General features: G+C 41.7%; 2 protein-coding genes across 6 annotated transcripts in view; one reads left to right on the forward strand and one right to left on the reverse strand.

Annotated features, from left to right (window-relative positions):
* The window catches only part of Zranb3 (zinc finger RANBP2-type containing 3), a 157,546-nt gene extending 111,936 nt beyond the window's left edge, over window positions 1-45,610 (forward strand). For all 4 annotated transcript variants that reach the window (XM_050161484.1, XM_050161485.1, XM_050161486.1 and 1 more), the window contains 13 exons: window positions 7,394-7,513; window positions 11,075-11,194; window positions 14,933-15,112; window positions 17,767-17,919; window positions 23,761-24,151; window positions 27,305-27,502; window positions 30,162-30,253; window positions 31,676-31,777; window positions 32,954-33,096; window positions 39,537-39,647; window positions 40,495-40,879; window positions 44,459-44,590; window positions 44,868-45,610. In XM_050161484.1, coding sequence (XP_050017441.1) covers window positions 7,394-7,513; window positions 11,075-11,194; window positions 14,933-15,112; window positions 17,767-17,919; window positions 23,761-24,151; window positions 27,305-27,502; window positions 30,162-30,253; window positions 31,676-31,777; window positions 32,954-33,096; window positions 39,537-39,647; window positions 40,495-40,879; window positions 44,459-44,590; window positions 44,868-44,966 — 2,226 coding nt within the window. In that variant the 3' untranslated portion in view covers window positions 44,967-45,610. The remainder of the gene's footprint in view (window positions 1-7,393; window positions 7,514-11,074; window positions 11,195-14,932; window positions 15,113-17,766; window positions 17,920-23,760; window positions 24,152-27,304; window positions 27,503-30,161; window positions 30,254-31,675; window positions 31,778-32,953; window positions 33,097-39,536; window positions 39,648-40,494; window positions 40,880-44,458; window positions 44,591-44,867) is intronic.
* A 13,027-nt stretch (window positions 45,611-58,637) lies between these two features.
* On the reverse strand, window positions 58,638-121,087 carry Rab3gap1 (RAB3 GTPase activating protein catalytic subunit 1). 2 transcript variants are annotated; one of them, XM_050161470.1, is made up of 24 exons: window positions 121,035-121,087; window positions 120,884-120,939; window positions 114,940-115,015; window positions 107,818-107,950; window positions 104,959-105,037; window positions 97,903-98,022; window positions 95,786-95,951; window positions 89,920-90,019; window positions 87,130-87,211; window positions 85,111-85,179; window positions 82,687-82,760; window positions 77,859-77,951; window positions 77,132-77,298; window positions 74,764-74,853; window positions 73,867-74,039; window positions 72,221-72,275; window positions 71,617-71,988; window positions 68,583-68,720; window positions 65,598-65,825; window positions 64,472-64,568; window positions 64,275-64,378; window positions 63,882-63,997; window positions 63,389-63,491; window positions 58,638-60,160 (listed from the first exon to the last, which is right to left on the reverse strand). In XM_050161470.1, the coding sequence occupies exons 1-24, from the start codon at window positions 121,050-121,052 to the stop codon at window positions 59,924-59,926; spliced, it is 2,946 nt and encodes a 981-aa protein (XP_050017427.1). In that variant the 5' UTR covers window positions 121,053-121,087; the 3' UTR covers window positions 58,638-59,923. The 2 variants fall into 2 exon arrangements, with proteins under 2 accessions (XP_050017427.1, XP_050017428.1); XM_050161471.1 differs by lacking the exons at window positions 104,959-105,037; window positions 114,940-115,015; window positions 120,884-120,939; window positions 121,035-121,087 and having other exon boundaries at window positions 107,818-107,934.
* Between the last annotated feature and the right edge of the window lie 5,836 nt (window positions 121,088-126,923).

A 126,923-nucleotide genomic window follows, 5' to 3' on the forward strand; every position in this document is an offset into this window, starting at 1 on the left:
CCCGTATGGACACAGTAGGCATGCAGTGCCTGTGGAGGACAAAACGGGGTCGCCTTACTGGAGTTACAGGTGCTGGGACCTGAACCCGAGTCCTCTGCAAGAACATCAAGTGCTCTTAATCCACTGACTTAATCTCTTCAGCCCTTGAATAAATCTTTTTATAAACAAGATATATGTAGTATATTTGGTTCAGCCAATTATCACTTATTGGGAGCACTATACAATATTGTCTCATTTTTAGAGAAAACTATTTAAAGAGAAATGCCAGTTTTTTTTAATGAAAATTACTAAAACCAAGCCATAATTTGAAACTTCCTGTCACTTTGGGGATAAGTAGCATTCTGCCATGCCTTATTTGCTGAAGGGAAGTTTCTTTAAACGTGTTCCCTTAAGGTACAAAATGTTTTCTATTTAATTGCTTTAGCGGCTTAACATGAGTAGAATCCCACTTAAAAATGCAGTGAGGGATAATAAGGTGATTACAGTTTTCCACTGCCAGGGCCTAGGAGGAGCCAAGGCTGCAGAGGGCCTATTCCTCTGCTTGATCTGTGGTTTGGGAAAATGTCAGGCTAAATCAGGAGCAGACAGCCTGCCTCCTGCTCATTAGTAGGAAGCAGTCAGCAGTAATCAATAAAGTACAAATAAAATACTAATATCTTCTTAGAGGAAACAGACAGTTTCCTATACGGAGTCCCAGATGCCTAAAATCTGAGATCAGGGCTAAGATGCCTCAGTGGTCAAAGTGCTTGCCATGCAGACGTGAAGCCTGGAGTTGGGACCCCCAGGACCCCAGGAAATCTAGCACGTCTGTCATCCCAGCCAGAGGACTGTTAAAACAGAGATCACCGTGACACTTGTTGAGCTAAAGAATACTCTGTAAGATGGACACCTCAGCTGTAAGAGGGAAGGACAAGTGGGAATTTATGTAGGTTGAAGATGAGTGATGTGTGAGTGGATGGGCAGTTGCTTAAAAAGAGACATGATGGCTTGGGGGATTCTTGTAAAACTGATCTAACTGAATTGTTTTTTTTTTTTAAATATTTGTGTATAGGGACGTGTACTCATTTATGAGCCGCAGCATGGGAGTGCATGGTGCACATACACATGCCAGTCCCTGTCTTCTGCCTTGATTGAGACAGGGTCTCTTGTTCACTGGTGCTTATGCCAGGCTGGCTGGCCTGTGAGTTTCCGGGGATTCTGTCTCTATCTCCCTTCTCACTGTCAGAGCTCTGGGATTACAGGTGAATTCTCCTGCATCCAGTTTTACATGGGTCTCACTTTTGCTCACTGAGCCTGCTTCCTTCCCAGTCTCATGACCTGGAGGATTCTTGCCTTTAGGTTGCCAAGAATTTACACAGCCAATAATATAGAATGAGGAGCTAGGTTAGATCACCAACTGACCACCCATCAAGTGTGGAGGATCCTGATAACAGACATAGTGGGAATTTTCTGGGATTGAGTGGCAGATCCGACAAGGGCAGGCATATCTGAGAGCTAGAAGCTGACTAAAATTTGGTCTTGCTGTCACTCTCTTTACCCCTTCCTTTGCTTTTTTTTCTGTTGTTATTATTTGATTTAAGGCTGACAATTTTAAATAACTTTTATCAGGTTGTCAATCAATATAGTGTTTTTTCACTTTTTATTTCACAAAGTATGACATATACCTCTTTACTTTTGAAATATTTGAAAGTTGCTGGGTGGTGGTGGCACACACCTTTAATCTCAGCACTCGGGAGACAGAGACAGGCAGATCTCTTTAAATTTGAGACCAGCCTGGTCTACAGAGCAAGTTCTAGGACAGGTTCCAAAGCTACAGAGAAACCCTGTCTCAAAAATAAAAAAGAAAGAAAAAAAAAAGAAAGAAAGAAAGAAAGAAAGAAAGAAAGAGAAAGAAAAAGAAAGAAAGGGAAAGAAAAAGTTGAGGCCAGAGATATGACTCAGAATAGCTTTCTGCTCTTGCAGAAGTTCAGTTCCCAGCACCTATACCGGGCATCTCATTGTGAGATGTAACTCTCTCTTCTGGCTTCTGCAAGCACGTTGCACACGTGTCATTCAATCACCCACACACACCCACACACAAATAAAGAAAAACATTCCCAAATGGATGTGACAGTACACACTCCACAGTCAGGGGCAAGCATATTCTCATGGGCTTCATGGTCAACATACTCTGTATAGCAAAACTTTATCTCAAACAAACAGTTAAAAATACTGTTTCTTTAAATAAGGTATATAGTATGTGGTCTCCACTAATTACCAAGGCTTTGACCTAACAGACAGGTATTCATTTCAGTAAAATAAAACAGTTGTGAATTCATGCTTTTTCTAAAACTAGCACAAAGCCTGAGCCAGCATCACCAAGGTATTGATCCTTACCAGGGCCGCCACCACACTTACTAACATTGCAAGCAAATGCTTGTTCAGATCATTTAAAACCTGGCAGTGCAATGGCGTTGATAGTTAAAATGAAATATAGTAAAAATGCATGTAGAATACATTCTACAGTGCCAGCCTGGGTCATGGAGAGATGACTCAGTTAAGAGCAAGTACTGCTCTTCCGGAGAACCAGAGTTCAGTTCCCAGCACCAGCTATAAAGGCTCTGACACCTCTGGCTGCTGTGGGTATCCACACCTATATGCGTGCACATAATTAAAAAGAAAATAAATCTTTGCAAAGCAAAGTAAAATGCAACTCCATGCCATCGCTGATTCCAGAACCTGAAAGAATCCTTAGAGTTCACTTACTATGTAGGTATTTTGTATTCCAAATGCATTCGCTCCTAGAAATCAACATCTCAAATGATGTTTCAGTTGCTGTGTCAGTCCTAGCTTATTTTATCTCTTTTAAGACTAATATTTTTCATTTTTTGAGGCAGGGTTTACTAGGTAGGTAGTCCTGACTAGCCTGGAACTCCATGTAAACCTGGCTAACCTCAAATTCACAGAGATCTACCAACCTCTGCCTCCGCCATGCTGTATTTGAGGTCACGTACTCTGTACTCTGTAGAGACTTACATTAGAGGAGAGCCGCTTGTTTGTCCTGGCCGCCCAGAACCAAAATAATCACCCCAAAACTGTATTAATTAAATCGCTACTTGGCCCATTAGCTCTAGCTTCGTATTGGCTAACTCTTACATCTTAATTTAACTCATTTCTATTAATCTGTGTATGGCCACATGGTTGTGGCTTACCAGCTAAAGTTCTGGCATCTGTCTCCAGCAAGTCTACATGGAGTCTCTCTCTGACCCTGCTTCCTTTCTCCCAGCATTCAGTCCATTCCTCCCCGCCTAGCTCTGCTCTGCCCCACCCTGCTTTGCTATAGGCTCAAAGCAGTTCTTTATTCATTAATGGTAATCACAGCATACAGAGGGAAATCCCACATCAGGATTAACTTTGGCAAAGCAGCTCTATGCATATTGAAAGTTTTAAGCGTATGTCTTTATGTGCATGCACACATATACATACAAATAACTTTGATTTACCTGTTGTGCGATTAACTTAAAACTCCATCCAATCATCATTTAAAAATTATTCATCAGTGCTGGAGATAGATGGCTTAGCAGTTAGGAGCACTGGTTCTTCTAGAGATCCCAGGTTCAACTCCCAGCACCCACACGGCAGCTCACAACTGTCTGTAACTCCAGTTACAGGGGATCAGACACCCTCACACAGATAGACTTGCAGGAAAACACCAATGCACATAAAATAAAAATAAATTACTAAAAAATTATTCTTCAAATTGTATGTATGTATATAATATATCTTGATCATATCCACCCCCACTCTTCATTAAAACTCCATAACCTCCCCAAGGACATCTCCCTCCTGACTTTAAATATAACCCACTGAGTCCAGTTAGTGCTGCTCATAGGTGTGGAGCCACACACCACTGCATGGGCAATCTCCTGGTGGCCACAATCTCGAACATGGCTGCCTGCCTCCTAGCCATTAACTCTCAGCAGAGCCTCACCTAGGTGTGGGGTCTCAGGTGTCCCTCCCTCATTCATGCTGGAGCTGTAACTGACTTGGTTATACAGATAGCCACAACTCTTGTGAATTCACGTGTACCAGAGCTATGCCATGTCTGGAACAGAGCACTTTTATAGCATTTCCCCATCCTCAGGCTCTTTTTATTTTTTTCTGCCCTACCTTTTCTGAGCCTCGGGCTGAGGTGGGGATGGGAGGGCTCTACGTGTGTGTGTGTGTGTGTGTGTGTGTGTGTGTGTGTGTGTGTGTGTGTGTGTGTAGATATAGACATAGATCTCACTTGGGAAGAAGGCACGTCAGACCAGGTTACAATTACAATTGTTCCATTTGTAAATCTAGATTTGGATTGTAATGAGTGTCCCCTTGACACATTCCAGCTTGGCATGTACTTACTGAAAAGCTTATCCCAGTAAATATAGCTCTTTAGGCAAACATGCACTTTATTAAAGTGCTTCAGTTGCCATGACAACATATCTAGACTTTATAGCTGCTTGTTTTGAGAGAACTTCTTTTCCATTTTCTGAGGCACTGACATCTAAAGCTTTTACCAACCTCCAGACTCACTATGTGATGAATTCCATTGTTCCGAAAACAGAGGCATGCAAAATACAGCAGAATAAACCTTTTGAGGATTTGTAGTTAATACATATAAATTTTAGGTAGGCATTTTTTAAATTTTTAATTTAAAGATTCCTAAAGCTATGTTAACAATGGAAAATAATCACTTCAAAAAGTAAGTCCCGTAGCTTTATTCCCTGTTAACTGCCACTTCCAGTTCTTGTGAAAGCTGAGTGTTTGTCTTTGTTTTGTGCTAATTCGTTCAGTCTCAGGCTTGCTTCTGTAGCATTGTAGTTTGCATTACAGCTTCCCTTTTAGTTCCAGCCATGTCAATTTACTTGCCAATAGCCTTGATAAAACATCACCTCCTTATGTCTCTGCCCCCTCCCCAGATGCAAACCTGCCTCTTATTCCCATCCTTCCATCCAAGTGGTATAATTTTACTAACTTTTAAAGTTATGCTAATTTTGTCCTGATCAGTATTCACTACATATGTTATTAGACCCATGTTTAAAATATTTTCAGGTGAGCCTTGGGATATACTGTTAGTTTGTTTTATGCCATGTAATATTCTAATATGTTATATAATATTTAAATCAGGGCAGCATGTAGTGCCTTGTCATTTTTTATGGTGAAAACATTTAAAATTCCTTCTCTAGCTCTAGCTTTTTGAAATGTGCACTTCGGTATCCACAGCTGCGTAGTAGCAGCACACCAGAATGTCTTGCTTTGTTCTCATTTATTGAGCTTTCTTTCCTCTGCAACTCATTTTATTTTCTTTCAAGATTGTCACCATCCTTTTTTTCTCCCTTCTCATTTCCCTCCTTGTCCTCCTTTCCCCTCTTCTCTTTTTCTCCTCTCTTCTTTTTCCCCTCCCCTCCTTCTTCCCCCTCCTTCCCCTCTTCTACCTGTTCCCTCCCTTTTCCTCCTTCTCTTCCTCCTCCTCTTCTTCCCTTCCTCTCTCTCTTCCTTCCTTCCTAACGTCTAGATATCAAGCCTAGAAATTTGTAAACACTAGGCAAATTTGTGCTTTATCCTTGAGTTATATGCCCAGTCTTTCAGTATCTATTAATATAATTTTATTTTAATACTCACAATTTTTGTGCACTGTGCCTACTCCCTGATTCACTTGTGTGTATCTATATCACAACATTTGAGACTGGGACATTTATAGACAATGTACGGTTATTTAGCTCACAATTCTGGAGGCTGGACGTGAGTGTAAAAACCTCATAACCTTTTTGCCCCTGCCACTCACCACTGTTGCACTGGGGATTACATGCCCAGTACATCTTTTTTGAGCTCGCCTTCATCCTCAGTACAGGATTCCACTCATTCCTGTCCAGTTTGCTGCCAGGATGGGTGCTGTCTGTACCTGTGGCATGGAATGTGTATGTCCAGGATGAGGCCCAAGCTGTGCACAGCCCCCTACTTCTACATTTCCTTAGCTTGTCCCCGCTCTAGCTCCCCCTCACCCTATCCCTCCTGGGCCTTTTACATGGCTGCAGTAAAAACCAGGTACTCCTGTGTATCCCTTATTGCCAGCCTAGGATCTCCCAGTATGGAGAATAAATTACCAGGCATCGTGTACTTCTTAGCTTCCTAGATTTTGCTCTTGACTTTGTGTTTATGTCCTTTGCTATTCTTAGACTAAGAAGGAGTAGGGTTGAGTGAGTTCAACCTGACATCTTTATCCAAAATTTCTGAGTAACCAAATTTTTGTCATTTGTTTCTTAAAGCATTTATTTTAACTTTATTTATATATGTATATGTGTCTCTGTATGTGTATGTGTGTGTGTGTGTGTGCATGTTTGTGCATGCACCTAGGAGCCTGTGGACAATAAGAAGGCATCATACACCCTGGAGCTACAGGCACTTGTGAACCACATAGTGTACATGCTAGAAAACAGTACTTGGGTCCTCTGTACGAGGAGCAAGCACTCTTAATCACTGAACCATTTTTCCAGCCCCTCTCCTTTTTTATTTATTTGTTTATTTTTAATTCTGGAACTCACTATATAACCCAGGCTAGTCATAAACTTGTAATCTTTCTGGCTCAGCCTCCTAGAATTGTAGGCATATACTACCACAGTCAACCAGTAACAGATAAAAGATAGTATATTCATATTTTAAGTTTAAGTCACCCCTTCCTTATTTATTACTCTTGCTGGATAACTTGGAGAGACTTTACCCAAGAATGCCCATTCAGTGTTAATTTTCATGATTTTTATTGTTTCTACATCAATTCCTCCATTTCATTCTGTTATCTTAGATGTCCCTCTTGTGCTCTTGAGCCTGTCTCTTCAGGTTCTTCCAGAACTTTCTTGTTTTATTATGATTTCTATTACTACGATGAAACACCATGACCAAAAACTTCTTCGGGAGGAAAGGGTTCATTTCACCTTACAGCTTATAAGTCTGGTAAGTAAGGTGTGTATCTAGTCCATGATGCCTCCCCCTGCTGTGGAGCTGCGGGAGATGAGCTGCACCCCACTGCAGGTTGCCTGCCATGATGCTCTGCCTTTCTAGTACTCGAAGCTGACCAGGAACTGAGAGGAAACTTGGCACCAAAATAATTTTTCTATGCTTTAAATGGATTTCTCCGCGGCATTTTGTTACACCAGCACCACCAAACAGTAGTGCACGTACTCGGGTAGCTTTTCCACACGCCCTGCATGTAGGTTCCAGCTTAGTAGGCTGCCTAGGGACACCAGCTGGAAGTCATGGAGATGTTTGTCTAAAGATACTTCCTGGGGTCGGGAGCTTTCTGACTTTTCCTTTATTAAAAGTGACATGGTGCTTTATTAAAAATTTGGATGACGTTACTAAAACCTGACTTTATATTCAGGCAGGTGCAGTGAAGGACTATATTAAGATGCTGCTCCAGAATGAGTCACTTAAATTTCTGGTCTTTGCTCACCATTTAACTATGCTCCAAGCTTGCACAGAAGCAGTCATCGAAAACAAGGTATTGTGATTTTTTTTTATAAAATAATTTTTAGAATGCATATTTTTACCATACTGAAAATACTTTTAGTCCCATGATTTATGTGGATGATGTTTTTATAATATATTGTTTTATCAATAATTGAATATTTTCTTACAAATTTTAGTAATATATTAATACCATGGTATATTGTTTTCTTCTTTATATCAATCTTAAATTTTCCTTTGTCCAGTTTATCTGAGTTGACGAAGCTGTTCTGTCCTGACTCCCTAAGGGAGTCCTTCCCTGTTCCTGGAGATAGCACACAAGAGTGGTATGATTGCAGACACACCTAAATGTCGCTAATGGGAGGGAACACAGTGATGAAAATCACGGTCCCCTAACTTTCAGACCTTTTAAGCTCACAGGCCATATACTCTATGGGAAATTGTCGTTACACATGAGTATGGATCCATTAAAGCACATGGTTCCTGTGAGTGGCCCACTGGGTTAACCAGGCCGTACCCACAAGGTCAGTGATCTTCCCGGAATCCTCTGAGACCCACTTCAGTTTCCAGTGTTCACATTAGAGATGGCGTCTCCCATTGCTCATTTCAAAGCTTTGCCTGCCGTCTGCCCTGTGCGTGCTTGGGGCTTGCACAGGTGTGTGGCGGCAGCTGTAAGAAACATCCTGGCAACTGGTGTGAACCTTGTACACCTGGAGCAGTACGGCCAATATAGCCAGTGTTTTCAAAGACAGAACTAAAGCCATGCTAGTCACTAACGTGTGTTTGTAATATGTTCTGGTGTCTTCCTTCACAGACAGGTTTATGATAGCATAGTGTGATGTCATAATATGAAAGGTTCTATTGATTTTTCACTCTGAGAAAGACTTCATTAACCTTACAAGTAATTTTTAAGTCATTGAAAAGAATAGATTCCTATTACTTTCCCATTCTGAATTTATTTAATCTTAGATTTCCTAGATTCTTACCCAGGCACAGCAGTCCGCTCTTTTGCTCACATCCGTTGTGCTGATGTGCTGGCTTCTCACTCTGCTTTGCAGTTAAAAATGTAGCTGTTCATGGAGCAAGATGGATTTCTCTCCATCTTCCCACACTTTGACCTAGTGTTTTCTTTAGAAAGATGCCGAGAGGATTTTATAATCTGTAAGGGTTACTGAGTGGTTCGTTGGTCAGGTTTTGTATGCTTTGTGAAGAAACAAAGTTACTAATTTAGGGCCAGAGAGAGGACTCAGTGAGTAGTTCGCTTTGTGAGCATGAGGAACTAGGATGTAGTTGCTGTCCTAATCCCAGCACTCCTACTGTTAGATGGGAAACAAGACAGGAGCACCCTGCTAGCCTGCAGTGGAAAAAACAGACTCCCCTCAAACAAGGTGGAAAGCCAGGACCAACCCTTGAGGTTTTCTGACCTCCACCTCCACACTGGGGCAACCACTTATCCACACTCACACATATGTCCAGGTATGTAGGGTTTTGTTTGGTTTGGTTTGGTTTTTAAGACTCATTTAATGATACTTGGACAGTTTGATTTGGGAATTAGGGCTTAACTTTTCTTTTGTTTTGGCTTTTCAAGACAGGGTCTCCCTGTGTAGTCCTGGCTGTCTTAGAACTCACTCTGTAGACCAGGCTGGCCTACTTGAAGATAGAGACCCACTGCCTCTGCCTCTCAAGTGCTGGGAATTAAAGATGTGTGCCACACTGCACTCCAGACTGGCAGCTTAGCTTATTTTTGTGAGGCTGGATTTGTTCTTTTTAGCTATTTCTAACACACAGCTCTTTTCACAGCATAAACTGTTCTTGAAGACAAGTCTGTTCAATTTAACACTTAATGAGTCTCCGTTTTTTAAAGGTGTGTGTGGGTGTCATAATTCCTCATGTCAATGGTTACAATCATCTCACATAGTTCTCTCCAGTTTAATAATGTGGAGAAAGAGGTCATGAATGGTAGATTTAGAGTGTTACTTTCCCAGGTAATGTTTGGTTGTGTTTCAGAAACACTTATACCAGTCTCCGTACTTCCCTAATACCTGAATAAAACCATCTTTCCTCTCACATCTACTTTTCATTTTATTCTGAAGTAACTTATCCTGTGACCCTAAAGTCACTCTTACCTACTGCCTAAAGGTTGCCTATGAACTTTGATAGAATTTTACTGAAGGAACATTTGCTTTATTAAAAAATATTTATAGAGCTTCTGTTGCATGAAAGCAATTGCCCTTGGCATTGATGGCTTAGTTACTTTTCTATTGCTGTATAAAGACACCATGACCAAGGCAATTTATAGAAAAAGAGTTATTGAGCTTATAGTTTCAGGGGTCGAGTCCATGACCTTTATATCAAAGAGCATGGTGGCAGGCAGGCACGGTGCTGGAGCAGTAGCTGAGAGCCTACATGTTGAGACAACCACAGGGCAGAGAGAAAGCTAACTTGGAAATGGTGTGGGCTTGTGAAACCTCCACACCACCCCCCATAGAAGGAGCTGTGGGCAGGCCTGCTTTTTATCCCACCCGGCTCCCGCATAGCTAGCTTAGCCCTGGAAATAACATGGAAACTGTATTCTTTTAAACACTGCCTGGCCCATTATATCTAGCCTCTTCTTGGCTAACTCTCACATCTTGACTACCCATTTTTAATAATCTGTGTAGCACCACGAAGTGGTGTCTTATGGTGAAAGATTCTAGTGTACGTCCATCTTGGGCTGGAGCTTCATGGCATCTGCCTTGGAGAGGAGCGGCATGGCGTCTGAGCTCACTTCCCTTCTTCCCAGCATTCTGTTCTGTCTACTCCACCCACCTAAGGGCTGGCCTATCAAATGGGCCAAGGCAGTTTCTTTATTAACCAATGAAATCAACAGATTGACATATGACCTTCCCACATCACCCTCCCCACAGTGACACACCTGCTCCAACATGGCCACGCCTCCCAGTGCTTCCCAAACAGTCTCACCAGATATTCACATGAATCTCTAGGAACCATTCTCTTTCAAACCACCACAGTGGAATTAAGATGCGTTAAATATAGCTGGGCCATGGTGGCACACTGCTTTAATCCCAGCATTCAGGAGGCAGAGGCAGGAAGATTTCTGTGGAGTTCGAGGCCAGCCTGGTCTACAGAGCTAGTTCCAGGACAGGCACCAAAGCTATGCAGACCTGGTCTCAAAAAAAAAGTGCATTAAATGCATTAAATAGAAAGCCTGTCTTCAAGTAGGCTAAAAAGTCAGAAATAGGGGTAGGCAAGATGGTTCAGCTTGTTGTCAAACGTATTTGTCACCAACCTGATAACCTGAATTCAGTCACTGAAACCCACATGGTAGAAGGAGAGATGCAGCTCCTGTGAGTTGTCCTCTGACCTCCATATATGTACGTGTGCATGCCCAAACACAGACACACACAATAATATGTATAATAAAGTTTTTAAGTAAGAAGTTGCTATATTCTGTTAATTCTTACTGTGTGACATTTGCTGATGTGCCGTTTTAACCAGTTTGTATCTTTATATGACTACTAAAATAAGCCATGAAATATATAGAATAAGAAGGCTGCCTAGGGCTTGTCTAATTTTGCCATTTCCCTTATTCTAGGCTCGTTACATCAGGATAGATGGAAGTGTTCCATCTTCAGAAAGGATTCACCTGGTTAATCAGTTTCAGAAGGACCCCGATACTCGTGTGGCTATTCTGAGCATTCAGGCTGCTGGCCAGGTAAGAGACTCAGGTCTAAGACTGATAAGAAAGTGTCATGAAAATAACAAAAAGTCCATTAACGCTAATTTTGGTTTATAAAATTGTATTTTATATATGGATGCTTGCTCTAATAAGTTCTACTTCAGAGTGCTAGAAAACATAATAGAGGCCAGCCTCTTATTTTTATTCTATGAAAACTTCACTTATGTATTGTAGTCATGTCTGCCCCTTATCCCCTTCCCTTAGCTCCTCTCACCCTCATCTGATGCATCTCCCTCCCAGCTTCATTCCTTTTCTCTAAGTACCCCACTGAGTGTCCAGTCAGTGCTGCTCTTGTGCACATGCGTGCAGAGTCAGCCACTGGGCGTGGGCCTCCTACCGTTGACTACCCGAACCACAAAGAACAGTAACTCGGGTTGTCCTCTGGCCTCAGTGTATGCACGCACACAATTAATTAGTGTAATTTTATCATTCAGATTATTTTGCCTTGCACAGTAATAGTCCCCCAAAGTCCTTAGGGCCACATCCCTTCTAGCAGTTTGTTTTTCTTTTTTTGTTTGTTTTTTGAAGAGAGGTTTCACTTTATTATCCCTTGCTGACCTGGAACTCACTCTGTAGACCAGGCTGGCCTTGGGCTCACAGAGATCTACCTGCCTTTGCCTCTCAGAGTGCTAGGATTAAAAGCATACACCACCACATCTGGCTTCTTCCAAAATTTTCCTTTCTACTCCAAGCAATGATCTCTTCTTTTTTCCCTTTAAGACAGGGTTTCTCTGTGTAATAGCCCTGGCTGTCCTGAAACTCACTTTTTAGATAAGGCTGGCCTCTTACTCACAGAAATCCCTCTGTCTCTGCCTCCCCAGGGCTGGAATTAAAAACGTGCACCATCATGCCCAGCCCCCAAACAAGGACCTCTTATTCAAATCTGTAGTCCAATTGGCTTCCTGGGAAGGAAGGCACGTTGCTTCTCAGTAAACAGCAGTTAGTTCATGGCCCCAGCTACTACAAGGGCATCTGGAAGAAGCAGTCTTTAGTCTTTGTCTTAGTTACTTTTCTATTGCTGTGACAAAATACTATTGCCAAGGCAATTTATTAAAAAAAAAAAAAAGAAAGAAAGAAAGAAAGAAAGAAAGAAAGAAAGAAAGAGAAAAAGAAAGGCTTTAATTTGGAGCTTATGCTTCCAGAGGGTTATATTCCATGATCGTCATGGCAGGCAGGCACGGTGCTGGCGCGGTATCTGAGAGCTTACATCCTGATCCACAGGCACAAGGCAGAGATTAAACTGGGAATGGCATGGCCTTTTGAAACCTCAAAGCCTGACACACCTCCTCCAACAAGGCCATACCTCCTAACCTTTCCAAACCGTTTCCACCAGAGCCGATAGGGGTCATACCTATTCAGACCTTCACAGTCCAGGTTGCCCACTGAGAGTCAGGTGTCGTGTTAAAAAGATCTGAGGAAAGTAAGTATTACATAAAAGAGTGGCAGTTATAGCCTCACTGTGTAAGAGAGGATCGTTTGGATTTATACTGTTTTTATGTTTTGATGTGAATGTCTAAACCAGATCATTGCATTTAGCATGGGGGAGGCTAACTGAGCATCTGAACATACGGCCATGGCATACACCTGTTATATGTTAAAGAGCAGTTTTACCCAGCTAGTCGAGGTCTATAAAATTCTGTGTGTAGAAAAACTGTTTAGGACCCAGGAGGAGGATTAAGCTTCTTAAAATCTGACATATTTATCGGTTAGAACATTCTAGCCCTACAGAATATCACCAAGAACCTAAAGTTAGAAATGGGCGACATGATTAGTAAGGTGAAACCAGACGGGAAAGGCTATTACGAGCTTAAAATATGATTAAAAATAAATGACATTTTGAAATTAAGAATGTACAGGGCACTCGTATTTTCTTCAGGGTAGTGCCCCTGAAGCACTTACATAAGTCAGCACTTGTATACTTGAAGACTGATATGCTCGTAAGAACAAAAGGAAGAAGCTGATATCTCATACTGTAGACTGACTACTTCTTAGAATGATAGTGATCTTACAAGCATGGTCATGTGTGAGTCTCAGGGGTCTGGAATTGTAGCTCCAGAATCATTTACCTTGTTTGTTTGATGGTTTGGTTTTTTTTTCTTTGTTTCTCTATTTTGGGGTTTTTGAGACAGGGTTTCTCTATGTTTCGTTCTCTGTCCAGAAACTCACTAGGTAGAGCAGGCTGCCTCTGCCTCCTGAGAGCTAGGATTAAAGCGCACGCCACCATGCTGGGCTTTTGCATCTGGTGTTTTTGAGACATGGTCTTGAGGGTGGGGCTCCCCAATTGGTCTAGGCTGACTGGCAGTGAGTCCCAGGACTCTATCCATCTCAATCTCCCGAGTGCTAGAATTACAAGTGCACACCTCCACACTCAGCTTTTTATGTGAGTTCTGAGAAAAGAGCTCAGGTCCTCACATCTGCAAGGCAAGTTCTTTCCTGACTGAGTTGTCTCCTCAGGCCTACTTAATGAGTAATCAATAAGTAGGGCAACAAAGTATGATTTTGTTATAACAAAAATATTTTAACTTAAAGAAAAAAATAACAGTTTAATAGTCTCAAAAAAAAAAAAAAAGTCCGTCACAGAAACTCTAGTCCTCGTGAACAACATGAATTAAACCGTATTTCTAAAGCAAGGTAGACTTTTTGTCGTCTGCTCACACCTTAGGCTGTATAGATGCTTCAGAGTTCACTCAGCCGCAGCTGTAGGAGCTGTGCATCCTGACACATTTTCAGGATTGGATGTAAAGTAAGACTTAAATGTTTTTCCGCCACAGCATGTCACATTCATGTAAACGGCAGTTGTACCGTGAATACAGCAGCTGCACGACACGCTGAGACTAGTGACAATAAACTTGAGGGTCTTAGAGTTGTCGCATGGGAGATTTCACAGGAGGAAATTGCATGGCTAGAGACATGTTCCCCTCACTTTCCAGCACAGTGGATTGAATTAAATGAAGAGCATGCCAGTGCTTGATGCCTAGTTGCCATGGATACCATGCGCTACAAATCATATTCTCTTTTATAATGTATTTTGTTAGATTTTCCAGCAGTAAAGTGAATCGGACTCTTCCAAGGGATAAAGTTGGTTTTGTTTGTATGTTCAGTGCCCATAACCTGCCTATTGAAATGTCTTTAAATATGTTTCTTGTAGCTCACTTGAGTGTTTCGCAATAAGAAGGCTTCATCTGCCGTTCATGAATTAGATCTTCTTAATTTGTCTTACCTCGCATGACTCACTTGTGTTAAGTTTCTTAGTGTTCTAGTTTCATCTCTGTTGCTGTGATAAAAACACTTTGGCCAGAAGCAATTTAGGGGAAGAAAGGCTTTACTTCAGCTTACAGGTTATAGTCCGTCATTCAGAAAGGTCAAGCAGCACTTGAAGGAGGAACACTGCTGCCTCGCTCACTCGTGCTCAGCTGGCTTTCTTACAAAGCCAGGGACTGCCTGCCCAGGGGACGGTGCCACCACAGCAAGCTGAGCCCTCTTATGGCTGGTAACAGTCAAGATGATCCCACAGGTCAGACTGACCTGAGCAGTCACTCAATTGTCTTCTCCTTTCTCAGATGACTACATGCTGTCAAGTTGACTACAACTCTTGTTTCCTCTCCTTTTAATGTGCTCAGGAAGGCTTTATGTTACATGTGAGTTTCGTGCTCTGTGGATATATCTCATGCTCAGCTTATTTGTGCCTCAGTTCCTTTGCTTTGTTTTGCTCAGGGTCTAACATTTACTGCTGCAAGTCACGTTGTCTTTGCTGAGTTGTACTGGGACCCTGGACATATCAAACAAGCTGAAGACCGCGCTCACCGAATTGGACAGTGCAGTTCTGTGAACGTTCACTATCTTATTGCAAACGGTACTCTGGACAGCCTAATGTGGGCGCTGCTGAATCGAAAGGTAGTGCTTGAGTTCTAATGGTCTGTGTACCACATGGGTTAGGAGGCTGGGCTTTAATGTGTCCGGGCAAAGGCTACATATGTATGCCAGAATAACAATAGTAGAGACTAAGATCCTAAAGGACTTGGTTGGTCCTTCATTACTCGAAGTGCCATACCAAGGCATCACTTTCCAAGCTTGGCTATTTTTTTTTTGTAGTATCAAACAAATTTAATTTTTTTAGTGTTTACATTTTTTATTGATTTTTATTGAGCTCTACATTTTCCTCTACTTGCCTCCATGCCTCTCCCCTCCCCCTTCAACCCTCTCCCAATGGTCCCAATTTACTCAGGAGATCTTGTCTTTTTCTACTTCCCTTGGCTAATTTTTTCCAAGCCCCTCCCTTTTTATTTTATTTTTTTAAAGAAGCTTTTTTTTTCTTTTTTCTCTTTCTTTTTTTGTTTTTTTGAGACAAGGTTTCTCAGTGTATTCTTAGTCCTGGCTGTCCTGGAATTCGCTCTGTAGACCAGGCTATCCTCAAACTCAGAGATCCACTTACCTCTTGAGTGCTGGGATTAAAGGCGTGCAACTACCACCATCCAGCTAAGATTTATTTTTAGCTCTGTGTATGTATGTATGTATGTATGTGTGTATGTATGCATGTATGTATGTATTCATGCATGCATGTCCATGTTGGGGTGTGTACACATGCGTGCAGGTGTCAGTGGAGGCCAGACAAAAGCATCAATTCCCCTGGAGCTGGAGTTACAAAGGCTGTGGGCTCAAGGAGCCAACTGTGGGTGCTCTGCCAGAGCTTTTAACTTCTGAGCCCTCCCTCTCGCTCCTATGGGAGCCCTTTGTCTACTGTTTTCTCTTCCTCCTGATTTTCTCATGTGCTAAAGTTGACTCAGGGCCTCGACTGTGCCTCACACATGCTTCAAGTGTTTTCACGGCTGCTCCTGCTGCTGTAGAAGCGAGACGGGGATCCCCAACTTGCCTTGGTAGTCTTTCTTCCCTTGTTTGGTTTTCCAGCCAAGCAGTGCTGTGCTGCAGGTCTGTGCAGGTGAAGAAGGCTGACAGGCTAGCCTCGCTCTGTCCCATTGCCTGTGAGTGCTTCCTTCCCAGCTGACACTGTCTGCTTCTTACTCTTATTAAGCTGTCTGATTAAATTTGCATTCTTGCCCATGCCAGCTGTTATTTTTCATGGCCTCTTGGACATACCTCAATGTTCTTTGCAAAACATTTTTTCTCATTTACACAGTCTTGATGGGCCAAGAATTTCCCAAAATTGAAACTGTTACCTTTTTGCTTAACAATTCTGTCTGTATTTATCTCTTCTTCTGTTTACCCCACGTAGTCAGGAGCCATGCTGTTCCCTTAGCACGTCCTCGGAAGTCTCAGAGAGATGTAGTTTTATTGCTTGCAAGTTCTTCCAGAAATAACTAGAACATTGTCCCCGCAGTTACGTTCTTGGCTTTTGAATAAAGTGACCTTTCCTCCAGTTTCCAATAGCATGTTTCTCATTTTCATCTGAAACCTTATCAGAACGGCCTTTGCAATCTGTATTCCATCAACATTCTGTTCGTGATTATGTGGGTGTTCTTTAGGAAGAGATGCTTGCGCTGTTGCTCTCCTTGTTGGCTGGAAATACCTTTAAATTTCCATTTGTGGAATTTCCCAGCATGTGTACTTAAACTCCCAGCCTCTACTCATTACCTACATTGTAAACACTCACACACCTCCAGGCAGCAACCACACTTTTGCAGCACCAACTTCTGTATAAGTAATTTGAGCTACTACAACAAACTACCATAGAAATAAACAGAAATTGGGCTGGAGAGATGGCTCAGTGGTTAAGAGCATTGCCTGCTCTTCCAAAGGTCCTGAGTTCAATTCCCAGCAACCACATGGTGGCTCACAACCATCTGTAATGAGGTCTGGTGCCCTCTTCTGGCCTGCAGACATACACACAGACAGAATATTGTATATATAATAAATAAATAAATATTTAAAAAAACAAAACAAAAAAAAAAAAGAAATAAACAGAAATGTAATCTATTGCTAGTCCCATGGAAGTGGACCCCACATTCATGACTAATTACTTCCCCAAGACCCCGTGTCCTCACATCAGCAAATGGAGAGTAAGGGTTTCACTATAACAAGACAAGGTTGGGGCACAAACGAACATTCTTCTTCTTACTTCTTCTTTTTATTTTTTATTTTTGAGACAGACTTTCTCTGTAGTTTTTGGTGCCTGTCCTGGAACTAGCTCTTGTAGACCAGGCTGGCTTAGAACTCACGGAGATCCACCTGCCTCTGCCTCCCTAGTGCTGGGATTAAAGGCATGCGCCACCACCACCCGGCCAAACGAGTTCTGAGTATTAAGTATAAATATATGTATAATGACCAGTTGTATTTTGGGAAAATCTTCAAGTATATAAACATTAAAATAAAATTTTCATGAAGTAAATATTGTACCATGTTTTTGTTAAATCTCCCCAAACAGTTGCTAATTAAATTATAACTTTGAATAATCGTATTACTAAAGTCACGATTTCTTAAATGTTAAGTCATAAAGGGGTACCTTTGTGACTTCAGAGCAGAGTTGGGGCACTAATCAGAGTTAGCTGTGGGGTGACTGTGGTACGATCTTGTCTTCATGTGTCTGCTCACAGGCTCAGGTCACTGGGAGCACACTGAATGGCAGGAAGGAGAAACTCCAGGCTACAGAAGAAGACAAGGAAAAGTGGGGTTTTCTGCAGTTTGCTGAAGCATGGACCCCAAGAGACAGTTGTGAAGAGCTCAGCAAGGATGCTGTGTTCACTCATGTAAGAGAATTTTTTTCTGCTTTCTTTTTATGTGTGCTTTATCTGTAAGTGCGTGCGTGCGTGTGTGTGTGCACGGGCTTTCACAGCAAGTACTTTGCTTGCTGAGTCATCTCTCCTGCCCCTTTTCTCTACTGGAAAATGGAAAATGTACTTTATCGGGGCTGGAGAGATGGCTCAGAGGTTAAGAGCACTGCCTGCTCTTCCAAAGGTCCTGAGTTCAATTCCCAGCAACCACATGGTGGCTCACAACCATCTGTAATGAGGTCTGGTGCCCTCTTCTGGCCTGCAGACATACACACAAACAGAATATTGTATACATAATAAATAAATAAATAAATAAATAAATAAATAAATAAATAAAAATGTACTTTATCATTGTAAACAGAAATTCGTAATTAATTATGCTCTATATGAGAGGCTGTTTTGCCTAAAGCTAGAAAACGTCAAGAACCAAAAATTAACTTTGCTACTGGACTTTGCTGTTTTCCAACAGTTTCAAAACTTAATGCTCAGTTCTCTCAGAAAAACAACCTGAGTAGAATCTAACCTTCAGAAGATAATACTGGAGAAAATATTTTTATGACCTTGAAGGATAATGGTTTGCCTCAAAATACACAAGTAATAAAAAAAAAGTATTGAGATGCTGACTGTAGAAAAATTAAAAAAAAATCTTTTTGTTTTGTTTTGAGACAGGGTTTCCTCTGTGCAGTGTTGGCTGGCCTAGAACTTGTTCTGTAGACCAAGCTGGCTTCGAACTCAGAGAGATCTTCCTGCTTCTGCCTCTTGAGTGCTATGATTAAATAGACTTTACTTTGAATTTTATTTGGCCCAGACTTGAAGCTGGCCTTTTCTTTAAGGAGCTTTCTACTTCCTTTTACTATAAGATACTATTTGAAAATCAGGATTTTTTTTGTTTTTTTGAGACAGGGTTTCTCTGTGGTTTTGGAGCCTGTCCTGGAACTAGCTCTTGTAGACCAGGCTGGTCTCGAACTCACAGAGATCTGCCTGCCTCTGCCTCCCGAGTGCTGGGATTAAAGGCATGCACCACCACCGCCCGGCAATCAGGATTTTTTTTACTCCTTTGGGATATCATTGTTTCAGGGCTTTTTTTTTTTCTATGTGAAAAACTGCATGAAAACATGTATTTACATGGAAAGCTAAATATGTACTGTGTGTGTGCCAGCCAAAGAACAAGTTGCGGGCAGCCGCATTCTGTCCCCCGTTGTGGGTCGCAGGGATCACACTTGGATTCTAGAGTAAGCCACGGATACTTTTACCCTCTGAGCCATCATGCCAGCCACATTTTATTTACATATTTATTTTATTTTTTGCTTTTGTTTTAAACCAGAGTAGAGTTGGTTTCTTTTGTTCTTTTATCTTTGTTCTGGCAGAGAGAAACTGAGTGTACCTAGGAGTGGGTCACTGTTGAATTTTTTTAGCTATGTGGGACTGATGTTTTTAGAGAATCTAGAGGGATGGAGAAAGCAGTGATTTCTTTTTCAAGGTACTTTAAATACATTTTTTTTTCACTTAGCTTATTAAATCCTTACTCTGTCACCCTCCTCCTTTAAAGACAGACTCTTTGTGGAGTTTGCGTGAAGGGTCTTCCGTTGCTGTTCCAGTCATCCATTCGGTGTCTTTGTGGAGGTCAAGCCTGATGCCCCAGACAGCATTTGTAAAGCAGGTTTACTAATTTTGTTAGAAATGGGGCCGAGTGACAGGAGGCAGGATGGCTCCTTGCAGAGGCCTTTGATCAGAGTCTATTAACCGTGACATCGGCACTCCCTCACGTTGGCGGCCTGCTCCCTGCTGGATCAGCACCAGCTTTGAAGTGCTTTATTGTTTTTATGAGTTTGTCTGCATTTCCTTTTCCACTCTTCAGCTCTAGTAACTGACTTTTACCCTGTCATCAAGGTCAGGGGATTTATCTCAAAGAACCCTGCGTTTACCTTGAGGCCAAAGAGAGCTGATAGAGGTCCCCAACCTTTCAGGGAAAACACGCATCAACCATCTTATGCATTTCGCAACTCTCATTCCTAGGACTTCTCACCAAAGGCAATATTCTTCTTTTGTTTTTATTGAACAATGATTGAACAGAGGATAGGGACACAGCAACTGCTAACCGTGTAACTAAAGAGGGGAATTTCTTCTCTGTCTCCCAAGAAGCAGCTTTGCCTCAAAAGGAGCTAAGAGAGGCTTTATTGAGATAAATGTGAGTGCCCATGGCCTGGCAGCGTGCATTTGGGCTGCTCCAAATAGCAAGGGCCCGTGTGGAAATGGTTCCAGGAAGTTTTTCTGGTTACAGGATGGAAACAAGTCATAAGTCAAGGCATTCTGACACCCTAGTAGAACAGGAGGCAGGCAGCTTCCAGCAGAGTGGGGCAAGCTCTGCTGTCATTTTCAGATGCTGTCTGCTGACAGGCGCTTTGGGGCTGGCGGAAGCTTGGGAGTGTATTTGTATGTCCCAGAAAGCCTCACAGAAAAAGGCCAGGGAGCCAGGCGTGGTGTTATATGCCTATAATCCTAGAGCTCAGGCATGGTACTATATGCCTATAATCCTAGAACTCAGGCGTGGTGGTATATGCCTATAATCCTAGAGCTCAGGTGTGGTGGTATATGCCTCTAGTCCTAGAACTCAGGCATGGTGGTATATGCCTATAGTCCTAGAGCTCAGGACACAGAAGCAAAAAGGTTGCTGCAAGTTCAAGGTCTGCCTCGTCTACATAGCAAGCTCCAGGCTGTGCAGTGTTCAACAGAAGGAGGGGGATGGGGTACTGAAGATTGCACAAGAAGGTTTTGGCTCCACTTTTGCGGCTTTTATCCTCCCATAGTCCTGGAAGAGCTGTCAGCCCATCAGCCTGTAGGCGCTTCATCACAGGTGTGACTTTTCTCTGGGAACTTGGATTCTCATTGGTGATGAGATGTCTGTCGGATCAGATCCTATCTCCTATTCAGAAATGCCAACTTTTAAGTTCCTTATTTATCAATCAAAAAGAGAATCACTTGCTGGGATTAAAAGACAACTAGTCATGAAGAATTGGATATTGTCCATGACCCTACTACAGTGACTTTTCTAAGTGCAAGCATGCCATACGCTATCCAATAATATAGCTTTACTAGCTAATAAAAATAGTTTGCCTTTCTGTGTTACTGCCTCTCTAAGAAAAATGGAAATAATAAAGTCATTCATTTTAAAGTAAATCACAGAGCTGGAGAGATGGCATGTTGGTTAAGAACACTAGCTGCTCTTGCAGAGGACCCAAGTTTGATTCCCTGTACCCAGTACACAGGAGCTCACAACTGTCTGCAACTCCACTTCTAAGTGGTGCCCTCTTCTGGCCTCTGTGGGCTCCAGGCATGTATGTGGTGCATAGACATTCATACAGGCAAAACACTCATACACATAATATTAAAACTAATAAATCTTTAAAAAAAAAAATAAGTATCCATGGGGCTGTTGAGATTGCTCAGTGGTTAAGAGCACTAGCTGTTCTTCGGGAGGTCCTGAGTTCAATTCCCAGTACCTTCATGGTGGCTCACAACCATCTATAATAGGACCTAATGCCCTCTTCTGGCATACAGGTATACAGGCAGAGCACTCATACATAAAATATAAATAAATTAAATTAAAAAATATAAGTATCCTGGCAGCATGATATGCTAAACATTAAGCTGTTAAGTTGGATGTTGGAATTTGAAGATCCCGGCCTGTCATAGTGAGACCAACAAACTTATTTCTTTAGCCTCTAAGTGACAGGGAGTTACATTATTGATAAGTGTAAAATTTTTAGAAAACATGATTGTTTGGGAAATATTAGTGCCTTGTCCTCAGACGCTTTGATCTCTGGATCCAAGTACTCCAGGAAGGTCAGTGTCACCACTGTAGAGGCGGGAAGGTCGGTGTCACCACTGTAGAGGCGGTGGCACCTGGGAGAAGGCAGCCAGTAAATAAGGTGGGCTAAAATCTAATGCAGTGGCCAGCTTTATCCAGAACCTCAGACAGTATGAACTCTGAGGGTTGAGAAAGTCCCCCGAGTATCGTTCTCACGAGTTCAAGCTGTGTACAATCACAAGGACAAGCTGCTCGTGGCAAAACCATGTTTTTTCCACAGAGGCAAATAAAGGATAGTTTAAACATTCAACTGAATAACAGCAGAAGCAATAATGAGTAATCTGAAGTAAACTCACTCCTATCTGATACCTCTGGGAGAAGCAAAAAACACATTCCAAGAACAATCCCAGGTTTTGAAGAAACTGAGATCTCAAGACTCATTTTCCCTGAGTGTTCTCACAAGCACCCAGAATTCTCCACACATGACGCCATCCATTTTCCAACAGTCACCAACACTAAAAGTGGATGCTGAATAAAAACTCAGTTCATAATAAAGGACAATATAGAAATCATTAGAGAAAGGGATGTTGTAGTTCTCACCTACAGTCTTAGCCCTCAAGAGGTAGGTGCAGGAGGGCCAGGGATTCAAGGTCTCTTTCTGCTCTATAGCAAGCTCAAGGCCAGCCTGAACTACAGAAGAGTGTCTCAAAAAAAATTTACTAGAAGCATTTTAAAAAACAAAACAAGAGCAAACAAACAAAACCCCGGCATCTTATGTATCGCAGGCTGCTCAGTCTCATCGTGTAGCCAAGGATGCCCTTGAACTTCTGATCTTCCTGACTTCACAGGTCGGTGCACCATACCTGGCTTCTTATAACCTGCCATGTCCTAACACCTACCTATCTGCTGATGGGCACAGTGCCGTCACTGTGTCTCATCTCAGAATATTAGCATGTTTTGTTTTAAGCTGCATGACATTTGAGTTCTTTTTCTTTAAGGTGTGTGTGTGTGTGTGTGTGTGTGTGTGTGTGTGTGTGTGTGTGTGTAAAAGAGGGGGGAGTATGCCTGTAGCTGCAGGTGTCACTGGAGGCCAGAGGCATGGGTTCCTCTGGAGCTGGTGTTTGTGGGCTGTGTGACGTGGGTGCTAGAAATCAAACTGTCCTCTGCAGTAGTGCGTGCCCTTGGCCCCTAAGCATCTCTCCAACACCCACATTTGGGTCCCATATCTCCTTCCAGAACAGTGGTTTCCCGGAGTCCTTATACTTTGCTCTGCTCACCTCATGCACAGTGTCCCTCTTTCAGCTGTGTGGCCGTTCTTACAGCTGTGCCCACCCATTCCTCTCTCCGAGTGCAGTCTCAGTGATGTACAGAGAACCTACAGTGGCTTGAGTTGTGGCTGCACAGGAGTTACTCTGAATATATAGCTACCAAACTTTCAAATATTAGTCTTTGAAGTTAGAAGGATTTGCAAGAAGTTGCGAAACAAAAGACCAGAAATAGTGGCCTCCACCTGTTATCCTAACACTGGAGAGGCAAAAGCAGTAAGATCTGGAGTTTAAGGTTACCCTAGGCTACTGAACAAGTTCCAGGCCAGCCTGGGTATACAGTATCATCTCTCAAAAAAGAAAACAAAAAGAGAAAATTCATACTTTGTTTCATTGGGGATGGGGATACGGCTCAGTGGGTAAGCGTTCTTGTGCAAATGTGATTTCAGCGCCCCAGCCCCTACATAAAAAGCCGGGCATGGCCCCCAACACCTACAACTAGCACTGTGGGGAGCTAAGACAGAAGGCTCACTGGGGCTTGCAGCACAGCAATCCCATCTGAAAAGTGGTGAGGTCTGGGTTCAGTGAGAGACCTCACCTCAATGCAATAAGGCAGAGAGAAGTAGAAGAGGACACCTAAATATAATTAGATTCATTTCCTGTCAGTCTGATTAATGAAAATGCTAAGTCCTTTCATTTAGGAAGAACTGCTCCCTCATTTGATACCTGTTGTCTGATTTTTAGTTTGAAAAAGAAAAACAACATGATATTCGATCATTCTTCTTACCAAAATCGACAAAGAGACCGTTGGAAACATCCAAGACGTTCAAGGAGAAGACCACAGTGGCCCCAGACCCTGGGAAAGTGGCTGCAGATGGTAGCACTGATGACAGAAATGGTTCTGAACCTGAAGCTAAAAGATTGAAGACCCTCAGCACCCAGGACCCCAGCAGTGCGCTGGAGGGAAGACCACCCTTGCAAGCCAGAGCCACAGCCATGGACATCCCTGAGGTCAAGTCCCCACTGGCCTCCCCAGCCCTTCCTGAGAAGGGGTGGCAGTGTGGCGGCTGCACATTCATCAATGACTTAGTCCTTCCTTACTGTGAGATGTGTGAGAACCCTCGGGGCAGAGCTGGTGAGTACTCAGAAGGTGAAGGTGAGAGGGAGGGATGGGGCGGTGGGAGGTGAAGAACCAAGTTTCAGACGCTACTGTTACAGACGCAAAGTGTTCTATGACTCAGCAGCCTGCAGCCCTTAAAATGGAATGAGAATTTCACTGAGTGAAGACTGTAAATTCATCCCCTGTGGAATGTGAATGGCTCCTGTTCTGTCAAGAATGTATATCCTGAGTGTCACTGGCTGGCATTAGTTTGGTGCAAGTGGGCATTTCTGATTAATGTCAGCAGGATGTGAGCTCAGTGGGCAGGAGAAGCTTTGTTGCTATGGTAGCAAATGTACTGCCCATCACAGGCCTGCTGTTATAAAACACATAGATAGTCTTGTTTTTAAGGAAATTATAGAAGATTTCTATATTTAAATGGGATCTTTTCGGTAACTGCTTTGCCTGCTTAATATACATTGCACCATGGTTTTTTTTTGTTTGACAAATCATGAGTTCTTCTCAAGATTTTATTAAAGGAATCTGCCAACACACACACACACACACACACACAAATACAAAATAAATACAGTGTAATAGAAAAAATGTCCTTAGCATTCAGTTTTCAGTTTCAGAGAATGTTTTATGCCAATGAAAAAAATGCCGGGTGGATAGTTTTGGACACTAGAAGTGGGTTATTGTATTAAAGGCCTGCACAGTTGTTCACATTAGTTCTCCATGTGGATTCATTCTTCCGACAGCGACTCCAGTGAAGAAGGAGCTCAGAGAACTCTGGTGTTGCCATGTTCCTACTCCTTCTCTCTTAGTTTTGATCTGAAGGAAAATGTATCAGTCTCTCACTTCTGAGAACTCTATCAAAATTGACAAGTGGCCATCTAGGTAGTTGTGTGTGTTACGTGTGCACCTGCTCTCTGAAACTAAACCAGAACCACACGCTTTCTCCATGCAGTGCCCATGCCACAGGTCACATGACCCCTGCAACTCCCAGCTGGTGCAGACAATGAAATACAGCAGCATGTGACTCTAGAATGCTGACAGCTCACAGTGAGAGTATAAGGTGACGAGCTTAGGGGGGAAAATCAAAATTAAATAAATAACTTTTTTAAAATCATAGTTTATTATGTGTTTGATAGTTCTGATTTTTTTCTGAAAGCTTCTAAATCTTTGATTCAATAAGCAACCTGCCAAGAAACTTTAAAAAATAAACACATTTTTGAACATGAAATAATCTGCTTAGAGAAAAAAAATAAAAATTTTTAGTAACAATGTATTCTCAACATTGCAGTGGTCAGCTTTACATTATTACCCTTGACATAACAATTGCCTACCTTGGTTTGTTAGTGCCCCCAAAGTGTTAAAAAAAAAAAAAACAAAATGAATACTAATTAAATAGAAGAATCCAAAAAATTAGAGGAGCCATATTATGATGTTGCGGTCCATTGAGGCAGCATGGTACTTTGGAGTGGATATAGTATGGATACATGGGATGGTAATATTCAACAACAGTTGAAATTGCCCGGTTTTGTATCTCTGATTTGAATGTCAGAGTGGTTATGTCCAAAGCAGCCTACAGACCACTCTACTTTGGAGCCCAGTGGAGCCTCAGGCTTGACAGGTCTGGGCTAGAATCCTGAGGGCTCAGAGATCCCAGTTGCTCAGCTGCTTGCTGCGCAAGCATTAAGACCCAAGTTTGAATCTCAGCGCCCACATAGAAAGCCAGGCAGAGAAAACATCCCCATCATGGGAATGTCCAGATGGGCCGATTCCTGAAACTAACCAATTGGCTAGCCAGGAATGTCAAATTAGTGAGCTCCAGGTTCAGTGAGAGACCAAAATAAGATGGGAAATGAGTGAAGAAGGCACCACATGTCAACTTTCAGCATGTGGTGTGTAGATGGAGCTGCGGGCAGGCCTGCTTTTTGTCCTGCCTGACTTCTGCACAGCTAGCTTTGCCCCGGAAATAACAACACACAAACTGTATTCATTTAAACACTGCTTGGCCCATTATTTCTAGCCTCTTATTGGCTAACTCTCACATCTTGATTAACCCATTTGTAATAATCTGTGTACCACCACGAAGTGGTGGCTTACCGGGAAAGATTCAGCATGTCTGACCTGGCGGCTGGCTCCATGGCAGCCAGGAGCTGGGCAGCAGGAATGCAGCCTGCTGTTCCTTCTACAGTGGTGTGTACGTGCGTGTATTTGTGTGTGTGCACGCACATATGTGTGCACACATATGCACAAGTGTGTTGCAAAAATTAAAATCTTCAGCATTGGGTTGGAGAGATGGCTCAGTTGGAGAGAGCTTGGCTGCTCTCCCAGAGGACCCACATTCGATTCCCAACATCTATACGGCTGCTCACAACAGTCTTTTACTGCAGTCTTAGAGGATCTAACATGGTCTTCTGACCTCCACGAACCTCCCCCACACACACACACGGTGCACAAGCATGCATGTAGACCAAATACCCATATGCATAAAATAAAAATAAATAACAAATCCAGAAGGATCCTTTATCCTTATCACCTCCCCTCAATTGTTAAACTACAAAGTATATCCCTACTCCAACCCCTCCTGTTGCTACCACATAAGAGCTCTGATCAAGACCCAGTAGCATCCTCTAGTCTTGCCCTTTGGGATCTTTCCATGCAAAACAGAGTCACCCTTTCATAACGGATCGGCTGGGCTTAGCAGCAGATTGGAGGCAGAGGTCAGTGGATCTCTATGAGTATAGGCCAGCCAAGGCTACATGAGACCTTAGGGGAAAACACCACCACCAACAAAGCTGCAATCATCATTACTCCTCTAAAGGTCTCCGTTGCTCTCCAGTTCTGTGTTGAGTATACCCAACAGTGTAAGCCCTTGGCTAGGGGCAGCAGCAGCTCTGAGCTTGGTGGGACTCTCTGAGAGCATGGCTAGATACGTTTTTTATTTGTTTGTTTACACTTTTGTTTATCTGTGCATCTTAGAAGAGATCCTCAGGAGGCAAGGCAAATAGTCCTTCCTGATGATTTGTAAGTCTGCCTGCCTCTGCCTCCCAAGAGCTGAGATCAAAGGTGTGCGCCACCAAGCCCAGCTATTTCTTCCTTTCTTAAAAAATAAAATTGAGCTGTGACATTTTAATCTATGCTTGTTACACATAACTTATTTTATTTTAATGATTCCAGCTGTCCTCAACCGTATGCAGGATGACAATAAAAATGGGGATGGTGATTCTCAGAAAAACACCTCCAGAAATGATCAGGCTAATTTGGACTGTGTAAAGGAACGTCCTAAACAGCCAGAACCTGAGCAGTTGGCTAATAGCAAGGAAGAAACATGGAAAGGTGAGAGAAAGGACAGACTGACGTCCCAGGCAGGAAATGGTAAGTACTGCTTCCGTTTCTAGTGCTCAGATAATAACCATGTGAGGGCCAAGGCTGTGGCTCAGTTGGTAGAGTTTGTAGCTACCACACAGACGTCTACAACCTTAGTGCCCAGCACTCAGGAGGAAGGGATGGGAATGCTGTGAAATCAAGGTCATCCTTGGTTACGTACTGAATCTGAGGCTAGCCTGGGCTATAATGAGACCCTATTTCAAAACTAAAAAACTAAATAAAGAAGTGCCATATACTTTAATACATAATGCTGTTTCTAGATTTGTGATTGATACCTTATGCCACGTACCTTTTATTCCCTTTTATGTTAAAACACATCTTTAAATACCAGAGGACTCTCTGCTGGCATCATCACTACACGGTATCACAACCAACAAATTGCTACTGCCACCAGAATGTTGCCCTGTGCAGCCAGTGAGCTCGTTGACAGGGAGAGAGCTGTTTTTATGTGGATGGTACATCAGGTCACAGTAATCAGACTGGCAGAATCAACAGCCCTTTAGCAGATGACTAACCTGTATCACATGGATGCTTTTAGATGGCTACACTCAGCTAACATTTTTAAGAAACAATTTTAAGGAACATAATTTCAAGACTGTCTGAAACAAACTAGAGAGATGCCTCAGGTAACGTGCCTGCCCTGCAAGCATGGGAGGCAGAGGCAGGCGGATCTCTGTGAGTTCGAGGCCAGCCTGGTCTACAGAACGAGTTCCAGGACAGGCTCCAAAGCTACAGAGAAACCCTGCCTCAAAAAAAAAAAAAAAAAAAAAAGATTCATTTATTCATCACGTACAGTGTTCTGCCTGCATGTATGCTTGCAGGCCAGAAGGTCTCATCACAGGTGGTTGTAAGCCACCACATGCATGCTGGGAATTGAACCAGGGACCTCTGGAAGAGCAGCCAGTGCTCTTAACTGCTGAGCCTTCTCTCCAGCTGTCAAAGAGTGATTTCTAATCTTTACACATTAATGCCTAATTCTTCAAATATGGAGACGCACTGATTACAAATGCTCTTCTGCTCAAGGTCGTCAGAAAGAACTTCCCATTAAACTGGCCCAGCACCTTACAAAGCCCAGACAGGCCACCCGTGGCTGTGACTGTTGTTTGTCCTGGGGATCGGGACCAGCAGTACCTTCTGCCTTCAGCTGCTTTGTTTGGTCTATAGTAGGTCTACTAAAAAACTATTACGGTGATGGTATTGCCTAGTGGACTGGCAAGTAAAGCTAAGCTTCTCGACCTGGGAAAGAATGTCCGGAGGTCACTGACCAACCACAACTAAAATAGAGTATAAACTCGGCAACTAGAGAGATAGCCAGTGACCAAGAGTGACCTGACTTTGGTTCCCAGCACCCAAACCAGGGGGTTCACAATCACCTTAACTCTAGTTTAGGATCTGATGCCCACTGGCCCCACTGGCATCTGCATGCACACAGTGCACATAAATTCACAGAGGTGTACACATCGCATAAATAAAAATAGTCAATGCATTTTAAGAGTACAAGCTCTGGAGCCCCTTTCCTATTAAGCAGGTTAACGTGCTGAGATTCCTCCTGTTAAAATGTGTTCTTCATGTGTGAGAAACGCACTGGAGACAGCAGTTAGCACAGTTCCTGGGCCACTGGTATGTTTAGTAGGCATTAACTGCACTCATTGTTTACTTAACCTGTGCTTTGGGGGTTTGGTTTTAATTGTACTTGGGATCCAGTGCAGGGTCTTGGGGCAGCTAGACAAATACTCTACTCCTGAACTGCAGCTCAGCCCCTTTAGCTCTAATTATTATGTAGACTTGCCTCCACAAGTTTTGTCTTTCCTGAAGAATTCTGGGTAATGGGACGAGCCCAGGCACATCAGTGGGACTCAACAAGGCTGTCCTGATGCTCATAATCAGATGGGGACTATTTTGTCCCAGCTGCAGTGTGCTCAGCAAAGGGGAGAAATTCTAAAACCCTTCAAGTCCGGTAATGATTTCTGGTGTTACAGAAAGGTCCCTTCTGACACATCTTTCCAAATGATTCTGGATCTGTTACTTCTTGTTCAATCATTAGCAAAGAAGGCCCAGTTTCCAAATAAGACAATGCTCTTAAAAGACCTGCCTTGAGCCGGGCGGTGGTGGCGCACACCTTTAATCCCAGCAGAGGCAGAGGCAGGTAGATCTCTGTGAGTTCAAGGTCAGCCTGGTCTACAAGAACTAGTTCCAGGACAGGAACCATAAGCTACCGAGAAACCCTGTCTCGAAAAATCAAAAAAAAAAAAAAAAAAAAGACCTGCCTTGAAAGTTTCATTTCAAGCCTAGACAAGCTTATCGAATGTGTTAGCTTTTAGACATAGCTATTTCATTATTCTAACCTGCACAACAGTGAAATAAGCTGCTTTTTGAAGATCTGTTTATATTTTATTTATCTGTCTGAACATGTGTATGACTATGTGTGTGTGGATACCCAGAGAAGCCAGAAGAGGGCATCAGATTCCCTGAAGTTGGAATTACAGGTAGTTGTGAGCCACCTGCATGCGTGTTGTCCATCAAACTGCAGTCTCTGAAAGAACAGCAGATGTTTATAGCTGCTGAGCCATCTCTCCAGACCCCAAGTATGCTATTTTAGACAGAGAGTAGACAGGCTTTTCAGATTCTCTTTTGTTTTCTTCATTAGAACAGAAGAATGAGTCAGGAACCCTGCCAGTGTGTGAAACCTTTATGTTTTGTGCAAGTAAAAACACAGACCGGATCCACCTCTATACCCAGGTAAGTGTCACACAGATTCTGTATCTCAGAATATAAAGTCAGACTTCCTTGCTTCACTTTTCAGTGGAGATCCTAACAGTGAGACAGGCACCCAGTTTTCTGCCTGCATATGACTTGTTTTTAAATTCCCGTCTAATCTCAAGACAAAGACATGTCAAAGCAGAGTCATTAAGACTTCAGGGAAAGAGACCTCGATTGCAGTGTTACCGGTTAGCATGATCCTGAACAATGGGCTGCTCTCTGCTTCCATTTCCTCAGCTGGAAAATGTACGAAGGGTTTGTTGCAAGGATAGAACAAGCTTATCCCTGAAGATCATTCAGCATTTGAAGCAACATTTGTGGCTGCCTAACACCTCACCTCCACCTCCAACCGCCCCACCCCCCAACATGTCACACCCCCACCCCAGCCTCCATGCCAAATGTCAGAGAATAGGCTTCCTAAAGTGAGCATTCAGACTGCTGCAGTAGCCTGGGCTAGCAAAGGCCACACGTTTTAGTCTAAAGACCCTTTCCATGGTGAAAATGTTGAAAACCCTAAGAGCTCTTGTTGATATGGGTTATACCTATTGATAGTTACTCCATTCTGAAGCAAAATGAAGACACTTAAAATACTAATGTATTATTAGTTTTAAAATAACTAACATTCATATAAATAACATGTGCTTTTTGTTTGATTTTGGGTTTGGGGGGAGGGGTTCAAGACAAGGTTTCTCTGTGTCGCCCCAACTGTCCTGGAACTCACTGGCCTTGAACTCAGCAATTCCCCCGTAAGACTGTTAAGGAGACTCAAGCATAAGGGAGTAAGAGCTTGGTGGGCAGATAATACCCCCAGTATTACTCCTCAGTGCAGCCCCATCTTCCTCTCCAGCCAGGGGCATGGACAGCTGCTCTTCATGCAGCAGCAGTGTAGCACAGCTTTGGAGAAGCAGATTTTAAAACTGGTCTCTAGAGTGTCTGTCTCCCTTCCCCTCCTGCCAATAACAGTGGGTAGATGTGTCAGCCACTGGGAAGGGATGGCGAGATGTTTATCGGTGCTGCTGTCTGATGGGAGCCATGTCTGTAATACTGTAAAGATCACTTGTGTTAATGCCAAGGACGAGCTGTTCTTCTGCGTGAGTTCACAGATTTTCATCGTCTCGTGTGTATTTCCAAGGTTAGGCAGTAGAGAAGTATTTGGGGCAGAAGCACAGCACCCAGGCTGACAGCAGAAAGCTCAGGCTGTGTACAGGCAGAGTAATAGCCTCCCCTCCCACCTCAGCTCTACAGGGGGTTCGTGTCAGATACACCCTAGTCTAGAATGTGCCTCCTGGCATATTTTTGAGGAAAATGGTCCTGCTACATCATAATTAAGTTTTCTTGTAAAGTGGTTCCTGGTACCTACAGGCTGAATTACATTAACAGTGTCTCCTCATCTGTCCTCAGGATGGAAAACCGATGAACTGTAATTTCATTCCTTTGGATATAAAGTTAGACCTTTGGGAAGACTTGCCAGCAAGGTTTCAGCTAAAACAGAATCGTTCACAGGTAAGAAGAGTTCTAAATAATACACTTGCATTTATTTGAAATAAAATTTAGGAATTTTAGAGATCATTTTTAGTTTAATGAAACAAACCTGATAGCTGTTGCAGAGTCAGATTGCAGGCTGCATTTCTGTCCATCCAGGCAGTGTCTATTCATTCCACTGGGGCTAAGAATAAATGTGACATCTGTTTCCTTGGTGAGTGATCACACCTGCGCAGCTGCTGAGGACAGAATCGTCCTCACATCTTTTCACTCTCGTTCATCGGATTAGCAGCTGTGACACATCTGTCAGAATCACATTTTATCTTCTAGGGTTAAATTCTAACAGTGGCACATGCCAAGAGCCAGGATAATGCCACACTGTGACTCTGGACTCATTGTCAGAGTGACCTCTGTGCTGCAGCTGCAGGTCAGCCAGCTGCCAGGGAGACCTTAACCTCCATTGCACGCCACCATTTGAATTTACAAGAAAGTAGCAGAGGTTTTGTTGCCTTGTTTTTGCTTTTCCTACCCTGTTTGTGGAAATGAAGCAGTACCTGGCGGCCAGCTGCACCCCTCTTGTAGGAAGAGGTAGCAGTGAACTGTTTTCTTTAGCATCACTTAATACTGTTGCTCGGATTCAGATAGATGCTGGATTAGATAGATTGGGTAGATGATTGATAGAGATACATAGATGGTAAGGTGGATGGACGGAAGGATGGATGGATGGATGGATGGATGGATGGATGGATGGATGGATGAGAGGTAGATAGACAGATAATAAAACCAAAGCCATTGAGCCAGTTATCCTCAATTTATTGCTGGCTTTTGTCCTTTGGTGTCTGCGGCATCTAACACAGTGTGATCATGGGGAGTTGTGCCATCCCCTGCAACCCCTGCAGGATCTGCCTCCCTAAGGCTAGCTTTCCCAGGGCGGCTGCAGGGGTCTATACTTCTACTCTGATTTGGTCTCTGTGAGCACTTCTCCCTGTTGGTGCCTGTGTGTTCAGATCATATGCTGAACTGCCTTTAGGGACTCTGGACTGAACTTGCCATAGGCAATTTATAACATGAAAGTAGTATCGAGTTGGAGAAAGACAAACTGTAGGGCTCAGCTTGTTTGAGGGATGCTGTAAGACATCGGTTTTCTCATGTAAGTAACGACTTTCAAAGGAAGGTACATCACTTCTGTTCTGCCAGATTTTGAGGCTTGTCCGAGAGTGGAATAGCCTGACAGCCATGAAGCAGAAGATGATCAGGAAAAGTGGGCAGCTGTTCTGCAGCCCAGTCCTGGCCTTGGAAGAGATCACAAAACAGCAGGCCAAAGAAAACAGTGCTAAAAGGTAAGCGTGCCTTTCCTTCACATCTTGTGGTAGATTGCTTTCATTACAAGCCCTGCATTCCTTTATAGCAATGAATAAGCCAGTTTTGGGGTACACACTTGTAACTGCACCCCTTAGGAGTGGAGGCATGAGGATCAGGAATTCAAGGTCATTCTCGGCTATATGGGGAGTTCAAAGGTAGTCTGGGTAACAAGAAACCTTGTATTAAGAGAGGGAGGGAGGAAGAATTATACTTAAAGTGATAGCTATATCATTTCATAGCAATGTAGGTATATATATATATATATATATTGAATTCAACCAGATCTGCTGGGAGACGTCAGATTGTCTGGATTTTACTTACCAGGAATCCTGCTCATTAACAGGGGCAGAGACAGGGGTTGGTGTACCTGTGATACAACAGAGACTTTTACCCCGAGAGTGCAGAGCACGCCCTGGGGCTCTTAACTGCCTTGCAGCAGGGGGCTGGTCCCATTGTAACACACCACAGTGTTCCCAGACTGGAAAATAGTGTCAGCTCCGTGGTTGGAAAATAAAGGGTAATTAATTGTGACACATTTTTAGTATCATCTGCCATCTTCACCAAAAGGCCGTTTCTACTCCCCATGTGTCACATTGTAAACATCCGTGTCTCTATGGTCAGAAACCCTGCTTCTCCTAGCAAGGAACAAAGTTCCTTCTTTGAGGGAAATCACAGAGTGACAGTCCTGCCTGATAACACCTTCCTCCATAAATCTACATTTGCGCTAGTCAATAGGGAAGGATAGAAGGATGCAGAGGAAGCCAGGCGATGGTGGCGCACACCTTTAATCCCAGCACTCGGGAGGCAGAGGCAGGCGGATCTCTGTGAGTTCGAGACCAGCCTGGTCTACAAGAGCTAGTTCCAGGACAGGCTCCAAAACCACAGAGAAACCCTGTCTTGAAAAACCAAAAAAAAAAAAAAGGATGCAGAGGTCCTGGGTTTGGTTCCCAGCACCCACATAATGGCTTACAACCATCTGTAACTCCAGTTCAAGGAGATCTAGTTCCCTCCTCTGGCTTCCATAGGCACCACGTTTCCAAAAGTGGGAGATACCTGCCCTAAGGGTCAGTTTTCCTAAGTGTCGACACGTTTGAGGACATTTTAGGTTATCCCACTACAGAACATACCTAGAGACCGGCTCGGTTAAGGAGTCGGCTGAGTGAACAGGAGGAGGAGAATGAAGAAAGCTGTTCACAGGGTTCATTTAGACACCTTGTGACTGGTCAGAGAGAGGGAAGTCTTTCAGGGAAACCTTTGTAGCCACAGAGGGGAACAGCTCAGCGCTGGCGTCCTGTGGGCGCCTCGTTGAGTAGCAGTGGCAGGAGGAAGGGTGTGTCCACAGAGCAGGTGTGAAGACCGAATGGCAGAGCGCCACCTGAGGCTGCCTTAGACTCCGCTCTCTTTCACCTTGTCACCCTACCTGACTGTTTTTAGAGAAATTAACCGAGAGTCTCTTAGAAACCCTCAGCCCAGTGGGCATGAAGGGGGCGGCATCGCCCTTCACTCCCTAGGCATGCACAGGGAGGACCCATTTCTTGAAAACATTAAATGTCAGGCTGGAGACATGGCTCGGTGTGTAAATCACCTGTATGAGCAACGAAGTTCATATCCCCAGACCCATATGTAAGCTGAGTTGACCCAGCAGTCAGGACACAGAGATAGGGATCCTTTGGGCAAGTTGACTAGCTAGACTCGCCAGGTGATTGAACTCCAGATCCAGCAAGAGACCCTGCTTTGGTGAAGTGGAAAGTGATCCAGCAACAAACGCTGAGATCAACCCTTGGTCTACATGCACCCACAGAGACAGATTCACACACACACACACACACACACACACACACACACACACACACACACACAATGTCTCAAAAAGAGCAATAACAAAAAAGACATAGACATGAAATTTTGGGATTCCTGAAAAATTGATTAGATCCCCAGCAAACACCAAACAGCCCCAGCAGTTATAGGCCTTATCCAACCTGAGGTTGCAGCTAGCTTCCAGGTAACTCAGTCTAGGATGATGGGAAATGACCAAGACCAGCAAGCACTGCGATGGTTCCTGAATGAGTTCCGTTTCTGAGAGACCAGGCTGATGTAGTGGCAGCCGTATTACGTTAGCTCCTCTACCAGCAGGTCAGCACCCGAGAGCCCAGGATTATAGCCATCAGTATGAGCCACTTTCCAAAGCACACACTTGTTTTAAAAATGTCTATCTTGGGGGCTGGAGAGATGGCTTGGAGGTTAAGAGCACTGGCTGTTCTTCTAAGAGGTCCTGAGTTCAATTCCCAGCAACCACATGGTGGCTCACAGCCATCTATAGTGGGATCTGATGCCCTCTTCTGACGTGTAGTGCACAATCAGATAGAACACTCGTATACATAAAATAAATAAATCATAAAAAAATTTAAGTGTATCTTTTACTGGAATCTTATTCAGAAACTGGTTTTGTGGGTAACAGTCTTCCTTCTCTCTTTGCCAAAATTGAGATTTACCATCATCCTTTCAGGAGCTGTCATAATTCCATGAATGTCTGGAAGCCACAATGAAAAATGAAATATTGGAAATATGACACTAAGTTTTAAAAGGTGTTATTTCCCTTCTATGGGGTTTCTTGTAGTTTTCAGAAACTTATGTTAAACCTTCTCCGCGAAAGCGAGTGGTTGTTTTCCGTTTTAACTCTGACTAGATGTCTCAGCACCACTGAAATGACTGGATTACACATCCGAGCTCTTCCCATTGACAGTCCCCGAGGTCAGGCTTGACAGCCCCTACTCTGCAAAGCTGAGGAAGTCTGAGCTCATTTAGAACCCTCAGAAATGTGTTAGCAGATGCTTCTGTCTGGGAATGAAGTGGTTGGGGGATGGAGGCCAAGAAGGAGGCTTAGAAACTAGAAGATCAAGGTAACTCACTATGAATTAACCTGAGTTTTGCTTTAAGAAACAGACATAAGTACAAAAATAAATAAGTAATATTAAGTTTTATATATATAAATATATGATATATCACATATATGCGTTTTTTGAGACAGGATTTCTCTGTGTAACAGCACTGACTGTCCTGGAACTAGCTTTTGTTGCAGAAGAGAATAGTCCATCACACATAAAGCAACCAAGACTGGTTTTCGTTTGTTTGTTTTTTGGGGTTTTTGTTTTGTTTTGTTTGTTTGTTTGTTTGTTTGCTTTTTCAAGACAGGGTCTCATTGTATTTGGCCGTTCTGGAACTCACTACAAAAACAGGCTGACCTCTATCTAACTCAGAGATCCACCTGCCTCTGCCTTCTGAGTGCTGTGATTTAAGGTGTGTGGCTCTAAGCCCAGATCACAGCAGCCAAGACTTTTAACCTAGAGATTCTAGTTCTGGGGATTTAATATATATGTGTGTTTCTGTTTCCATTGTGTGTGTGTGTGTGTGTGTGTGTGTGTGTGTGTGTGTGTGCATATGGAGATGTCAGGAATCATCCTCAATTGCTTTTCCACCTTGTTCATTGACGCATGTCTCTGAAATCCAAAGCTTACTTATATGGCAAGTCTATGAGGCAGAACTACAGGTGGCCACACCCATCTGGCAATTGGATGGATTTTTGGGGATCGAAACCCTATTTCTCATACTTGCTCTTCAAGCACTTTAACCACTAAGCCATCTCCCTAATCCCTATATATACAGTTCATAAAAAATACAGTGGAGGGCTGGAGAGATGGCTCAGGGGTTAAGAGCACTGGCTGCTTTTTTAAATGTCCTGAGTTCAGTTCCTGGCAACAACATGATGNTTTTTTTTTGCTTTTTCGAGACAGGGTTTCTCTGTGGTTTTGGAGCCTGTCCTGGAACTAGCTCTTGTAGACCAAGCTGGTCTCGAACTCACAAAGATCCACCTGCCTCTGCCACTGGCTGCTCTTTGAGACGACCCAGGTTCAATTCCCAGCACCCACGGGGCAGCTTAGAACAATCTGTAACTCCAGCTCCAGGAGATTGGATGCCCTTTTCAGATTCCCACACACACTAGGCACAAGTGGTACACAAACGTGTGTGCAGGCAAAACAGCTATACACATAAACCAAAGTATTGTAAGAGACCCATGTCTCCCCTAGAGTCTAGAGGGTTTTTAAATGTGGTAGGGTAAATGTATACTTTCGCCTGACAACCACTCATCAGAAACGAGGTACACAGGTTATCACCTGGTGATAGTGGAGTGGCATGCAACCATTAAAATGAATAGGGAGGCTGGGCATATAGTTCAGTGAGTAAAGAGAACTTGTTTTGCAAGCATGAAGGCCAGTGTTCAAATCCCCATCACGCATGTGAAAAAGCAAAACAAAAAGCTGGGCATGAAGAAGTTCATGTGGAATTTAAAATGTCTACAATAAGGGTAAACTAGCCAAGAAATTGGGTCATGCTAATTAGAAAAAATTAATTGGGAATTGCATTTCACCTCCTTAATTCCCCCTTTACCTTGAATTACTTTCTTTTTTACTTCCCACACCTAGACCAGGAGTGTTACTGGTAGTACGTGAGAGGGTCTGGCTCCCACATCAAGAGGGCTTTGTTCTGCTAAGACTGGCAAGTTAAGGGGCTGCTGTCTTGGGCGGCAACCTCGAATTTATAGGACATCCAGTCGAACTCGCTGTGTTGTGTTGTAGCTGACAGAGCTGATTTGCTGGGACCGCAAAGAGCAGAAGAGGAGGGGCAGCGCCGGAAAGTCTCTGTGCAGTTTGAGAGGCAGTTTCCTTAAGGCTGTCAGTCATACGTGTATTTGATCATTTCTTATGCCCACATCCACTCCTTTCTTCCCCCAGATTTGAGAGTTTGTGCAGTCTGGTTTTCTTGCTCCAGTAAAATACTCTGATCGTGAGTAACTTGGACAGGAAAGGGTCTGCTCAGCTTATACTTCCAGGCCACGCTCTGATTAGTGAGGAAAAATGGGTTGAGGTTGGGAACTTGAGGAAGGAACTGAGAAGGAACCATGAGGTTTGCTGCTTCCTAGTTAGCTCTGTGGCTCACTCTGCAGCTTTCTTATACAATGTGGGATCATCTATCTGGCTAGGAAATGGTGCCACCCACAGTGGGCTGGGACCTCCAACACCAATAAACTGTCAAGACAATCCCCTACAGACATGCCCACAGGTAAGCGTATCTGAGTAATTCCTCAACCAGGCTTTCCTCTCATATAATGCTAGACTGTGGATAGTTGACAATTAAAAATTATGAATGACTCTTGACTTTCTTGGAGAAGTGAATATTGTGACAACTGATTTGGACAAAGATAGGAGTTTCCCACATAACAAACAGCAGCCAGAAGGACAAGCCCATTTTCAAACGTTACGGTCAGCTAGGAAACATAATTGCGTCTTTCTTTTGCTCCTTTACTTTCACCAGGAGCGCGGTGAATATAAGTTACAGATTCTTCTTGAGAGTATGACTCAGTGCAGAACACTTGATTAGCTTGCATGACGTGGGCTCCAGGGTCAGTCTTTGGTACCAAGGGGAAAGGAGGCAACCACCAAGTTGAGACTGTGTTGCCGATCCATTATGAGCTGGCAATATGGCTCAGTGGGTAAAGGCATTTGCAACCGAATCTGAGTTCAATCCCTAGAACCCACATGTTAGAAGGAGAAAACAAACCTGACTTGTAACAGAGAGAGAGAGGTCATTTTTTAAAAGATTTAAGGCTCTATAGAGCTGGCTCAGTGGTTAAGAGTACTTGCTACTTACCGAAGATCTGGACTTGGTTTCCAGCACCCACATTGGACTGCTTATCATTCCGTTTCCGGGGTTGGGGGCGGATATGATGCTCTCTTCTGGCCTCTGTAGGAACTGCATGCAGTGTGTGTGTGTGTGTGTGTGTGTGTGTACATACATGCATACCCACATCATTTTACAATTGTAAGGATTTTCTAAAAATACAGAAAATAACTGAGCAAGGTGCTGTACATTTTTAATCCCAGCACTTCAGAAGCGGAGCAAGCAGATCTCTGAGTTCAAGGCCAGCTTGGTCTCTCTAGGGAGTTGCAGGCCAGCTAGGACCACTACATAGTGGAACTCAAAACAGAAAATAATATAGAAACTGTTTTTAATGTTGTTACTCTGAGTTAACTGCACATAATAACGGGTTTCACTGTGATGTTTTCATTCATGTATATAATGCAGACGATGCATTTTGTTCAGACTCACCCCATTACCCTCTCTTGTTTCCTTTCCTCTCCCACTGACCCCTTCTTCTTCCCAACTAGACTGTGTTCTGTATCCATGCCTTTGTGTGTGTAACCACAATACTCTGTGAGCGTATTCAGGGTTGCTTACAGGAGCGTGGCTGAAGACTTAGTTTCTAGAGCATGGATACCTCACTAGCAATGCCTCAGCAATGCCTCTCCCTCCCCAGAAACTCCTATATGAGAAAAACATATTTAACATCTAATTGTTCTAGATATATCACTAAAGAAGATGTTGCCACAGCCTCCATGAATAAAGTGAAAACCGATGGGGGCCACATCCGTCTGATCACCAAGGAGTCCAGGCCACAGGACCCTTCTATAAAGTAAGTGCCCCATGACACTTCCACCCAGTGAAAAATACCGCTTCAGACTTACACACCAGTTTCTGTGATAATAGCCCCCATGGTGTGACCTTCAGAGGTCACAAAGCACTGTCGGGATTTACCAGCTTTTTGGGCCTCCTAACAATGCTCCTAGGCCCATGAGCTTATCATCTTAGACATCAGAGATGAGGAATACCCCAAGCCAGGAGCCTATGTGACCTGCCCCAGGCCTGGGTAAAGATACCAGGAGACCTGACCCTGCGAGCCTGGCATTGTTCCGGTCGTATCAGCCCAGTGTGGCTGGGGCCCCACTCAAGTGAGATGTATCCTTTTGTGTTTCACATCTGATGTTATCTGATCAGCTTGTAGTTTACCTGGAGAAAGCTGATATTTAACAAGTGTTCTGCTCTATCACTCTGACTATGACAGTCCCTTCACTCTGTAAGGCAGGAAAAAAAAAAAAAAAAACCACAGAATCTATAGTGTCCTGAGGCTGAGGAGGTGTATAGGCCAGCTGGGTGAGGAGCGGCGTAGCCAGTAGGGTTCCGGAGAGTTCACATTAGTTTGGATGAGCATTTCCAGTCCATCTCATGGTCCAGCATCATCACCAGTATATCTCTCATCTGATGTCTGGAAGTGGTTAGTGGGGAGGCCCCTCAGCGCGTAAAAGAGGCTGCTTGTGTCAAATTAGTTTTTGTGGCATGGTTCTTCTCAAGTAGGCTGGACTATGGGGTGCTACCGACCACAGCCATTTCACCTCCTGACTGAATTCCAGATCGGAGCCTTTCTGCAGAGCAGTGGCCCAGCTTCCCTACTTACTATACGGTGTTTTTTTGTTCTATTGCAGAAAGCTCGGCAGGGCCTGTGTCCCATTCCCAAAACCCTGTCCGGCTGATCTTGCTCTTGAGCCATCCCCATCTAAAGGCTATATTCAGGCTGTGGATAAGGAAGGAAGGCCGCTCTGTCTCCGCTGCCAGCATCCCACCTGCCAGCCTGAGCAAGGGTCCAGCGCCTGGGACTCACGGTTCTGCTCCCTGGAATGTCAGGAGGAATTCTGGATCCGATCCAATAACAGTTACCTGAGAGCCCAGGTGTTTGCAGCAGAACATGGCGTATGTCAGCTCTGCGGGGTGAATGCACAGGAACTCTTTCTGCGAGTGAGAGATGCCCCTAAAAGTCAGAGGAAGAGTCTTCTAGATGCTGCATGGGCTGCAAAGCTCCCACTGGAGCAGGTATGTCTCTGTGGCCTGTCACAGTGGCGCGGTCCGAGGTGAATGCTGACGGACTCTGTCGGTGTTGAACGTGTACAAAGGGAGAGAAAATAGCAAACCCACACCATCACCAGCTTTAGCGCTCACCATGTGGCTCTCCGCTTGCATCTGTCTCTCGCTTCGTCCAGTCAGCTCATCTTCATAATGCATCTCATGGGCAATGACTGCCGCCCGCCTCCCTTCTCTCCCTCCGTTCTCTCCCTCTCCTCCTCCTTCCTTTCTTCTTCCCTCCTTCTCATACCCCTTTCCTCCCTCCATCCTTTCCTTCTTTCCCACTCCCTTCCTGTCTCTCTTATCCTCTCCCTCCCTCTCTCTTCTCTCAGCTCTTCCTGTGTAAAAACATAATCACAGTACAAATGACTACAGCCAACAAAATGAGAAGTTGTCAATTATAGTAAGTGCATGTTTGCTTTTCAAGATTGTCTCATTTATTTTGTTCAAATTAGGATCAAAATACATCTTTGTTTTGGTTGTCATGCCATTTATGCTTTGTTTAGTCTCTGGCATCCCCTCCCTTTTTTGTACTGTTGATTGAGGAAAGAAACAGAGTCATTTCCCTGTAGAGTTCCCTTCACTCTGTGTGTCTCACTGTGTCCACATGATGTCTCGACTTGTTTTCCTGAGTAGTGGCTCTGTGGTCTAGGTGTGCTTGGATTCTGACTCTGTCTTAAGGGTTAAGTGTGGTGCATGGCTGCAAACACAGACACTGAGCTACTTCCAATATGTTCGTATCTTAGGACCGGGCATAAGGGGTAACTCCAAAATGCAGTTTATAATGAAAAGGCTGTGTGTGTGGTCCATTGCACAATGCAACTTTAGTAAAAGCTTTTGGCCAGTTCCCCTGCCTAGCACACTCATCAGTATTCACTTAGCTTCCCGAAACACAATCAGATGTCTGATTTTCTTACAAAAACTATTCTAAACTTCCAACTAAAGGAAAATGTCTCATTTTGTGGTGTGCTTAGTCAAAAAGGGGTCACTAAAGCAATCCCTGCCACTGAGATATCAGAGGAATTCCTGTCAGCTAAACAAATTATATATTTTTAACCAGGTGTGGTAGCACACACCTTTAATCCCCGACACTCACTCAGGAGGATCTCAGCAAGTTCAAGGCTAGCCTGGTCCACAGAGTGAGTTCCAGGACAGCTAAGGCTACATAGTGAGACCTTGACTAGAATTAATTAATTAAAAAACAAATTATATATTTTAATTTAATTTACCTGCTACATTATGATAGATTTAGCTAACATTTGTTTCTAAACGATGACTTAATGTATCTGTGGGATCTCGAGAAATACACTATTTCTCTAGCAATATTCCTGAGATATCCCCTGGTCTAACTGCACCCCTCAGCCAAGCTCCCACACTGCCTGCTGCCTGGGCAAGCAGACTTCTGAAGATGTGCGTGAGACTCACAGTCATCTTGAAAGTGACCTGTCTAGGAATGTAGCAGCCACTGCTGTTAGACATTGCGCCCAGGAGTGCTGAGGGAAGAAGCCTCGGCAGGATTCTTTCATGAGGCAAATTCAGCATGATGAGAGCTGGCCCCCGGGGATCTGCTGCGCACTTACCAGAGAAAATAAAGACATCTCTTCTGGACCATTGAATCTGCCGGTTAAAGATGCTCAGAGAGAAGAAACTGGCTGCAAAGGGCAGAGGCAAATGGATTCTTTTCTTCTAAGAATATGCCATTTAGAATGACATTTGTCAATACTTCTAAACTCAATCTGTTCCTTCTAACAGAAGGCTAAGTCAGGCAGTGACTAACATTAGCAGGACAAAGTTCCCTGAACCAGCTTGCCGCCTGAGAACTCCTCAGGGATTGGCGCTACTGGTCAGGTCACTGGTCTGCCCCAGAGCCCTACCTGCTTTCTCTAAAGTGACTTACAAATGTCCAGCTTGGCCAGCACCATCTATTGGAAAGGTTGTCTTTTTTCCAGGGTCTGTGTTTGACACCTGTCTTAGTTAGCATTTTATTGCTGTGAAGAGACCCCATGACCACAGCGACTCTTATAAAGGAAAACATTTATTTGGGGCTGACTTATATACAGTTCAGAGATTAATTAGTCCATTATCCTCATGGGAGGAAACATGGCTGTATGTAGGCAGACATGGTCCTGGAGAAGAAGCCAAGAGTCCTACATCTATCTTGATCCGCAGGCAGGAAAAAGAGACTGTGAGCCACACAAGGCTTAGTTTGAGCATATGAGACCTCAAAGCCTGGCCACAAAGTGACACACTTCCTCCAACAAGGCTACTCCAAAAAAGCCACACCTCCTATAGGCTAAGCATTCAAACACATGAGTCTATAGGTGTCATTCCTGGTCAAACCATCACAGTACCTTCATCAAAAATTAGAGGTCCAAGACGGAGGGTGATGGCGCACACCTTTAATCCCAGCCCTCAGGAGGCAGAGGCAGGCAACCTCTGAGAGTTCAAGGCCAGCCTGGTCTGCAGAGTGAGTTCCAGGACAGCCAGAGCTTTTACACAGAGAAACCCTGTCTGAAAAAAAAAAAAAAAAAAGGTGTCTATAATTGTATGGGTCTGTTTCTGGGTCCTCTGTTGTGTTCCATTGGTCTGTGTGTCTTTTTTTTTGTCCCAGCAGTATACTGTCTTTGTCACTTTGAGGTCAGGAATATGATGCCTCTAACTGTGTTTCTGCTTTAGGGTAGATATAATCATGGGTTCCTATGGCCAGCATTCATAAAATTAATTTTAATGACTTTCTTATCTAAGGGTAAAAAAAATAAAAGACATCTTACATGCTAACCTCTGATGTTTAAACAGTTGCAGTGAGATTTCGTGCCATGCCAGTCCACGGAACCTGGGGACTTGTCTGGTAAATAACAGAAGTTCTGGCCAGAGCTGATGCAACTCAGTTAGTAGAGAGCTTGCCGAGTGCACAGGAAACCCGGGTTCCATGCCCAGCACTGCATAAACCCAGCATGATGCTGCAGGCTCTGATCCCAGCACTTGAAGTTGGAAGAAGGGGGGGTCAAGAGTTCAAGGTCATCTTTGGCTACGTGATTAATTTGATCCCAGCCTGGGATACAAAAGATGTTTCCTAGAAAATAAGACCAAACAAAACATTGTGGATAGTAGTGTTAACCTGCCATTGATATAGGAACAAATGCATTTAGGTAAATAATGAATGGTTATTTAGTTATTAATACTGTTTTTATTAATATTAATATAGCTTTTAATTTCCAATCTGTTCTTATTTTCTCACTTTTGGCTTCATAAATATATAAAGCAACTTAAAGGGTAAAGAAACAACCAATTTCCCCCCAATCTGTCAGGAGCCTTGGTATCTTGTATTTGGTTATAAGATTTCTCAAATATGTTAGGTAATATGGGGAAAAACCTTTAGAAACATTTTATTGCTTTCAAATTGCTAACCTTGAGTTTTATGGGTTTTTTTAAACTCACAACAATAGCTATAAAAGGCATCCTGATGTGTTTCCCCTGTGCTTTTGCTGTAGAAAGGGATTGCACAGTGCACAGCCACAGCTCCTTGCTGATTATATGTTCTTCCTGCAGCTAAATGAAATGCTAAGAAACCCAGGAGAAGGCCACTTCTGGCAGGTGGATCACATCAAGCCAGTGTATGAGGGAGGGGGACAGTGCTCCCTGGACAACCTGCAGACTCTCTGCACCGTGTGCCACAGGGAGGTCAGTGACAATCACACAAGTGGGCTAGTCCAAGCAGCCCTAGGGGGGAACTTGTACACACGGGTGGGCGAGGCTGGGAGCAGATGTGAGGCGCTTCCTGACACTGGCTCTGTGGAAGCGCACAGTCACAGGTGTGGGGCGGCTGCTACCCTCTTCATTCCTTCTCTGAGGGTGCGGCTCAGTGGGTAGCGCACTCACTGACCACTCATGGCTCTCGGGCCACACGCCACTGCAGCACAGTCCCCCTAACCTGAACCTTGCATTTGCTGACTTCTAGAGAACTGCCCAGCAAGCCAAGGAAAGGAGTCAGGCGAGACGACGCTCCCTGGCGATGAAGCACGGGTCAGACATCACTCGGTTTCTGGTGAAGAAGTAGCGGAGTAAACAGAGCACATGGCCTGCAGGTAGAGGGGCTGACGAGAGTGAAAAGTGTTTAAACATCATCAAGAGCTAGAATTTAGACTTTGTGCTAAGTGCTCTCAAAATGAAGCAGCTAGCAGAAACTGAGGAGTGACGGGAAGCGTTTCTGTGGCCTGCGGACTCCATGTAGGTTGTCAGTCATGTTTCCCCTTATACGCCCTCATCGCTGCACTGTGCATGTAATATGTGATAAATATATTCCCAATACCTGGCAGTTGCTTCTTGGTTAGTATTGGTTCTGGATTGTGGGGTATAAATGGAAATTCCAGAAAAATCAGGGACATTTTGGAAGAAAGCCATCATTACTGTGGAATTCTGGGCTGACCATGGCCAGCCTGCCTCCTGGAGAAGAGCTGTGTGTGTTTGGGATGTTGCCTTCTTCTGGGCCAGCCATCTTTCTTGAAGAGATACTTTTGTAAATAATCTAATTGTGACAATGGCTTCTGTGTAGAATTTGTGTGCTCTGGGCAATCATGGGAACAAAGACAACATAAAATATAATGCCACCAAATTCTTATGGTCTAGTTTTCTGTTTGCTTGCATGTTACTTTTTTCCTTTTGTGTTGTTTTTATGTAAAACCAGGCTAATTATTGAAAGAACTTCTGTTTCCTTGTCTTCATTGTCTGGTAGTATTTGCATCCAGGCACACCTTGGCTCTGCCCCTTAGGAACCTGGCACAGTGCATCAAGCCCTACGTCCTGCGTTAGGCCTGCCTGCATGGCAGACAGTACCCTGTCCCTTTAAGAGACAAGTCCCACCTACTCCCTCTCTCTTCCTTTCTGCCATTTCTCTGAGGAGGGAGTTTTCTGTCTCTCTCTTCTATCTCTTCCCCTCTATGCATCTCTCTCAGGGGTTTCTCTGTAGCTTTGGAGCCTGTCCTGGAAGTAGCTATTGTAGACCAGGCTGACTTCAAACTCACAGAGATCCACCTGCCTCCGTCTCCCAAGTGCTGGAATAAAAGGCATGTGCCACTACCGCCTGGCAATATTTTGTTTTTAAAATAATCTTGTACTTTTTAAAGATTTTTTAAAAAGTTTTGTGTTTCTGTGTCCCTGTATGGAGGTATGAGTACAGTGTATCTGCCAGACCTGGAGTTACAGGGAGCTATGAGCCATTCAGCAAGAGTGCTAGAAACTGAACTGATGTTTTCCGGAAGAGCAACAAGCACACCTAACCACTGAACCATCTCTCCATTTCTGAATCCTATTTTATGAAGTTTATTTCTGGTACCTCTTTTAAAAAGATGACAAGCCAATCATGGTGGAGCATGCCTTTAATTCCAGAACTCAGGAGGCAGAGGCAGGTGGATCTTCCTGAGTTTGAGGTCAGCCAGCTCTCTATAGTGAGTTTCAGGCCAGGCACGAGACCTTGTCTCGAAAATAAAGTGATGATGGGATTGGGAAATGGCTCCATTGATGAGGTGCTGGCCACAGAAGCATGATAGCTTGAGTCTGAACCCCCAAACCTGTATAAAAACCTTGATGTGGTGGCGTGTCTATGACCCCAGCACCAATTAGGCAGAAACAAAGGGATCCCTGGAGCTCCCTGGGGAACAGTGAGAGGGTGAGCTTCAGGGTTAGTCAGAGATTGGCCTCTACATGCGTGTTCTCCATGCATGCACACACACACACACACACACACACACACGACTAATGGTGATAAGATTGACTATATAAAAACATAATCAGAAGATTAGACACTGAAAATACACTGGTAACAGTGAAGAATTAAGAGATAGTGATGAACTGGAGGGACGACCCAGTGGGAAGGGCACTCGCTGGTCTTTAGAGGACTCCTGACTATGCTGGGATCCTGAACACCCATGTAGTCACCAGCTAGGTAATAAAGATCTTCTGTTGCCTTGAACCTATGTCCAAGCAGTCTTCCCTGGTCCCCCACATTTTATGGTATGATCCATGGAGCTGGGTTCTTGTCTAGAACGAGCATTTGCCATGCAGGTCCCCAGCTGCCTCATCTCCCTCTCTTCCTGACACAGCTCAGTGGCTTCGCCTCCCCTGGTTTGCTCTGCTTTGCCCACCAGCTGCATTGACATGAGTGATTAGGGAACTGAAAATAAAGGCAGACAGAGGCTGACCCCATGGACGTCCTTTCAATCTGAAGGAAAGCTGCCCTGTGTGTGCCAGGGGGAGCACTTGGGGCTAAGACTGGAAGAGGATGTGGAAGGGTGTGAGGCCCTGGGTTCAGTCCCCAGTGCTGCAGTGGGGGAGAAAAGAAGATTTGTGTTCAGGGCTGGTAATGTAGGTCTATTGGTAGAATGCTTGCCTAGAAAGCACTAAGGCAGCAGGACAAACTCCATTTTGAGAAAGAACTCCATTTTAGACCGGACCTAACTAGGGAAGTGAATGCAGCCCAGCAAATTCATAAACATACCCAAGAAACCATGCTTGCCTTGGTCAAAGTGACCCACCAGGGTGTCCAAACAACATCTGCTTGCTTCAAACATCCTTGCAGGTATCTGATTAACTGCTGTTTTGAAATTCTTGTCTGCTGACAGTCGCTGTTTTGAAATTCCCTCATAACCCAAATGAATATCCATACCCAATCCCGAAATGCCAAGTCTTGTGCCACCCTGTCTTCTGCCACCCTGGCTTGTTCTTGCGCCACCTGCTTGTGGTTTTTCCCTTTAAAAGCCCCCTACCCTGAAGCCTCTGGGCCGTTCTCCCCCACGCTCTGTTTCGTTGTGTTGGATTACAGTCCAAGCTAGCATGAGTAAACCCCAGTGTGTTTGCACTGGATATCGGCTCTTGTGGTGGTCTTTGGGGGTTCCGTGTGACGTGGGAATAACAGCATAAAGCTCTGGGTCTCATCTCTAGTACCACAGAAACCAGGCCTGGTAGTGCAGGCCTGTAATCCCAGCCCTGGAGAGCCAGAGGCAGGAGGATCAGGAGTTCAAGGTCATCTTTAACTTTGTGAATTTGGAGTCAGCCTGTAGTTCATGATTCTGTCTCAAAAAGAAACTAACAAAGAACAAGTGGAGGACCTGAGAGAACAGGAAAGCGTGGCAGGGGCACCCCTGTGTGCAGAAGTGCACAGTCAGGGAAGGAGACAGCTAAGGGCGCACAGTGCACAGTCAACACAGACAGAGCCAAACCCTCAGGGACTTCAAAAAAAAAAAAACTGTAAAGCGGGATGGGCTCAACTCTGAAAGATCCTGAACTCTGAGAAAAGGAAATATCTGGACTTAGGGACTAGAAAGCCCATATCAAATAGCATCCTACCTCTAGTTCAGTCCCAGAAGAGCAAGACCGGAGATCCCTAGAGGGATGACAAAACCAGACGTATCCTCCAGCTCTGAGATTGAGAGTTGAGAGACCCTTGATTGTAGGAAGTCCTTCTATATATGTGTTGCTTTTATTGGTTAACAAATAAAGAGTCTGCATTGGCCTGTGATAGGGCAGAGTAGAGCTAGGTGGGGAAAACTAAACTGAATGCTGGGAGAAAGAAGGCAGAGTCAGGAGAGACCATGTAGCCCATCAGACACCAGATGGAACCTTGCCGGTAAGCCACTGGCACATGGTAATACACAGATTAATAGAAAAGGGTTAAATTAAGATGTAAGAGTATAGCATGTGGGCCTGCTTGTTGGGGTTTCTGTCCTGCCCAGTTCCCACAGCTGGTAAGCCCCCAAAGAAAATCACACAGAGAGTCTACATTAGGTTATAAACTGATTGGCCCATTAGCTCAGGCTTCTTATTAGATCTTGTAGCTTATATTAACCAATTGGCTCAGTACCTTTTTCAGCAGGGCAGGTCACATCCTGCTTCTTCTGTGATCTGGGCAGGTCTCCGGGAAGAGCGTCCTTCTTCCCAGAATACTCCTGTCCTCATTGCTCCACCTCTACTTCCTGTCTGGTTTTCCTGCCTATACTTCCACCTGGCTATCGACCAATCAGCATTTATTTAAAACATGATTGACAGAATATAGACAATTCTCCCGCACCATAAGAGCTAGCCAGTAAGAAGCTAGAGCTAATAGGCCAAGCAGTGATTTAATTAATACAGTTTCTGTGTGGTTATTTCAAGACTGAGCAGCCAGGAACAAACAAGCAGCCTCCTACTACAAATTGGCACTCAAACGTGTGCTCACTAAATCCACATAAAACCTGAGAGTGCTACCGAGCGGTGGTGGCGCACGCCTTTAATCCCAGCACTCGGGAGGCAGAGGCAGGCGGATCTCTGTGAGTTCGAGACCAGCCTGGTCTACAAGAGCTAGTTCCAGGACAGGCTCCAAAGCCACAGAGAAACCCTGTCTCAAAAAAAAAACAAAAACAAAAACAAAAACCTGAGAGTGCTTGGAAAGGAATTCTAGACACTGAAAAAGTTTAGATGCATTTTTTTTTCCAGATGGGCTCTGCTTGCTGACAGCATGCTGCAGCTCTTTTTAAAGAGGTCTTCCTGATTTAGCGGTAGCAAAAGAAAAAAACAAACTGTGCGGTTTCAAAACACGGCATCCTGGTTCACCTGCATAAACAGCTCTGACTTTTGGGAGAGCCAGCTATGGAGCATTTCAATGTGAGCAGAGTGCAACAACTTGCTTAATGGCAACATGGACCTGCTGTGTGCCTAAAAATGGAGCTGTGAGCAAGGCTCTCAGAGGCAGTGAACATGTCTTCCCCATGCTGGATTGGGTGGAGCAAGCAGGCAGGGCCATGTTGTCCCTAGCCACGCCCACTTAGCATTTTAAGAAGTGGTCCTGGTCAGAAAATAATTACAGATACACAATAAAGACAGATTCAGATGAAAAACACATCTAAATGGGTCACAGTGTGTTAAAAAAAATGTATGTAGGCTTGGGAGAGAGAAGAAAAAGTACAGAGATTTATAAAAAGAGGTAAATGGTTTTTTTTAAAAAAAAAACAAAGTCTTTAAAGAGACAGAGTACAGTCATGGATTAAAGGAATAAAGATAATAAAATAAATATTAAAAAGTAATAGAATAGAAAATAAGCCATGTAAAGATGGAAAATACACAGAGTCTGGATTATGCATATTGTGTTTTTTTTTAATTTTTTGACTGTGAAGGAGCTAAGTACAGAGAGACATTTTATTGTATGGGCTGCTAAGCTAAACCAACATAAAGGTATCTTGACTTCAAAATTCGAGTCTAAGGATTTGTTGCTTTGGAAAAGAGGTTCTTCTTTTGTTTCCACAGAGAATGAGAACCTGTGGAATCCTTCCAGACTAATGTGGTTTCATGGACCAAGACCTCCTGAAAGGTTGCTGTGAACACTCCCAAAAATACTTCACCCAACAAAAAGCAGGAAGCAGTTTAGAGAGAATGATGCTCAAATTCCCCAAATGTTGTTTATAAATGTTTATTTATATTTAAAGGGGGATATGCTATAGAGATTTGCATTGGTATTGATATTGGTTTATTGATACAAATTTAAGGTCAACTTTGTTATACTGTGTATATATATTTCTGCTCATGATTTAGGTATTGTGCTTGTGCAGCTCATTTAAAAATGTATAATTAAGAAATATAAGTTAATAGATAATTCATTTATAATAGTCAAGCTTGTAGTCATGTTAGTTAGGTTTTTTAGCTGTATAGAGATATATTTCAATTAGATAGGTATTCTTCAGATCTTTCAGAGACATTCAGAATATGGCATTTAAGAATTTAGGTTCTGCTGGAGCAGGGCTGAAGCAAGCCAGGAGCATCCAGACACAGGTGTGAACCCTGCCAGGCCCGCGGCCTAGTTTTCCTGCCTGTCTGGAAGGATTTGGGTTTTTATCCCGGGTTTGAGGTCTGGACAAAAGCTGTAGTTGTCTGGATCACAAAGAGTGTGAATAGGGAGCAGGAGAAGCAGGCATGATCTGTAGAGAGGTCTTGGGTGCCTGATGGGGGTCAGAAGACTACTAGACAGGATTCCAGTGTGGGCTGTAGTCCGGGGGCTGTGAGCCTACTGTCTCTCACTTCACACAGCTTGTCTTATGGTGCCAGAGAACACTCTATGCTGTGAGGAAGCCTTGCGGGATTTTCAGTGTCTTGCCTGGCCAGGCAGAAACTGGCTTGTGTCCAGGCTGTCTGGGACCCCACGATTTACCCTCTATGAACCCCAGGCACAGGCTGAGGATTCAGCTGAGTATGTAAGCAGCTTGTCTGGCAAGCATGAAGCCCTGAGTCGATCCTCAGCACTGCAAAAAACACCTGGAACACAGCTACAGCCTCACTAGCGTGAAGAGGCAGGGGGAGCAGAAGTTCAAGGCCATCTTTAGCCACTTCTGGAGTTTGAAGCCAGCCTAGACTATATGTGACCTTGTCCTAAATAAATGATAGATAGATAGATAGATAGATAGATAGATAGATAGATAGATAGACAGACAGACAGATAGATAGATAATTTGAATTAAAAAGTCTCCAAACCTGCACTTGGCTTGTAGAAATAGGTTAACCATGGCGGAAATGACTTGAAATTATAGTGAGGGAAATTTGAGGCAAAGCTGTTGGACTGAACATCACTTGGGCTCAGGAATTTGCAATCAGCTTAGCAGGCTCCTCTCTGCAAATAAAACGCAGCACTTGGACCCACCACATCTTCGAATGGCGTGCCCTGGATGACCTCCACTGTTGGTTGGGGAGCTGCTGTGTCTGCTGTTTTGGTGTGCTCCTGGTGAGGCAGTTGTCACCGTTGGAGAACAGGGTCCTAGTCTGCACCTGGAAGAAGGGAGCCATTGCAGTGGGAGAGCATAGGCTCGTGTTGGTAAGGAGCCTCACCAGTGCCTAGCGCAGCTTCCTGGTTATGCCGCCATGTCTTGGGTCTAGGTGGGCAGCAGGCATTAGGACTGACTCTTTTCTTTTTTCTTTCTTTCCTTTTGTTTTTCTTTTTTCTTTTTTTTTTTCCAAGACTGGGTTTTTCTGTGTAACAGCCCTAGCTGTTTTGGAACTAGCTCTTGTAGGCCAGGCTGGCCTTGAACTCACAGAGATCACCTGTGTCTGCCTCCTGAGTGCTGGGATTAAAGGTGTGCGCCACCACCACCATCAGGACTGAATATCCTAGAGGAAAGGTCAAGAGTGTCCTTTGAGCCACACTGTGAAGTGGGCAGTAAGGAAAATGTGCTTAGAAATCCATTTGATCAGCAGCAGGTGAACAGGCCCTGCGGGCTCCTCTGAGCAGCGTTCACAGGACTCACAGCCCAGTCCCATTGGAAGTACATGCAGAAGCCAGAGCCTTGGGTATTGGTGTGTCCTGACTGCATTTGGTCTAAAGCAGGCATGTTCAGCCTTTGAGCATTGAGGTAAGAATCGCCATCTAAAGAGTTCACACTTGAAAACTGCACAATCGAGTTATCAAAGAAAAAAATTGCAAAAATATTTTGTGATGTTTTAAGTTTATGGTTTTTGTAATGGGCTGCATTCTTAGCTGTCAATATAATTCCTGTGAATTCCCGGAATGCCGTGGTGGGGAGGGTTTCAAACCCAATGCCTCAGACATGCTAAGTGCAGCCAGCAACACATGCATAAATTAGGTGAGCGTGAAAGGACAACTTGTGAGTGAGGCTCACAGTTTGGGGAACTTTCTCTGCAGGCTGAGCTTTTAAAGTTGTTAATGTTGGAGCCAGCACAGGAGCCATTTTTAAGCTAAACTCATTGCGGCGTAAATGTGGTTCTCAGCCGTGAGTAGGGCAGGCTACCAGGGGCTGTCTAAGGGAAACTGCTCACTGCTCTCGTGAAATGTGGACCTCGGCCATCGAGCCATGGTCTGAGTCAACTGAGACAGATAATCACCTCATGGTGTTCCGAGGATGCTAGAGGCAAGCATATGATGACAGAGGGAATCGATGCAGCCCTTTCCCTGGGGGAGTGTTCCAGAAGTGTGCAACACACTGTTAAAAAGTCAGAGCTGGCCAGGCGGTGGTGGCAGAAATCTTTAATCCCAGCACTTGGGAGGCAGAGGAAGGTGGATCTCTGTGAGTTCAAGGCCAGCCTGGTATACAAGAGCAAGTTCTAGACAGGCACCAAAACTACAGGGAAACCCTGTCTTTAAAAAAAAAGAAGAAAAAAAAAAAAGCCAGAGCTGAACAGTTGTATTGGGTGCCGTGGAGAGGGTCCATTTCTGCACGGAGCCGAGCAGGTGTACTGGGTGCCGTGGAGAGGGCTCGTCTCTGCACGATGGGTACTTAAAGTCCTCATCTCACTAGTTTTGTTCTGAGTCTCAGCTTTGCTTTTTGTTGTCTTTGTGTATTTCTGCTTTTTTGTTTTATGTAGAGGTCGGATTATACAGGCCATATTCCTACATTTTCTGGCAGTCAGAATTCTGAGCGACCTGCAAGGCACAATTTGCGCTTACCACACAGAATGTGGTCGCCTAGCCTTTTGATAATGAGACAACCTGACGCCAACCTAAGCAAGTGGTCAGGATGTGCTAATGTCATTCTGCTCTGTCTGTTGTTTTAGGAGGTCACCTGGGGAAGAGGCATTTCAGTCTACGTGACAAAATGGGCATCGATAGGAAGATGTGACCTGAGTCATCCCCCGCAACCTAGTAAACAATGCTGATCAACTCCCCCTCAGTTAAAAGCTGTTTGGAAAAAAAAAAAAAACACAGATTTTCAGGATGTAAATTCAAGATATCATAAAGGATCACTAAAAACTCCCTCCTGATACAGCCATATGAGTTGTGTTTTCATTTCCACACCTCCACTCTGGTACGAGAAATGATTTATGCCCGGACCAAAAGGTAAACTCAAGAACTACAGTTTCAGGACAGTTGAAGGTCTGTAAAAATAAAGAAGCAGGTTAAATATGCTTCCTTCTTCCATTTCACAAATTTTGCTTCTTTGTCAAAAATCTGTAGTTTGAAGGTGTGTGGATTGATACTCAAGGTGGATTGATATCAGTTCCTTTGGTCCTTGTATCTGTTTTTATGCCAATGTCAAGCTGTTTTCAGTTCTGTGGCTCTGTAGTGAATTTTCTCCTTCAGTGTTGCTAAGCAACTTCATATTGAAGCCCCACGGATGGATGGCCTCTGGTGGCATGACACCGCTGATGGGCCGTTTACCCCTCAATGTTAGGCTTAATTTTTGTATTATTTATTTTTATGTGTATGGGTATCTGTGCACACTGCACACAGTGCCCTTGGAGGCCAGAATAGGGTGTCAGTTACAGACCCATGTGGGTGCTGGGCGTCAAAACCTGGTCCCCTATGAGCAGTCAGTGAGTGCTCTTAACTGCTGAGCCCTCTCTCCAGCCCAGGGCTATGCTTTTAATACCATGTTGATTTTTAGATATTACCTTTGCTGCAGTTCAAGGATGTCGGGATTTGCCGACTGTGCATTTTGTGTTTGTTTGTCTGGACTGTCCTGATTCCCCCACAGAGAGGTTTGTAACAAAAAGGCACTCAGCAAACATTCCAGAGGGCTCACCCAGACATAGCTGCCCTAGTCCTGAGTGCTGGGTGACTAAGGAATTAGTATCATTTCTTTTTTCCTCTGTGAGTGAGTGAGAGTGTTTGCAGTTGTTAGTGTGGGTGTGTGCACACAGGTGTGGAGACCAGAGGTCCATGCTGGGCAAGCCACTCTCCACCTTTCTTCCCCCCCCCCCCCCACAGGGTCTCATTGTGTAGCCTTATCAGGCTGGCCTTGAATTTTTGCCTCTTGATTGCTGGGAACAAAGATTTACGAGGTGGCACACACCTTTAATCCCAGCATTCAGGAGGCAGAGGCAGGCAGATCTCTTCCTGTTCAAGGATACCTGGTCTACAGAGTGAGTTCTAGGACAGCCAGGGCTGTTATGACAAAAGCCATGGTTCACCAGTTCATCTTTAGTTTCTGAGACAGGCTTTCTCATTGAACCTGGAGCTAGGGTGACTGGCCAGCAAGCTTCTGTGTGTCTCTGTCTCACCAGCACAGCTGTCATCCTAGCTTTTTATTGGGTCGTGGAGGACGAACTCAGGTCTTCATGCAGCAGAAACAATCAATGGAGCACCCCCTCCCAGCCCCAGTGATATGCATTGCTTTTAAACACCCAAGTGATGCTGACTGCTGGTCTAGGAGCCCAGGTTTAACATCACAGCCCCGTCTCTAGGATGTGTACGTCTTTGATGTCTTAGGTAATACAAAATCATTTCAAGAATTGTAGCAATTATGCTCCAGGCAGCTGTGGAAAACCATCAAGCTGGAATGTCATCTGATTTGCTCCTGTGCTTGACTCCTGTGTGTGAGGTGGCCTCTACTCATGCCTGGCTCATGAATTTCAGGGTTTTTCTTGGTGACATGAAGAGGGATTTAGAATTTCTGTTGTAGACCTTAATCTACCCCTGTAAGAGCAGCCAGTGCTTCTAGCCTGCTACTTCTTCTCTGGGGACAAGCTGTGGTACAGTGCTTCCCCTTCATGGGCAAGGCTCTGGATTTCATCTCCAGTACCGAAAAAGAAAAAAAAAAAAAAAAAGACGTAGGTTCTATAGGCCTTCTTCACTCTACTGAGTACTTGCTTTGTGGTGCAGAAACTTATTGATTGCATATAATTCTTAGGATATGTCATATTCTTGATTTTTTTGTTGTTGTTGTTTTTGTTTTTGAGACAGGGTTTCTCTGTGTAGCTCTGGCTGTCCTGGAACTCACTCTATAGACCAGGCAGGCCTTGAACTTGGAGATCTGCCTGACTCTGACTCCCAAGTGTTGGGATTAAAGATGTGTGCCACCACTGCCTGGTTAGGATAACTTTTTATGAGGTTCAAGTCCTGTCTAAGAAATCCTTGCATCTGCCTGTATCTTGAGTGCTCTCACGGGCAGCTTCAGGATCTCACACACAGAGAAAAGGAAGAATGAGATTGTAGGAATGGTACTGCCTGGTTTCCTGTGGCTAATGCTGGTGTTGACCTGAATTGGATAAGTGTCTCATGTCCCCCAGAGCGGCCTCTGCTGGCAACACTTAGCTTTGCAGCCTGTGGGCTGAGCAGATTCTCCTACAGTCCATACTCATACTAGATCACATCCTGGGTTGTTGATTGGTCTGCTGTGAGCAGCCCAGCACTGAAATCTGGACAGCATAGGGGCCTGTCTTTGTATTGATCCTGTTGGGAAGCTGCTGCTGCTGTAGACACCAAGCACTCCATGCACTCCGTGCTGGGGTGTCAGCAGATTCACTGGGTGGCCTTCTGCCTCAGTTTTGTTAGTCAAGTGACCATGATGTGACATGCTTGTCTAGTGCCTGCAAGTGAAGAGAGCTGACCCTGCCCTGGCTCTGTCCAGGCCCTTCCCGAGTGTCAATCACAAGGATTTAACTTGAGAGGATGGGATAAAAGGCCACTGTCTACAGTCCTCCCCTGGAGTAAGAGGACTAAAGCCCAGCTTGAGCATTCTGGTCAACTCAGCTGTAGTCAGAGACAGGCCCAGCCTCCCCCACCACCGTTCCTTCACCGGCACAGAGGAGTGGAGAATGTGCGGGAGATTTACACACTAAGAGTTTTTCCATGTCTCATGTAGGCAAGACACTGTAGGAGAGTGACAGTGGACTACTGAGAACAGTTCAGGGGCTGGAGAGATGGCTCGGGGGTTAAGAGCACTGGCTGCTCTTCCAGGGGTCCTCAGTTCAATTCCCAGCAACCACATGGTGGCTCACAGCCATCTATAGTGGGATCTGATCCTCTCTTCAGACATAAAGTTGTACATACAGATACAGGACTCATATACATAGAATAATTTTTTTTAAAGGGAATTGTTGTTCCTTCCTTACATAACTCTGGCAATAGTAAAACCCGTTCTGGGACAAAATTAAGAGTTCAGAAAGGTCAATCAATCAATAATAGTTCCTGCAAGTCCCTGCTTACTCAATCTGCCCAGGGGCTAGGGAACATGGAGCTTTGTTCAATGTCCAGTCACTTATTGAGTCTCTATTGTGGCTGGAAGAAACCATCTGTCTCTTGCCATAAGCAAAAGTTGTCCAGAGTCAGCTACTAAAGGGCAGATCACAGCATAGTGGCCCATGCTCTGCCCCACAGTGGCACACAGGATGCTTGGGAAAGAGGATGGATCAGTAACACCCATGATTGGACTGAGAAGTGACTAGATTGGTAACCCACAGCTCTGGGTGTCTAGGGGGCTTTTACAGAGAGGCCAAGAATGTGGGGAGGGGGGCAGGGGGAAGAGCACAAATCATCCCACAGATCAGGGGCCCAAGGAATGAAAAGGAGATGGCCCAAGAGCATTCTCCCTCACTCCTTTCCTTCCCCATCTCAGGCAGCTGTTTCAACTTGTGCCACACCCTGCTTGTCATAATGGACTGAGACCTCTACTACCACAAATGAGCTTCATGTTGCTTAAAGCCCAGCACAGGGATAGAGGCGACAGAGCTGAGCATCTGGGAAGCCTAGATGGCTCCCATGTCTGTATGTCTGTCATTCCTCCTACTGGACTATACTGTTGCCTCATGTTGCTTTTTCTTCTTTTCTGGCGCTGGGGACAGAATCTGCACCTCATACTTGGTAAGCATTACTCAGCTGAGCTCCAGCCCTTCCTAGTTTACAACTTGTCTTTGCAGATAACTTACCTGACAAGATGCTTTGAAACATTGTTTAAAACACTTGTTTTTATGTTATATGTGTGTGAGTGCCTGCATATATGTGCACATGTGTCTGATGGCTACAGAGGTCAGAAGAGTGTCAGATCCTTGGAACTGCCATTAGAGACGGTTGTTAGCCACCATGTGGGTGCTGGGATACAAAACTGGGTCCTCTCCAAGAGCAGCCAGGGTTGCTCTGAGATTCCACCTCAGGTGTTGTTTCTCAGGAGGTTTCAATCCCGAGCCTGACTGTTGAAATAAGAGCGGCGGCGGGGCTGCGTCCCCAGCACCCCGGCCGCCTGCTAGCTTATGCCCGAAATAACAACACACAAACTGTATTCATTTAAACACTGCTTGCCCATTATATCTAGCCTCTTCTCAGCTAACTCTCGCACCTGGACTAGCCCATTTCTAATCATCTGTGTAAGCACCCCAAGGTGCGCTTACTGGGAAGATTCTAGCCGTTGTCCATCCTGGGTCGGAGGAGCTTCATTGCGTGCATCTGCCCGGGAGAGTGGAGCATGCCTCTCTGTCTGAGGCGTCTGGCTCTGAGAGGAGCTGCATTACTTCTGACCTCACTTCCTTTTCCTCCCAGCATTCTCTTCTGTTTACTCCACCCACCTATGTTCTAACCAATAAAATGGGCCAAGCCAGTTTCTTTATTAGCCAATGACCTTCCTCCATCACTTGACAAAGCCTCCTCAGGCTTTACTCCCATGATCATGACTTCTCAGTCTCTGCTGTCACTAGTGATGAATGAGTGGGCTAGTGGGATCCATGCAGGATCTCTAACCACCCCTCAGTGTTGACTATGCTAGGGTGACCTTAGCTCAGTCTTCCCCACCTCCAGAAAGGGCAGAGGAAAAAAGTATATCACACACTTCGCATTTGCCTACATGTCATTCCTTAGGACAGCGCTGATATCATAGGGGTTTTCTAATTCCGAAGTGAACAGCAGTAAGACCAAAGAAAGAGAATGGATAACCACACTTCAAAAGGCCTAAAGAACATTCTAGAGACAGTGTCTTGTAACATTAGGAAGAACTGAAGCATTGGGAACTAAGTGAAGTGACGAAGTGCCCTGGGGAGAAACACAAGTAGCCACATAGACACCAGACCGCTTTATTAGGTAAACTATTCCATTTTAGACCAAGCTTCTCACTGTAGAGTTCTGTCCACACCCAGGAAAGCAGACAGACACTGTCCTGTGGGAACCATCTTCTACGTGGTCTGACACTCAGGCCTCAGCCAGTACCTATGGGTTTCTAAGAAGCAAAGTCCAGCAGCTCAGGGAAAAGCACTGTGAAGCCTGGGGTCAACAACTGGCCCCTATGCACACACAAACGTGTCTGCACAGACTCTACAGCAAATGTATATAGATTTGTTCTGTTTTGTTTTTTTTTTTATAAAAATAGTAACACAGGGTTTGTGCAGTTCTATCAATTTTTAAAAATCGCACAGGCAGAATTTACACTTCATCATAACCATATTTCACTTTGGATTCAAGTGGGAATTTTAGGTCCCAGAATAATTTACAATCCCCAGAGGTCCTGCAGTGACAGACCTAATGCATCCTGAGCCACACAATGGGTGGTGCCATCACCCCTGTACCGACCGCTACAGCCCAGTAGCTCTCCGCTACAAGAGTCCAGCAGTCATCAAGTTCTGCCCACTAGCACATACATCATGGCTCACCAACTGCAAGATGTTCTGTTCTCAGGCTGTGTGATTAGCATGTGCTCATATGATTTTATTAAATACCGTCCCCAGCCAGCAACACAGAGAAGTAAAGTGCAAAAGCAGGGATACAACAAAGAGGACAAAGCGATCCTACAAGACAGACAGATGCACACACAGAACCAATTTGCAGCCAAATGTTATGCACAGACTGATCAGTAGGAATACATTTGGTTACAGTGATGTAGAAAAACAAAACTGCAATTCTAGTTTTTCTCCTAGAATATTCAGATGTTTATCAAATAGCATAATAGAGCTGACCATCAGGTGATGGAATAAACGGAATGACACACGAACACAGATTCTGGACTAAATGCTACCTCCACACTCTCCAGTACCTGAGTTAACAGATACTCTGTTTTGCATACGTGATACTAATAAGGACGACCACTAAGTGTTTCCACAGATGACTATCTCAGGAGAGTGAACAAACTCTGTCCTACAAGGTGAGGGGCCTACTGCTGTGTGGTTTCCTCCACAGAGGCCATCTCCCCCAAGCAGAAGTCTGTGACACCTCAGATCTGTCCCTCTGGCTCAAGCCTGGTACTGGAGATGGCTCCGGATGCTGGTGTGACTCCTGCTGTTGGCTAGGTGAGGTCCTCTTGGTGTTCCTCGGCTGTCCATGGCAGGAGCTGCCTTTCCTCCTCCCGACTAGAAGAAGGAGGTGTCTGAGGAAAAGGCACCTGCAAGTCTGAAGTCCTCCTTGGTGAGTACGCTGTACATGCGCTGTGGCAGGGCTTTGGAGTAGGGCGCAGGCCGCGGCACACTGGCCCTCAGGATAAGCTCCCGGCCTACAGGAGGTGGGAAGTCAGATACCGAGTTCTGTCTTCTCTCCTCTGGGTAGCCCGACCTCTTCAGCTCCTCCTCTGGCAGAGCCATTGCAGCAGCCTTGAATAGAACCAAATGCCAAACTCAAGAGCTAGTTGAAAGATAAGCTACTAAAGGGTGGATGAATAAACACAAGAAACACACAATGTCCTACATTGTTCGGAAATGCATTATGTCCACTGTGTTATGATTGCTCAAAAGAACAAAAACAGAAAAGCAGGAAGCTGGAAAGAGCGTGAGCACTAGCGAGGCAGGCAGAGGTGGGAGACTGGGCACTTGTGGCGCCTCAGCAATGGTGGAGCTGCACTGTGTCTGCATTTCTTCAGGCAGTGACTCAAGTCCGCGTCAGATGTTAACGGGCCAGACTTGTTCTCAAGTCTGGAAAAGCGATTTTTTTTCTTAAAATCTCTACTCTCTCAATAAATTCGTTTCAGATTCTCTTGCCAAATCAGAACCAGAAACACTGGCTTTGTTTGCTGGGCAGCTAAGTGACAGTGAGCTGACAGATGCCCATGGCAATGGCCACAAAGGAAAAGTGCTCAAAGTTGAAGGCATCTGCTTTTACATTCCAGCTGCACCAAGTGCAGTGCAAACAGAGCCATCATAACTCAATACTGCCCTCCTTTCATGATGCAATTGCTCAGGAAAATTCTTGGGCAATGGAAACATGAAGTCACTGTAAGCTGTATAGCCAGAGGGGATGCCAAATCCAGCCGGTTAGTTAAGATGACCTTATGAAGTTAGAGGGATGGGGACGGACGAGGAACTATGAGGGACAAAGGCCATTTTGTTACCTCATCAGAAGACTCAGTCAGCTTGAGAAAGGTGAGAAAAGAAACAGTGATGAAAGGGAGCGAGTGAGGTGGTTAGAGAGCTGGGCACACTCAGGGTCACTTCAGAACAGCATGGCTCCACTGAAGGTGCAGAAACCACACAAGGACACTGGACTACTGACATGGCCAGTGCCTCAGGCTCATGCATCTGATGGCCCAACAGGTGACGTGCAGCAGGGTCATTTAATGAGGAAATGACTGAAAGCCCTCGCCTGTCATCAAGTCGATGCTGTTTAAAAAGTGGTTTGACAGCTAAACCATGTATTTAAGAACTGTTGTCTAGGAACAATTCAACTTATCAAGACCAGAGCAGAGTTGGTCAAGTTCTACTAAACTCATTTAAACCAGAAGACCCAAACCTATATAGTCGCAGTCAACTTTATAATAGTTCGGAATCTTAATATTTTACATTGTTTTTTGGGGGGGAAAGGGGTGGCACGTGCACATGCTTACACCATGGTGTGCTTGTGGCAGTCAAACGACAACTTTCAGGAATGGGTACTCTCCTTCCACCATGTGGGTTCTGGGGACTGAACGAAGGGCATCAGATCTCACAGCAAGTGTTGACCCACTGAGCCATCTCACTGGCCCTACAGCTTATAATTCTGAAGAAAAGTTGTTAAATTACATATGCTATAAAATTGAGCTAAGTCTTAAATATAAATTAAATCTTCATTCTTTAGTAAAATTGGTACAAAGTAACTGCTCCTCATGAAAAGTTACATGAATAAAGATCAGTTCGCTGGAGCTGAGTTAAAAGTGTGCTCATTACATGGGCCTGGAAGCCCTCACTACCAGGCTGGACCGTTAGGCCCATGCATGAGGAGGACGACTCTGGGAAATGAAGAAAGCACACACTTGCCCAAGTGATGGCGCACACTTTAGTGTGTGCGACAGTAGAGCTGGCAGGAGTGAGAACAGAGTGTAGGACGACCGCGGAGGCTACTCCAGTTTAGGAGAATGATTTTCATTACCCCAAACAAGCAACACTCTCAACATTAAAAACCTAGGGATTTCTAGTTTTAAAGCTGCTTAAAATGATTTTCTGTATTTCTTTCTTTTTCCTTTTGGCAGGGTTTCTCTGTCTAACAGCCCTTGCTGTCCTTGAATTCGTTTTGTAGACAAGGCTGACCTTGAATTCAGAGATTGCCTTGTCTCTGCTGGGATTAAAAGCTTAACTCATGATTTTCTTTAAAAAAAAAAAAAAATCACTGAAGAGCTAGCTGAGTCTTCCCTGCTGAGGACACCTCCTGTCCACCTCTGGGAGTTAAGTGTTTCGCTGGTGGAGACGCACATGTGAGCACAGGTGCCACAGGGAAGAAAGGCAAGCAGTACTGCCTCCTATGAGTCATTAATTTATAAACAGAGTCACTTGGTCTTTAACACGAAAAGTTTAAACTTAGGGAACTACCCCATAAATAACATCCACTTTCAACTACTGATCAGTAATGCATTTGACTTTAATTTTGAGTTTCTCACTGAGGACTATGCAACAGTTAGCCCATATGCTGGGTCGTTTTATGTCAACAAAGGCTAGAGTCATCAGAGAGGGAGCCTCAATTAAGAAAATGCCTCCAAAATATCCAGCTGTAGGCAAGCCTGTGGTCTATTTTCTTAATGACTAGATGGGAGAGGCTGTGGCTGCTGCCATTCCTGAGCTGATTGGTGGTTCTGGGTTCTATAAGAAAGCAGGCTAGCAAGCCACAAGGAGCAAGCCAGTAAGCAGCACTCCTCCATGGCCTCTGCATCAGCTCCTGCCTCTGACTTGATTCACTGATTTTCTCCTCAAATTGCTTTAGGTCATCGTGTTTTATCACAGCAATAGTAACCCTAGGAAAGCACCAAGAAAACTCTACTTGGTAAAGAATGACGGTCTCAGAGCTGAGCTGGTGTTCTTGTTTCTAGTGTCATGTCCCTGGTCAGAGAAAATTATATTTAGTGTACACCTTAATACTTTCACCTGGATACTTGATATTAATGTGCCCCGATTCAAGAATCACCTGTGGGTACCAGTACGCGTGTGTGTGGTGTGTGCATGTGTGTGACCAATACTCTTTAATCAGTGGACGGGCTATATAACTTAACCTCCTACTTTCATGAGTGGAGGGAATGAAGATAATTTTTCAAACTGCATTTCCTTCTGTACTTAAACTTGTTTCTACAGTCCTCATAGTCTCAAATCCTTTTCCTTTCAAATCAATCTCTACTACAGGCTGCTTAGAAACTGAAAGCTGTAACCATGGTTCCCCATCCCATACCTCTGGCCCTTGCTAACAAAGCCCCCACTAGCTTCTACAACGCGTATGAGATCCTTCTAATTTCCAAAGTTTAGGTCTGAAATACACTTATCGTTTTACTTAACTCAGTGGATCTCAAAGCCTTAGAAGCCCCGGCCTGGTGTGGAACTCAAAACACCATCCTGAGCAAAGGGCAGGCAAGAAAGACTGTCACATACCCGCTGAGCATTCACAAACAGCTTGTGGATGATCCGGCCTGCATGTCCTCTTCCAGCCCCAGTGACTGACACTTCAGGCTGCTCCAGCAGGCAGCTGACAAATCTAGAGGAGGAAGATGAGAAGGGTGATGTTCTTGAGGCAACCTGAGCCTCATCCAGGGTAGATTCCACTGACCACTCCTCCTAAATCCATCCATGAAAGTGGGAACGATGCTAAGAGAATTAAGTATTTCTCTATCTCTAGTCAGAGGGGCATAACTTCTTCATTTTGTTCTTTCTTTTCTGGATTTGCATCAACAGCCCTGGCTAACCTGGGACAACTTACTAAGTATCCCAGGCTGGCCTTAAATTCAAAGTCAATCTCCTGCGTCAGCCTTGTAAGCACTGGGATTATAGTCATGAGCTACCATGCCATCATATCTCAGAACTGTTACGTTTTCCTAGGAAGACTGCAGCCTGTCCTAAAGATACAAGGAGGCACACATAACAGTACCTTTCAAGATCTTCTTTCTCTTCCTCTTGCTCACATTTTTCAGTTCCAAATTTGGCCTTTAGGGAACGGGCGCGGGCTATTATAGCTTCCACATTAGTAATCTGAAGGATGATTTCCTAGTGGTAGAAAGGGAGGCACAACAGAGACACAGCCTTTAAGAACCTTTCTAAGAGCCAAGAAAATGGATCAGCAGGGAAAGGTACTTGCCACCAAGCCTGACACCCTGAGTCAAGAGTGGAAGGAGAGAACCAATTCCTTCCTCTGTCTTCCACATACATGCACACCATCCTCACCATCCCATAAATAAATGTAAAATGAAAATTTAAAACACAGCTTAAAAAAGTAATCTGCCAGGTGGGGGGACTCTTGGCAAGACCCTGACACAACACTTACTTCCAACTTCTTGTCTTCGGGATTGGGGAAGTGCAGAACTTTGCTGGAATGAGCTATGATCTGCTTTATAATCTTCTTAACTGAAGGAATGTTTTCCAGACTTTCTATTTATGAAAAGATCAAAGAAAACAGTTAAAACGAAGTCAAAACCACATCTTTGGAAATGCACTTAGGGACTAATCAATGGAGACATTTACCTTCTTCCTTTACCTTGAGAACAGCTGCATGAATCACACAAGGCAGGAGGTGCCGAGCTAGGTCTGCAGGCTTCTGCATGGCCAGGTAGTGCAGCACCTGAGGGAGACACGGGACACAAAAACACGGTAGGTTATTACCAAGTATCATGTACATACATGGCTGGATGTGTAATACTTTTATGCAGCTGGCAGATCCTCATACAGGTGTGTAAGAACCTTGCCCTCTGATGTACTGATAATAACTAAAACACGATAGGGCAACAAGACCTTATCTTCTAGGACCATCCTGGCCTCTGGGTCCTGAAGTATCATTATACATCATCTAACAATGATAGATTCTTTCCAAGGCTTCACCATCCCTTCTCTCGACTTTCAGGATTCCTGTCCCAACTTCCTGCATCCACAGGCTTACAGCAGCAGGAGCACCACTGGAACCTGGCTCACTTCCCTACTCACTCTTCATCTGAACATTTCTATAATTTCTATCTCTAATATGCTGGAGGATGGATTTACTTGCTGTTAAATTTACTTATGGGGATGATGTAAGGGGCAATCAGGAACCAGAGAGGAACACTAGTCTCTAGAAGTGCAAGCATTTTTTTGTTTTGCTTTTTTTTTTTTTTTTTTTTTTTTTTTTTTTTTTTTTTTTTTTTTTTTTTTTTTTTGAGACAGGAATTATCTCTGTATAGTCCTGGCTATCCTGGAACTCCCTATATAGATCAGGCTGGCCTCAAACTCGTAGACAGCTGCCTGCCTCTGCCTCCTGAGTGTTGTGCCACCACTGCCCAGCCTAAAATTATTTTTTATATGTATAAAGTTTAATTGTTTCTCCCTTTTCAACTAAAGACTTTGAACAACACTCATGTACTCAGATTGCTGTGTCCCTCAATATTCCCCTAGTAATTTGGTGGAATTTCTTAGGACATGCTCCTTTATCACACTTCTGATCTAAAGTATGAGACAGTATGAAACACGAGTCCTATATAAACCACAACTGTCTTTACAACTAGCTCTAGAATCTGAAATATGATATGTAGGTACACAAAAGCTTAGTGAATTTCAATGTTTTACTTGTTAAGTATGTGCAGACTCTCATGACTAAGATTTAATAATAATTTTCTATTACCTTTTCAGCCTCTCGGGTGTCATCAAACAGTCTCCTCTGGCGTCTCGCTGGAATGGGCTTAGCAGTTTCCCAAGCTTCCACCCACATGTTGCTGGGGATCTTCATGCGGGCACTCAACTCTCCCTTCAGAACCACATTGCCTTTCTCATCAGTCACCTCCTCTTCAATGTAGTCCCTTGGTGAGTACCACCTCACAAAATCTTCCAGAAAACAACCTGGATTAGCTGCCTAAGCCAAAAAAATACAGCAAGAGAAAGCAAAATAAATAAATAGATAGATAAATAAAATCAACATTTCTGACAAGTCAATTTTCAAAATCATATTCACACTTTGTTTGAACAGCACATTTAAAATGGGAGATGTTAAAGTACCAAAAACATTTTTTCCTGTTTTACAGGAGGGGAAATTTTCATATGACTTTGTACAAATTTTGTAGCATAGCTTCTCAGTACTTAACAAAGCAGTAAATAAGCTCAGGTGCAGTAAATTAAACAATGCACAGCACAACCAGAATAACACAGGGAGTGACAGAAACCCTCTATTTTTCTCCTCGGTTAGTCAATATCAGCACCGTAATAAATATCAGCTAGCCTCACGAATGTTCTATTCAGCAACCAAACTCTAAGGCTTCACGTAAAAACACCAACATCTAAACTCCCATATTGTTAAGGAACTGAAATCTCACTACTATTATTGTTTGGGCTTCTAAAAGCAAACATATTAAAGTTCCAATCACTGCACAAGTACTTAGAATTAACAATGATTTATTCTGGAATATTTTCAGCAATTCTGCTTTCAAGTCTAGAAGATAAAGAACCTCAGAGTGCTAGTGGTGAGCGTCTTTCAAGTGCCCAGTGTTGTTCGCAGAGTACTAAGGATGGGCATGGTAAGCATTGTTGGTGAGAACAGTCTGCTTCAAATGTGATGGGTAAACTCACGGGACTTAATGGCAAGCCTGACCATCCCTCAGCTAAGGAGCCAGAAGGAAGTTCTTCACTAATTCTAAATCCATTCTTGTAAAGCTATGCCACAGTCCGTGACAGTGACTAGGGATTTATGCACAGAGGTCTAGGTCCTACCCAGGTAGCATATTCATCTGAGTAAAGATAATGTGGTGGCTATCCTTGAACACTGACTAATACAGAAAGTAAGCTTAATAGAAAACAATATTCAATTCCCATGTTACAGCCCTCCTCTGCCCTAAGCTCTTAGTAACACACCAGGCTGCACCAACACCTCAGCCTTGGCGTATCTTCTTTTTACTGTTAAAGGATTTATCACAAGGGATGGCCTGGACTAAGTTCTTATGATGTACGGATGCCTTGCGGCAAACATCCAGCCCCCACTCTGGAATCCCTAAGCGGCTCTAACAGGAACTGTTCCTATACAGAAGGGGAAGGTAACTCGTGTATTTATTAAAAGCATTTGCCCCCCAGCTGTTTCTAAGAGCCACTTTACACACGTGCCTCTATCTCCTGGTTAAAACAATCTTATTACAGATTTGTAGGTGCCCAGTTGAATCCGAAAGCATTCATAAGCAGCAGTTCTGCCCATGCACCATGTTAAAAGAACTGCATAGTTGCAGTGTGTAACATCTCCCCGCACAATGCAGAGACACTAAACTAAGAAGGCAGCTAGAGGTCAGAAGGAAAGCAGCAGTGGAGGCTCACATTTCTTGTTGTACTTATCCACACAGCTGACTCCCTTCTTTCTGGTTTTATCCAGAGAGCAATTTGCCTTCTCTTATGCACCACATCAACTACTTTTAATACTGCCCAGCAGCAAAAAAGTCACGGGTATCTTATTTTAAAGCTCTCATGGGGAGAATAAGCAGAGAACAGAAGGCTCCCTTTTATCATCATGTAATTCCTGGCAGGTAGGGAAGAAAGTGGAAAAGGTAGCCACGAAGTGCTTGTGTTAAAAAAGAAAACCCAAGCATTTCAGAGAAAAATCAAACTCAGGCCATCCTGTAGAGGACAGATATGGACTGAGAAGGGCTATGAACTAGGGAGACAGAGGCCACTGTGACTGAAGAGAAAGAAGTTCAGGCTTGGAAAATGTTTCAGAACTTCCCAGTAGGTAGGGAAGCCTTTGGCCCACTGGCCTCCCCATCTGAGTTATTCTTCACATTCAGGTTGAGTATCCTTTAATCCAAAATACACAAGGCTGGGAGTGTTTAACTTTTAGATTTGTGAATTTTTAGAGACACAAAATGAGCTTAGAATCAAGTCTAAACATGAAATTCATTTTCATGCAACACACAGACACATCTACCATGAAGGTGATTTTATATACAATGATTTAAATAATTTTGTTTAAAATAATTTTAAACTATTTTGCCTAAATATAGGCAAAATAGTCACACACATAAAACATTTCAGATATTGGATCATATAGTATCTTATGGTTAAGGACACTCAAATGTCACTCTTCCCTGAATACTAGGTGCTGTATACCCAAGCACTTATCTAAGCCCACAATAACCCCCGGCAGATAGCAAAATACTCACTCTCCTGAGAAACTTCCTATAACTGTTCAACAAGTCAGTCACTTCTCCGACCCTGCATTCTTTGAAGACTAGACATTTATACATAAATCTTCTCTCACAAGCTCAATAGACTAAATACAGTCTCTCTCTCTACCTACTCAGTGTATAACACAAACGATTGTTGAGTAAAAAAAATCCACATTAAATCCCAAGAGTTTCCTAAAAGGCTTAAATTGGCTGAGCACACTCAGATGAAAAAAAAAAAAAAAAGAAAGAAAAATCCCTAACACAGAGAGAATATATTCAATTCTCAACTTTGGAAAGCAGGCTGATTTTCTTTTTTCAAACCTAAGAAATGAGTCCTTTGGGGGCTGAGGTAGCATTTTGTAACAAGTAATAAATTCAAACACTTAAAAAAGACACAGCCTTCCTGTGTTTTTCACAGTTTCATCCAGAATAGCTGAAAATAGAGCCGGTGCTCTGAACATGTGACCCACCTTGAAAGACTCCATATCGGAAAGCAGGCAGGCACTCTGCATGCGTGCACGGAGGTGCGCCCCCTCAGCAGATGTCCCTAACTTAGCTAAGACCTCAGACTGCTCTTCCAGCAGGTCTTCTGTCATGGGCGCTGGCTCCTGCGAAGCACAAAAGGACAAAGGTCACCAGTGGCCCCTTTTAGACAAAGTAGAACCATAAAAAGAGAATAAAAAGTTATTTCTGCTCATGTAGCCATACATACACATACCAAAGAATTCAGAGAAATGAAAAAACTTAACAATTCCCCCATTTAAAAAGTAACAAATTAAGAATAAATGACTCTCACGTCTCCTATCCCTGGTGGACAAGGCTGCCAAGTTACCCTTGTCAAGAACTCACAGCTAAGACAGGGAGGGACTGGCATTCACCGCACAAGTTTCTGCCTATTAATGTTAGAGAAATAAAGTGCTAATGATTATGTCACCGCAAACTGCAACAAGAATTTTTAGTTCAAAAAATGGGCTGCAGCTGATCAAAGTTAGAATGACCAGTACTGATTTGAAATTACAAAGGTCTGCTTCTGTGTTCTACAGCTACCACCCATCACTTTGAATTAACAACAATCAAGTGCCAGGTAAGACTCACCGGCACACAGGGTGGACAATGGCACAGTGGTTCAGATGAACAGTTCCCAAGGCAGTAGGTTTATGATGGAATCCCACTATGTGACCTCACTCCTTTCAGAGGCTCTTTCTGAAAGCTAAGTCCTGACACACACTTAGTGAACATTAACAGTTATAAGCACATATAAACTTCATTTTCTCTCACAAACTAAATATGATTATTTACATATCATACAGGCTTACAAATTACACGAGCTTCTAACGAAACACTTTAGAGCAGAAGCCTTCACTCCTGCTATTAAGGAGCTATTTTTATAATATAATTCACGGGATGGAAGAGAAGGTATAAAAATTATTAATTAATAAACACAAATGAAACACTAGTACAATAATATACATGAATCCAAAATAAAACTATAGTGAAAAGAATTAGCCATATAAACAAACTGAAGCAAGGCATGATGGTACATACCTGTAATCCTAGAACCTGGAAGATGGCGGCTAAAGGATCTGGGGTTAAGATCATCCTCAGCTTCATAGTGAACTCAACACCAACTACAGGAGACCTAACTCGACTTTCTCCCTTTCTCCCCACATCAAAAGCCAAGAATACTTCTGTCCTAGTTAGGTTTCTGTTGCTGTGGCAACACTGATCAAAACCACCTTGAGGAAAAAAGGGCTTATTTTGTCTTATAACTTCTCAAGTCAAAATCCATCACTAAGGGAAGTCAGGACAAGTATTCAGGAACTTGGAGGCAAAAATGAAGCTGAGGCCACAGAGTAATGTTGTTTGCAACTAATTGCTCTCCATGGCTTGCTCAGCCTGCTTTCTTATACAAGCCAGGACCACCTGGAAGTAGGCTGAGCTTCCCAACATCAATCATTCACCAAGAAAATGCCGTATGGAGCCAGTTCCTCCAGTGAGTTCCTCTTCCTAGATGACTCTCACTAGTGTCACACTGACGGAAATTAATCCGTACAATACTGTATTATTCTGCAAACATATAATACAAATAGCTCCATTTATATGTTATTTGTTTATTACTCTATATGGATCCATGACATATCAAGTGAATGGGATAACACACAATAATCACATGCACGTGAGGATAGAAACAGATCAACCATTTAGAGACATAGTTTAGTAATAGCTATGAAAACATTTCATGATATATAAACCAGTCATTTCACAGGAAATTGTGGCCAATAAACTTTGAAGAATGTTTAGGTTCATCAAAAGTCAGGAAAATAGCTAGGCATGGTGGACATCTTTAACCAGCACTCGGGTAATGGAAGCAAGCAGATCTCTATGAGTTTGGGACCAGCCTGATTATCACAGTGATCAGGGCTACATAGTAAAACCTTCCTCAAAAGAACAGAAAAAGGGAGAAGCCAGGGAAATAAAAGATACTGCACCAGTATAATACTGATAATGATACTGACTGGAAATGTGGTTTATATAAGTGAAATAAAATATAAGTAATTTCAGTGCTAGAATCTTACTGTACTTTCTTGCTAAACTGCATGACTAAAATCTGTTAGCACATAGTAAGCATTTCATCATGAGAAAGGGAGAGAGTGAGAATTAATGTTTCCTTATCCTTTAATTTTACATCCTTTAAGGAGGATGTAAACCAGGTAGGTACGACCTTTTCACAATGTATTTATTTATTATGCTTATATGTGTGCATGCCCACAGGCCAGAAGACGGCACCATATCTCATAACAGATGGTTGTAAGCCACCATGAGGTTGCTGAGAATTGAACTCAGGACCTCTGAGCCACCTCTGAGTAATCTCTCCAGTCCCCAGGTAAGACCTTCTTTTTTGTTTGTTTGTTTGTTTTTGTTTTTTGTTTGTTTTTTCGAGACAGGGTTTCTCTGTGGTTTTGGAGCCTGTCCTGGAACTAGCTCTTGTAGACCAGACTGGCCTCGAACTCACAGAGACCCGCCTGCCTCCGCCTCCCTAGTGCTGGGATTAAAGGCGTGCACCACCACTGCCCCAGGTAAGACCTTCTTAAAGGGAACTAGATAACATCTATCCACTTACCTAGCAATACCATTTTTCTTATGAAATAATAGCAGGGACAGACCATTGAAAAGAGGAAAACCTGCCAGGCGGTGGTGGCGCACGCCTTTAATCCCAGCACTTGGGAGGTGGAGGCAGGTAGATTTCTGCGAGTTCGAGGCCAGCCTGGTCTACAGAGCGAGTTCCAGGAGGAGAGGGTGAAGAAGAGTGTGATCGAAACACAGTGCATTGACTTCTCAAGTCAAAGGAATGACCTTACATAAGGTGAACAGTATCCACTGAAACTTCAAAACACCACTCACTTTCAGAGTGACAGACCTGAAAGTTCCACAGTCCACTTCAATTCCAGACCTAAACAGACTTTCATCTCCTACTAGAAAGACACAAAGCCTTGGTGTGCATACCTGGGTCACCGGGATGTAGAGAGGCTCTCCATTATGCAGCAGTGTGAGTCTCCCATGCTGGTGCAGGCGTCCTTCTGGCTTTAAGCTGGCCATCTCCTTGGGGCCTCCTTTCTTGCCACTCTCTTGGCCATTTCCTTTAAGGTCTTCAGTATCACTGAGGCATTCAAAAAATTCTTCTTCACTATCGCTCCAAGAATCCCAGGATTTTCCCACTTCTCCCTTTTCCTTCTCTGTATCTCTGAGATGGTCCAGGCCTAGCTGGCCTCCAGCTTTCCCAGCATCCCCTGAATATGCATTAGTTACATTATCTGAAGGGCTTGTCTTTTTTCCCTCATCACGTGCTTTCTTCCTTTCGATACAACAATTTAACATCTGAAGAAAACAGAAATAACATTTAGGCTGAATTGGAGAAAAGCAAAATATAACAATTGCTTGAGTATTTCTTTCTACTCTTTCCCGGGACCTTGCTAAGAATTATAGTGATTATAAGCAACCCAGAAGCAGCACAAGGAAAATAGCCTCCATAAGTCATTACGTCACTGAGGGTTAGCTTAAGCTTCAAGTGTGTGTGTGCATGCTGCTGCGGCTGTGGGGAAACTGTTACCTGTAATTTCTGATGTAGTAAACAGCATCTTAGATCTGGTGGTCCACTTGTTAGTCTACCAAATAAAGAAAAATAAAGCTTGGTTTTAGTAAAATTATATCAGATAAGCCTATTTATACATGGCCACTGTTTTTTTAGCTATATATACTGTTAAGAAGCTAAAACTAGATTTCTATACATAAGAAAGCCAGATTCCAAAAGGATACATATGATTAAAAGTTTTTCCTCCTAGCTCACAATCAATAGCAGAGATAAAAGACATGTGAAACATAAGGGCAAACTCACAACAGTTTCCAAGCTAGTTAGAAACCCAAGCCTCCTTGCATTTCACACAGACTAAAGTCATCTGTGCATTCAGCTTTCAATTTTTAGGTGGATTCTCATTATACAAACCAAGGTCTCTCTCTGCCTCTATTTTGCCAATGAGATCCTGGACTTCCTCTGGTTCTAAATAACTAGGTTTTTCCACTCAGTGTGCTTCTGCATCTGTGATAACGGCCAGAGCAAAACAATAACAACCAAGAGAACATCCAGATAAATAGAGACTGGCAAACTTCCTAACACAAAGCACCTTTGGGTCAGTGGCCATTTTCCACTATTCACATCATTTTCCTGAGCAAGGGTAGACAAGCACTAGCCTATAAGTACAGGCATGTATGATCAGTACGGTCTATTCAATAGTGGAATGTCCAAATAAAAAGATTCTAGACTGGGGCTGGAGAGATGGCTTAGCAGTTAAGAGCACTGACTGCTCTTCCAGAGGTCCTGGGTTCAATTCTCAGCACCCACATGGTAGCTCATAACTGTCTGTAGCTCTAGTTCTAAGGGACTTGGCACCCTCACACACAGATATACATGCACATAAAATAAAAATAAGTAAAATTAAACAACTTAATGAAATTTTAATAAAAAAGATTCTAGATAATGTTTAGTGACTGAACTTATTGTACCCTTTAAAGGTATTTTCCTTCAAATAATAAAATATATGTACAGATGATTTAAGAAATACAAAAAGTACTTTCACACCTGGGAAACTATTAACAGTTGACTGTAGTATTCCTCTCCAATCTTTTTCTATACCTGCATATCAGCATAATTGAAAGCATTCTGTGACATATTGCCATATCTAATCACTAAAACAGTTTCTACGACTAGTCTTATTTGCTTGTTGAGACAGGTTCTTACTGTAGCTCTGGCTGGTCTGGAACTTGCTGTGTAGAGCAGCACACTGACCTTAACTCACAGAGATCTGCCTGCCTCTGCCTCTTGACTCCTGAGAGCTGCCACTATGCCCAACATAGTTTCTATGCTAAGGTTCTTGAGGGCTGCAGATGTAGCTCAGTGGTAGAGCACTTGCCTAGCATGTATGAGGCTCTGAGTCCAATCCTCAATATACCACCTTAAACAAAACAAAATAGTTTCTAGAAGAAAACTGTAGACATGCAGCAGAGTCTACCTACTCTTCTGCTGACAGTTAGGTTGTCAGGCCTTGCCTCCTCTTATAGATGTACTGCAATGAACACTGAGTTAAGCTTGTATCCACATTTCTTACTACCTTTCCAGGAAGAATTCCTAAAAGAAGTCGGGTGTTTGCTGATAAAAATAAAAAACACACTATCTAAACAATTGGAAATTAAAATTATTACCCTGGAATCAGAAAGTTGTTTTCCCATCTGAAGCGCATTTCAAGAACAAACTCCTGCCAGAGATGTGCCACTCCCTTCAGCCCTCCATGGTAGAAATTGATCATACAAAGACACAAGGCCAGTTTGTATGTTAAACTGTCAGAGGGTGCAGATTTGAACTGATTGTAGAGAGTCTAAATTTAACAAAAGAGAAACAAAGCAAAACCAGTTAACAGCAAACTTGTATACATGAACAAAAGGTATGTAAGAAGAATAGTGTCAACGTTAATCAATAAGAATCTGCTACAAAACAAAGTTAATGACATGCATAGTATACTTATGCTATTATCTTCTGTCTCCCAAAAGCTCCTGCTACCAAAACCTGGATCTACACAAACATTCTAATCAGGTCATTATCTGAGTGGCTGTGAACTCCACTCAGTTTTCCAAGATTCTGTTTTTGGGGTGTGTGTGGGAGGGGTAGGGTTCGAGACAGGGTTTCTCTGTGTAGCCCTGGTTGTCCTGGAAGTCACTCTGTAGGTCAGGTTGGTCTCAGACTTACAGAGCTCCCCCTGCCTCTGTCTCCCGAGTGCTGGGATTAAAGGTGCCACCACCGCCTGGCTCCAAGATGGTTTATAAAATAAAGAGATATACTTAGGTTATCACACTAGACATTCAGCAAACCTCCTAGAAATTAATTGCATTTAAAATATTTTAATGTTGAAGCCGGGCGTTGGTGGCGCACGCCTTTAATCCCAGCACTCGGGAGGCAGAGGCAGGCGGATCTCTGTGAGTTCGAGGCCAGCCTGATCTACAAGAGCTAGTGCCAGGACAGGCTCCAAAGCTACAGAGAAACCCTGTCTCGAAAAAACAAAAAAAAAAAAAAAAAAAAAAAATTAATGTTGAATACCAACTTACATAGTCTTCACCTTCTGATGGATGGGTGCTATTATCTATTGAAGTAGTTGCATCTGATGGCTTCTCAGAAGCAGCATCTGGGAATAAGAACTGGGGAAGGGGATAACACATGTTAAACTTGCCTACTTTGCTGCTTTTCTATTTATTTTTTTTAATTTATTTATTTATTTATTTATTTATGTCTTATTTTGCTGTTAGTATTACCATGATTCCATTTAGGTTTAATTATTTATTGGAGAGACAGGGTCTAATGATATAGCTCTGGCTAACTGGGAACTCACTCTGTAGACCAGGATGGCAAAGAATTCACAGAGATCCTCCTGCTCTGCCTTCCATTGCTGGGAATAAGTGTGAATAAATGTGTGTGCTACCAACCACACCTGCTATTCTGTTGATTGTTATAAGTGTGAATAAATGTGTGTGCTACCAACCACACCTGGCTATTCTGTTGATTGTTATAACCCATACAACACACTGCCTGACTTCCCAGTGGATTTGCTGTTAAAATTATAGAAATGTTCTTACTAAGATGTCCAGCTGATTCTATATTCTGTCAAAAGAAAACTTTTTTTTTCTTTTTTTGTTTTTGTTTTTTCAAAACAGGGTTTCTCTGTAGCTTTGGAATCTGTCCTGGGACCTAGCTCTTGTAGCCCAGGCTGGCCTTGAACTCAGAGACTCTGCCTGCCTCTGCCTCCCAAGTGCTGGGATTAAAGGCATGCACCACCACCACCCCGGCCAAGAAAACTTTTTCAGTAATATACAGATTCCAAAAAATTTTCATTCAAATAACCATTTGATTCTGTGAGATGAACAACACAGAAGCAAAAATTCATCACACTGATTCCATTCTTGTGTAATAAGAATGTGTAATAAAAAAATTGTGAACAGCTTTAGAGTCAAAATTTGACAACTTAAAAACACCTCTGTATTCAAAAGAACCTATAGTAAGATCACCCACAGGTTTACATGTATGAAATACTAAAGGCATGGTATGAAAGACCCCCTAGGAAATGAGGAGCTTGAGCCAGCAACAGCCAATGTATCTTCTCTAAGTTAGCACAGTGTGGTGTGTTTAGTCAGACAGTGATGGGATAGGTTTCAGTGTTGATGACAATTGACTGTACAATTTGGATTTTGAAAACATTTAAGGTTACTTTTTTTTAAAGATAAGATTTCACTTTAAAGCCTAGGCTAGACTTGAACTCATCATCTTCCTGTTTTAGCCTTCAAAGTGCTAGGCTTATGCCACCTTCCAAGTCATAAGGATATATTTTTAAGGTGTCTTCTCTACAGAGAATTACTTTCTTTTATTAGTATTCAAGCTGTTTTCTGATACTGCCATCCAATAATCTGTCTTCTTTACCACATAAAACATGCTCAGACTTTTTAGTTTTTAAGTAGTATTTCGCAGATGTATAAAACTTACAGTCACTACTAAGTACAGGTAGAGGACTTTTACAAACACTAGCCCGTTCTCACAGTACCCATCTTTACAATGTACGTGCTACAGATCTGACTAAGAGTCTTGTTCAGAAAAATGACAAGACATATGCTAAGGTCAGCATCGGGTCCACATACAGCATTCCTTTTCCTTCATTACACTATACTTGAAGGGTTTCTCTCAAGACTATATTATAACTACAATTACAATAACAACAGCTATCACTAGTAAAGATGGCACCACATATGGTCCTTTAATTTTACAACTGTCTCCAGCTTCTTCTTCTTCTTCTTCTTTTTTTTTTTTCCTGGTCTTTTTGAGGCAAGGTCTCTCTGTTATGCATTTCTGGCTGTCCTAGAACTTGCTATGTAGGCCAGAACTCAGAACATTCAATTTCTGTCACAAACTGATCTGTTTCAAGTAGTGTTAGGCTGTACAAAAGTGCAATGCTGTATCATGCAGATTTCCTGCCATCTGCCCATCTCTGTCCTGACAGCTCTTGGCGAAGCACTCTACAAACACCACTGTTCAACATGTCCTCAGGCAGCAGAGGCCATGGGTTTGATCCCACTGCAAAACAAAACCTTAGCTCCAGTCCTGTGTTTCTTGACTTAGCACCCAGCACACTCTTTAGGAAGCATCCTGACTCCCACTATGCACCTTAGCACACTCATTAGCTCCTGTGCAGCTACCCACAGGGACACGCCCCCCACCCCCCCATTTTCTGCTCTCTTCTCACTGTCTCCTGTCCTGTTTGACTCTGACTCTACTCTTCTTCCTACTACCTAGTGATAGTCTCTGAATGTGGAACTTTTATACTTTAAGCTCCCAAATCAGTGCTTGCCATAAAGAAAAGGGTGCATGTATAATGAGCACATGTTTATGCACACACACACACACACACACACAAGCAAGGTAGCTGCTTACCAAGAGAATGGTATTGAGAACATCATTGTTTAGAGGTGACTCTTCTCCTCTGTGCTTCCGTATTTTCTTCTTTGCTGTATAAACCATATTTGAAACTGACAATTTATGAATTGGAACTGGTGCTGGTTCGGTCAGCTTTGACAGAGCATGAGTTATATCAGCAACTTCTACAAAGTAGAAAGACATGCAAATTATATCACCAAGAGTTGTAGAGAAAGTGATCAGTAAACCTACATGCTTGAGTTCTTCTTTACACAAATATTACATGCTCTCGGAATTTTAAAATTTAAAGTTCTAACTCACATGTTCAGCTTTACATGGAAGTGTGCGTGTCAGAGATATCACACAAATTATTTTTCCTCAGAGAACTTCAAATATGAATATCTAAAACACCTTATTACTATGTTTTGGTGGGAAGAATTGATTTAAATGCATTTACTGTCTTGTTTTGTTTGAGACAGGTTTCTCTGTGTAGCCTTGGTTGTCTGGAACTTGCCATGTAGACTAGGCAGGCCTCTAACTCAGAGATCCGCCTGCCTCTGCCTCATGAGTGCTGGGCTTAAAAGTGTGTGCTAGTTTAACAAGCTCTGGGAATAGCCTGGAAAGAAAGGCAGCTGTACAGTTCATCTACTTGTCCAACTAAATCCAGAATAGCAAAAAGTTGCCAGAATACATGCCAAAGAGCAAGGGCAAGGACTTAGAAAGGCTGTAAAGTAAAGTGGGTCACCTCTTCCTTCTTCCTCAAATGTGGATCGTCCAAGAATCTCATCAGTTGATTCCTTTCGACGGCAAATTTTTAAAAATTCAGTGACAAAATCACCTACAAAGAAAAAAAAATTACTCATTTTTGAAATTTAACTCCAAGAAATCAGTCCAACATAGTACAAATCTCTTAACAAAAGTTATAAGCTAAGATACAGTTGGAAAGCTGGGTGTCGAGGTGCACACCTGTAGTCTCAGCACTCAGGAGGCAGAGGCAGATGGATCTGGGAATTTGAGGCCAGCCTGGTCTACAGAGTGAGTTCCTGGACAGCCAGGGCTGTTACACAGAGAAACCCTCCCAGGGGGAATCTGTTTTTCTCTGAGGAAGATAAAAACTGCCCTACATCAGAAGTAGATTTATTCCTTTTCTCTATCTGGGGACAGAGCAAAGTCTCTGCTCAGTGGTACTCCTGTTTGGGTGCATGCTTTTCCTGGAGTTTACTAATTGACTCCCAGTCTCAGGAGGGCTTTCCTTCTTAATAAGCTGCTTCTATTTCTGTAACAAAAAATTCCTTCAAGAATGAAAGGAAAACAAAATGTACTTCCTAATATTAAGCCTTTTTCATATGTTTCAATGTTATCAATATCCTTTATCATTAAATCATAAAGTAACAATATGATTATATATCTTTTTCTTTCCCTGTTATCCTACAATAATTCTGAAACAAAAAAAACATTAAAAAATAAACTACAAAGATGTTTATAGAGAATCAATAAATCATGTAACGTGAAGCTGTTACATCTTTGGTTACATATTAATGATATACTTTGTGTCACTATAAAGACAAAAATGATTTCCTACATTTTCAAGGTTGAAGAGTTGTTTGGGGTGGGCAGGGTGGCTCAGTGAGGCTGAGCGCTCAGACCCACATGACGGAAAGAACAATTCCCTCAAGTTGTCCTCTACCTTCACACAAGCTGTCACATATGAATGCCACGTCTCCCCCAAATATGTATAATAAAAACACATTTTTATTTAAAAAAATTATATATAGTAGGCTGACTGTCTCAACCTCCCAAGTACTAAGATTTCAGGAAGCTATACATGGAACCAAGACCTTCTCTTCCACAAAGCTTCTCATTTGGAAGCTGAATGTCTTCCCTCTGTGGACTCCTTTCAACTACAATCACATAGTATCAGCAGGAATTGGGAGGAGGCTGAAAGATGGAGGGGGCATTCAAGGTCATTCTTAACATATAGTAAATTGAAGAACAGCCTGTACTATATCAGACACTGACTCAAAAGTGTTATATTTGCACCAAGAAATTAAAGTTTAACAAGAATTTTCAGTACTGAAATATAAATACAAAGTATACATTTAAGTTTTAGAATTTACTAACATTTTCTGACTTTTTTCAGAAATGTAGAAAATTCTAATAATTTTGTCATTAAAACTATACAAATAGAGAATGGTAGCACAAGCCTTTAATCCCAGTACTTGGGAGGCGGAGCCAGGCAGATCTCCATAAATTCGAGGTCAGTCTGGTTTACTAGTTCTAGGACAACCAAGGCTAGGGTCTGGGGGCTGGAGACTTGGCTCAGTGGTTCCAAAGGTCCTGAGTTCAATTCCCAGCAACAACATGGTAGCTCACAACCATCTGTAATGAGATCTGGAGCCCTCCTTTGGCGTGCGGCCATACATGGAAATAGAATGTTGTATACATAATAAGTAAATAAATCTTTAAAAGAGAGAGAGAGAGAGAGAGAGAGATCTTGTCTTGGAGGGGAAAAAAAAAGCCAAAACTACACAAAGTATAGGGTGAGATCATGGGCCATTAACTTAAAATTCGAATGTTTCTCAAGTTTTCTAGTTATTACAAAAGGCAGCAGATGATGAAGAAGGTATTAAGAAGTAGTCTACTTGGCAAAATTGTATATTATTATGTACCATAAACACAGCAGTTTCTAGAGAACAGGACAATGGCTAAAGTATGATATACATACAGATGCATAAGCGTTTCATCACCCTAATATGACATGAAGTGTGCAGCAACTTAATCTGTTTCCCTGCTGAGAAGAGTATTTCACTGCTGCTTCCAAAGCTTAGGAAAGTTCTTCAGACTTGTAGGTGTAAGATGTGGGTCCGTTCAACTTGTAACTGACAATGCTGTCTCTCTAAGGCCACAGACAAACTCCACTATTAGGTACCTTAAGTGCCAAGTGTAAGTTGACATTTGATGAACAGTACACAACAAATGATTGAAAGCTAAAGTATGAAACTTGAAAGAATTAACAAAAATACTTAAAAAACAGAACTAAAAACTAAAAAAATACTTTAAAGAAACAGCCATTAAGAAGGTCTTTTTGTTTTGGTTTTTCGAGACAGGTTTTCTCTGTAGCTCTGGAGCCTGTCCTGGACTCACTCTGTAGACCAGGGTGGCCTCGAACTCACTGAGATTCACCTGTCTCTGCCTCCCGAGTGCTGGGATTAAAGGTGTGTGCACCACTGCCCAGGTGAGGAAGTATTATTTTAATAACGTCAGTTGAATGTAACATGTTGGGTGGTACAGAGTAAAGGTAGGCATAACTGTACTAAATGTAAGAGACAAACGAGGAAATATGACATCAAGGTTATAGATTTCAGAAGACCTGCAGAGAGAAACCTAAAAAAAAGGTAATAGAAACACATGTCTTTAATATCAGCACTCAAGAAGCAGAGGCAGGTAAATCTCTGAATTTGAGGCCAGCCTGAGTCTGGTCTACAGTGAATTCAAGGCTCCAGAGCTACACAGAGATCCTATCTCAAAGGGGAAAAAGATTCCAGACATAGATTCTGAATGGCAATTACTCTTTTTCAAGGTACTTTATGTTTCACTTAAACTTCAAATATCCTGCTAGGTGAACCAAAGTGTATTTACATGCCCCTTTCTCCATAAAATTGATTTGCAGATGTGATACAACTTGGCAGGAAAGGTTTAATGCCCAGCTTATTTTAATTCTTTGTATCTTTCACATCATGCATTTTGATCCCATTAATTTTCTATGTGTCCATCCTTTGCCCTTACAAACTCCCCCACCCCCCAAAATAAAATAAAATTTAAGAGAGAAAAAAAGGAAAAGTCAGTCTCATCATGGAAGCTGTTGTGTGATACAGTGAGCTCCGCAGTAAAGCCTTTTGTCCATACATCTTTACTTTCAAGTGTTCACTACGAAGAGTCATTGATCTGGTTTCAAGGCCTCTGGTTTCTGCTACACTCTTCTTGGATATCCTGTTGTTGCCATGTATTGTAGCGATCCTGCAGTTTTCAGTTTGCAGGGCCAGCCCCTTTATGTGTCCCAGCAGATCATAGATGGGATGGATACTGGGGTAGGCCAACTTATAACCTTGGTTCTTGGCCTGACCACAGCAGCTGGGTGGCTCAACCTGTCAGCTCTCCCCCATCCTCACCACTAAGGTGAGCTCTCCAGCATTAACGCCCAACTTCTTAAACTGTTGGTTACAAAACTGAATGATTTCTACACACGCGCGCACACACACACAAACAGTAAAAGGCTTCTGAATGTGGAATGATCAAAACTTAACTCAAAATCAAATGTAATAAATCCAAGATGTTTCTGGCAGTGCTCACACATGCTGCATCGAAACTTCACTAGAGTCCTGCTTCTCAACACCCAGTATGCACTGCAGATGCTGTGACTCCATATAACACCTCAGCTCAGATCACACTAATGTATGCTATGCACTGCAGCGTTTTTACTGAACATAGAAAGTTTGCTGTCTTTGTATAAACAATGATATAATTACAGAAAAAGACATTATTTTCTTATTATTCCTCAGCATGTAAGACTAATGTAAGTGTATCTTCAGACCATACTAGTAGAATGTTTACTTTTAAAAACTGCTGACTTGCTGACTTGAGTTTCATAACAAATAGTTAAGTGAATTTTGATCTGAGATTAGAATTGAACTTCCAACAATCTCTGAAATGACCCTAAACATAATCCTGCCATTTTATACTACATGTTGATGCAAATCAGCATCTTCAGAAGTGACAATCACAGATCTAAAATATCAACTCTGAGGGCTAGAGAGATGGCTCTGTGGTTGGGAGTGGTGACTATTCTTCTAGAGGACCCAGGTTCTATCCTCAGCACCCACATGGCAGCTCACACCTCTCTGTAATTCCATTGCCAGGAAATCTGACATATGCAAACAGACATGCATGCAGGCAAATATATCAATGCACATAAAGTAAAAATAAAAAGTCATTTTAAAAAAACTCTGAAAAACGTTGAAAACGCTAAGATTTAATTAAGCGAAATTAAAAATACACATCCATTTCATCAGTATACAAATTTGCTTCACCTCTAATCCTGTTTGATCTGTATGCCTATCTTAAATACACCGAATATCATGTAAAGATGCCTCAGTGAGAAAGGGTTACAAGTGGGAAGAATTGAAGCAGCCCTGCTCCAGTCGGTGCACACTGTGCCATTACATCACAGGACCAGAAGAACATCAAAAGACAAAGAGGACTCAACTGAAGATGCAGACTGTGCCGGAAGAAAAGCTGATATAGTACATAAGAAAAGCAAACAATCTATGAGAATGTGATAGAGAATGCTGAAGTATAGATTCTTAATGGAGAGAAATCCTGCTATTGCTGTTAATAAAAAGATTCACTGTAATTGGTAGACTTTTTCTATAAGTTAATGCTAACCGAGGGCATAAAAATGAAAGACAGTATTTTGAATAGGTGAAATAAAGTATAAAGAATGTTTTCAGGGTTCCAATTTGGAAAATAGGTAGATATGTGACATTTCAGAAAGGGAACATGATGATGTACCTTACCTAGTAAACATTGGGGATTATCAGCTTTTCGAACTCTAACAGACCAATGGGGAGCTTGAACAGGATCCAGATCACTAGAATGGAATAAGACAGTAATTATGACCATCTCTAAGACTCATAAACATGTCATAACGCAATGGAATGAAAACTAGGTAGTGGAACACACCTGTAATTGTAGCACCTGGGGAGGCAGAGGCAGGCGGATCTCTGGGAGTTCGAGGCCAGCCTGGTCTACAAGAGCTAGTTCCGGGACAGGCACCAAAGCTACAGAGAAACCCTGTCTCGAAAAACAAAAAACAAAACAAAAAAACTTGTCTAAAAATAAAAAAGAGCAAAATCAATTAATTTATTTTATTTATTTTTTAAAAGATAATTAATTTAATGCATTTTATTTAACATTCTATAGGGGAAAATACATTCTATAAGGGGAAAAACAATTCATTTTTTTATGCCCTGCCCTATCTTTTGGAGACAATTCAGCCTCCATCTCTTGATTCGCCAGTCTCAGCCTCCTATGTGCTGGGATTACCAGTACACATCACCACACCCAGATACATTTTACTTAACTTAAACTTACTGTTATCCAAATATATATTGCCATTTAAGCAAGTTGTTCAAAATATAAACTCTTTAAGACGTGAAGACCAAAATAAATAACAAATGATTACCAAGATCAAAACAAAATTTAAAAATATAAAATTATGAGATGAACACTAATGACCAAGTGAGACAAATACATTCTAAAGAATACAATAAAAAATAGGAAACAAGAATGCACAATTATCTTTTTTTTTTTTAAGATTTATTTATTCTAGTCCTGCATCATCACCTTGAACAATTCAGTGTTTTGTTTGCTTGTTTTTTGTTTTTCTTTTTTGGCTTTTTTGTTTTTGTTTTTCATTTTTTTCAAGACAGGGTTTCTCTGTGTAACAGTCCTAGATGTCCTGGAACTAACTCTTGTAGACTAGGCTGGTCTCGAACTCACAGAAATCCACTTGCCTCTGCCTCCCAAAGTGCTGAGATTAAAGGCATGTGCCACCACTGCCGGCCCAAACAACTTGATTTTAATTTAATATCACTACTAATGAAAATAGGTACTACAAATCTTTGACAAAATCAAAAGCATCCTGTTCTTCAAGTATACTACGGATGATCTACTCAATGAAGTACTATGCACAATTTATTAAAAAAATATTCATCACCAGCAAGATGGCAGGAAAAGGTACTTGTCACCAAACCTGATGCCCTGATATCAATCTCCAGGGCCCACATTTATTCTCTGATTTCCACACTTGCACCGTGGCATACAAACACCACAAAAGACATAAGATATTAAAAGAATAAAGCAAACTGATATATAGATTTAAACTTTAAAAACATCTACACTAGGGTTTAGTGGGCCCTTGAAAACTATTATACCTTTATTTTCTTCTTTACACCTAATTGTCTAAGTGAGAACATTCATGTTGTTACTTTTACCATCAGCAAAAACAATGAGTTTCCTTTAAATGTAAACATAGAAAGTGTCTATTTCCCACTGTTTCACACCCAGGATAAAAAGAAACTAAAATGCCTTTTTCACTATTTTCCTAGCTTTGCTGAAATGTTCAAGTTGTTCCCACTGTACAGAACAGGACAAAGTTGTTTGTTTTCTTACTTAGAACACTCAGTGATCAAATATTCAGCAAAACAGCTGAAGTCTAACAGCCTAAATTTGATCCCTGGAATCCACAGTGGGAAGAAAGAGCTGACTTCTCCAAGTTGTTCTCTATCTCCGTACATGTGCCATGGCATGTGTGTGCCTGTCCACAGTCACAGCATACACACACACAACAAGTCACATACATCTGGATATTCATTACTTCTTTTTAAATTTATTTTTTATGTGCATTGATGTTGTGCCTGTGTATGAGGGTGTGTGAGGGTGCAAGATCCCCTGGCTTGTGTTGTGAACTGCCATATAGGTGCCGGGAACTGAACCCAGGTCCTCAAAGAGAAGCTAGTACTCTTAACTGCTGGATCATTTTTCCAGCTCCCTCCCTACTTCTTCGAAGCATTTCATAAATTTTGTGTTTCTGTGTGTGTGCTCATGTGCTGAATGTCAAGCCACACAGTGGGCAACAGCCACACAGTGGGCAAGTACTCTACCACTGAACTATATACTCCAGCCCTACAATAATTATGAGAAGCCAGGAAGAGTTGAAAAGAATCACATGGTATATGGTAGAGACCACTAAGCTGCAACAGTAAGATTCAAATAGTTCACTCACCTGAATGGACACCTCCGCAAAGCAGCATCTTAAAAACCCATCTCTAAATCTACAAACAGGTCTAAAAACTGATCGCTCAAAAAATAAAACCTTGTGCCAAGCACTCAGTGGTTAATTTATTAGAATAAAGGTGTTTTTTTTTTAGCATACTTACGAATAAACATCATTGTCCACAATAATTCCTTCTGTCAGATGAGGCCATGTCGTTGCTAAATGGAGTTCACTAAAATTAAAAATAAAAAATAAAAACATAAAATACAGCCAAAAGGTTTAATTCTGTATGTATCTCCTTTGACTCAGTAATTCTATTTCTAGAAATGTGTCCTAACCAACTAAAAATGTATATAAAGTAGTATATATAATGGTTGTTAGGGGAGAGAGACATTTTCTTCAGTGGTGTAATACTCTTGTAAATAATCCTTCACTCAAATCCTTCACACCTATGCTCCTATAAAGACCTTATTGAATCACCAAAAGAAAAAGACAAGAAAAAAGTAATGAAAGTGGAAGGGGGACTAATTAGGGAGAGGAGAGGATCATCAGGAGTGGGAGGAGACATTATATAAATCTGTGCAATCCATTATGTATAATTAATACATGCTAATAAAAATTAAGAGAACGTTTAAAAAGTGGTGTTATGTATAATAAACTGAAAACAACTAGTTTAAGAAAGGAAAGCATATCTATATGAAGCTGTCTTATGGATATAAAATGTTACATTATATAGTAAACAAAACATTTAAATAAGAGCCAGGCATGGTAGTGGTGCACGCTTATAATCCCAACACTCCAGGAGGCAGAAGCAGAAAGATCTCTGTGAGTTCCAGAACAGCTAGGGCCGTTACACAGTGAAACCCTGTCTTGAAAAACCAAAACCTAACAAGTAAAATGTCCATCTGTTGAAGAATGGATAAACAAAAGTGGGATGCACAGTAACATAAAGCATTATCTACTTTTTAAAGTAACTGCTTCATGATGTAACACAGCTGAAACTCTATACCCCTTTTCCATCTCCACACCCAGGCCTACCTTCATAATCCAGCAGCCCCAAACCAGCTTATTAACTAAGTAGCCATGGCAGGTAAGTGGCTTCTTTCCTTTCCTACTCCTCCCTCTGCCTGCTGCCATCTCAGAATTCACAGATCAAGCCACAAACTCTTGGCAAGGCCCTAGGGCCTGCTTTGTTTGTGAGTCACTTTTGCCTGGTGAGTTGCTCCTTCCCTTTCCCATCCTCCCCACAGGCCTAGGCCTAGAACAGTGGTTCAGGAGTCATCTTTGCCCGGTCCAATTAAACTGTCTGTGCACCAGCTTTACCCACCTAGCTCTAGTCATGTAGCAGTTACACTGGCCCAATCTAAAGCAGGCAAGATCCTCACATCAGACACACAAGCAAAGAAAGAAGTCCACATGCCCAAGCTACATCACAAAAATGAAAACAACACAAATGGCTTAAGACAGCGGTTTCCCACGAAAGCCACCATTCCAACAAAAATGTTTGATGAGAATTACATAGATAAACCCCAAGACACAGTATTTAAAGGAACAATCATGAACAGAATTCTAGTAGTTTAAAAGACATGAAAAAACACATACAATAGTACAACTTTTAACGGTTTCTGAGGTATTAAAATGTCATATTTATACAGTGATGCTGGCTGCACAAATCTATACAAAACCCACCAACTATACACTTTGAAGTGCTGAACTTCATGGTAGATAAATTTTCTCAATTTTGAAAAACATGTATAGAGATGATGAGCTGGCAAAGTTTTCAGAAAAAAGCGAAAGAGGAAATATTTTGGCATTCTAAGGAATGTACAATCTGTGACCTTCTTGTGGTTTTTTCTTTTAATACAAACTTTTAAAAATGTAAAACTTATTACGGGAGACACAAAAATAGACACTGGCCAGATATGGCCCACAGGTCACAGACTGCCCAACTCTTCACGCTGGGGCAGAACCCAGGGCTCTTCACCACTGCCACATCACAGCCAGTCTGTCAAACCGTAGGAGAGTGTTCATGTGGGAAGGTCTCATGTGAAGTTACAAACTAAAGAGAGCAAGTATAGTTATTTCCAGCCTTACTTCAACAGAACTGTCATAAAATGAACATTCGTATAAACTTAAAAAGCAAAAGAATCCTGTAATTCAAGTGATAGGCTGAAATTCTCACCTGATAGGATCTTCACAGGCACCAAATGGCAACTTGCCGAACTCCAGGCCTCCAACTTCTCCTCCCACAAGGGCATCTATATCTAAACAAGGGGAAAATATACTCCTTTATTTGGCAAAAAGTAGAAATAAACACTACACAGTGAATTCCAGGCTAGATAGAACTATACAGACCTTGCCTCGGTGGTGGTGGGATGTCGGGGGAAGAATAGTTAAGTTAAAACTTTCAGAAGACAATAGCTTTAAGGGACTTATAACAGTGCAGACAGCAAGTTATAAAGAAAATGCTAAGAGATTATACAGACCCCAGCCTACTAGGGATGTTAGTATTTTTATCCACATTTAAAAAATAAAATCTGGGAACAGAACATCATCAAGCACCTTACTAGCTAACAGAATTACAATTAAGAGTCTAGGCCTTGAGGTTCTTAGATCACCTTGGAACCTCTGAGTAATTAGGACTAAGTCCAAGGACTTACACATGCTAAGTATATACTCTGTCATTGGTATACACCCAAAGGTTCTACTCTTGAAAAGGTTTTAAACTGATCAGTAGAGTAGCTTTGGAATAAAAGGAAAAGATGACAAATGGGAACTTTCCAGTAGAAATGGATTATAAACCAATCAGTCGTATTGTTATCTGGAAACAAAAAACTTAGTTCTTACTTCCCCTTTGCTGTTGATTAGATGTAGCTCTGTTTTACAGTTCTAAGTTACTCAATAGTACGGAAACAGTAGTAGTACACATAATTGCCAAAAGCTGATTGTGTATAATTATATCTAACCAGCAATTATTCTGACTCTCATAGCCAGAGACAGCACAAAATAAACCAGAAAAATATTATTTTGGTTTTCTTGGGAGGCAGTATACTAGAAAAAAAAAATAAAATTATTTTAAGGTAGAAGTTTATTAATCCACAGGTGTGGTGGCTCATACCTAAATCTCAACATTAGGATGCTGAAGTAGGAATTGCCATAAGTTCAATGCCAGCCTGGGCTACAAAGTCAGTACCTGGCCAGCCTGAAATTCACAGCAAGATCCTGCCTCAAAAAGGGGATGGTATGATAAAGCCTTCTAGTAATTTACAAATCTTTATTTTGTTTCTTATTAAATGTGTCTGGAACATAAATAGCCTCATAGATCTAGCCCACAGGAGACTCTAAAATGGAGTGGGGCTGGGATGACAGCTCAGTAAGCAAAGTGTTTGCTGTGTCTACTACTTAAGGACATGAGTTTGATTCCCCAAACATAGATGTAAAAGCTGGGTACCTGTAACCCCAACTGGAGGGTGAAGACAGACAGATCCTGAGGGCTTGCTGGCCAGCCAGTCTAGCCAAAACCATGAGTTCCAGGTTCAGTGAGAGACCATCTCAAAAGGAGACAAAATGAAAAAGGGCTGCCTGGGGAGCGAGTGCCCGGAGTGGACTAGGGGTCCTGCACCCTCAGCAGTAGGACTGCAGAGTGGATTCCAAGAAAGACAAGCCCCTTTAGGGCCCAGACCCCAGAACATCACATGCAGGATGCCCTGCAACTGGAAAAAGGAATTTGGAGCTGATTTTGGTCACAGATGCATGCGCACACATATAGATACAACATTGAAGAAATGGTTTTGTTTGTTGTTGTTTTTGGTTTTTCAAGACCAGTTTCTCTGTAGCTTTGGAGTCTGTCTTGGAACTAGACCAGGCTGGCCCAAACTTATAGAGATCCACCTGCCTCTGCCTCCTGAATACTGAGATTAAAGGCATGTGTCACCACTGCCCAGCTAAAGAAATGGTTTTTAAAAGGAGTACTATGAACAATTAATTATATCCAACAAATTAAGCAGGAAAAAAAATCTTCAATTAGGTTCTATGTCTTTCTAGCTGAGTTTTTCTAGAACTTACGTGATGCCTTGTTCATATCTGAGTCCTTAGCCTACTGTAGGCTAATAACTAATGACTCCTGAATTAATAAATGATCAAGCAGGGAACTAATTCTGATGGCATTTTACTAAGTCCATATTAAGTATTCTACAATCCTCTTCTATAAGACTATATACAAACTTATTTTTCTCCTTTTCCCAACACTCTGTGGCAGTGGTTCTCAACCTTCCTAATACTGTGACCCATGTGTTCCTCATATTGTGGTGACCCCCATCCAGAATATTATTTTTGCTACTACTTTCTAACTGTAATGTGCTAGCTATGAATCAGAATGTAAATAAGTGTATGTGTTCTCTGGTGGTCTTAGATGACTCCTGTGAATGGGTCCTTTACTCCTCAAGAGGTCTCAACTGCTCTCAGGTTTCTATACTACTGCTTTCAACTTATGAGGGTGGCTTCTCTTAACACTAAAAACAGGTATTTTAATCACTCAGCATTGGTAATGCTTACACACAATGTCCTGTTACAGGGGATGCTTTGTAAATAAATACCAACTTTCACAGATAGACTATCAAATATAAAATAACACTGTCTCTAAAAGACATGAGCACTTTATTTATTTATTTAGTCTTTCTTTCTCTTTCTTTGGTTTGGTTTTTTGAGACATGGTTTCTCTCTGTGTAACGGCCCTTGCTGTTCTGGAACTCACGAAGATTTGCCTGTCTCTGCCTCCCAAGTACTGTGATTAAAGGCGTGCACAACCACCACCCAGTGAGCACTTGTTTTTTAGGAGAAAAAAATTTACATAGACAAAATCAGCAATTACATTTGCAATGAGTACAGGTATTTCTAGTAAGGAATAACATCAGATAATTTTAATTTCTTAATACATTTTCAGTACTTTAAATAGAGCTCCAAATGTCCTTACCTGGAGGCTGCTGAGGCCAAAAGTACTGCTGCCAATCCTGAAGCACGTATGTCAATCGAATAGCAATGCTCACTGGAGGCAATGGAGTTAAAGGACAGCCCTAGAAACACATGCAAAGACAACAGCATGTAAAGGTTTTAGCCTGTGTTCCAAAAACTTCAGCACCAACATTTCAAAGTTATGGAATGCTACCCTTAAAAAACCATAATTTAAGTTTATACTGTCAGGTAACAGTATATAGAGGCAAACAATGTGAAGAAAAAATAAGACAGAGTAGTAATGTAATGCAAACAATGTGAAGAAAAAATAAGACAGAGTAGTAATGTATAACTTTGAAAATCAAGAATGAAGAGACTAGCTGAGCATGGTACACAACTTTAACTCTAGTTCTGAAGAAGTAGAGGCAGACAGATCTCTGTGAGTTTGAGGTCTGATGGTCTAGATAGCAAGTTCCAAACCAGCCAAGGCCGCACAGTGATACCTTGCCTCAAAAATAAATAAAAAAATAAATACACAGATCTTTTTAGACCTGGTAGTGATTGTGTACACCTTTAAACTCAGTACTCAGGAGGCAGAGGCAGGAGGATCTCTGTGAGTTTGAGCCAGTCTGGTCTATAAAGTGAGTTCCAGGATAGCCAGAGCTATTGCACAGAGAAACCCTTTCTCAAAAATAAAATTAAAAAAAAAAAGAAAAACAGGAAGGGAAAAGATTACAGTTCCAACTGACACATCTATGCAACCCCTACATCTAAGGCTCAGAGAGCATCATGGAAAAGAGGGTGGAAAGGTTGTAAGAGTCAGATCTTACCTTTGAATGCTTGTATGCATGTAAATAAGGGGTTTTAGGATAGGTATCACCCATGAAACTGATAGGGAACTGTGAGCAGGGAACAAGAATGTTGAGAAAGGGGGAGGGCAACATGTCTTCTATGACATTAAAGTGGAAAGGGGGCTAGTGGGGGTAGGAGAACACAAGGAAGGGGAGAAGCAGCAATGACAACTTAAAAAACACATCACAATGAAAAGCAATTCATTTTAGGCTAATAAACTTTTTATAGAAAGAAATAAAGGAGGAAGAGAATACAGAAAGAAACAGCACATTCAAATGTCAGACCTTGTTTAAAAACTAGAAAAGTAAACTCCATGACAAGTCTACTATTATTTGGCTGTGTATTTGTAGAGCAAAAGAGCTCTGTAATTTCTGCATACTTTTCCACAAATTTTTTTTTTGTTTTTGTTTTTGTTTTTCGATACAGGGTTTCTCTGTGGTTTTGGATCCTGTCCTGGAACTAGCTCTTGTAGACCAGGCTGGTCTCGAACTCACAGAGATCCACATGCCTCTGCCTCCCAAGTGCAGGGATTAAAGGCGTGCGCCACCACCGCCCGGCTCCACAAATGTTTTCATTTGCTGAAAAAGCCATGTAGATTAAAAAAAAAAAGCCACTGTATCCCAGGGCATTCCAGGCCAGCCTGAGCAATACAGTGAGATATGTCAAAAACAAAATTTTGTGTGTTTGTGTGTGTTGCCTGCATGTTTGTCTGTGAACCATGTGCATGCAGTACTTCTGGAGATCAGAAGAAAGGCTCAGATTCTCTGGAACTGCTGTATCAACAGGCTTTAAACTGCATGCATGTGTCTGTTTGGAATCAAATCTGGTTCATCTAGAAGAGAAGTGGTCTTAACTATTAAATCATCTCTCTTGCCCCTACAATATAAATTTTTGCTATCTATTTCAGACGCTGAATGTCAGAGAGAGTAGAAGTATTCTTTTTAAAGTACTTCAGTGCATTTATGAAAATGATATTTTTATTTTTAACTAAAATGGAAATCAAAATCAGGTTTCAATATTCAACCATAACTCATATAAAACATAGTAAATAAATGAGTTAGCAAAAGAAGACCTATAATTACCCTTAATTCTCTAGCAATAATAAAAATTCAATGACCCTGACTTCTCTTTCCTGTTGAGCCTACACTAAGCAGAATGAGATTAAAACAGGTTCAGGAGTCACCTGGGAAACTTGCTGAAGCACAGGTTTGATAATGCTCCCTCGAACACTATCCCTGAGTAGCAAAGATACAGAAACATTTGCCTCAGAAGAAGATCCCATCCATGTCACTGGTGATTTTAGATAAACTTCAAGGTCTAAGTACAAGGTGGGTATGATGAAAAACAAATCCCAATTTTAGGCTACTGTGTCCTAGAAAGTACAGTATGATTCTGGTTGGTCAATTTTAGGGGGGGAGGGGCTAGGGAGGGGTCAGGCCCAGAATCAAATGAAGTAGAAGGGTTAGGTTAATAAAGTCACTCTGACAAACCACCCCTGCTCCCATCCCAAAGCAACAGAGATGAATGTAGTTTGAAATATATGAAAAGAATTAGGATCAAACAAGACACAGATGTTTGTACAGCTTACAGAAAGCATCCTGAGAAACTTAAAGGATTATATGGGGCTCAAGACACGACACATGCCTGCTGAGATCTGGTAGTTTGAATAAAGGTGAAGACTGCGGGATTACAGATGACATTAAATGAAGGACCAAGGCCACCAGGGAGGTGGCTTAGTGGGAAAAGATAACTGTCACCAATCCTGATGATCTAAATTTAATCCTTGGGTCCTACATAGAGGAAAGAGAACCAACTCCCTCAAGCTGTCCCTCTGACCCCCATATATGAATCATAATATGGATGTGAATGTGTGTGCATGTGCATGCATGTATACAAAATAGAATCAAAATAAATGCTTAAATAAAATAAATGTAAGGAACCAAAGACTTGAGCAGAACGAGGGCACGTCACACCTTTCCACAGAAGTCAAAGCTGGCAGGGCATTGCTGCATAGAACTCAGGCTTTATTTGAAAGCAATATGACTAAAAGATAATTCTGTAAGGGGAAACCTGTGATTATCACAGCTTGAGCAAAAAACTCCAATTCCAGGAACACACACCCCCCCACACACACACACACGCACACACACCTCCAATATCACCAGAGCAAGAAGCTCCAAATACTACTTTAAGATCTGGCTCTAAAATAATTTATAGACAGCACCCATGAGTCTGTAAAACCAATACATACAATGGCCAGAAAAATTAAGTTTTCAAAATAAAACTCAATTTTAAAAATTTGTGTTTGTTTTATGTGTATGGGTTATTTCCTGCATGAATCAAATGCCTGTGTGCCACTGAGTGCCTGGTGCCTATGGAGGCCAGAAAGAAGGTGCCAGATCACCTAGAACTGGTGTTACAGTAATGAGCCACAGTGTGGGTGCTGGGACTTGAACCCAGGTCTTCTGAGAGCAGCCAGTACTCTTACTATGGGGACCATCTCTCTGGCCCCCAAATAAAACTCTTTTTTTTTTTAAAGATTTATTTATTTATTATGTATACAACATTCTGCCTCCATGTATGCCCACACGCCAGAGGAGGGCGCCAGATCTCATTACAGATGGTTGTGAGCCACCATGTGGTTGCTGGGAATTGAACTCAGGACCTCTGGAAGAGCAGTCAGTGCCCTTAACCACTGAGCCATCTCTCCAGCCCCCCAAATAAAACTCTTTAAAACAAGCTAAGCAGTAGTGGCATAAGTCTTTAATCCTGGCACTCAGAGGGCCAAGGCAGTACTGGGGATAAAACCAAGACTCTCACGCATGCTAGGCAAGCTTTCCACTATTGAGCCGAATCTCTGGTCCCCTGTTTTTCTGATTAAATTCTAATCCAAACAAACAATAACTATTAAAAAGAGAAATTCAAGGCCGGGCAATGGTGGCGCACGCCTTTAATCCCAGCACTTGGGAGACAGAGGCAGGCGGATCTCTGTGAGTTCGAGACCAGCCTGGTCTACAAGAGCTAGTTCCAGGACAGGCTCCAAAACCACAGAGAAACCCTGTCTCAAAAAACAAACAAAACAAAACAAAAAAAAAGAGAAATTCAAGTATTTTTCTCATATTTTTCCTTTTTAAAATAGTAAATCTTTAATAAATAAATAAATAGATCAAAAAAATAAAAAATAAAATAGTAAAACCTTCAGAAAAGCTGGAAGATGAATACAATCAAGACTCACATGACTTACCAAGTTCAGTGGCATGGAACCCTCCCCACTCCATGTGTAATGAGTAACACAGTAGAGGAGGGTAACATCAATACTACTTTCAAACATCATAACAGATTAAAACTGTCCCAACACTCCAAAATCAGATCTTTACTGGCTATTCTGTTTTGATTAAGTAAAAGTCATTCACTGCACTTAGCAGTCATATCTCATTCATCTTCTTTAATCTAAAACGCTCAAGCCTTTATTTCTAAGAGTCCAGTAACTTTGGAAATAAATGACTGTTTTTCACATTTTTATTTATGCTAAATATTCTGACAGAAACACTACTCAGACAAGTCTATCTTTCTCAGTGAATCACACCAGGAAACATGCAGTATCAGTTGATTGCTGTTTTCTTCTCTATTAATTTCTTTTCTTTTTAAATTTTAGATTTATGGGTTTTTGCTATATGTATGTCTGTACTGTGCCTGGTGCCCTCAGAGGTCAGAAGAGGTCACCTGAGTCCCTGGAACTGGAGTTAGGAAAGGCTGTGAGCCACCATGTGGGTGCTAGAATGGAAGCCAGGTCCTCTGGAAGGAGCTGCCAAGTCATCTTTCCAGCTCCTCAGTTAATTTTTTAACTAATACATAAAATCATAAATTTTAATGACATATTTAAGTTCAGTTTGTTAATCAAGTTTGAATATAATTCATTACATTATTAATATTATAAGAATACTTTTATATACTCAAATTACCAAGTTGCTAATTTTTCTTTTTTTTTTCCAAGTTGCTAATTTTTCATGGATCTCTAAGACTGACAATAAAAACCAGTGCCAGCTCATAATCTTTGATTTGAAGATGTCCAACAGGCCTGACAAATAAGTCGTGTGCTGATTTGGCACTTACAAAAGATAATGTCAACTTCAGCACTCAGAACATTTTTCCCCAAGAGTAGGCTATGCAAAGCCACCATCTTCATGATAGTGCTTTGCTTTTTACTTAGAAAAAAAAAAAAAAAAAAGCTTCTGCTGTTGAAGAGATAGTTCAGCAGTTAAGAGCGCTTTCTGCTTCTCTTGCACAAGACTCATGTTCAGTGCCCAGAACCTACATGGTGGCTCACAATCATTTATAACTCCAATGCCCACTCTGGTTTCTTCAGGCACCAGGCACACATGGTACACAGACATACGTAGAGGCAAAATACTCATATGCATTCCTTCCATTGGAGAGGTGCACACATGTGCCACTATGCACTTGTAAAAGTCAGAGGACAAGTTGGTGGATTTTGCTTTCTTCTTCTACCATGTGGGCCCTGGGGATCATGCCTGGCAGCAAGCACCTTCACCAGCTGAGTTATCTTGCTAGCCAATGTTTTTTATAGAATACCATGGATATATCTGGTAGACCTAATTAGTCCTACAACTCTCAACCTTCATACAGACATTAAACCAAAAGATCAATAGGATGAAGACTCGAAAAAAAGAGTACTTTTTGAAAGAACAGTAAGGGCTATTCAGAATCCAAAAGATTCAGACTCAAGATGCTCAAAGTCAATCTCTCAAACAAGCAGCTACCTGAAGCTTACTAAACTGGTAGACCATCAAAATCATTCCTATAGAAGAACAGAATCAATGAATGTTAACCAGCCATACAAAAAGTAGACAGGTCCTTTAGTAGATATTTTCTTTAAATGTACATAATAATATTTAATTAGTAGTTTTCTTATAATTCATTACATTATTGATATTAGACTTCTGTATGTTCAAATTACCAAACTGCTACTTTTATCTGGATCCCAAATAAGACTGACAAAACCAATACCAACTCACAATCTTTGATTTGAAGATGTCCAGCAGGCCTGACAAATGAGTGTACTGATTTGGCACTTTTCGAAGATGAACCATTTCAAAGTCAGTTCGAACACCAGGACCTTGACATTCTCCCATGTACAACCTCCGCCATCTGTGATGTATTTGTACAAACAATGGTACCTGGCTATAGGACATGAATAAAAAAAAAAAAACAGACATCAAGCTCAATAAACAGTAAGTAATCCTAACCCTCAAAACTGTTCCTGTTATTTTAATTGCAAATATTTAAAAATACTCAATAAAGAAAACTTCTAGGTCACAGGTTCTCATTTATAAATAAGATATACTTAGTTCTTCCTCTTCCTCTCATAAACTAATGAAGCCCACTAGGTCTTTAGCAAAGACACTGATGTAAACCAACTTTGTGGCGAAATATTTCTTACTTAACATTTAATGGTAGGTAGCACTGATTCTCACCATTCACAGATTTCTGCATCTGCAAATTAACCAACTCAGAGAAATTTTATCTGTAACCCCCAAATCAATACTAGCAGTACTGAGTTATTTTTAGATATGCAGAGCAGCAAGAATCTGTGTATCTACAGTGTATTCTCCCAGATGAACTCAAATTAGGTAATGATGTGCCCTCCTGTTTCAACTCTCAGTCTATAAGCAAGTGTTCTTTCATGATCTAGGTGGATCTGAAGGCAGTGCTCCTAAGTGCCAGAGGCTGTAATGTGTCTTACAGATAGAACACATGAGTAAGATATGCTTCATTCAAGCATGAGTTACATGCTTTCATGAGTTGCCTGTGAGTTCAAGCTCTGTGAATCAACAATATATATTAATATATAAGAGCATATTATGGCACTTTAAACAGAAACATACATGAAAACATAAAGTTTGATTAGAATATGACCAAAAGCTCACAAGTATCTATGCATTTCTTCCTAGGAACAGTGGTTGAGATAATACAACACCCATGGTATTTATTGAACACAAAAATGGGCTATAAAATGTGTTCCCAAGTTAACACTGGTAAATACTCAAGCTTTGTCAGATTTTCTTTAAGGGAGAAAAGGGCTAGATAGGTAGTTCCACCATTGAAAGCCAGGCTTACAGTACTAAACACTTAAAAAAAATTAAAGGTCCAAATTATTCCTTAGGACACTTGGAGTACTCTAGTACATTAATTTTTCTGCTAGTAAATTTACATTTAGAGTCTCTTGGTCTATCTGATATACAAAGGAAATACAATTTAAAAAAAACAGAACATGGATAAGTTAACATCATGTTCTTAAATACTTACTTACACCTAAGAATAGAGAGGTGCTGAGCACGAAGGCACACAACTTTTAATCCCAGTACTGAAGGGAGGAAGAAGCAAGGCAGATCTCTGTGAGTTCAAGGCTGGTGAAGTTAGTATTCCAGATCAGCCAGGCCTACATAGTGGGACCCTGTCGTTGCCCCCACCCGCCAAGAAAGGAGGGGAGAATCATAGAAATACAAAAACCCAATTCTTCAAAAAATTAATTCCAAACCAGGCAGTGGTGTGACACATGCCTTTAATCCCAGCACTTAGGAGGCAGAAGTAGGCGGATCGCTGATCTCTGTGAGTTTGAGGCCAGCCTGGTCTACAAAGCAAGTTCTAGGACAGTGAGAGCTGTTAACCAGAGAAACCCTGTCTTGAAAAACTACACACAAAAAAGTTAAGCCCAGAATAATATCTAATATTATACAAATTTTAAAATTAGATTTTGCAGTAAAATTCACCCTTCATTTGAAATATATAAGAAATATTATATTTTCTTTAGGAATGACCTCCAAAAATATTTTACTAATTATTAATCTCCTTTGGGGGTCTTGGTTTGTTGTTTTTCTTCTGAGACAAATATTCACTATGCAGTCCAAGCTGGCCTTGAATTTATGATCCTCTTGCCCAAGCCTATTGATGCTCCTCCATGCACAGCTCTAATTTCATCCTCTCATACCAAATTCTAGTAGAAGAATAGGCAAGGGTAGGCACTAAATTCTTCATTATAGAAAAAAAGTAAATTTAATAATCACTTATATTCCTCAATTATATCACAAAAATATTTTAACATATTTTCAACATCTGTCCTAAGTGTACCTACCAGCCAGTGTTTCCCAAAGCAATGGAAATGGAACTAAGAAGGAGGTTGCATTTGGATTCACTGAGAACCGCATCACTTTGTGCAGCAGGAGCAATCACCACAAACTCACGCAGGCCATACCTTCAAGAGAGAATGAATCATCCAGTAAAGACACCCATTATTTGAAAAATATAAGGAGTTTCACCACAGAAAATTTAAGACAATTTTGTACTATCAGAGTTTTCACTTCTCCCTTTTCCTACCCCACACCACACAGCAGCAACTGGATGTATATACATTTAAATCTCTTTGAAAAAAAAAAAAACAGGGTAGTGCATACAGTCATGACTATGCCACAGTGCACACATAAAGGCCAAAGGTAACTTTCAGAAGTCCGTTCTCTTTGATTGGGTTCCAGTGATAGAATTTAGGTTGTCAAGTTATGCCACAAGGATTTTTACTTGAGTCCTCTTACCCTGGCCTACACCTGAATTTCTTTTTAATTTTTCTCCTTGGAGGTTTAGAGTCAAAAACAGAAAATAAAAAAAAAATAAAAATAAATAAACAGAAAATCATGCTTGCTAGGTATTCTACCACTGAGCTAACCCCAGGTCCTGAGTTGTCTTTAGAAGTACTTGCATTCTGGTATTGGCATAAAAACAGACAGGAGGACCAATGGAACTGAATCCAAGACCCACGAACACCTGATTTTTCACAAAGAAGCAATATATATATATATAATGAAAAAAAGAAAGCATATTTAACAAATGGTGCTGGCATAACTGAATATCAACATGTAGAAGAATGAAAATAGACCCATATCTATCACCATGCACAAAACTCGAGTCCAAATGGATCAAAGACCTCAACATAAAGCCAGCCACACTGAACCTCATAGAAGAGAAAGTGGGAAGTATACTTGAATGCATTGGCACAGGAGAGCACTTCCTAAATATAACCCCAGTAGCACAGACACTGAGAGAAACAATTAATAAATAGAATCTCCTGAAACTGAGAAGCTTCTGTAAAGCAAAGGGTACGATCAACAAGACAAAACGGCAGCCTACAGAATGGGAAAAGATCTTCACCAGCTCCACATCAGACAGAGGACTGATCTCCAATATATACAAAGAACTCAAGAAACTGGTCATCAAAAGAACATATAATCCAATAAAAAAAAAATGGAGTACAGACCTAAACAGAGAACTCTCAACAGAGGCATTTAAAATGGCTGAAAGACATTTAAGGAAATGCTCAGCATCCTTAGCCATCAGAGAAATGCAAATCCAAACAACTCTGAGATTCCATCTTATCCATGTCAGAATGCTCAAAATCAAAAACACTGACAACAGATTATGCTGGAGAGGTTGTGGGGTAAAGTAAACACTCCTGCCTTGCTGGTGGGAATGCAAGCTGGTACAGCCACTTTGGATGTCAGTGTGGTGATTTCTCAGAAAATTACGAAACAACCTTCCTCAAGACCCAGTAATACCACTTTTGGGTATTATAACCAAAGGATGTTCAATCATGCCACAAGAACATGTGCTCAACTATGCTCACAGCAGCTTTGTTTGTCATAGCCAGAACCTGGAAACAACCTAAATGCTCCTCAGTTGAAGACTGGATAAGGAAAATGTGGTACATTTACAAAATGTAGTACTACATAGCAGAAAAAAATGACATCTTGAAATTTGCAGGCAAATGGATGGATCTAGAAAACATCATATTGAGTGAGGTAACCCAGACTTAGACAATTATCATATGTACTCACTCATAAGTGGCTTTTAGACATAAAGCAAAGAAAACCAGCTTACAAATCACAATCCCAGAGAACCTAGACAACAATGAGGACCCTAAGAGAGACATACATGGATCTACCTACATGGGAATTAGAAAGTAGAAAAAGACAAGATCTCCTGAGTAAACTGGGAGCATGGGGACCATGGAAGAGGGTAGAAGAGGAGAGGAGAGTAAGGGAGGGGAGCAGAGAAAAATGTAGAGCTCAATAAAAATCAATTAAAAAAAAGTACTTGCATCTTTTTCAGCCCTCTGAAGTCATTTGTTAAAATTATAGTAAGAGCTAAATAACAATATTGTCTTAAAAATTCACTTTACAAGGCCAGCAAAAAGACTCTTGTTGCACAAGTCTGGCAACCTAAACCCAATCCCCAGAACTCACCTAAAAATAAAAGAAAAAACTAACTCCACAAAGCATTCCTATGATATCCACAAGTATGCCATGGCACCTCTCTCTCTCTCTCTCTCTCTCTCTCTCTCTCTCTCTCTCACACACACACACACACACACACACACACTACATACCATACACAAAAATAAAACTTCAGTTTATAATATGAAAGAATAAGTGAAATCTCACCTAAAATAACTGATAGTATTGTGTACAGCAATGTAGAAAATAAGTTAGATAGAAAACCTAAATGGCAGGAAAATAATTGCCAGTCCTGATATACAAGTACTGTTTACAACGAGACACAGTTATAAAGTACCTTAAAAAAAATTCTTGCATGCTTTTATTATAAATTATTAGGTTGTCTTCCTCTTGCTATTATAACTACAACAATGATATTTTCTCATTTAGTTGCCAAGTCATTTAATGCTACAAATTTGCCAACTATGTGTCTATGTATATGTATGACTGATTGGCCTGCATGTATATCTACATACCACATGCACGCCCGGTGCCAACACAGGCCCAAAGAGGACATTGAATCCCCTGGAACTGGAGATACAGATGGTTATGAGCCGCCTGTAGGTGCTGGGAATCAAACCCAGTTCCTCTGGAAGATCGGCAAGTGCTCTAACAGCTAAGTTACCGCTCCAGTCCCTGCTGCCTAACTTTAAGATTTTATTTATTTATTATGTATACAGTACTCTACCTGCATGTGTGCCAGGACACCAGATCTCATTATAGATGGTTGTGAACCACCATGTGGTTGCTGGGAATTGAACTCAGGACCTCCAGAAGAGCAACCAGTGCTCTTAATCTCTGAGCCATCTCTCCAGCCCCCGTGCTGCCTAACTTTTAAAAAATAGTAATTATTTAAAGACAAGCTGGTGATTGTTTCTGCCTAACAACAACTCATCTCCTTGATACTTTTAAGTGTATTAAGAGTATTTAGTAATTTTTATTTGATAATTTTTAAATGAAGGTAATTTATAAAACACATTTCTCATACTCACTTGCCTATTTAATGTTAGTCTCTGCATGTGTAGTTATAAATGCTGATTTATTGAACTTTCTTGGAGTACAATATATAAAAACTCTCCTTAAAGTTTAACTCATACTCTGTTCACTGTTTAGATGCTGCAATGACTCTTATAGTTTGGGGGTTTCATGAACAAAATTTATTTCATTCCTCAGCTCACCTTCACCCTCTGACCAATGAAATCAAGGTTCATCATGTAGAGGCAGCAGCAGATAACTAAAAGAAACCAGGACATAAATCCTTGGGAGAAAACAAGTTTCTTGGCATTCTTCCAGAAATGTTCCGCCTGTTCCTGACTTCCGTGGACTAATCTCGACTGACCAGTTCTGCTCCCAGGTTGCTGGTGTTGAAATAACTTAACGGGCAAATTCTAGAAATTAATCTGTATAGTACATTCATGGAAGTTAAGTTCCTAAATAACAAGAACAAACATCTGCCTTCTGACACTGATACCTGTTGCTAAATAAACCTTTGGGTTTTTTTTCTTCAAGACAGAGTTTCTCTGTAGCTTTGGAGCCTGTTCTGGAATTTGCTCTTGTAGACCAGGCTGGCCTTGAACTCACAGAGATCCACCTGCCTCTGCCTCCCAACTGCTGGGATTAAAGGCAAGTACCACCACGGCCCGGCAAGCCTTTGTTCTAATAAACTGTTATCTGCTTGACTAAAGGGTCTTCCATTTTTCTGCAATGTCTTCTACCTTCTACAATGTTTTCTGTGTGAAATGCTATACCCTCCCCCCCACACATCACTAAATTCCTAAATATTTTCTTAAGAATTTAACTTAAATATCAACTGAAAACCTCCACTAAACATATGCCCATCTCTGAAATTTAATATCTTTCTTCTATCATTATGATCTGTAAGCTATCAAAATAATTCACTGGTTTAAATTTCTTTACAAGCTCTACTTGAGATCTGGAACCCTTCCTTCACCAAGTCAACAAACACTAGTGTGGGTATTGTGAGAGAGAGAGACAGAGAGAAAGAACCTGTGCAAAAAACTATCAATAACAAAAAGTAAACAACTAGATTTTTCTATTATTTTCTCCTTTCTTTTGACAAGATCTTACTGTATATCAATGGCTAGCCTAGAACTCACAAAGATCTGCCTCCTATGTGACAGAATTAAAGGTGCACACTATGCTGGTCAGCTAAGCAAGTAGAGTTTTAAATGAACAAAGGCTTTGGACAGCTATCATCTCCCAAAAAGTGAACACCAGTAGTTAGCAGGAGGCACATGCATCAGAGTCATCATGAGACAGTACTTCACAATCATTAGTATGCTATCACCAAAAGTAAAAGGGATGAAGAAAAACTGAACTCTGGTTTTAATAGTGGCAACAGAATGCAGTGAACCTGCTGTGAAAAGTAGTATGGAAGTCTTAAAAATATTAAAACCCTCTAGGCATGATGGAATGCATACTCAGCAAGAAGAGCCAAAAGGATTTCTGAGTTTATGTTCAGTCTGATCTATATAGCAAGTTCTAGGTCAGATAAGACTACACAGTGAAAGTCCAGCTCAAGAATAATAATAAAATTTTTTAATTCAAATATTAACTACCACTCATCCTAGCAATCCCACTTCCGGGTATAGACCAAAAAGAACATAAACAGGCACTCCTGTTCACCCCATCCAAACAAACAAACAAACAACAATCTGAATGCTCATAAACACTTTGAGCCAACACAAAATACAATGGCATACATCACACAATGGAATATTAGCCCTTAAAACAGAATGAATGCACATAAATGAACCTTGAAAACTTAATAAGCCAGTAAGTCACAAAAGGATAAATACTCCACTTTTATGAACTACTAAAAGGATTAAGATCCATACAGATGGGAAATAAATACTGGCTTACGGAAGCTTATTGACGAAATGCCAGTTAACTAATGACTATGGGGGTATTTCATATTCAAACCAAAACAGCCTAACTTACTCTCATGTGTCCTTCAGGATTAAGGTGAATTATCAGTTCTTCTAAGAAACATTTTTATGACTTCATCTATGTGCATTAGAGGGATAGATCACTCCATAATATTTTTACGATGTATTTATCACACACTGTGGTCACTGTCTATTTTCCTTACTTTAAGCTTTAGTCACAACTAGCTTACTGATTGTGGTGGTTTGAAAACAAGGGCTCACAATGGGAGTGGCACTATTAAGAGGTGTGGCTTTGTTAGAGTAGTTGTGACCTTGTTGGAGGAAGTGTGTCACTGTGGAGGTGGACTTAGGTCTCATATATGTTAAGTCACACCCACCAGTATCTCAGTTCACTTCCTGTTGCCTGCAAGTCAAGATGTAGGACACTTGGCTACTTCTCCAGCATCATGTTTGCCTGCATTCCACATGCCACACCATGATGAAATAGATTAAACCTTTGAAAATGTAAGCCACTCCAATTAACAGTTTTCCTTGCTAAGAGTTGCTATGGTCATGGTATCTCTTCACAGGAATAGAAACCCTAACTAAGATACTGATATAGGGAACATATTTTAGTAGGACTATGTCTGGCTCATGTAAGTATTTTAAAATAATGTTTTTTAAAATGAAAGAAAATACAGGTACATTTAATATGCTTAATTTTCAAATGCTTGGCTGCTGTTTTTCTAATTTTTTTTAGGAAAAATGAAAGAAAAAAAATCTTCCAGTAACTACCAGCATATAGCAAACATGTTGTAATAGGTTCTCTCCTACTCCCACCACTCAAATACTAGGATTACAGGCATGTACTACCACATCTGGTCTATGAGGCCCTACAGATCAAACCAAGAGTCATGCATGATTAAGTAAGCACTCTACCCACTGAGTTATGTTCCCTAGATACTACTCTTTATTGTATACCCCCAACATAAAGTTCAGAGACTCTGAATGATTAACTGACAAAGATTAAAGAAATCCTTCAAATGTTAAGTGCCTCTTGCACTAAAATGTATCATATTTACAGATTCTTAGATATGTGGGTTTTGATTTTACCATGTAACTTTTTGAAGTCAACATTTTACTTAAATTTACAATAATATATACTAAATCTTCTATATTTAAGTGTTCTCTTAAATTCAGAGAGATATTCAGAACTGAAAGTAGGTATCATTCTGGGCTCTGAAGGGCAATGTGCAAAAGAGCTCAGAGCAAGTCCAAGGCGGCAGCCCTGAGAGATGTCTATCAAGTTAACTCTTGGTTAAATCTAGGAATCTGGATTTAGAGAGGGTTCTCATCATCACCATGTTGATAAAGACTTACTCAGTGTATCTAAACTACTTGTGCAAATAATATGGTTTATGTTATACACCTGTTGTACTTTTAGGAGTCTGAATTTGGTATATACTCTAGACAGAGGATACCAACTGACCAAGTCCTTTAAAGCTTCAAGGAGTTAGCCTCTAAAAAGCCTTCCTGATAGACAATGGCTCATATGTTGTCATAATCTGTTGCTGAGGGAACTGAGTATATCCAGTATAACCTAGAGGACCTCATTAGAAAAAGCTCTTCCAAGCCTGAGGTCTGCAGGTTTTTAACTCCCCTCTTCTTCCTCTGCTGACTGCACTCTGACTCAGCAGCTATAATAAGCAGCTCTAAGTACAGCCAGATGCTGGTCCTTTCAGCCCCCTAGTCCATCACTGAACCTAGAGTTAGTCTTGGGTTCACCTTAAAACACACACACTACCTGGGCATAGTGACAGACACCTTTAATCCCACCACTGTGGAGGCAGAGTTTCAGGCCAGCCTGGTCTACATAGTTTGAGGACAACCAGAGCTGTCTCAAAGCAAACCATACACACACACACACACACACACACACACACACACACACGAAAACATCTAAATAAAAAAGATACGTACCATCTCACTAGACAGTGTGCTCTTGGAGGAAAGTCATTATTCATACACAGCAAATCTTGCATTGACTGTGGAATAGCATCTATAGAAACATTTGATAATAAAAAAATGTCTATTTAAATTTTAAAGCAATTTTATACATGCTTTAAGGAAAGCTTATCTTACTGGACTGCAGACTTGAAATTGCTAAAGATCTAGATTCCTGTCAAATCCTTATCAACCCTATAGGTAGCCTTTCCATTACCCAAGACATATCTTCCCCATTTTTTTTTCTTTTTTTGGTTTTTCGAGACAAGGTTTCTCTACTTAGCTGCAGCTGTCCAGGAACTCCTTATGTAGCCCAGGCTGGCCTTGAACTCATAGAGATCCACCTGCCTCTGCCTCCCATAGGATTAAAGCCATTTACCAGCACTGCCCCTAGTCATCTTTAAATTTTTTATAAAACCTTTCTCTACTCAGTTTCTTATTTCTTTTTTCTTACTTTCTTTTTTTTTTTTTTCCTTTTTTTTTAAAAGTTTTTTTGAGACAGGGTTTCTCTGTGTATTTTTGGAGCCTGTCCAAGCCTTCTGTAGATCAAGCAGGGAAACCCTCAACTGAGAAAATACCTACACAATACTGTCCTGGCACTCTGTAGATCAAGCTGGCCTCAAACTCAGAGATTTGCCTGCCTTTGCCTCCGAAGTGCTGGGATCAAAGGTGTGCACCACCACTACCTGGCCAGTTTCTCATTTCTAACCCAAGTATTTTTAGCACTTACAATCTGATCCATAATCAGACACTGACATAAATTATCATTATATATTTCATAAATATATAACAAATTTAAAACTTAAAATATTTGCTTAAAATACATCCTTTTTATAATTTCTTAGCAAATTGTATATTTTACTAATATTCTAAAATAAATGGAAAAGAATCAACATTTTGAAACCCTGATTAACCAAAAATTAATAAAGAAGTCCAAAATAATGAAAATCAGTTCTCAATCTTCTGGCTGTTGGTAATATAGTTTTAAATGTATACCTCTAAGTTAATTAAAGTTTTACTTCTAATTCTTTCCATTAGTTACAGTTTTGATCATAATCAAATAAAATGGAAACTTCATAGTACACCAGCATGAGCAACAATGCCTTAACCACCTTCAATTCATGCATCTCCTCCTCCATAGCCCACTTTATCACCACCTCAGAACACTGCTCTGAAGCACCTCACTCTAGCAGCCTATCTCTAAAATAAGGTCTTTCTTAAAACCAACAAAACTTTCTTTATTTTGAACAGTTTCCTCATTTATGAATATAAAATGCACACATTTTCTTCCTCTTTTTTTCTCCCAAAACAGATACTTATCTTTTGTTTGCTACATGATCACCTTACATATGTGTCTATTTGACCCATGTTACCACTCTCTAAATCTAAATGTAGAAGTTATATAGCTTTGTCTGTAAGAATATATATAGCAGAAAAGGGAAACATGTTATGCCTACTAGGAAAAGCAGGCACTTCAGGCCCATGCTTACAAATGATAACTTGCTTTGATCAAAAAAAAAAAAAGTAACAAACAGTGTGCCGAATTTTTTTCAGAAAGACTGTGACAGGTAAAGTTCTTCCATGGTCTTCTTTAGCTTTCTGGAGTTTCCTACCAAATATGGTCCAATAACATTTAATAGTAAATTTCAAAAACAACTCATTTTAAATAAGTTTTATTTATAAAATACCACTATAAATGTTTTATTATTTACTGTTGGTAATCTCTTATAATGATAATTTATAAATTACACTGTCACAGATTTGTGTATTTGTAGAATATAATATATGCATGGTTTGAAGCATGTTGGGATGAACACCCTAAGACAAAGGGGGACTACTGTGTTTGACTAGCAGCTGAAATTCGTGCTTACTCAACACTTTGCTCACTGTTACACACTAGCACATCTCAGGACAGATTTTAGATTACATGACCTCCTAACAATTATAAGCTTTGTTGACTAAATATCGAGCATAGATCAATTAGAATACGGGTTTAGGTACAATATCTCGTTAAGTCTTCACATTAACCCTTGGGTACTTAATATTTACTTTACAAATAAAATAACACAAGTTTAGAAAGGTAACTAGAAAGTCCAAACAATCAGAATTTTAATGCGCTTCCTACAAGTAGACCTAAAATACTATACTGTACTATTAGTCAACAAATTCCCTTTACTTACACACCTTCATGGGCCAGTTTACTTGCTTCAATCTCCAAATAACCTTACCCGATCTCTTCTGATTAAGAGTTACCCCCACCAAAACTCCAAACTTCAGTGGAATTTCATCTGTCCTTATGATGCCATTTATCACTTTCTACCTCCTTTTACTTTACAGTTACTTAAACACCTTATCTTCCCCATAGAAAGGCCCATTACACATAGGATTTCATTCAAAAAGACTTAGCAGAAAACTTAGCACATCAGTTACTCCATAAGTATGTGCTGATTCAACCAATTTTAAGGTGACTGTCACTGGAGTTCTTCCTCTACTTCAGATGCAGTACTAGCTCATAATCTATTTAAGATGTAGTTAAAAAACAAACCAACCGGGTGGTGGTGGCACACACCTTCAATACCAGCACTCAGGAGGCAGAGGCAGGTGGAGCTCTGTGAGTTCAAGGCCAGTCTGGTCTACAAGATCTAGTTCTAGGACAGGCTCCAAAGCAACAGAGAAATCCTGTCTACAAAAAAACCAAACCAAACAAAAACAAAACAAAAAACCCATTTCCTATGGATATTACTGAGTTATAACAACTTAAATAACTAAAAGTTATAGACACTCTTAAAAGTCAAGACTGAACAAATATGACCAAAACAAAACAAAAAAACATACCCTCTGATTCTTCATCTTTTCCTTCTTTATCAGTGGACTCTTGTACAAGATAGTGATGAGTGATTGAGAACTTGAAGTCGGCAAAGGAAATCTCATCTGATCTCTCTTCCCAAGTGCCAGAAGTAAATATACCCTGCATTTAATAGCAGAATGGGAAAAACAGCCAACTTATTTAAGTCACTACAATGTTTACTATGTACAGTGGTTCCCCACATTTTTTAAATAATTTTTAAAATTTTATACACACTGGTGTTTTGCCTGTAGAGTTACAGACAGTTGTAAGCTGCCGTGTGGGTGCTGGAAATTGAACACAGGTCTTTGGGAAGAGCAGCCAGTGCTCTAAACTGCTGAGTCATCTCTCCAGCATATCCCCCCCCTTTCTACCCATTAATCAGAGTTGCAGTCTGCAGCTGTTCGCTACATAATAAAGGCAATTTAAAAAGCACAAATGATTTATCACAGTGACTATTTAAAAGGAGAGGAATCTTGGAGCCATATGGGAAGAGGGAACTGACCAAGTTGTCCTCTCTAAGTTCCACCTGCATACCATGGTATGAGCACAGAAGAGCACATGCGCACGCACAAGCACACACACACAAATATAATGTGATTTAAAAAATACTTGAGTATTAAATAGCAAGTGACTTAAAAAAATCTTAACTTTCAAATAACTTTATGCCATGTTTGAAAACATAAACAGAAATCCCATATTGCTTGTTTAAAAAGAACTAGCCAACTAAATATAACCTGTTTAAACTGTGTGCTTTGTGCAACACACAATGAAGCAAGGTATTAATCATGTATTCTGGGAAGACAAGCAACATTTACTGAGAATATACCGAGCAATGAACGTGTTACTAGTTCAGACCTTCTACATCAGGACCAGAAAGAGATGGCTCAGCTGTTAAGAGCACTTACTGACTTGGCCCAAGACTTGACTTCAGTTCCCAACATTAACATAGTGGCTCACTGGCTCACAAAAAAATAAATAAATAAAAAAGAGCCTCTAACTCTATTATGTTACATGGATATACATGCAGGCACTCACACACAAAAAAACAATCCTAAAAAAAAATTCACATCTGCATGCCAGTCTAAAATCAAACCAACAACAAAAGCTAAGACACGTACAAGACCAGCCTGGGTTATTAAGCTCTAATACAAGCTGGACGACAGAGTCAAACCCTGTCTCAAAAACAAAACAAATGTAACTGCCAAAATCCCCACAAAATTACTATGGTTTTAAATTATTTGTACAAAAAATACTTCTATTGCATTTATTATAGCAAAATGTGATCTATGTCAAATCAAGAAGGAAAACAGACATCGTTTAATAAAAATGGCTATTAGTTTGTTCATTATTTAAAGAATATTAGTTTCTGTAATCAAGCCCACATATAAACTGCTGTTTATGAATATCTAATATATAAGATTTATGCTGCTTACAATAAGTTGTAGAGTAATTTTATTACATAAATATTTGTCAAACATAAGTGAATAGACAGATTGGGCTAAGATATTTCTTAAGAATAAAGATCTTTCGAGAGGAGGGTAAAGGGGAATGGAGAATACAAATGATCTAATTGTGGAAATGGGAAAAAGGAGAGCTCTTAAGGGAGGAAGTAAATAGAGAAGGAAGGAGATTAATAAAATAACAATAAGGATGTCTGAAAAGGAATCACTATTAATAATTCACCCACAGCCAGGCAGTGGTGGCGCACACCTTTAATCCCAGCACTTGGGAGGCAGAGCAGGAGAATCTCTGTGAGCTCAAGGCCAGGCTGGTCTACAGATGGAGGTCCAGGACAGGCTCCAAAAGCTACAGAGAAACCCTGTCTCTAGAAAAAAAAAAAAAATTCACACACACACACAAATCTCTAATACAAATAACTTCATGTATAAATAAACGCATACAATTTTAACGAACCTTTCTCACGTAAGCTGATGGTGCTCCCTCAAAGAGCCAAAGACAACCTAACAAAACACCTATACCAGACATGAGAAGCCCTCTTAAGCTGTTGGCCAGGGCTGTCCAAAAGACTCCCAAAATATACAGCCTGTTGCTGTTGCCCTTGGTTACCCCCACCGAGGCAGAAGGTATATTTCTATTGTTGAAGATACCATGCACTTCAGAAACAGAGCCCAGAGATCCTTTGCACTGCAACTGGCCTGAATGCCTCTTCTCTGAGTACTAGTGTTCATGGTACCAGAAGGCGAAGGCAACCAACAGTCCTACCCAGCTATGACGCTTATGAACCACAACAATGACTAGCAAAGCACAATAACCCTACGGGTGCAATAGTAGTAAATATGCCTTGGTAGTAACAACTGCTCTCCAAATGGATTTAAGACCCCTCAGCAAGAGAAAGACCATGTCTGGTACTGGAAATCTAGCTAAGTACTCAGTGTTAGAGAAGGCATAGTTATTGGAGGAGAATCTACAGTCACTAATTTACTAAACAGCATAACCCCTAACGACGATCTATAAACTTATGCCCACCCGTAAGTGTAGTCTTCACCCGTCACCAAGGAAACATATCCCTGAAATAATGGAAAATAGTACAACCAGTCAAAATGCAGAGTTGTGGAGTCCAGTCCCAGTAGATACATCTATAAAACACTCTCGTACTTACGGTTCAAGGAATACTGCAGAAGAGAAGGCAGAAGATTGTTAAGAGCCAGAGGGTCAGGGAGTTTGCTTTAAGATTATGTTTCCTAATGATGTCAGAAGTTATACCCCAAAATATCTCACCAACATGACTGCCCAAATGTGAGCTGAACAAGGATGACACCAGTGAACAAGCCAAACCGGACAAACAGGCCCACAAGGCCTCAAGCCTACACAAAGAGCTATAAGCAACTGAGGACAGCGGGAAATGGGAGAGGTGGCCTTTCCCAGAGAAGAGTACGCCAACTAGTTTTTCAGTGACAAACACCCAGCCCTGAAAACATGCATAGAGGTAACATTATACAGACCAAACAGGTTATATTTAGAAATAAGTATGTATGTGTATTCATATGTGTATGTACACACACACATTAAAACAATTAATGGATAAAAGAGGTCATGGATTTGGAGGAGAGCAAGGAGGAGTTTATGGGAGGCTTGGAGGGACGAAAGAGAAGGGAGAACTGTAATTAAATTCTTAAAAAAGAAAGAAATTGTTTGTATGGTTTTGTTGGTTTTAGTGGCATATGTCTCAGACAAGATTAAGTTTCAAAATTTATATTGACAATTCATGCTGAAAAATATATCATTTATTTATATCATAATTGGTAAGCAAATCTTTAAAAATATACAACATTGAGAAACATCTAAAAATGTCCACAGAGACCTTTTGTCTACCTTAATTAAACTTGAGCTTTTCACGCATGGGTTCATTATATAACACTCCCCTTAGGAGCTAGGTGTTTAACAGCTAGGTGTTCCAAGGAATAACGAATCATTTTTTTATTGCCAAAAATATGTTAAGTTGTCCTATATGCTGACATCCTATTTGCAGTCTTCTTTACTTAAGTATCATTTTCTAGCCTCTGACGTATGTAATAGAATGGCAGTAAAAACAGCTAGATCTCACTGAGAACACTGTCATTAACAGATGAGCAACAATACCAGAACTCTGAAGTACGCAGTGTAACTTTACAGCCCATAGGCATCACTGTTACCAAAATGAGCTCTTGCCATTTACACAACAAAAATAAAAAGGTTAACCATTACCAAATATAACAAAAGTCTTCTTAAAATTTCGTACACTATAGCTACTCCTTAAACAAAACTGAAAATTAAAAAACATAAAATAAAAAGATCTTATTTTAAATAGTCCTATTCCCTGCCCCCCCCCCAAAATATGAGCAGCTCAACACTGCCTTTATACTTCATTTTAGAGACACTGAATTCTCAGTGACTGAGGTCCTCATCTAGCTCTTAAAGGAATCCCAGATATACATAGTTTGTGTCTGTCCCAAATTTAACTTACAGAAAAACTAGAGAAAACCTACAGTTAAATTCACTGTACATTTGCCACATGGACCCCTAAGTATGGAAGTGTCGCTCCAATCTGCCAAGTATGGAAAACCCAACCTCGTTTCCATGCTGCAGGGTTGCTGGTCTTCTATTAGTCTTCTAAAGTTAGTGATTCCTCTTTAATTTTTTAGAGGGGTAAGAGTTGGTCTATTACCAGATCGTGACATATCTAAATTTAACATTTAAAAAAAGCACTTGTAATTTTTGCCAGATACATAGAATCCTAAAATTCTAAAGTTAAAGGAATTTCAAAGGCCATTTCTTTAATTTTCCCCAACTTCATGTAAGATTATAAGTTCATCTGTTTTATAAAGCCCAAAATACTAAAATTCAAAAAGCTCTCTTAGAAATCTACTTAATTCTTTTGAGTAATGTTACATTTAATTAAATTTTATCATAGCAAAATCCCACCAAGTAAAACAGAAAAACAATGTGTATCTGAAAGATGAGACCTAGCTTTAACCCTATTTTATCAACTGCTGGCAAAATAATCAAGCAAATTACATGAACTCCAGGCCTCATTCCACATTCACTGACTAGAGTAATACCTCATTGATGACGTTTATTAAGGATTAAGTAAGTCAACAGGCATAGACCCAATCAATAATACTGTATGGTTCGACTGTGTACGCCCAAGAAATGTCATCCTTTCTTTAATCTATTTCCTAGCACTTCAGGGTCGACAATGGTCAAGTAGCTCAGTTACAAAACCTTCCTTTGAACAAAAATCAATCTACCCAGAGTAGATTTTAAATTTCTCTGTGTGTGTGTGTGTACATACTTGCATGCACAGGAGTGTGTGCTCACAGGGGTCAAATAGAGAAGGCTAGATTGACTTGGAGCTGAAGTTACAGATGATTGTGAGCTGTTTAGTGTGGGTGCTAGAGGAACCAAACCTCTGGAAAAGCTGTGAGTGCTCTTAACCAGACTAGCCCATCTCTCCAGCCCTTAAGGAATATCTGAAGGTTCTGTAGAGTAGTTCACTGTGATTACAAACTGGAGAGGAGTTCACCTATGAGAGGAAGGGCATCTGATGAGATCTGCATGCTCATATCTTTTTCTTTTGGGTTCTTGACTTTTTGGACCAAGGACATGGTTATACTCTTTTTTAAAAAGTCACTGATGATTCTATATTATAACGTAAAAGGAAGTATCTGGTTGTATAGCTTATTGGTAGAGGATATACTTAGCATTCCCATGGACTCAATCCCCAGCACCAAATAAACAAAAAACAATTATAAAATATTTACTGCATCATACATTGTGGTAATAAACTTCTATGTCAATGTAACTTTCTAATGATGCTTTCCAAACAAATAGAAATATAGCACTATTTCACATTTTTGCAAGTATTTAACGTGTAGTTTTTCTTTTTATTTATTTCACATTTTTAAAGGCAAGATCTCATTATGTAACCTGTGTTTAGTATACATATTTTTTTCTGGAACAGAAAAAAAAGTGGGTTTTTTTTTTGTTTTTTTAAATATGTTTTCCAGGCTGATATGGAATTTGATGAAGACAAGCAATCCTTCAGCCTGAGGATGATCAAGCAATAGTTGGGGATAGCCTGAGCTATATAGCAAAACTTGCCTCTGGGAGGAAAAGTGTATTTTAAATATCTAGTAAGCAGTCAAGGAAGCAGACAGGGGTATGACTGAACAAGAAATGGAAGATTAATTTTGCTGAAACTCGATCATGAGCACATGGGAGTTCCTTATACTATCTTAAAATTTTTACTTTTTAAATCTACAGCTAAGTTTTTTAAGATTGTTAACTGTGTGTATACATATGGGATGGGTATGTGTATGTATGAGTGAAGGTACCCACAGGAAACAGAAAAGGATGCCATACATATTCCCTGGAGCTGGAGATAGATAGTTATGAATGAAGAACTCAAACTCCAGTGCCTAACTGCTAAACCATCTCTCCAGTCTCCATAATTAAATTTTAAAACAGAAATTTATTTTAAATTTCCTCTCAGTAGATGAGAACTGGTAATCACTTCCTTTACAGGTATGAAAATTTAGTCATTATCTAAACTCTCTTTTTTATTCCCCAAGACAAAGTTTCTCTGGATAGCTTTGATTGTCCTGGAACTAACTTTGTAGATAAGGATGGCCTGGAACTCACAGAGATCCATTTGCCTCTGCCTCCCAATTGCTGGGATTAAAGGCTTATGCCTTTAATAATAATCCCTTCCATTTATACTTTCTTTAATCCTATCAATTGCAGCTCACCTTAAAATTTGCTTCTTTCTTCACCTCTTGATGCACTAAGAGAGAGAAATGGGCCCGAGCTAATACCTCCTCAGCCTCAACTACATGCCTGAAGTATGAACCTTCTATAAACATACTACTGACTTAAATCCTAACATCTATTATCTTAATTTTATTTCCTCATTACTTCCTTTCTCTCATGAGAACTTACCTTGATAACTCTCGGAATATTTTCTTGGGGAAACATCTAGAGTGTGGTTTACTAGTATAGTATCAATACAAACTGCAAAGTAACTGCAGCTAATAATTACATCAAGAATTGTTATAAAAAAAGATGTTTTTCCCATTAATGAACTCTTGGAAGTTCAATTTCTCTCTGATCAATTAAAAACTTTTAAAAAATATTTATTGGCCAAAAAGAAAACTTGGATTTTGAGAAAAATAAACTCAGAAGAAATTAATGAGACCACACAAAGAAACTCATATGTAAAACTTGATGATTTAAAAAAATGTTTCACAAGAAAGCCTGGTGACAATACTGGCAATGGGGAGGCAGAGGCAGGCAGAACTCTGAGTTCAAGATCAGCCTGGTCTACATACTGAGTTCCAAGATAACCAGAGCTACATAGTAAGATCCTGCCTCAAAAAAGCCAAATCAATAAGTTAAAAAGTTTCACAAATGCCATATATATATAATATATATATATATCATTTGCTACAAAATCAAATCCAAATTCTTCCAGATGCTATTTGATACTCAGAAAGATTATATATAACTTAAAATTTAAACATTTAATTCAATTGCATCACATGTAGTAAAGGGTACAAAAATGGGATTTCAAAGTAAATCCCAATCTAGAGATACAAGCAAACAGATCTGACCTTTTCAAGTGGTTGTCCCAGAGAGTTTCCAATCAGTTTCCAGTCATTCAAGACTTCTTCAACTTTGGAAATGAATCTAAGAAGGAAAGAAAACATTCTAAATACATAACTAAACATTTCCTATTAATGTACAGTTTCTTTAGAAAGACATTTCCTTACATCCTAACATTACAGAGGATTAGAGAATGCTCATTGAGTTTGATACTGTGAGCCCAACTCAGGGATATAGAATAAAAACAGAAACAATGTTGCTTAGTTCAAGAATTAATTTTTGATTCATTTAAATCTATTCACTAAATAAAAGCTTTATTTCCACAAAATATAAACTAAGAACAATCTCTCTCTCTCTCTCTCTCTCTCTCTCTCGGTTTTTTGAGACAGGGCTTCTCTGTTTAACAACAGCTCTGGCTGCTCATTCATATATTTTATTCACATATGAATTTACTTTGGGGGAGTTTACACAAATGACAATTACTAAATTTGAAAATGAATGAACTAAAAATAAATTTACATTTAAAAAAATAAAAATCTACAGCATATCCAACAGGGATCAAAATACACATTAGGCATACACTGCGGGGTCTAGGAATACAGGCTAGTGGTACAGGACTTACTGGAAAGCCTGAGTTCCACCCAAGCAACCCTGTCTGCACAGAAAAGCACTAAAACTACACTGCACTTTTTATAAAAGTAAAGCGGAAAACTACTTTAATGTGCAATTGCAGTAAACAATCATAAGATAATGAAACATCCACTTATATGTTCCCATTAAAAATTGTTCTCAAGAACATTTGAGGAAATAAAAATATGTTAAGTGAAAAAAGAAAGCTGTAGAAACAATCATTGATATAGTTTGATCTAAAAAGTTTACACATACACAATTAAAAGAAAATATGTCAAAAAGTTAATAGCTATCTTCAGTGGAAGGTTCAAAGGTATTTTTTATTTTACTACAAGGTATTATTGCTATAACAAAAATAATTTAAGGGGCTAGAGAGATGGCTCAGTGGTTAAGAGCATTGCCTGCTCTTCCAAAGGTCCTGAGTTCAATTCCCAGCAACCACATGGTGGCTCACAACCATCTGTAATGAGATCTGGCGCCCTCTTCTGGCCTGCAGGCACACATGGAGGCAGAATATTGTATACATAATAAATAGATATTTTAAAAAAATAATTTAAAATATAATTTTCAGATAAAAGAACTATATTAAAATAATTTAAGAACTCTAGTTCTTGTACTTGCTAGGAGACAACTACAAATATTGAGATTTGACTAGAAAAATTCAATAACATTTTTCTTTAACAGTTCTCCATGTCTTTGCTGATGAGTCATTTAACTTCTCCTTATATTAGGTTCTTTTTTTTATTGTTTCTATTGAGCTATACATTTTTGTCCGCTCCCCTCTCTCCCTCCCCTCTTTCATTCTACCCTCTCCCATGACCCCTACACTTCGAATTTACTCAGGAGATCCTGCCTTTTTCTCCTTCCATGTATGTCTCTCTTAAGTTCTTTTGCACACTTTTGGAAGAATAGGTTTCTTTCCATTTCCCTTTGGATATATTATCTGAACCGTGTCTGTTTCTTTTGCTAGACTACACTTTCAGTAAGAACAGGAACCTTAATTTTTTTTTTCTTTTTTTCTTGTTTACTGCAGTACTGGGGAATTGAACCCAGAGCAAGGAGCATGCTGAGCCTTATCTGTTTTTACTAGCTACTAAACCCCTAAAGTCTTACACAGTGTCTCACACATGAACATTCAGTAAATACTTTTTCAGCATAAAAATAATAATTTTAGGGGCTGGAGAGATGGCTCAGTGGTTAAAAGCATTGCCTGCTCTTCCAAAGGTCCTGAGTTCAATTCCCGGCAACCACACAGTGGCTCAAAACCATTTGTAATGATGTCTGGTGCCCTCTTCTGGCTTGAAGACAGACAGACAGAATTTTGTATACATAATAAATAAATAGATAGATAAATAAATAAATAAATAAATAAGGTTTCTACTTAGTCATCTCAATAAATTATCTGTATAGTACATAACTTTTAGGTTTCAAACCTGGGACAACAGCTAGGGTTGCCTATTTAACACATCAAATCAGACACTGGCCAACAGGTTCTCCTGGCATCCCTCTGTCCCTAGCTGTTCCTGGGCCCTCCTAGCTGGCATACTCCAACCCTACCCTGGACTTCCCCAGCCCAGAGACTGAGCTGCCCTTCCCTATATAACCAACCATTTTGGAGTTTTTCATCTGCTCTCTTTGGGGCCTCCTGGTTGCTGCACCTGGTCTCCTCTCACTCCTCTCCCTTCCCCTCCCCATCTCCTCACATGGCTGGCTTAGTTAAATAGGGTCATGAGTACTCTGGGCTATCCCAGATGTCCCTGCCTCTGGCTCTGTTCTCCCACATAGCTACAATAAACTTTCTCCTCCACCACACCTAGGAGCAGTCATATTCCCCTCCTTTTACTTCCTTTCTTTCTTTTTTCATTCAATAGCATACTTATTAGGTCTCAAGAAATTCCCTATGCAGTCTGGCAGTTAGACAAAAGCCAGCATTCCTTCAGGAACTTAAGAAGATAGCTCCTACTTGCTAAAATGAGTTATCTCCTTATCTCTGGCAAAGGTACTTATGGCTCTTCCATTAAACTCTGCTTGTTCTACTTACCAAGGTCTAAACTAACCTCTAGGCTCCCTCAGTCCCTACTCACAAGTACCCATTACAGAGCATATCCCACTACCCTAACCCTCTCCATCCCCTGAGCTTCTCTTTCCTTCTCCTAGTTTCCCTTTTCATATGTACATAACCCAACCATTGAGGCTACACATTCGCTTGGTCTCTGGCCCCCATGCTTCCCATGCGTTCTCTTTGCTCCTCTTCTCTTCCTCACCACCCCTCCTCTCATGGCTAGTTCAGTCTGGACTCTTCCAGATGCCCCTCGCTGTTCTCTCCTCATATGTACAATAAGCCTCCTCATCAACCATACCTAAGAGTGGTCATGTCCTCATTTTCATTCAATATTGAAAAGAACTTTTCATCCAAATATTAAAATCAAGGCTTAAGAAACTTCAAAGTCAGTCCAGGTAGTGGTGGCTCATGCCTTCAATTTCTGCATTCAGGAGGTAGCAACTGGACCTGTGTTAGAAGCCAGCCTGGTCTACAGAGCAAGTTCTAGGACAGCCAGGGTTACACAGAGAAACCCTGTCTCAAAAAACCAAACCCAAAAGCATTCAAAGCCTCCACATTTGTCTCATGAATTATAAAATACTGGTTTTATTCTACAAAGAGAAACTTAGAAGACAAAAGTTTAACTTCCTACTTTGTGGCAGTCCTCATAACTGTGCTAACAATTATTTCCACATGAGCAACCAAAGAATTTAATATTCCCCTCAGGAAATTCTTTTGAGCCAAATTTTTTTTATTCATTTCTTGCATTTGAAGTACTCTTTGATGATATCTTTGGCCTGAGATTCTTCGCCATAGTCCTTAACCATTACACATTTACAACCACTTTATGAGGCTTCCTCTCTCAACCAGTTTTGCAGAGGCCTACCCACTGCCCTAGTTTGTTGTCACCAGTCTTAAATTAGGATGATTTGGTGCTCAGCACAAAGTGCCTTCACACTTGACATACACAGACTCATCACAACCGCACACAAACATGAATACCATGTCATGCTAGGCCATCATGGATGAGGGTGGTCTTCACCATCCCTTGTAAGGAGGTACTGGCATCCATTAAACCTCAAGCAGCAATGTCTTCCTCTGCCAAGGCAGTGGATTATGGGTGAGTCATAACCTTAAATGCACCTGAGCCTCTGTTCCTACCCAACTCAAAGGCAACAGAGGAAAAGGCTTTTTTTTTTCTTTAAATACATTGGTGTTTTCCCTGTATATATGCTTTCCCTCCACATATGTCTATGTGAGGGTGTTACATCACCTGGAACTGGAGTTAGTAAGTTACGAGCTGCCATGTGGCTGCTGGGAATTGAACCGGGGTCCTCTGAAAGACCAGTCAGTGCTCTTAACCACTGAGCCATCTCTCAGCTCCCCTCCGGAAATCCTAAGTTATTTAACTAGGGGAAAACTATCATTTTCCACTCCAAAAACTGATGTTTACTTATCACTCATCCTCCAAGATCAAATTTTATTTTTCTTACTGCCTTCAAAATATCAGCCTTAGAGTCAACATGCCCAAAATGGCACTCTGGCTACTTTGATGCTGATCTTCACCCTTTAGGCAAGATATGGAAGTTTCACAGCTGAGGCTTTCCCCCAGACTTACTAAGCTCATCTTCCTAAATCTAGTTCATTCTACTCAACTAACTACAGCTTCACTTTACGAATCAAGGTAAATTGCTTGTTTCCTCTTACCACAGTGTAACAACTAAAACAATCCTTGTACCTTCTGGCCAGAATCTCTTAACCACTTTGTTAAGCAGCAGTTCCTTCTAATTACGGTCTTCTGACCAGCAGCATCTATATTACCTGGGCCCATGTGAGAAAAGCAGATTTGGGAATCTGACCTAAAACCAACATTAGTGGGAAATGCTGAGACTACAGACCAGCAAATTCTGATGCACAAGTGAGTTTGAGACTTTTCAGTCAAATGTACTGACTCTAGATTCCTCCATTTGGCTTTGGCAGGGGGTCTTTCTTATTTTTATTATTTCCCAGTGATAGCGCCTCACTTACATGTCTAGCAATGTCAGTCCCTTCTCTAAGCAAACCCTTAACCATTGTCCTTTTTTTTTTTTTCTTGAGGCCAGATCTATTCGATTGGTCAGGTTGGTCTTAATGTCCTTAGCTCAAGGGATCCTTCCAACTCAGCCTTCCCAGCAGCCAAGATTATAAGTAGGTGCCATCTCACCCAGCTTCCATTTCCCTTTCCGCTTCCAAAGCAGGGTATTTCCTACTTTTCCCTACAAAAATGTCTTCAACAATTTTGTAGTCTACATTACCCTATTTAACTGGTTCTTTGTAGTCAGTATCAATTAACTTACATTTTAACTATTTTGGGGGCTTTTTTTTTTTTTAAAAGGAATAGATTTCCCCATCCTTGGGATAGCTCAGGGCACACAGTACTTACTTGCCCAGAAAAGTCTCGCTAGTGTGTTCGTCTTACTGACTCTATGTCAGACATGTGGGGATGGGCATACAGGTCAAAGTACTATTTCATCAAGGATCTTCTATATTTTTCTCCGCTACCATTTGATAGGAGAGGCACAAATGTGGAAAGTCTACAAACACTTCGACAATAAAACGACCTCAATACCTTTGAGGTCAATGAGCAGGGAAAAAAAAATCACAATCTAAGCTATCAAATTAACAAACTTTGCTTTCAACTAACGTAAGTGATAAAACAATTTCACCGGAACAGTTGTCCATCGAGTTTGATAAGCTCAGGAAGTCTGGGCACATAACCAAGTTCCAAATGTAAGAGTGGGAACCAAAACATTCCAAAGACGTATGCTTGTAAAAATAAAGAGGCGGAGGAAAGGGCGAAGGAGGGCAGAAAGGAAAGCAATAAAGAACAAGTTTTTTAAGTTTGTGAACTAATTGCTCTGGAAGCCAGGATGGAGATGGTTTGGGCCGACAGATGAACAGCCGTCAGTGCGCTAAAGCAAAACCTCTTCCAATAAACACGGGGAGACAACCCAGCCGCGGCTCAGCTGACTGCTTAAGGTGACAACCGAGACAAACCGACAAAAACAGCAGACGACCCAGGGGCGACCTCGGAAATCCGGGTCAGGGAAGTGGTCTGGGAGGCAACACAACTTTGTCTCAAAGGCGGAGTCGGAAGGTCTGTCTGACCGGCCCCGATGAGTGACGCGGAAGAAGCCTTAGCTGCCCAGGGCACGGGGACGCGAAACGTGGGCGTCTCCCTCGGAACCCGCGTCACCTGTGCGGTGCTGCCGGGGCCGGTGAGGACCAAACGCGCGACTCACCTTTCCCACTCAGAGGCCGTGGTGAAGTCCGTGATCTCAAACACCTCGGACTCGGGCTGCGGGGAAAGAGAAGGGCACAGACATTAAGCCGCGGGCCGCTGACGTGGCCGGCAGAACCCGGTGACAGATGCGCCCAGGCTGCAGAACTCACCTCACTGTCCGCCGCCATCTTGCGGAGCGGAGCGTCAGGCCGCGCGCAAGGGCTGCCGGGAAAAAGGGCCTAGGAGGCGGGTACTGAGTGCCTGTGGGCGGGACTTCGGTGCGGAGTAGGTGTGGCCTCTGTGCAGGTCCGCCCACGGAGGACGTGGTGCAATTTGTCCAGGCAGGAAGCTCTTAGAGTGACTTCCACTCTCCCTCTAGGTTGTTTAATCATATTTTAAAAAACCTTGTAGTGGCTAGAGAGATGGCTCTGAGGTTAAGACTACGCACTGCTCTTCCAGGGGACCTCGGTTCGATTTCTAGCACCCACATGAGAGTTCCCAACTGTTTGAGACTCTAGTCCCTAGTGATCATGTGCCCTCTTCTGGCTTCCACTGACACCAGGCATGCTCGTGGTACCCAGACTTACTTACATTCTGCCAAACACACACATTAAGTTAAATTTAAGAAATATTTTAAAAGTATTAAAAGCTCTTTCTCTTCCGGTCACAGGCGCTTCTGGAGCCGCCGATTACCGTCCAGCCATGGCCAAGTCCAAGAACCACACCACACACAACCAGTCCCGGAAATGGCACAGAAACGGCATCAAGAAACCCCGGTCACAAAGATACTAATCTCTCAAGGGGGTTGACCCCAAGTTCCTGAGGAACATGCGTTTTGCTAAGAAGCACAACAAGAAAGGCCTGAAGAAGATGCAGGCAAATAATGCAAAGGAGTGCACGTGCAGAGGCCATCAAGGCCCTGGTGAAGCCCCAGGTGGTGAAGCCCAAGGTGCCAAAGGGCCCCAGCCGCAAACTCACCTGTCTGGCTTTAATTGCTCACCCCAAGCTTGGGAAGCGGATTAGAAGCTACATGGCCAGGGGTCGTAGGCTCCAAAAAACAAAGCCCAAGGTTCAAGCCAAGGCAGAGGCCTCAGCAGCAGCTCAGGCTCCCAAAGGTGCCCAGGCCCTTCCAAAAAACAAAGCCCAAGGTTCAAGCCAAGGCAGAGGCCTCAGCAGCAGCTCAGGCTCCCAAAGGTGCCCAGGCCCCTGTGAAGGCCCCATAAAAAAGATCACAGTCTGCCAATGTGAAGACAGATGGACTGGTGTGAACACCTACACAGTATTTGCAGATGTTCAGGACCTTATGCTGTTTTTACAAATAAACTTGAGGCAAGTTCTGTTAAAAAACAAAAAACAATGTATTAAAAAATGAGAGTATTCTGCAGACTCAAGCAGAACTGTTGAACCTTTTGACATTGTTACATGACACAGTCATCTACAAATGTGTTCAGCCACATTCGTAGATATCCAGGGGCACACACAGTCCTATACGGCAAAGACTCTAGACATGTGACATGTGTGGTCAATTGTACTTAAAACCCTAAAGTACTTTGGGTTTGTTTTCATTCAGATGGTTTTTGTTTAGTTGCTGTGGAGACAGGGCTTCCAAGCCAGCCTCAAACTCATTGTGGTGAGAAGGATGACTGGAATTTCTGATCCTCCTACCTCCTCCTTCTGAGTATCCTGATTATAGGCATGTAGCACCAGGCTTGGATTATGCAGTAAAGATGGAACCCAGGACTGTGTGCGTTCTGGGAAAATGCTCTACAAATTGAGCTGTGTCCTCAGACCGTGTTCAGACTTTACTGAATTGTAGACGCTGACCAAAGTCCTATAAACCCACCTTTTCTTATCCCCACGGGGGGGGGGGACTATATAATTAAAGTTTTATTAAAAGAAAATCATACACGTTATGTTCTGTTTAAGGCTGGCAAAGTAGCCGATGTGTCTCTTTTGGCTGGATATAAAAACAACAAAGAAAGACCAAGATCATAAATTTTGATGATGGAAACAAAGTGATAGCAAGTTTTCACAGTTAAAAAAGAAAAAGGAGTGAGGGGCTATAGCTCAGTCAGTAGAATTCCCAGCATGCACCAAGTCCTGGGTTAACGCTTAGAATCGTTGGATGTAGTAGTACATGTCTGTAATCCTAGCATTTTCTGCCCAGCCAGCCTAGGCAAATCAGTGAGCTCCACAAAAGACTAGAAAGAGGAGGGGATATGATGGCTAGTGACCTAGGGAAACTGTACACGGAAAAGGTTTCTTTCCTTTTCTTCTTACTTGGTGCTTAGCCTGCACCACAGGTGTACAGTGCCCCACAGAGTTCAGAAGCCAGAAGAGGGCATCAATCCTCCAGGCTGTGAGCTGCCAGGAACTGGAGCTAGGTCCTCTGCAAGATCATTTAGTCTCTTACCATCGAGCTATCTCTGCTGGCACTGAATAGAATCTCGTTTTCACATTTAAGATCTTTAAAGCAAAGTTGGTCCGTGGGTCTTAGGATCAGACCGATCTGACTTTAGCCATTTACTATACAGCTTTTTGTAAATTATTTAACTTCCTGAAACCTGTTCGTATCAGTAAAGAGGGCTCTATAATACCAATTACTATGTAGGATTATATTGAAGATTGAGTTCACGTACGAACAACCCAAAGTCCAACCTGAGGTAGGTGAACATTACAGTAACAGTCTTTATAACGAATGCCCCGTGAAAACTACAAAACACTACTTACATACAAGACATTACTCTTTGCCCTCCTTTGATGAGTATTGAAGATGGGTCAGAAAATAAAACAGTCTTAAAAACTTTGCTTCCTGAAGTTAAAATTTTAGACAATTATATGAAGCTGCAGAATGAGGTTGCTAAGGCAAGGTTTCTTCCAAGATATTTTTGGCTTCTTGTCATCTCCCTGGAGGAAGTTTTAAAATAAGCTATTTGTTACAGCTGAGTGTGAAGCCAGGATGCTAATGATGTGGGAACCCAAGGGAGACACACTTTTATTAGATTTTCCCCCACTGCCTCAAAGAGCAGAAAAGATTCTGTTTCTCCAGGATGAAGGGCTGTTTCCATCTACATCCTGCGGCAACAGCTTTTCCTTCCAAACTGGTTTCCTCGCTAGGATAATTCAGTTATTTCAAGGTGTTACCAATAATGGCCACAGGGAGCTATTTTGACGCACAGGCAATTTAAAAGATTAGACGCTTTGGAAAAATCACCCTCAGCTGGCATCTCAGGGGACGGTGGGGGCATAACAGTTTAATTAGGTCATAAGGAAAAAGAAAACAGCATTTGTGTGGGACTCCACTGTTCTCATCTATCTGTCTTGATGGCACTGTGCAGGGCAAAACAGGAACTCTCCATGATGCTGTCCCAGAATGCCTACAGTAGAAGCTACACTACAGGAGGAGGACGCTATGAGATCAAGAATCTTCAAAGAGAGAGTCTCTTCAAAAGTCAAAACTGTCAGGACAGTGTCAGGATCCGGTGGAGGGATTCAGTGAAGAACAATCCCCTCCTACTGTGCTCTCCCTCTGAGGACAGAGATAAGACGAGAGTAATGATAATGTGGTTTAGAAAGGCCTGAGTGATGTTTCAGTTTCCTAAAACTCCTAAATATCAGTGCTAGGAAAACATTCACGTGACTTTCAGAGCACACTTGCATCCAGAAGCCTACTTTTTCATTGTTCCATTGTTATATGTGGATGTGTTCAAGGGTGCGTGGGTGTGTGTAATTCAGAGAACAACCTCAGGTGTTACTCCTCAGAAATGTCAGCTTTTTTTTCCTAAGACAAGGACTCTCATCATTTGGCCTGGAGCTGACCAATTAGGGTAGCCTGGCGTGGGTGGAGAACGTTTCCACCAGAAGATACGGGCTAATAAACAAGACTCTCAGTGCCAGGAATAGGATACCCTGTGAGGTACTGATTGGTCAGGAAGAACCCAGACTTCACACAAAACAACACAAGCCATTACAATTGCTCTTTGTGGCCAACCATAGCTAGATGGCAAGACCCCATTGCTCAAGACACAGCACACTTTGGTGCCTGGACATAGAGAAATTGAGCTGGAGTTGACCTGAAACTTCCTCCTTGCTGGCTGCTAGTTTTCATAGTGCCAGGAAGTGCTATGTAAGTCGCCTGGGGAGAAAAGGCGTCAGTGGTCTTCTGCAGCTCTGGACTCTGCGTGCTGCAGCGCTGGCCTGCTGGTAAGATGTGCCCATGGATAAAATAGTGGCATGAAGGTTTTGAGGGTAACCATCTGCTTTCTGTAAATCCAGGCAAGACCGGCTGACCAACCAGCCACAGGACCCTCCTAGCTCCGCCTATCCAGCACTGAGATTACAATTGTACAATACCATGCCCAACTTTTTTATATGGCTTCTGGGCTGGACTGAAGTCCTCCTACGTATAAGGCAAGTATTATTCTTGGGGATACAGGACCTGTCCTGTGCCTCCAGCCCTGCTGCTTTTTCTTTTTTCTTTTTTTTTTTTTTTTTTTTTTTTTTTTTGTTTTTTGTTTGGTTCAGACTGGATCCCACTCTACAACTTGCAACTCAGTGTCATTCAAGTTAGCTTCATAACCATGAGGATCCCTCTGCCTCAGCCTCATGAGTGCTTGGATTACCAATATGATACACGGTGCCCAACTTAAAACCATTGTGTATTGAACCAAAGACAAGATTCTCAGGTGTGGAACCTCCACAGAATGTGAGACAAGGTAAATCTGAATCCAGTCACTCATCATTCATTCAGCAATCTCTTCATTCAGTAAACAAAAACAGTTACTCCTGGCTGGGCAGTGGTGATGCTAGCTTTTAATCCCAGCACGGGGGGGGGGGGGGGGCACAGAAGCAAATGGATCTCTGAGGTTGAGGCCAGCATGATCTACAGAGTGAGTTCTAGGACAGGTAGGGTTGTTACCCAGAGAAATTCTGTCTTGGGGGACAGGGCTAGACAAACAAAAACAAAAGTTGGGGGCCACGCGAGGGGACCAACAGGCAGCACTGGAACTCATGGAATACAGCCAGGCAGTTGATAAAGCCACACCTGAGTGAGCCTCGGAGTGGAAAAGCCAGGCGTGTCCTGTGGACCTCTATGTCAAAGAATTTAGACACATAGAATTGTTAGTAAGGTCAGGTTAAGATGTTTCTGTTAATGGCTTTGAAGTAGAAAACCTTAGGGAACAATTTAAAGTTCAGAAAGGCGCAGAGTTGAGTGAGGGACTCATTGAAGTCAAGAAACAAGAACAAGCAGCCCAGTTACTATTATTATTATTGGCCTTTGTGTCTTTTTTGCTAGGATGCATTGTTGATCAAAAGTGTTAATTCCGGGCTGGAGAGATGGCTCAGTGGTTAAGAGCATTGCCTGCTCCTCTTCCAGAGGACCTGAGTTCAATTCCCGGCAACCACATGGTGGCTCACAACCATCTGTAATGAGGTCTAGTGCCCTCTTCTGGCCTTCAGGCATACACATAAAAAGAATATTGTATACATAATAAATAAATATTTTAAAAAAAAAGTGTTAATTCCTTGTACCCATTTCTGCCCTCAGCTTTCTGACATAAAAAGCTATTGATGAATGGATATGTACCCTGAGGATTTAAAGTAGAGCTGACTGATTGCTTTTCATATATAAAAGTTTAGATTTGTGAATCTTGTAAGATTTTTATAAAATTACCATTTAAGATAAATAATAAAGTGATTGATCTTTTCCTTGTAACTGCAAAATGCAGCCTGCCAGTAAAAGAACTGGCTGAGAAAAGTACCTTGTTTGTTCACACTCTGTTAATCTATAACAAGGGAATAAATATATGTGGGTTTTGGGGGATAATTTGTTTTTTGCTTGTAATACATAAAATGTTTAATCATACAAGAGATATGGAAAACATTTCTTTTTACTTGTATTCATTGTAATCATTCACTTCAAAAATAGAATGTAGCCACTTTGTAATTTTTATACTGCTTGAAAGATTTTGCTGGGGTATATAAGCTTCAATGGAAAAAATAAAAGTTAGTTAGAAGGAAGAAGTCAAGAGAGGTACAGAAAGATACATCTGGATAGA

The sequence above is a fragment of the Alexandromys fortis genome, unplaced genomic scaffold, assembly GCF_014885135.2.
Source record: "Alexandromys fortis isolate MF-2015 unplaced genomic scaffold, M_Fortis_MF-2015_v1.1 scaffold_109, whole genome shotgun sequence".
In the NCBI taxonomy this organism is placed as follows: domain Eukaryota; kingdom Metazoa; phylum Chordata; class Mammalia; order Rodentia; family Cricetidae; genus Alexandromys; species Alexandromys fortis.

Bases quoted from the DNA above. Each gene is read 5' to 3' on its own strand.
- Rab3gap1 (XM_050161470.1), bottom strand. The intron at 90,020-95,785 runs GTGAGTTGGTAT...ATGTGTTTCTAG, and splicing joins ACATCTTCAAATCAAAGATT to GGCTGTCCTTTAACTCCATT. The intron at 71,989-72,220 runs GTAACAGTTTCC...TGTTTTCTTCAG, and splicing joins TACTACATCAGAAATTACAG to ATGTTAAATTGTTGTATCGA.